Raw genomic sequence first — 144179 nt, 5'->3', positions numbered from 1 at the left:
GGACAGGGCAGGGAGGGACGGAGGGAGGAATCAGTGGGGGGAAAAGGAGAAACATCTGTAACAAAAATTAATTAATTAATTTAAAAAAATAAATTAAAAACTTCTGTTCTATTAAAGATAATATCAAGAGAATTAAAGACACATCAAAGAAAACGACTGTTATTCAAAGTATATAAAAAAGCCTAAAACTCAACAGTAAGAAAACTATTAACCTGATTAAAAAAGGGGCCATACATCTCAACTGACACCTCACCAAAAGATGGCCAATCAGTATATAAAAAAAATGCCCCACAATATATGATGTCAGGAAAATGCATATCAAAAAACAGTAAGATATCAGTCCACACATATCCAAATAGTGAAATTCTGGAACACTGACAATGCCGCTGGCTAGAAAGGATATGGAACAATAGGAAATCTCATTTTTGCTATGGGGAATGCAAAATGCTATATATCTGCTTTTGAATGAAGTTTGAGTTTCTTATAAAACTAACCATACTCTTACCATATGATCCATTATTCCTATTTCCTAATATTTACTCAATGGAGCTGAAAACATGTCTACAGATAAATCTGAACATGAAGGATTACGGAAACTTTGTTCATAATTGCCAAAACTTGGAAGCAACCAAGATATCCTTCAGTAGATGAATGGGTAAATGCTGGTACATCCAAAGAATGGAACATTATGCAACAATAAATAGAAATGACTTGTAGAGCCATGGTGGAATCTTAAATGCACATTATTAAGTGAAATAAATCAATCTAAAAAGGCTAAGACTATATGTATGTATCTTCACTATCAGTTTTTCTTTTGTTGCTCTGATTGGCTAAGTTCCCTCCTTGTCTTCAAGATCACAAATAATTTATTCTGTTTCACCCAGGTTGCTGTTAAATCTCTCTGGTATATTTGGCAATGCAGTTATTGTATTCTTTAGCTATATGACTTCTCTTTGGTAATTTATTATATTTCTATCTCTGTTGAAATTCTCTCTAGGTTCATACTTCTTCCAAGTTCATTGATCATCACTGTGACCATTGCTTTGAAGTCTGTCAGGTAAATTACTTATCTCTAGTTCATAAGGTTTTTTCCTAAGGTTTTATCTTGTTTTACATTTGGAGCATATTTCTGTTTTCCCATTTTGCTTGACCTTCTGTGTCTATGTATTAGGTGAAACAGCTACTTCTCCCAATATTGAAGGAGATCCCTTGCATAAGAGATGAATCTTATTGTTCAAGCTTGCCCTAGTTCTTGACTGTTTCTCAAACCTTTGTGATTATTCAAGCATTCCACTTTGTTTTTAATAGCTATCAGCAGTTGAGGGCATGGCAGGACCAGGCAGTAACCCAAAGGGGAGGGTCTCAGTCAGCACCTAGTTACAGGAGAAATGGAAGCCAGACTCTCAAGGAGCAGCTTGATGCATGCAAATATATACAGTCCTATGGAACTACTATCATAAATCCTGCTGGCCTCCAGACCAGGCTATTGAGAGTTATCCCCAAGCAACAGCTGCAAAAATTGGAGCTCCAGATTAGTGTCTCAACTCCTTTCTATAAGACACTGATGAGCTTCAGTGAGGTCATTGGAGAGTGCAAAGATGGCATCCCCTGGCCTACAAACCACGAGACCAGTTCCATAGACAAGCCTGTTCATCAAAAGCTCCAGGACTCATCCATAGGCCTCTTTTTCAGAAAGACTGGGAGTGTGATTTAGTCAGTTATCTGTGCTGTGCCTGTGGGGTGGTAGTTTCTGAGAACTGAATGTTACAGTCCCAAGGGACCCAGAAATTCAAGCCCCATGGCCTCCAGGTCTTTTCAGAGGGAATTTTCCATGTGTAGCTGTCGATTCATTGTGAGAGATGAATTCAGGTGGTAACTCAGGATACTCCTATATTGCCATCTTGGACAACCACTCCAAAAAAATTTTGCCCAGTAGTGTAATGGCTTATAACACATTACTCCATCATCTCTAGAGCTGTAATCTTAATAAAAATATACATTTTTAACAATCCTAATAGGTGCAAGGCATTTTAAGATTCTTTAATTTGGGAAGTTTAGAATGTAGCAACTCTAAGAGCTTGGAATATGAAGACGGTTTGGATAAGCCATTAATATATTCATATATTTCTTATAAATAGCTTGTCTTGTGCACACCCACTAGTTAAAAAACTGAATTTTTTTTTTTTTTTTTTTTTTTATCCTCACCCGAGGACATTTTTCCGTTTTTTTTTTGTTCAGGTAGAGTGGGAGGGAGAGAGAGGAACAGAGAGAGAGAGAGAAACATCGACGTGAAGGGACACATCGAGTGGCTGCCACCCGCACGACCAACCAGGGCCGGGGACAAACTGCAACCGAGGTACGTGCCCTTAGCGGGAACTGAACCTGGGTCTCTCTATACCGCAGGCCGACGCTCTAACCGCTGAGCCAAACTGGCCAGGGCTAAAAAACTGAATTTAAGTCTTGTGATTATTGTTCTTTATTTTAAAAGGTGTAGGTTTTAAGGAAGTTGATATGTTAACTTTTTTTCTCTCTTTTATTTTTATTTTTTAAATTGACCTTATTACAGTGACATTTCTTAATAAGATTATACAGGTTTCAGGTGTACGATTCTATAATACATCATCTGTGTATTGTATTGTGTGCTCACCACTCCAAGTGACGTCTCCTTCCATCACCGTTTATTCCTCCTTTACTCTCTCCTACGTCCCACCTTTCCTTCTGCTAATTACCATACTGCTGTCTATGAGTTTTTGCTTTTTGTTTCTTTGCTTAATTCATTCATAAACATTTTTATAAAAATAGATTAAAAATGATCAATTTAACATAGTGTTAAACACCTCTCCTACATGGGCTTCTGTTTTATTCATAAAATTCTAAGCTGAAAAGAAAAAAAAAAAATGCTACATCTGAAGTTCTTAACTATTTTTTTTCTTTTTTTAATTTTAGAAAGAGGGAAGGAGAGAGAGAGAGAAAAACATTGAAGAGAGAGAACATCGATTGGATGCCTCCTGCATAACCCCCACTGGGTATCTGGCCCACAACCTGGGCTTGTGCCCTGACTGGGACTCGAACCGGAGACCTCTTGGTGCATAGGACGATGCTCAGCCACTGAACCACACCAGCGGAGCTCTTAACCATTTTTAATTGGAATTATAATTATGAAAAGTGACCTTCTCCTTTCCGGTCAGATGTAGGAGAACTGGAGGCAGATTACAGAAGTGAACCTATATTTAGGTGAACCTAAAACCTATATGGCTTTATATGGAGTCCTTCACAAAAGCTATATACATGGTGGGGATCTCAATCCACACAGATACTGAAATATCTCAGTGTATCAAAAAAGATAGTTGTTATTAAATTTCTGAGAGCTTTGAATCTACCATTTAGTAATATGGGGAAATGCAATTTATTGCCATTTTACTGATGAAGAATCTAAGGAGTAATTGTTGTTTTGTTACTGTATTAAATATGTTAAATACAGAGTAAATATTAGAATTGAACACTACTGACATGTTGTGATCTGTTCCTAAAATTATACCCTGCATATTGCGCGCACACACACACACACACACATTTTTACACTATGTAGAATGTTGTGCACACAGAAGTTTCTAAGAGCTTTACACTGACAGAGGGTAGTCCTTTATCTTATTCTCCAAACTCAAACTCCAGTTTTATTTTCCAAGGAAAATCCTATCGGTGCTTTTGGAGTTTATAGGTATTTATAGGATTCTTTTAGCTTATAAGATATTTCAAGTGGTTTTATTGCAGTCTTATCATTTCAAGTTTACACTACAATTGAAACAGCTCAGATCTTAAATAAAAACAAGGGATGAAAAGATGATTGCCCATCCTTCAGTGAAAACAGAAACTAAAACTTTCATTACTCTTTTCCACTCTTCTCAAATGTCTTAAAAACCAGTACATTAAGTCTGACTCTGCACAGGAAATTATCTGAGACCTGAGTTAAAATTCTGTTTTAATGAAAATTAATGAATAGGTATTTTTCAAATGTATTATAAACAAATTTGTAAGAATTACAGAAATAGCACAGTTTTTTATTTTTTTATTTTACAAATTACTGATGAGATAAGTAATAATGAAAATTACACTCATCTCACAAATTAAGGATCAATTCTCTGCAAGCAGGTCCATATAGGAACATGGACCATGACAACTAGAGATGATTTTTCAAGTGGGTGTGGCAAGTAGTGGTAATTTAGTCATTGTGGAATCATCACCACCTTTGAGGCTGGTGGGGAGGTGGTAACTCTGGACTATAGAGATCAGTGTATCCAAGCATACTCTTATTATTTTACACTCTGTATTGATTGCCTCCGTGGCCTGAATTAAAATGGAGTGGGAGAACAGACAGGCATATTTGCCTGGATGCTTGAATGATTCAGACTGGGCTCTGCAACAGGAATGCTCTGGCCGGTGGGAGTGCTGGGTCAAGGGCCTTACATTCAAACACAAGGACTACCTCTGACAGGGAGAGGCCTAAAGGAAGAAAAAGAAAATGATAAAATTTCTAGATCAACCTCCTTTATGTTGTTGTTGTTGTTGTTGTTGTTGTTGTTGTTTTTATATAGATGGATTGGTGGGTCCCCTACGCTCTTTCTTAATTTCTCCTCTTCCTCTTTCGCCCTCTCTTTCTCTCCTGATCATCTTTTTCAAGGCCAGGCTGCCTGCTGCCCATTTCCTTCCAGGCAGTGAATACATTCACACCTTAAACACATCACATCTCACTGCTAGAGGTAGGTGTACCCAAGGGTGTGCTTAGTGTTATAATTGTCAGTGTGATTCCAGTGACCACATCAGTTAGTGAAGTCAGACCGTCTCTGGCTGGAAGTCTAGAAATCCCTTCAGCTATATTATTCCTTACAGTGCATTTCTGTGGCAACCCACTTTTCCTAAAACAATCAAAGGAAATCCTCAGTGTCAACCTCCTTATCAACTGGCCTCCCCCTCCATGTTCACCCCCATAGTATACATAATGGCTGGTTTAAGAGGTATTACAAAAAATCCCACGGGTACTTATTTGAAGTGGTGGTGGTGGGGGTGCTTCAATGTTATTTTCATACATCTGTATTTTCACTGTGCAGACTTCTGTAAATAAAGCAGCTGTGGAGATAAGGCATCAGGAAGACTGACAGGGCAATCACTTCAGTACACCGGTGGGAGGGGTGATGTATGGGAGGTGGGCCGGCCATGTGTTCACACTCTGATGGAGCTAACCGGAGGCTCCGAGGGACACACATGCAGTGGGTCGGGTCCACTTCATTACAGGGAATCTACATGTAGTGCTAGTATTTATAGGTCACTGCTCCTGGCATGACCGTGACTTCTGCGGCACATTTTTAGTCAAACTCAATTCTGCGTTCCCAGCAAACTGGCTTCAAATTGACATTCATAAACACAGGAACAGTTCAGAATGTTTCTTTGTTGTTGCTGCTGCTGCTATTTGTTTATAGACATAAAGAAATTTTCCTGTGTTATGGAATAAGACGGCTGTAAAAATGTTTATTAATTATGTACTAATTCAACCAATCTTTGACGTGTTTTATGTTATTTGTGTTATTTTGTTATTGGACAAATTGGGGTCCTTTTCCCTGCTGGGTGGTGGGGGTGGAGACCTTACAGTATTTTGAAGAAAATAATTTTCTGAGACTCACATGGGAGAATGAGTGAATTTAATTTATGTGGAATTAAGTCCCTGGGTTTCCCAAGTCTCATTTCCCTATATGTAGTCATAGAAGTGTAGCTGGCATTTCAGTAAAGCTAGAAGCAAAGCCAGTGTCTAGTTTCCTTTCCATGTTGAAGCTGGGTCCAGTTTAGCATCAGGTTAGTTACAGTCCATTAGTCCACTGCATTTGGGGTCCATGTGGCTGTGGGTCACATGGAAGCATGCAGGAGAGCAGGACCCAAGCAGCACTTATCCCAAGGGTCCCCAAAAAACAAGAGAGTGCGGTTCTTTGTTCAGAGGATTAAAGACCACAAATTTCTGTGAGATTGCAGTGGCCACGCCCATTCTGGCAAACCATCTCTGTCCCCAGGTGTGCTTGACAGCAAGTACTTTTTCTAGTCCCCCCAACTTTACTGGGCAGGTGTCTATATTCCCTTTGTTGTATCCCTGGGGAGTGTAAAGTTGTAGCTTCCTGGTGAAGCTGCCCCAATGACATGCCTTTAATATCTGCCCTCCCCTTTGCTTCTTTTCTGTTATTAATAGCTAGTTTAATTACAATGATATTAACTGAACCTTTAAAACAATGCTATGTGACAGGCATATATGTAAGGTAGGGTATACCCATACATTGCATATGAGGAAACTCAAGACCGGTAGGTTAAAGAAGTGTCCTAAAGTCACAAGTTGGTTGGGGTAGAATTGGGATGTTTGATCTATCCACCTCCAAAGTCCACTTTTCTGCCACAGTATCAAGCTATCACATTCTATGAATAAATTAACAAGCGTGTTCCAGCCTGCAAGAAAATTGAAATGCATTGGGTATATTAAGACTTTTGTTTAGAAGTGGAAGCAGACTTCAGGTCTCCAATCCTTTTTAAGGTGCAAGATAGAGCAAAGGTGGATTATAAGCAGTGTGGGCTGAAAAACATAACAATCGACTCTCTGGGGGGAAAAATAAATCAATACATCAAAGCCCTGCTTTGTAGTGTTTGCTGATTTCCATGGTATAAATACTCTCACTGGGGCTAATTTCAAGCTACCAAATGGTACATGACTAAATAAAAAGTCAGGTAGGGATTTTTGTAGCACACTATATTATGTAGTATTTCTACCATACACATACAATATACACAATTACCTCAAAATAATAGTAAAATGGATAATAATACATAGTAAATAATAGATACCAATAAAATGATGACTTTTGATGATCTATTATCTGATTTTAATTTAATTTATTTCGATGTAAATTCATATAATTTGTGAGTAATGCCTGTGTTTAACAAGTAGCTCACCATATTTCTGAAAATTTAACAATTGATGTTTCTAGATTTAAGCCATCTCTAGCATACCACTGAATAAATGAAGGTTTTTTATTAATGCAAAGAGGTGACATAAGTGTGTCCTCTGAAAAAAAGATATAACCACATTATGATGAGTGAATTAATTGAATAGAATTGCAAATGGCTTTTGAGAAAATGTGATTTACATATTGCCTTATTGATAGTTTTTAGGCTTTAGTCTATAACTATGTGGGTAGACTTATGATGGGACACCAAGTAAAAATGCAGCTCTTATTAAACATCACAGGACTTCAACTTCCTTAAAGTATTATTTCTCTTTCCCCCACCTTTCCAATCTTCCTCAGAGTTGCTCCTCCATGCTCTGACTCGTGGTCTCAAAAATAGCTAATTGGAAAGCAAAGTGGTGTGGAGATAGGAAATACTAAGTTTCAGCTTATTTTTTTTCAAAGAGCTCAAAGTGTAATTTTGAATAAAATGCAATCTCTTTCAGACTGCATTTACTAAATTATTAAATGAGGGCATTTACTAGGTGATCCCCGAGGTCACTTCCAGCTCTCACACTATGTGATTAATCTCTCTCAGGATATTTATTTGGCTGATCAGATTAACTTTTACTCACCATCATAAAAAGTTTAACACAGGCCATCAATCAGATGGACACTCACAGTCTGCTTTCATTTTTCTTGTTGTTGTCTTCACAAGTAGATCAGATCAACCATTTAGGAATCCAATGTGATTTGCACTGCCCTGGATATAGACACACAAATTGAACATCATGCTACACCTTGGTCAGTTCCTATATACACTGTTTGCAATAATTCCTTTCCTGGTTCCCGGGAAGCCCATTTCCCTGGTAGTCTGTAGAGGATCTGGGTGAAATAAAGGTTTGAAAAATACATCTAAATGACATTCAAGTTAAAGAAATGTTTCCTTCAGCTGCAGGTGATCACTACCATTAATGAAATACAACATGCCACACCTGCTCATCTGACTTGGGCAAATATTATAGCAAATCCTTTGTAAATTTCACCAGCATTTCAACAAACACGACCAAAATTTGCTCCTTAAATCCTATGATTGTACATTGCCTTAAAATATCTCATTAGTTTTGAAAATATTCTTTCAAAAGACTTAATTTCCTAGTGTAATGATTCAACTATGTCAATTTAATACGTTATTTTTTCAACAATATATTATAACTAATTCTAGTAAATTTGTCCAAAAACAGTCACACAATATATGTGAGGGAAAACAAACAAACAAAAAATGTTCTTTTTTTTACACAAATATGCTATAGCTGAGTTGTTTATTCAAAGTTCTTTGGAAAAGGTATGACTTGGCTTATTTATTGTAGCTCATACACGGAAAAGCGGTCATTTGTAAAGCAGGATAATCTCAAAACCCCGGAGTACAGCTGTTTTAATATAGTCACGAAAGGCCAACTTAAATGTAAAACTGTTCCAATATCTCCCAATAAATCTTGTATCATACCACATTTATTTAAAGAAAAAAGATTGAAGTTACCTAATTTTAAAATTTTCTTCATGATTTCATTTAATTTAGTTCACCTAATCTATTTGCTTACCTACTTTATCCATGATACTGGGCAAGGCATTTCAGTATATTTTAAAAACAACCACAAAACAAAACAAAACACCCTCTCTGAGAGAAATGGTGACAAGCCAAATAGAGAGTAACTGGAAAGGTAGTTACTTATTAGCAACCTGCCATCAGAAAACTAATTAAACATCCTGGATTTTCCATTCATAAAATGAAGGTAACAGTAGTTCTTAAATCATATGTATGATATGAGAATTATATGATGAATTAAGAAAAAAATTTGAATTGTGCTTGGAATATAATGTTATGTTATAATACACATATTATAAGACATTAGCTGCTGGTTTATATTTGCGAAAAAAGATGAGCTTCCATTTATATATGTCTAGTGTTCTAGAAATATCCAGAATTTCTTTTTCACTCTCATCCTTTTTTTAAAATTCAATTTGCTATTTTACCTCCCAGAATTTCAGTTAAGAAAACAAAGACTTATTTAATCCTACTTTTTGGCCACAGTTGAGATGGACACCTGATCCAAGCTTGGGTAATCTAATGCCTTCTTCCAGAAATTTACAATTAAATAATTTCCAGTGAATTTTTACACTGGAGCTAGAATGCGTGAAAACCTAGCGATAGAAAGAACCAGAAAAAGGCAATCTGCTGAGAGAATTAATACTGAAGCTAGTGTGTGGAAAAGAAAAGAGATGGGCAACCACAGGGCACTAGAGAAACAGAGTAATCGTCGTTTCTCAATTCAATTTTCAATCCCAGACCTTAGTGAGGAACTATTTTCCTTCCTATTCTCTGTGTGCTTCCATAAATCCCATCTTTTCTTTAGGTTTATGAAGATAATTTTGCTTGTTTATATAAGTAATTTTTACATTCTCCTCAATATACAATAGAACCATGGTTTAGACTAACTTCACAATGTATATGTTGGCCCCATAGAGGGTGCAATGAACACATCCAGGAGAAGATATTCGATATGAAGAGCACCATCTGGAGATGTGCACTGAAGCAGCCTTTATAAATGGCCTTGCTCCTTAAAGCTGAAAATCTGTGTCCCTCTGGAACTTATAAACTTTTATTTTGTTTCTGGGAGTAGGGAATTCAAGATGCAAAAAGAATCAGCTCCTTATCAATAAGCATTTATTAATGGGCTAATATATGCAAGGCATTTTAGGTCCTAGGTGGCAAGTAGTGAATAGTATAAATATTAATGTTTTCCCTCAAATTACTGTGTATACATTTTTTAAAAAGTGAAGATACTAGAGAAATGGCAATGAGCAGGAAGCATGATATGAAAATGACTGTTAATGTTTATCATGAAACTGAAGAAATATAGGCTCCAATGAGTCATCACACTAAAGAGCCCAAAGCATCTGGGGATATTCTGATTGGTGAACTTGAGAAGAAATGCCCAATAAGACAGGGAGAATAGGCAGAGGGGCGGAACCTGCAGAATTCACTTATATGTGGTTATGCCTGCAGCCTGTTCTTATGAGCAATGTCTTCCTGCTCCATCCTACAGGAATGCTCATTTCAAAGCATTCTCTGCCAAAACATGCAACTTAATCCTTGCTTTTAACCCAGTCTTAAGGACAAATTGGGAATTATTGTAAGCCTAAAAAAAATAAGAAGAAGAAGAATACACAAACAATTGTATTCCACAGAGAAATGTAGCTAGGGAAATAAGAAGGCGTGTGTACATGTCTAATCCCTTTTTATTGAATTTCATGGGAAATTCAAATTCCTACAGTGTCTTTAATCTCCTAAAATAAAAACCTACTTCTGTAACAAATAAGACCATTGTTTAAAAGCAAAGGCTTTTAAATAAGCTAAGCTGCAAAAATAACTTGGGGAAGAGATGGAGAACATGAGAAGGGAATGTAATATATGAGAAATGAATAATATCGTATACTCATAATGGTGCCTTCATTGGAATAGCTGCAGCCATAGGGGAGAAAGGTCAAAATCTTTGGGAAACAGGGGCTCTCTGGTTCCCTTTTGATTTTAAATGACCCCAGATCCTGACATGCCTTTGTAGGACTGCCAAGAAGAATCTATGTGGCTGTTTGTGTAAAGAAGAATGTGACGAGGAGGAATCAAAATTTATTTATATAGTATTCATTCATTCATTCATTCATTCATTCATTTTGGTGGAAGAAAATAGTAAAAAGAAGTAAAAAATAAAGTAAAATAGATTGCTAGTTTATATTTCTTATAAAGTTTATATTCTTTATAGTCATTCTTATTCTGCTCCAATGTCTACTTGTAGAAACAAAGGAGACTAGAATGGGCTCATTTTGTGGGTGAGTATCCTATTGAGAACGTAATTTGTGGTCAAGGAAGAGAACAGTGGAGGGAGGTGAAGGACACCTGGAAGTCATAGGTATAATGCGTTTAGTCATTACACTCTAAAATCACTCATAATCATTCCTAAAAATTATTCTTTTATAAAACCTGTGAAGAGAAATATATAAAAAATTAAAAATATACTTGTAGATATTGTATATTTACCAATAGTATAATTACTTTGAGAAACAAAGAGCTATTTTTAGAGGAGAAAAGTGGTTTGCATCACAATTTTTAAAAACTTGCTGTTGGTCCAAGGGAACTGACATGATGCTGAAATAATTCATTAACAGCACAGCCCTCACCATCCCACCCACTGCCTATATTGTGCATCTCTGAGCTGCTCCAAGGAAGGGGTGTTTATTTTTATACCCTAGCACTTAGCACAATGACTAGCACTTAACTCATACTCTATCTTATTTTTTTAAATTGGAGTTGAAGTGAATCAAAATTCTTGGCAGTTTTTCTTGTTATTGATATAGTTACTATTTCAGGATCCAGGCATCTAGCAAAAAGTTTTTTTTTTTTTTTTCCACAATATCCTTCACTTTTATGTCTGACACTTGCTACTACATTTTCCCCTTTTGGCCCAGTACTAGTTAACCTTTGTTTAACAAGCCACCACAAAACTTAATGACTTAACACAGCAAACATGAATATATCTGCCTCATGTTGCTTTTATTTGAAAATCTCATAGTGTACTTGCTGGCTGGTCACACCCCCTAGAAAGTTCTCCCTGACTCTTTTCCAGTGCACTTTCTTTCACCTCACCCAGATTTAAACTTAAATGTCACCAACTCAGAGAGGCTAATTCAAAAGTAGCTCACAATCAGTCCCTCTTATGCCATTTCTGTTTTTGTCAAAGAAATGGATTATCTTATTTATTTACTTATTGTGTATTACTTATTTTTTTCAAATGGCACTCAAAAGGAGGATCAAACTAGTTGATTAAATGTAGTGTTATTATAAATAAACAGTGACTTGAAATATGAGCCCAAATACTCACAAAGGACATTATAAAGAAAAGAGCAACTCTTCTCAAGACATTTTGGGAGAGTTTCTGATCATGGGACTTGTGAAGGGCCCACACTGGTAGTCCTTGAGCAGGCTAGACAAGGCTACCTGCTTTTGGACCTCATCTTTCTTTCTTTAAAAAAAATAATTTTTTTTTCTTTCTTTCTTTTTTTTTTTATCCTCACCCAAGGACCTTTTTCCATTTTTTTGTTCAGATAGAGTGGGAGGGAAAGAGAGGAAGAGAGAGAGAGAGAGAAACATCAACGTGAAAGGGACACATTGAGTGGCTGCCACCTGCACAACCAACAAGGGCTGGGGACAAACTGCAACCGAGGTTTGCGACCTTAGTAGGAACCGAATCCAGGTCTCTCTGGACCACAGGCCGACGCTCTGACCGCTGAGCCAAACCGGCCAGAGCTAATGTAATTTTCTTTATTGATTTTTGCGAGAGAGGAAAGAAGGAGGAGAGAGATAGAAACATCGATGAAAGAGACATCGATTGGCCACTTCCTGCATGTCCCACATGGGAATTGGACCCACAATCTGGACATGTGCCCTGACCAGGACTGAACCAGCTACCTCTTGGTGCATGGGTTGATGCTCAACCACTGAGCCACACAGCCCAGGTGAGGACCTTATCATTCTGGTGTTAGCTCAGATTTCTCTGAACTCATTAGTTAGTTGCCACCACCATATTTAAAAAAAATAATCTAAAATACTAAAGTCTCCAAGATTTTCAGGTTATTATCAGACTACGTGGCACTGAATGAAGGCAAGTCTGGCAGTAAAGAGCTGATAAAGGCTGCTACACATTATGAAGCGTTTTCAAAGGGAGTCTGAGTCTGATCTTCATGCTTTAAACATTAGAGAGGTAGCTATTTTGCTTTTAGTAATTCCATAATTCAGTATATTTAACTCCAAAACTCAAGGGTATAACCAGACCTAGAAATAGCATATGCTTTTGTTAATAAAAACCTCTTAAGAATAACAATATTATACTTTCTTTTTGCAACAATTCCAAGCAGAAAATGGAGGTGTGAGAATGAAACTCATGAAAGATTAGTTTTGAAGATATGGATGACATTTGGGTCTTACTCCAGGAGGAAAGGTATAAGCAGGGCACCCAAAGGGGCCTTAAATTGCTATAATTTGGCATTAAATCATTTGGCGTCTTTGTGATAAATTAAAGAAGGACTAGAAAGAGGGTACTGGGACTATCTTTGCCTCTACACAATTTTGGATTAGCCAAAATGTTAAGGGTGATATTGTAGAATTTGCTTCAGCTCTGTGCATCGGCTTATTATTTTCCTATGGTACATGATAACTCAGAAAAGCCTAACTATCCTACTCAAAAATTGGTGAATGTTATGACAGCAAGAAAACAAACCACAGAGCATTCAGAAGATCCATTTGGCATTGTTGTGTTTTTTGAGCACTCTTTCCTTTTGCCCTTGTGTATTTCACCTTCTCCCCACAAATTAATAGCTCTGGCCACACACGTGGCAGCTGGCAGGCTAATCCCCAGATGTCAAGCTCTTGAGCAGATTTTCTAAGAACGAGTGGGCTCTGTGAAGGCTGGCCACACGCTCTCTCCCCACTCACTGGTTCTTGGCAAGTTCTTTGATTCATTTGATTTTTGGCAAAGCGACTCCCCTGCCGACTATGAGTCTGTCAAATGCTTTAGTCAGGCTGAATGTTTGACTGCCCCTTTCTATTATGCCTAAAAATTAAAGTTTTCCAAGATATATGTTGACTGTCACCCGGAGCTAAATAAAGAAGGGTTCTGCACAGTTGAGTTGTACTGATATGAAGGATGAAATTTGTCCTTTGCCCTATGGCCAAACCCTCACTGATTCTAGCCTCTTCAACGAGAGGTTTGTAACATAATGCTGTGACCATTTCTTGGCAGAGAAGATATTTCCCACCTTATGGGGCGGCAAGTTACCAACAGTCTAAAGCAAATGCTTGGCCCAGATGCAAGACACTTTTTCTTTCACTCAATGGTGAAAATATGGCCCATTATGTTCCTTTAACTACTCTCCTTTATGAGTAAGGTTGCTGAAAAGATTCTGGAAACATCTGCTTTAGGTAGTAATTTGAATTGGCCTTCTATCACTCATTGGCCCGAGTTCTGATGTGGCTAAAAGACTCAGCAGTGTCTCAGCTGATTTATTCCCTGTCATTGTGCATGCATTTAAAAAATAACACAGGTGGACATTATTCATTTTGCAGTTATGTAACAGAAATTTTACACACGTGAAATTGGAAAGATTTGTATTTCCTGGAGAAAGTCTCCTTTTTAAAATAATCATTGCTTATATTTATGCTGTAGAATAACTCACCAAGACTAAAAGTAGCTAAGAATATACATTAGAGACAATAGATAGTAAATGATGGATCTGGCTTCTCAGGCCAAGAGAAAATGGACTTAGTTCCTGTTTTGATGAAATGTATTGGAGCAGAGAGCTGTGATCCTATTTCCTGCCTGACATATGCATACCAATGGTATATATGCTATCAAAGCCTCTTTTTTAAAATTTTTGACTTTATAGCATTATCAGCTAGTTGTTTTAACCTTCCCATTTTGTTTTACTGGCCCATTGTTTATTATGACACATACTTTTGTCCTAAATTCAGTCTGTTCATGAAATATATATTATGTGCTTATTATGTGTTATGCAAAATAATAATAATAACAACAAATATTTCAGGAGCAGATGACTTAAATTAAAAACACCTTCCTCACCATTTAAGAGGTTACAGTTTATATTTAATTTGAATCCTCCACTCTGTATACAGTTTATATTTAATATAGACAACATTGGTTTCACACAGTAGACTATAGTTTCATAATGTGAAGTTCCACAGGATATTTTCCAGTATAACACAAAGTAAGAAGATGTGGTTTGTATTTTAACAAGGGAATTTAAAATTCAACAATAAAATATCCATATAATGGGTATGCACCTGGTTAATTTTCCAGTGAGTTGAATACACACACACACACACACACACACACACATACCTTATGTCACCTTAAAGAAAAGGTTTTAGTTTTCTTATACTAAATATATTGTTCTTAAAATTTATACATATTCAAGGAAGAACTTAAGTCTTCAAAAGCACATTTTTAAAAAAGAGAAAAATACTTTTCTCTCTTTACAGAATACTATTTTATTAAATACTCCATTAGTTAATAAAATATAAAATATATTATCTTATTGATACCTGTAGGTGAGGTATTTCTGACTTGCATTACTAGACTGATTGGAAAAAGTTAGCTATAAATAAACTGTCAATATGGTTTTTACTCTCACACAGAGTTGTTATGTGTAAGATTTAACTAACTAAAATTATACCTGTAAATTACCAGTACTTTAGTGTTTAAAAATTATGTCTGTGCATAATTTGAATAACAGGAAATCCAGGGATTCAAATGCATGGTATTATGCGGTGTGAAAACATTGCTTCAGGGCATATACTCTGCACTGATTCATTTCTAGGGGTGGTGGTAGAAATGGATCGTCTAACTCACAAGGAGTAAGAGGAGGTTATGTAATAGGGATAGATTTCTTTTTAGATATTTTTTGGGAAAATTACATAGTTAGAAGATTAATAACTTACCAATTATTTTATACACTGGACAAAGTCTTAAAAACTTTTTCATTTTAAGAGAACTAAAACTGCTAAATCAAAAGTTGGCTAGAATTGGCTGAGAAGATGAGATAGAGCTTATTTTTCTAATGTTTTAAATTTAAAAGAGACAGATGGAATGATAGACTCACAATTCCATGTATGCTGTATAAAGCACACATTGCCACAGTTCCTGAGTAAGTAGAAACTGATAGAGCAGATCTATATTATAATCAGTTCATTTAAATCCAAAATGGAGCCCATTTATTCCAAGCAAACCTACCGGAGCCAAGTGATACCACCACTGTGACTAGTGCATTAAATCGTCCTCATGAAGAGCATTGATTACTTAAGGTAACTCAGAATTATCATAGCTTTATGACAGAACTTTCATTGAAAAAATGCTTGCAATTTTTAGCATGAAACAAAACAAAATAGAAGGACGTGAAACTCTCATAATGACATCAAAATATTTATTATTAGAAATTTAATAGAAAACTTTGCACTTTTGAGGTGACAATGTATGCCATATTGCTTGCCAGTACAGAAATGCAAATTCATATTTTCTTCTGGATGCAAAGGGTTCTTTCCTGGTTGAGAGAGCAGAAGCAGAGCGTACATGGCATCTCTGAATCTCTTGCCCAGCATTAGCAGTTATTCCTTCCAATTCAGCAGCCAAGTCACTTAGCTAGACAAAATTATCTCTCCATTCACACTCCATAGCCATAAGAAGCAGCGACTTTGGGGAAAATTTTCCATACACTGCTTACTTTTTTATGCTCATCCATCAAGTAAACAAGCAATCTATTATTGCCATGGTACACTGCCACCTCAATGAATCGCTGAAAGACATCCACTACTGTCAATTAGAGTATCAGCAAACACAAGCGCAAATAGGCCTAATTTGTTCGTCTTTATAGGGGATTGATATACTTGTTTAACTGGTTGTGAATAAAGAAGTTTAGAAATAAGTAATTGAGTGCCTAGGATACCTCCAAAGGATATCCTAAAACAACTCAACTTGGCGTGCATAATCACGACTCCATTGTGTTGTAATTTGGTTAGGAGGAAAGGATAAAGTTACACATAGTGGGCAAGGAATTATGCTCAACCTGAATTCACCTTGTCTATGTAGTGGCCCATGGGGACATCTTACAAATAAAAATGTCTTCATAGAAGGAAAATGAGATTCAAAGCTTCATGTGATATATTTTATACCATATTTTACTGAATAACTTGACATATTAGCTGATGCAAAACATTCAATTGGAAAAAATAGAAATAAGTAATTAAGTTAAAATATCATGTTACATATCTTTACCCTGGAATTTTAGTAATATACCTAATGAAGTTACACATTTTTAAAATTTTTTTCCTTATTGATGTTAGAGAGGAAGGAAGAAGGAGAGAGAGATAGAAACATTGATGAGAGAGACATCAATTGGCCACCTCCTGCATGCCCCTCACTGGGGATTTGGCCCACAACCTAAACATGTGCCCTGATGAGGAATTGAACCAGTGACCTCTTGGTGCACAGATCAGTGCTCAACCACTGAGCCACACTGGCTGGGCCACAATTAATTTTTTAACTTAAATAGCATTTATACATGTTTCAACCAATATGCCTAGAGTATGCTTGGTGATAAATATAAAATCATTTATAAAAGGCAGAATTTCTGGGTACAGAAATAACAGCACAATGAAAGCATATTTTTAAAAGTACATAAGGAACAGTTTTCAAAGGAATTTAATTTTCTTATTTTGCTATGATTCCTGAAATGATCAATGCAGTTACAATTACATAACGAAATAGAAGCACATTATATTAAATATTTTAAATTTAAACTATCTAAATTTTTATATAATAGAGAAATACCATCTTAGCTGAACTTAGGGAAAAGTGTTTTTTAGAGAAAATATTTTTATTTTCATTTTGTCAACTGCATCAAAGAAGCTGCTCTACCATGATATGATATAAAAAAATTCTGTAGTGAATTTGAGGGAAAAAAGATGAGGTAAAGTAAAAAGAAATATTTTTCATATAACAATGAAAGCTTAGCTTATACTTTGTTACCTGTGCAATCATGTCTACTGACAATACCATTAGTGTTAAAAATTATTAGAGTGCTTCCTGAGCTGTCAACAGTTTTACAAGGAAAGATACCTTTCAATGACATAGAAAGGAGAAGGAACAAACCTGGAATCAAACAGGTTTTGAAACAAGGAAGCATTTGTATCACCAATTCAATCCTTATATAAAGGCATTTTGTATGTTGTGCTTTTCAACAGTTCTCTGTGTCAAGCTGGAAAGTGTCTATACATAAGGGGACATAATTTGATGAATGCAATGATTAAAATATGTCATGCTCATCTATAGCACAGGAGGAACAGTTGAAATAATTCTAAAGAACACAAAAATACATTCAGTTTGAATTAATTTGCATCAAAAATACTGTAAATACCAAAAAAATAAAAGGGACAAGAAAGAGAACATTAATGACATAGTTCTTGGTGGAGATGAGGGCTAGACTTAGTATTACAGAGAACCAATGTTTTGCAAGAAACTGTCATCTATTGATACACCCTTTTTTGACCTACTTTGTAAAGAGAAATATCAATTTCCGCTTACCTATTTTTAAAAATAAATAATAAAAGACATAACACTTGATTTAGTAAGAACATCAAAGTGTAACCATATACAGGCACTCCATGCTTTTTGAAAGTTTGCTTTGTGCCCCTTCACTTTTATGAAAGACCTACATTAGTACCTATTAAGCCCGAAAGAAATTCAAAGAGGACTTTCACTTTTAGGACAAAAGAAGAAATGGAAAAACATGGCTCAGCATTTGCTTTGCTGCCACCTTTACAGAGGCAGCCCGCACCACACATGCACCCCAGACAGCAGGAGCGGCCTCCACCAGGCTCTCTTCCAGAAACTCAGCGTCCCAGCAACAGCACTCTGAGCTTTGTACTGTATCTGTGAGCATCTGTGGTATATCTTCATTTATTTTGTGCTTTTGCAAGACATGTTGTAAGGAAATTGCTTTACGCCATTTAGGCTTAAGAAAGGTTTCATAGGAGTGCTTCCCTTTCACATAGTGGGAAAAACTGTACTTCATTTTCTTAGGATTCCAATGAAGGAAGAATAGAAGGAAAGAGGGGGAAGAAACACAATATTGAGAGTGAAAAAGAGAAAGTATAGACAAACAAACAAACAACAAACAAAAAAGAATAGTACACTTGTTTGTGGAACATAATGAATATAACAGTCTGAGGAATGAGGTAATCTCAGAGATGTGGAAGTGGGGTACAGACTGACAATCCCCAGAAGAGGGGGTGGTGGGGAGAGATAAACCACAGAACTTATATGCATGTATGCATGAACAATGGACATGGACAACAAAGCTGGAGACAGGGCGGGGAAGGTTGGGGAGAGGGGTATCAGTGGGGGAAAAAGGAGAAACATCTGTAACAAAAATTAATTCATTAAAAAAAGAGTAGTATATAAAGAGTGAGTTAGACACGTATTGATTATATCTGGAAGTCAGCTTTAAAATGCCAATAGCTGTTTAAAAGCATCTTCACAGTTTATTAGTTGATAACTACTATTTATAACTTTCTAACTGCCCAAAGTATTAAATCACAAAATCATAAAAATTAAATCATAATATCAATTATAGTGATTTTTTTTCAAAACGACCAACAGAAAAACTATTATTTGAAGAAAGAGAAAGTACTCTTGAGGAGCTGTTAAAATCAGGCGGAGGGCTGATTTCTTCATCCCAGGATTTATAACTTTAGACTAACATGTGTTTATACTAATAAAAAAAAAACTTATGATAAAAAAATAATTGCTAAAATTAGTTGGTCCAGGATATCGACAGTAGTTTTATTGGGTGAGCTTATCTATTTGATATTTTCTAGTTCCATTTTGGACAAAACAGAATGTAGAATGACCAGCAAATGTATATATTCTTTTTTCTGAGCCACAAACATCTTGGTTAAAACTATGGAACAAGTGTACATTATTAATCATAATACTTAATTTTATCATATTATGATTTTGACATTCTACTTGTTGATATTAACTTATATTTCTTTTATGGGTAAGATTATAAAATTTGTTGTCAGATAGACCTCAGTTCCAATAAAGGACCTGACACTTATTAGTTATTTAATTTCTGTAACTTGTGGTTTTATAATAACCACAACTTGTGAATTGTGAATTGTGTTTATATAATAATGATTTTACAGTGTTATTAGGAGAAATGTGTGTAAGGATTAACAAAGTGTCTGACAAACTTGTAAAACACAACTTATAAATATTTATTATTATCATCATCTCTTACACAGTGCAAAGAGTTACAGGTTTAGTTGCCATGAAGTAGAAGTAAGACAGTTTGAAATGGCCATTTTCTGTGTAGGTTGGTGAATTGTCATTTAAAGCAGATATAATCAGATTAAAAAATATAAAACTTTCTCTAAGATACCAGGATAAGGAAGTTTATTAGAATTGTCCTATGCTTGCAAGACACAAATTCCAAGGATTCTAGGAAAGATTTCAGAAGAACTAGAATTCAGAACACAATTTTATTTTATTTTATCTCATTGTTAATTGAATTTACTGGGGTAACATTGGTTCACAAAACCATACAGGTTTCAAGTGCACAACTCAACAAAACATCATCTGCACACTGCATCATACACCCACTGCCCCAAACCAAATCTCTTTCTGTCCAATTTATTGCTTCTTTCCCCACCTCCACCTGCTCCCTACCTCCCTTTTCCTCTGGCTACAATTTTATACTTAAAATGTTTCTATTAAAAATATAGATTCAAAACTTTTAATATATTTTTTAGATGGAATATTAAAAAATAACTGATCATGTCACCATACCTCAATGCATGTCCAGAAATTGATACTGTAGACAAGAATCCAAAAAATTTGAAATAAAAATTTATTATTTTTAAATGACTTAATATTTTTTAAAGTTATGCTTCTAAATATCTCTTTCTTCAAAAAGAAAATTAATACTGCAAATTTATTTTATTTATGTGATGATGCTAGTGAGAACTCTTCATATCTAAACATGAGTTGCCAAAATAGCTACATTCAGAAAAACAAAAAGTGTAGCTTTAAATGCTTTTAATGTGAATAATAATTAAAATAAATTAAGCATTTAAATCAATAGACTAGGAAAAAGGGCACATTGTAAGCCACCCCCCCCAAAACTAAAGTGGAAAAAAAAAAGGGGGGGACATGTGTAATACTTTTAACAATAAAGATTAAAAAAATAAAATAAAATGTTTAATATATATAGGTAAAGAGGGGGTAGTCAGATGGTCAGAAGACTCTGAAGACTTGAACAAGAGTAAAAAGCTAAATATGTACCCATTGGATTCAGCACCCAGGAGGTTCCTGGTGGCCTTTATTAACAGTAGTTTCAGTGGAGGTAAAAGCTAAATTGCAGTTAAAATAAGTGGGGGTGGGGGGACCACTTAGGTTAAGCCCAAGATGGAAAAAACAAATCTGAAAATAATAAACATACTCACATATTGTACATACATACATATATACAGGGTGGGGCAAATGTAGGTTTACTAATACCATAATTTACAAATAATATAAGAGTAAACTCTGTTTCTTGTACCCACAACTGTAAACCTACTTTTGCCCCACCCTGTATATATACATACACCCACATATATATAATTTTATATATAATTTTAAAAGCCAATAGAATATGATTACATTAACACTACTACATTGATGTATAATCTTTCTCATCTGTATGATTTATGAGCATGCTACCAAAGCTGCCAGTTACTCAGAATTTGAAACAGAGATCATGACAGTTGAGTTTCCATCTTTCAAAATCTAAAGTTTTAATTAATTCAAATGGACCACTTGATAAACAATGTAAATATCCTATGGCTTTCCCAAAATTATTAATGAAAATGTCAATGAAAAAATTAACAATTATTGGCATGCCGGTGTATGTGCTGTACTTAATAATCCTCTTAATCTTTACAGCAAAACAGTACTTAAAGAGTTGAGTACTTTAAAAACTCTTATTATGTTTATTGAGATGACATTTGTTAATAAAATTATATAAATTTCAAAATTCATAGTTAAGCACCTTTTAACAGTTCTTTGCAAGATGATGATTCTGAGGCACAGAAAGTCCAGTAACTTGCTCAAATTTATAGTTAGTAAAAGTGACTAGGTTTTATTTGTTATGCTTTTTTGTTGTTGTTGTTGTTGTTTATGTGTTTTTGAAGTGAAATAGTAGTGAAAACTTAGAACTCGTCACGGGCTTAGTTTTTCCCGTGTAGTGAAAGCTGGTCTACAGAGCTATGGAGCTACATGCGGGTGAGGAAAGGCAGCGTATCACATTTATGATATTTGTTAACAATTTAACTCTGGATCAGACTCCTAATACCTGCAAAGCACTCGCATATGTTCGCAAGTTCATACTTCATATATAACAACAAACACTAAGAAAGTAGAATTTTAGCAGATGTCTTAGGAAAATAAAAAGTTAATTTACAAAAACACTATACAAATAAAAACTTCAAATCTGAGAACTTGAAGAAATAGAAAGATGTGATATAATCTCATACTGTAAGAATATCAATTTTCTCAAGTATAAGAGCTAAATAATTTTTTCAACCTTTTCATTCAAACATTCTTCATAAAGATCAAGCACAAGAAAATAATAAAGGCAAATTTGAAAATGAATAGTAATGACGTGAAGTGTGGTCATTTATCTATATCCACTTATTATAACGCTATAATAAATGATATAACATTGGCACAAGAAGAAATGGACAAACAGAATGAACTGTGGAAAGCAGATATATATTTGTAAGAGCAAAAACCACACGTGTGCACACACTTCTTAAAATCTGCACTTAATATCATTGTAAAAAATTAAAGATGGTAAATGCTTCTATTGATTCAGTGGTCCCCCTTCTCCACAGTTAAACTCTCCACCGTCTCACTTACCCACAGTCCACCTCAACCGCAGTCCAAAAATATGAAATGGAAAATTCAAAGAATAAACAATTCATAAGTTTTAAACTTATGCATGCTATTCTGAGTAGTGTTATAAAGTCTCACGCTGTCCTGTTCCACCTGGGTCGTGGATTATCCCTTTGTCCAGCATATCCACAGTGTGCACACTACCTGCCTGTCAGTCACAGCAGCCACCAGAACCACCTTCCGAGTCGTCAGATCCATAGTCACTGTGTTGCAATGCTGTGTTCACATAAACCTCATTTTACTCTATAATGGCGCCAGAGCATAAGAGTACTGATGCTGGCAATACGGATATGCCACAGAAAAGTCATAAAGTGCTTTCTTTATGTGAAAGGTGAGTATAATACAAGAAGCTATTTCGAAAGAGAGAGACCAAGTTCACATAACTTTTATTGTGCTATATTATTATAATTGTTCTATTTTATTATTAGTTATTGTTAATCTCTTATGGTGCTTAATTTATACATTAAACTATAGCATACATATATCTGTATAGAAAAAACATAGTATATATGGGGTTCAGTACTATTTGCAGTTTCGGGCATCACTGGGAATCTTGGAACTTATCTCCTGTAGATAAAGGGGGACTACTGTACATATAAGTTAAGGAATCCACTTAATGCTGTACATGAAAATAAATCCAGGTAGATTAAACATGTAAATAAATTTAAAAAGTGGAATCTTACTATTATTAGAATTATATTTATGATATTGATATTATCACAGGTGAAGAAAATATTTCCAATATTCTAAGGTTAAAAAATACAATATTGATAGACTTGAATAAAAACATTTTCCACTTCAGTACATCAATTAAAACAGATCACAAAAATAGGAAAAGCAAACCAAGAAGAAAAAGGACAAACTGAAAAAAAATATATTTGACACACATATTAAATGAGGTAGGCACCCTTGATAAAAGAGAACTTTCTTAATAGAAAAGTCATATTCTTAAATATGTATAAAAATTTAGCCCAGAGATGTTTACTTCAATGTCATTTGTGATAGGAAATATGAGAAATATATAATAAGATGGTCTTAATTATATAATAGATCATACATAAATAACCATTAAAAATCTTAGAAAATATTGCCCTGGCCGGTTTGGCTCAGCGGTTGGAGCATCGGCCTGCGGTACAGAGAGACCCGGGTTCGGTTCCCGCTAAGGGCACATACCTAGGTTGCAGTTTGTCCCCGGCCCTGGTTGGTCGTGCGGGTGGCAGCCACTCGATGTGTCCCTTCACGTCGATGTTTCTCTCTCTCTCTCTTCCTCTCTCTCCCTCCCGCTCTATCTGAACAAAAAATGGAAAAATGTCCTCGGGTGAGGATAAAACAAAACAAAACAAAACAAAAATCTTAGAAAATATTTTACAACCCTCCCAAATGTTTACTATACTTTTCCATTAAAAAAAAAAAAAAAAAGTTCTAAAAGGTGACTGCAACTTGAACCCCACAGAAGGGACTAGAAAACAGTTTCCTGTGTGGTCAGGGAAATCAATAGAACGTGCAAGCAATTAAATGAGAAGTGGACCAGAAAGCCGAGGGATTTTCCTTTAAACGATTAGATGACCTAAAATTATCCACATTTTAGTATAGGGATGAATACCCCAAAAGTGCCCTATTCAGTGTGAATCCAGGACCCAGGCAAAAAGGAAATATGAGCAAAATTCATACTATAAAGCAGCAAAAGGAATGTAGAAAGTACAAAATTAAAAAAGGAAAGAAAAGAAAGGTACATATTGAATTTAGACCACAGAAGTACTATAGCAGCAATTCAGGAGAAAATGTAGAAATGTCTTTGATAGTAAACTCCTTGAAATGGAATGAACATCCTCTGGTTCTTCTTGAGTTCTTATAAAAATATGAGTGAATAAAGAGAAAATCTATAAACCTCTGCAATGTAATCATGGAAAGAAGTAGATAAAATAGACAAAACGCAGAAAGCAGGAATGGACTGGAACTAATATTTGAGCATTTACGTGGCACATCATTTTAAGTATGAACTGTAATGTATTTCTCAGAATTGCAGTCTGTATGGACTTCTTAATTTGTTGAAGATGAGGAAACTGAGGTTCAGAAGAAAAAAATCTGAGAAAAACTCAGTGACGAACTCAGAGGACAAACAATTAGTGAATGAGGAGCTCACTTTGGAATCCAAGTCTGTCTGACTGCAAAGCTCGGGATCCCTCCTCCACACGCCCGCACACCCGGCACAGTGCAGGGACTGTTGCAGTGTTTAATAAACATTAGCTGTGTCACTATCATTATCATGCACATAAACGACTTCCCAATCAGGGATGGTAATAACAATTTTAGTACTAATTAGGACTAACTTGGAAATGGATGCCATTATTTGGCATCTATATTTATAATTTGGGTTTTATTAGGCTGAATATGTATAGGGGAATGGTGGATTTTGGCAGGAATAAATGGAGAGGAATTTGAAAATATTTTCTGAAAGAGAATTGAAAGGCAGCAAAAAACAGAATGAAATTTATAACCAATTTTGTTCACGAGAACTTAGAGCCCCAAATTGAATAGCGTTTCATACTCAGAAAATAAGAAATAAGGTTTTGAAGGTAATACTCTTTCCTCTTTAAAGTTTTATAAGCAGCTGTTTTTGCTCTTCACCTAAAATATGTTGTCTTTTTAAAAAAATAAAGCATCTAAAATCTATCTGTGAGACATTTATCAAGCAAATGTCCAACATCACTTTATTTTTATGTTTCATTGGAACTCAAATCATACATGTGACTCATTCTGCACATCGCAATTGGCTCTATTTACACCTTTTAAAAAGATTGCACCTCAGTGAGAGTTACTTAGGCTATTAAAAATAAAAAATTTATTTTCTAGAGTGCTCTTTCAAAATATGTGCTCAGAAAATCTAAAGGCTTGTGCAGAATGAAGTGATTATTAAATAACTGTTACAATTATCAATACCTGGATTATAAATATCTCTGTTAATATCAAGTGTTAATTATCCATCTTAATTACTGAAAAATTTGAAAAGTATACCACTGGAAGAAATGTTAATTGCTGTTACGGTAGATATGAAGCAAGTGTTAGCCAAGTTGCTGGTATAAATGTGTTTATTTTTTCTAGTGAAATATTCTAGCTTTTTTTCACAGTACTGAAAGCAACAGTATAAAACTCAGTGTTACCATCAATGAATCATGTTCTCTCCCTTTTTCTTCCTTTCTTCCTCCTGTCTTTTTGTAATCAGGAGTTTATCTAAATATTTTCTGAAGAAACTATTTTGGCATATGTACTGAACATATTATTACAATAAAAATTCATAGGGTATTAAGTGGATTGTATATTTATCATTGTAATTGGATAATTATTTTGAGTGTGTTACATTTGAAACATTGGTAGCATTATTATTACTGTGAAAAATACTCTTTCTCTTCATAGCTAACTATCAAAGAGAGTCAAACTATTTCAGATTTTCAATCAACAGCAAAAGAATTGGAGTAAGACTTTTCTTTTTTCCAGCATAATATCACAGGAGACTTGTATGAGACTCAGAGGGACATTCAGAAAGTACCTGTTTGTGGCCATTGAATAGTCCAAAAAGCCTTTTCGGCTGTGTTTCATTGTGAGTTGACAGATATTGGCAAGAATGTGCAATGACTATAAATGTTCACATGTAACCCCTGAGATTCCATACATGGGCTTGAATTCTTGGGTAAATTACTTATAAAAGGTATGTGTGTCTATATAGACTTGGTAACTTTAACGAACTCTTCTACACAAGATAAGTTAAATCATATTACCCAAAATACAGGCTTCAGCAGGCCTCCGTGAATTAAATAAAGGAAAGTTAAAGCTCAAATTTCAGAGTTTGTGACTTCTTTATGCCAAGGGGTTGGCAGCAGAGCTACAGAAGCATTCCATAGAGGTGTGGGGAAAGATAAATGAGTTCTTTTGAGTTCAAGTTCTCTTTATCTTTTGACTAATTTAAAAAATGAGAGGGTGCTTTGTTTCTTACATTTAGTACATACAGAGAATGGAACATTTCATTATGGTGAGGAATTACAAGAAGCATGAAGAAAACTCAAGGACAATCTTAGGAAGATTTCAACATGTGCATTTGCAAGAAAAGTAAAGCCCAATTTAATTCAGATAAGCAGAATCATAGTAGTGCAGGAGACTTATACCATATCTCCATTAGGCAACTCTTCCCAGCATTAATATTTATTATAATGATCACCCACCAAAAGCTTTCATTTAGAAAGTGCCCAAGATCTATTTGAGTGCAGATAAGACTATCATATAGGTGCCACAAAATCTCTTTTTCTCAGATCAGTTAGAAATCACATTTTTAAAGAATATATTTTTTAGACAGGTGTACACTTCCACTTTATTAAAATGTCTTAAACACCTTTTCAATCATTCTGGTTCGGAGAATGCTGAAGACATATGCTCCAGAATCTTGCCAAGTCTCATTCTTGTAGAATTGGAAACGTATTAAATGAAATGTTTTTCCTTGAGGAGCACAGCAAGTTGAAATCTTGTTTTCACTTGGCACATTTGATATATTCTCTTACAAAAAAGGTGTGTGTGTGTGTGTGTGTGTGTGTGATCTCTTCTTTGCCTTCCTATCTTGGGGATTTTTATCTTCATTGATGGGATGCCCATATACATTTTTATCCAAATCAAGTCACTTTTGAGAGAGAGAGAAAATGCAATTAATACTTTTTCTAAGACAATAGGCATAAACCTAGAGATTCCTAGGGAAACTGGAAGGCATGGTTACCCCAATCACATAGGATAACATGCACATTCTCTCATAAAATTCCCTATAGTGTTATTGTATAGAAGAGAGAGAGATTCCTTTGTGTTCAGAAAAAGCTATATGCTTCTTTTCTGCTTGGACACACAACTAGACTATCATTCTAGCCAATGGAATATGAGTAGGAGTTAAAAGTGTCATTTCTAGTTCTGGTCTATTCCACTCTTGCTCCTCTGTGTCCTTTATCCCATCTGGATGTCTGACATGGCCATAACTTCTAGGAAGTCCTTGGAAACCATGTTGTGAATGTGGTAGAGCTTTTGTCCGTCTGGATCTTGAATGACTGAATGCAAGATGACGCTGCCAATCTGTTTGCCTATCCAGCATGTTACCTTGGCAAGAAATACACTTTGTAGTGTTTGTTGTGAGTTGAATTGTGTCCCCCACAAAATATGTTGAAATTCTAGTAGTCCCCAGTTGCTCAGAATGTAACATGCCTTGAAATAGGGTTGCTGCAGATTTAATTAGTTAAGGTGAGGTTACACTGGCATTTGGTGGCCCCTTTAATCTAGTATGACTGGTGTCTTCAGGAGAAGTGGGAAATTGGGCACAGACACGCAGAGAAGAAACCATGTGAAGACAGAGAGACAAACCCAGAAGGAAGATTGTCATGTGACTCTGGAGGCAGAGAAAAGAGTTTTGTTGGTACAAATTAAGAAATATCCAGGGAGCCCTGGCCGGTTTGGCTCAGCGGTTAGAGTGTCAGCCTGCGGTCCAGAGAGACCTGGGTTTGGTTCCCGCTAAGGGTACGTGTCTCAGTTGCAGTTTGTCCCGGACCTGGTTGGTTGTGTGGGTGGCAGGCACTCGATGTGTCCCTTTCACATCGATGTTTCTCTCTCTTCCTCTCTCTCCCTCCCACTCTATCTGAACAAAAAATGGAAAAATGTCCTAGAATAAAAAAAAAAATATATATATATATATATCTCCAGGGCTACCAGTGCTAGAAGAGTCAAGAAAGGACTCTCTCCTAGAAGTTTTAGCCTAAAGTTTAGAACGAGCATGATCCTGCCAAGACATTGATTTTGAAAGTCTAGCATCCATAACTGTGAGAGAATGTTTCTTTGTTTTAAACCACCCAGTGTGTGACACTTTGTTACAGCTGCCCTGGGAAACTCATAAAATATTTAAGTCATTATGAAAATTTTGTTACATGTAGTGATTATCATCACCTAATATAAAAGAAAAGACTATAGTTCTGACACAGTGAAAATTTTAAAAATTACTATTGTTGATATGATAGGATGAAGAAGCCTTGGAATGGAAACAAAGCTCTCATGGGATTGGGTCAATTACTCAGTTTCACAGTTCTAGTAATTCTTCTTCCCTACAGTTGTTTCCGGTATTTTCAAGGAACGAATACTTTGAGATTAGTTGTTTCAGAATCAGATTAACTTTGCCAAGAAAGGGTGTTATTTGTTAAACAGTCTGAATGAATGGACAGAAAATCTCCCTTGATGTATGAAAAAGTTCTTGTTTAGTAATCATTTATGTTTAAATATAAAAATTAAATCTAATTACTTTGAAATCTCTTTGCTCTCCCAAACATAAGAAACACGAGATTTAAGCACACTCCAAAATTGATGAATAAATTTACCATGTGCAAACGTTTGTTTTTGTGCATAAACTGACCCTACTCTACCCGAGTCCACACCTTAACCAAAAAACCTCTGAAAGCAAGGCCCATGTATTGAGTATTAATAAAACCCCACTAATTGTAAAATAGGTTAAATAATCCACGAATTTAGAGGAAAAATAATCTCAAACACATTTGAGGTACAAACATATATGGAAATAATAGACCGTGGACTAGCTATGAAAAAGCCTGTGGCTGGAATGAATTTGCGTTGATATGTGAAAAAAACTCAGATATATGGGGTGAATTCTACAAAGGACAGAGAGCAAAAGCATTGTGATCACGTGTAGCTCTCGGATAGGGGCAACGCATTAACTGTAACTAAATATCTGGCATATATGACCAGAATTAGTAAGAGTTGTATTTATTTACCTCCAGGAAATTAACAAAAGCATCTATGACATACTAAATAAGTAAATAAATAAATAAAGCTAAAACAACAAAACCCTGAAGTAAAGGAACCAGGATCTAAGCCGATTACCACATAAGAAACATGTAAAGAGCAGTAATAGCTGATACAGAAGACAGAGGACCTGAACTGCATGCAGGAATCCTAACACCTGGCAGCCAACAGCAGTGCTTAGCCAGCTCCCAGCCAGAGAAACCTGCCTTATCCACGGGTTATAGAATAAACACAGATGCAGCAAAATGAGTCACCGGAGGAAAACAAAAATCTAAATGGAAGGTAAATGACGCTTTGTGCACATGCATGACAAGAAATCCATTGAGCAAAACTAATTTTATATCTGTGCCAGAATAGCTGTCTTAGGTGTGGGAAATAGGGAACAGGAGGGAGAGAAAATTGTCACATAATAGCAGGCCTTGAAGTGTACTAAAATACAGTATGAGCCTTCTGTATTGGTAAAAAATAAAATAAAAAAACATATTCTAAGAGGTAAAATTCATTCATGGTGTTATCCAAATGGAATGAAGAAAGATTGATACATAAACTAAGAAAAGGTGTATAAAATAAGCAAATATTGAGAATAAGAAAAATGTTCGATGAAAAATGGAAGAAAAAGTAGACAAGATCCTAGAGAAATGGTTTCCTTTGTAATACACAAAAACTGATGACAGTGGAATCAATCATTTCTGGAATGTATTTTATAAAGTTCTTTCTATGTATCATAAGTTATATGATAAAACTGTTATTTTATCTGAATCTATTATTAGTACAGAATGAAATTAATTCCTGAACTGTAAATTTACGGAGATTTTTCTATTCATTCAAAACAAAAAGTTCATGAATGCTTCCTTTTTATTGAACCCAGTTCAGCCGCTGCAGTATATCTGGCATCCGTGGTATCCGGATAACAGTGGCAGAAATTTCTTCAGGTAGAAGGCTTCAGGTTAGCCCCTTGAAATAAATGTCTAGTGTTTGCCTAAACTCAAAGGACGGAAGTGAGTTTATTTGAGATCATGTAGATTAGGTATTGAGGGAGCACTGTTCAAGAAGAAGCTCTAATAGTGTTCTGGTTACGGGGTGAAGGCAAGAAGTTCTTATGAGAAAGAAACAGGAAATAACTACACAAATAGGATGAAGAAAGTTCTATGGGATCTATAATATTTTTTCATCGACTATTAATTGCAAATTTCTTTTGGCTAAAATTGCTCATTAGAGAAAGGAGGTTGGATTTCCCTGTCTCATTATGAGTTAAGTTTAGTTAGTAACCTTGATGTGAATTCACATTTGCTGCCTTGTCTTTTTAATGAGACAGTGGATCAAACAAATTTAACTAATCCAAATCTCTTTTCCAAGTGTGGTGATAGCATAAAGTGACCTTGGAAAGGATCTCAGCTCACTTGTAACAGGGCCCTGGTAGAAAGCCATTTGGCCCTAATGGGAGCAGAGGGTCGGCTGACCCTGCCCACTTGGCACAGACCTGCGGTCTAGAGTACACGCTGCTCAGCTGAACCATCCCTGATGCTGGCTGCTACATCAGTGGTGAGAAGAAAAGGAAAATATCATTTTCTCCCTCGCTGAGTCTCTCTGAGGCAAACCTGTCTTTGTTTCATTTGCTTAGAAGATTATGCAGGTTAACAATGCAGGTTTGATCAGTGAAACCACTTAAACTGAAGTTTTGCTAAAACAGACCCGCAGAGGACACCTTATTGGAAATGGGGAAGGGATTAGAATGCACTTACTGAAAGTTGTTGTTCTCCTTTGGAATAGAAATGAAATTGGATCCTGTAGTGTAAGCCTCAACAGTTGGACTTTTTTTTTTTTTTGGAATACAGGTGCTGGTCTTAAGTTTGATTGATAGCTGTGACATCCACTTCAAAGAGGCTTCCACTTCAAAAAAGTCTATCTCAAATAAACTATCACGACGTATTTTGCAACTACACTGCTAAAACATCCTTGTTAACTGTTTCTTAAGATGTTCAGATTCTTCATAAAAAGGGAATAAAAATTGTTTGTACAATTCAGTGGTGCCTTTACATTTTTCAAATTAAACTCAGTTCTCCATTGTTTCATCTTTCTCAAGACTAAATGAAACATCAGAATTGTCTTATATACACTTTTTCTTTTCTTAAGGTCCACTCAGAGAAGTTGGCACTTTTTACTATTAGCTCATTTCTTATAAATTTATTTTTTTAATAAAAAATGTATGGTGGCCTAGCCAGTGTAGCTCAGTGGTTGAGTGTCGACCCAAGTGGTTGCCAGTGCATTTCCTGGTCAGGTCACATGTCCAGGTTGTGGACCAAATCCCCAGTGGGGGGCTGCAGGAGGCGGCCAATTCATTTTCTCTCTCATTGATGTTTCTATCTTTCTCTCCCTCTCCCTTCCTCCCTCTCTCAAATCAATAAAGAAAATAAATAAATTGAAAGTATAGTGATGTTTTATAATATGTGAGATTATAATTAACATTATTCATTAGGAAATGCCACACAAACTACAAAAAAGTTCTGCCATTTAACAGGTTAATAATATAAACATCTCTGAATTAGTCTAAGATGACTATTCATTTCTTTCATAACCCCAAGTCAGTTTCTGTTTTAGACTGTTGTCCCAAATTAATGCTAGCATGCCTTTTTTATCTAAATTATGTAAGACACCCAAAAACTTGATACTTAACTTAAAAAAAAAAATACCCTCCTCTTTCAGTCTCAAAAGTTCCTGGTTTACATATGACCAGAATGGAATAAGGTGGTGTGTTTGAAGAGTTATAGATAATTTCCTATCTTAATGTTCCAATTCTAGTTTTACTTAGTCACTTATAGAGATTACAGAGAGTGTTTGAACAATCTAAGGAGTTTTTCAAGGTAATAGCTAATGCCGTTTCACAGGGGATTAGACAAATTTGTCATATTTATGAATTTTGAGTGGAAGAAAAATGCAAAAATGCAAACAAATACTCAACCATAAGTAGTGTGTGATTTAAGGACAATAGTCGTAAAACAAAACTACCAATAATAAATTTCTTATCTTCATTTTGCAATAAGAGGATGCTGACAGCTGACAATCAGCGTTTGTTGGAAATTTAGTATTACTGAATAAGGTTAAAGAAAAAAGTAAAACTGTCTTTGCATGATGAGAACCTTTTTTTTAGCACACACTCTTTAATTCGCAAGGTCCTGGACCTATAATGATCCCAGCTGGTTTCTTATATGTTAGCTAGGTTTAAAACTTTATTAGAGATGCTTTGGCTGGTGTGGCCCAGTTAGTGGGGCATTAGCCTGTGCACCAGGAGGATGCTGGTTCGATTCCTGGCAACTCCAGGGAAGATGCCTGGGTTTTGAGCTTGATCCTTGGTAGGAGGCATGCAGGAGGCATTTCTCTCTCACATCAATGTTTTCTCTCTCTAAAAATCAATAAACTACTTATATATATATGTATATTACATACCTGTATATGTGTGTGTGTGTATGTGTTATGGTTAAAATATAATACATACAGTGGATATGGCTTTTTTTGACTGCCAGAATGATGCTAGGTATTCAGTTGAATTTTTTTCTTTTTTATCCTCACCCGAGGACATTTTTTCCATTTTTTGTTCAGATAGAGTGCGAAGGAGAGAGGAGAGAGAGAGAGAGAGAGAGAGACAAACATCGACGTGAAAGGGACACATTGAGTGGCTCCCACCAGCATGACCAACCAGGGACCAGGGCCAGGGACAAACTGCAACCGAGGTACGTGCCCTTAGCGGGAACCGAACCAGGGTCTCTCTGGACCACAGGCTGATGCTCTAACCACTGAGCCAAACCGGCCAGGGCTATTCAGTTGAATTTACTTTTAATATATGGGTATGTGTGTGTGTATATATTTGCATGCATTTCTTTTTAATATATGTATATATGCATATACATATATATATATATATATATATATTTCTGTGTTTAAGTTTACAGAAATATAGATGAATGCATATCTGAGCATGGTGAATTTTTGTAAATGTACACTCAGATTATGTGATTAGAACAAAAATTATTTTACAAAATGTTACATAACATTTACTTAATTTTTATCTGTCATTCTGAATATGAGAATTTTAAAATTATGAGATAGAATTAGTCCTTCTTAGAAAAATTCCCCTCATGATGGAATAGCAGCAGGGCTAACAGTGGCCATTGCTTTTCAAAGATGCCTGAATAAAGTATGTCCTCTCTACTACATGCCATTATAGGTTTTATGGAGTATGTATTAGAAAGGTTAAGGAAGACTCCTCCATAACTATAAATTTGACAGTGCAGGTTTGTGACCTTCAAAAGACACATATTAATGACCTTGAAATCTCTCCTAGATAAGTTAAAATATATCCACAGCATGAAAGCAAGGATGAAATAAAGATCCCAACAAGCTAAATCAAATAGAGAAGAAAAACAGGTCGTTTTAGCAGAACAACCACTTTGGTCTTTTGTGTTGTCTAGGAGGTGATTTGGTGCCAGCTAACCACATGGGCATAACAGAAGGTGCTGTGGGCAGGAATAGCAATGAACTTGATTTCCTTCACTTTATGGAAGTAGAGCAGCCCCTAAGCAACAAAATCAATCACCTTCTTGGTAAGAAAGTGGCCCACCTTTGCCCTGTGTTCTCACCCTGGAGTTTCAGATAAGCAGGAGTTGACTCACTCTGCCACTGCAGACCTTTGGTTTCACAATGGGAAACTCTATCCCCAGTGGAGCCAACTGCTGCCATACTTTCTGGGAAACACTGTTGGCCAAGCAGAACAAATCCTTCTTATGGCACTGCAACCCCTAGCATGTGTGACGGTGTGAGTGCTGCTCTAGCTCTGTTGAAAGAAGTTTAAATTTGGCAGACAGATCATAGGGATTCTTGGCCTCATTGTAAACCCCAATATTTCCCCTTGGTTTTTCCTTTGCCCTCTCAACAGCAGAACTCTGCCTTCCTCAGATAGATGTCCAGACAAATGTCCCATAAAACAGCAGAGTTTTGCAATTTAACTTCAGCACAACAGCTGCAGCAGCAGCAGCATACATCAAAAACAGGAGTCCCAGAAATGCTAGGACAGACCAGGTAGGATGTATCACAGGATTTTTCAACTCTCTTGTATCCAGGAACATTTTCCAGTGCATAATTTAAAAGAGACATTTTAGGACAATGTGAAAGGGGATGGCATATGGGGCCCTTCAGATTTAGCATGTTGATGGTTAGTAAATGAAAGAACACTAAAGGAAGAAAAAACCTAGACATTGGTGTTTGTTCTTTTCTGACTGTTCCTCTCTCTATCAGATTATTTCTTGTAGGTCACTGCCAAAAAACACTGAAGGCCTTGGATGATGGCAGTAGGCAGGACCAGAGTGAAGGTGAGTGTGTGAGAATGTAAGCGAGTGTGAGCGAGAGTGAGTGGACAGGAGTGTGGATGAGTAACTTTGAGCAGTGAAGAGACGTGGGGCAGAAGGTTTCTGTGCTATGGACGGGGAGTAACCAGCTACTGCGGTAAGTGTCTAATCAGGGCCCTTCTCCCTGCGTGGCCAGGAAGCCCTGCCATTTTGGATGATCCCTAGTCTTTTCTGGGAGAAGGCAGTGGGAGTGGTTAAGGTCCAATGTACCTTGCACCACTGGACCAGTGGATCCCATTGTGTCAACACAGACCAGTGCACTGTAGTGGTGCTGTCAAGGTGCTGCTGAAGAAACTGCAAGCTGCTGGGAGCCGAGCACCATCCCCCACAGCAGCAGCCTGATCAGAGTTGAGACACACCCCCAGCAAAGGAGGCTACAGAGTGGACATCCATCCCCAGGCAGCAGCAGCACAGATCAGCAGCTGAGACCCATCCCCAACAGCATCAGCAGAGGCTGAGCAGGAGCTGAGTGCCATCAGGTGGCAACGCATCCCAGCCACCAATGGCAGGACCTCATGCCCCATACAGCTGCCTGTGGCATTGGCGGGGCAAACAGCTCCAGTGGGGCCCAAGGCTCTAGTAGCAGTGCATACCAGGACAGAACAATACTAGCCGCCAGTAGTTAATCCTCCAGGACCCACAGCAGACAAGAGGCGCCATGCACCAGAAGAGTCTGGGAGGCACAATAGCCTTAATTAATATGCACTGTCCTGCCTACACCTGATAACATCCCTTACTGGGTCTAGAAATACCAGAAGGCTAAAATGGGGGGACAAAGAAACAACACTCAAATGAAAGAAAAGGAAGAATCACCAGAAAAAGAACTACATGAAATGAAAGAAAGCAATTAATCAGATAAAGAATTCAAAGCAATGATTTTAAGGGTGCTCAAACAATTCAGTAAGAACTATAAGCCACTTAAAGAGCTTAGTGAGAACTATATCAGCTTAAACAAAGAGGTAGAAGCTATGAATAAAAATCAAAAAGAAATAAAGAACATCATAGGTGATATGAAAAATACCTTTGAGGGATTAAATAGTAGATTAGAAGAGACTGAAGACCAAATCATTGAGTTAAAAGACAAAGTAGAAAAAAAAAAACACAAAAACACTAAAATAAAACAGCAAATGAGGAAAAAAATTAAAAACAGGGGAGTTTAAGGGAGTTTTGGGACCATCAAAATATAACAACATTTGCATTATAGTGGTACCAGAAAGTGAACAATCAGAGAAAGGAATAGAGACGTTGTTTGAAGAAATAATGACAGAAAACTTCCCTAATTTGGCAATGAAAAAAGTCACACAAGTTCAGAAAATGCAGAGAGTCCCAAGCAAGATGAACCCAAAAAGACCCACAGCTAGACACATCATAATTAAAATGGCAAACATTAAAGACAAAGAAGAAGAGGGAGACAGAGCATAACCTACAAGGGAGCTCTCGTTAGACTATCACCTGATTTCTCAGTAGAAACACTGAAAGGAATGGCATGAAGTGTACAAAGTAATGAAAGCAAGGGTCTGAATCCAAGACTACTCTGTCCAGCAAGATTATCATTCAAAATTAAAGGTGAAATAAAGAACTTCACAGACAAAAAACAACAACAACAACAACAAAAACTAAAGAAATTTACTACCACCAAACCAGCACTGTAAGAAACACTAAAGGGACTGTTGTAAGAAGAAGAAATAGAAAGAGAGAGAGAAACACAGGCATAAAATAAAGATGGAAACTAATAAGTACCTGTCAATAATAATCTTAAATGTAAATGGCTTAAATGTCCTAAGCAAAAGACAGGATAGCCAACTGGATAAGAAAACATGACCCATATATATGCTGTCAACATCACAACAAAAGACTTACAAAGGATGAAAATAAAGGGATGGAAAAATATTTTCCAGGCAAATGGAAATGAAAAAAAAAGCTTGTGTAGCAATACTCATATCTGATAAGATAGACTTCAAAATGAAGGCCATTATAAGAGACAAAGAAGCTCACTACATAATATTAAAAGGAACAATCCAACAAGAGAATATAACCCTGCTAAGCATATATGCACCAAATATAGGAGCACCAAAATATATTTGAAAACTTTGGGAGAACTTCAAAGGAGAGATCAGTAGCAAAACAATCATAGTGGGTAACTATAACACTCCACTGACATTACTGAAAAAATCTCCTAGACAGAAAATTAATAAGGACACAGAGTCTTTAAATGAATAACTAGATCAGCTGGACTTAATTGATCCTTACAGAACATTTCACCCCAAAGCTGCAGAATATACATTCTTCTCAAGTGCACATGGAACATTCTCAAAGACAGACCACATGTTAGATAGAACACAAAGTAAATCTATACAAATTCAAGAAGATTAAAATCATATCAAGCATCATCTCAGACCACAATAGCATAAAACTAGAACTCAATTACAACAAAAACATGCAAAAACATTCAAACACATGGAGGCTAAATAGCAAGTTATTAAATAATTAATGGGTTACCAAGAAGATCAAGGAAAAAATATAAAACTTCCTGGAAACCAAAGAAAATAAACACACAACAACACAAACCTTTGGGATGCAGTGAACGCAGTTCTGAGAGAGAAGTTCATAGCACTACAGGCCTACCTCAAGAAACAAGAAAAATTTCTAATTTATTTTCTAACCCTACAACTCAAAGAACTAGAAAGTAAACAAAAAGAAAAACACTGAGCAAGTAGAAGGAAAGAACTAGTGAAGGTCAGAGCAGAAATAAATGAAAGAGAAACTAAAAAAAAAATTCAAAAGATCAATGAAACAAAGAGCTAGATCTTTGAAAAGATAAACAAAATTGATGGACCCTTGACCAGACTCACCAAGAAACAAAGAGAGAAGACCCAAATAAACAAAATCAGAAACAAAAGAGAAGTAACAACTGACGCCACAGAAATACAAAGGATCGTTAAAACATACTACAGAAAAGTATATGCCAAAAAATTGGACAATCTAGGCAAAACGGACAAATTTCTAGAAACACAATCCCCCTAAACTGAACCAGGAAGAGATGAAAACTTGTATAGACCAGTAACAACCAAGGAAATTGAAGATGTAAGCAAGAAACTGCCCGCAAACAAAAGCCCAGGCCTGGATGGCTTCACAGAGGAGTTTTACCAAACATTCAAAGAAGATCTAATACTCATTTTCCTCAAACTATTCCAGAAAATGCAAGAAGATGAAAGACTTTCAAACTCATTTTATGAGGCCAACATAATTCCAATTCCAAAACCAGATAAAGACACTACAAAGAAAGAAAACTTCAGGCCGATATCCCTAATGAACACAGATGCCAAAATCTTTAACAAAATATTAGCTAATTAAATTCAGCAATACATAAAAAGAAGTATTCATCATGAACAACTACGATTCATTTCAGGAATGCAAGGATAATGCAATATCCACAAACCAACAAATATGATAAACCACATAAACAAAATGAAAGATAAAAACCATCTGATCATATCAATAGATGCTGAAAAAAATCATTCGACAAAGTACAGCACTCATTTTTGATAAAAATGCTCAGCAATGTAGGAAAAGAGGGATCATATCTTGACTTAATATAAGCCATATATGAAAAACCTACGGCCAATATCATACTCAATTGGTAAAAACTACAAACATTTCCCTTAAGAACAGGAACTAGACAGGAATGCCCACTCTCACCACTCTTATTTACCATAATACTGGAAGTCTTAGCCACAGCAATCATAAAAGGAGTCCAAATTGGAGTCCAAATTGGAAAGAAGGAAGTGAAACTGTCACTATTTGCAGATGACATGATACTGTACCTAGAAAACCCTAAAGACTCCATCAAAAATCTACTAGATTTAATAAATAAATTTGCAAAGAAGCAAGATACAAAATTAACATAAAAAATCGATGGCATTCTTGTACACCAACAACAAACTCAATGGAAGAAAAACTAAAAAAGCAACCCCTGTTACCATTGTGACAAAAAAATTAAGATATCTAGGAATAAACTTAACCAAAGAAGAAAAGAACCTATTAGTAGAAAACTAAAGGTCACAAAAAAAAAAAAAAAATAGAGGAAGGTATAAAAAAGTGGAAGCATATACCTTGTTCATGGATTGGAATAATTAACATAATTAAAATGATTACCCAAAGCAATCTATGGATTCAATGCAATCACCATCAAAATACCAATGACATATTTCACAGAACTAGAACAAATATTCCAAAAGTTTATAGGGAACCAAAAAAGACCCCAACTAGCTACAGCAACCTTGAAAAAGAGGAACAAAGTAGGAAGGATCATAATACCGGATATCAAGTTATACTACAAAGCCATCCTAATCAAAACAGAAGGGTACTGGCGCAAGAACAGGCATATAGATCAATGGCACAGAACAGAGAACCCAGAAATTGACCCAAGTCATTATGCTCAATTAATATTTGACGAGGGTGGCAAGAGCATACAGTGGAGTCAAGACAGCCTCTTCAATAAATGATGTTGGGAAAATCGGACAGCTACATGCAAAAAAATGAAGCAAGACCACCAACTTACAACATACACAAGAATAAACTCAGAATGGGTAAAAGACTTAAATGTGACCCATGAATTCATAAAAATCCTAGAAGAAAATGCAAGCAGCAAAATTTCAGACACCACACACAGCAGAATTTTCACTGATACAATGCCTAGGGAAATAGAAACAAAGGAAAAAATGAACACACGGGACTACGTCACACTAAAATGCTTCTGCACAGCAAAAGAAACCAGCATCGACATGGAAAGGGAATCCTCTATATGGGAGAGCATAAGTGCCAATGATACATCAATTAAGGGGTTAATTTCCAAAACATACAGAGTACTCATACAACTCAACAAAAGGAGACAAAGAACCCAGTTGAAAAATGAGCTGAGGATCTAAATAGACACCTCTCCAAACAGGACATACAAATGGCCAAGACATATATGAAAAAATGCTCAATGTCACTAATCATCAGAGAGATGCAAGTTAAAACAACTGTGAGGTATCACCTCACACCTGTCAGAATGGCTGCCATCAACAAATCATTGAACAACAAGTGCTGGCGAGGGTGTGGAGAAAAGGGGACTCTAGTACACTGCTGGTGGGAATGCAGACTGGTGCAGCCACTATGGAAAACAATATGGTGTTTCCTCAAAAATTTAATATGAAATTGAACTGCCATTTGATCCAGTGATTCTGCTTCTAGGAATATACCCTAGAAAGCCTGAAACACCAATCATAAAGAATATATGTACTCCTATGTTCATAGCAGCACTATTTACAATTGTAAGATCTGGAAACAGCCCAAGTGTCCATCAATAGATGAGTGGATAAAAAAGCAGTGGTACATATACATAATGGAATATTATGCAGTTGTAAGCAAGAAAGATTTATCCTTTGAGACCTGGAGAGTATTATCCTAAGTGAAACAAGCCAATCAGAGAAAGACAAATATCACCTGATCTCACTTATTTGTGGAATATAATGAACAAAACAAAGTGAGAAAAAAATAGACCCAGAGACATGGAAGTGGGGTGTGGAGTGCAGACTGACACACTTCAGAAGAGGTGGATGTAGAGGTGGGAAGAGATAAACCATAGAACTTATATGCGTGTATGTGTAAACAAGGACATAGACAATAAAACTGGAGTTGGGGGAATTGAGAGAAGGGTGTCAATGGGGGAAAAAAGAAGAAAGATTTGTAGCAACAACAACAATAAAACATTGAGGGCCCTATATTACTTTGAGTGTGGTGGGGACAGGGCATGAAGAAGAGGGGTTGGGTGTTTGTGATTTGCCAAAGACAAATAATTCACCTATGCAAGCTAAGGTTGATATCTGGGGGGAGAAGATCACTGATTTAAGTATCCTCATACTTCCTTGCACATGGCTGTTCAATTCAGTAAAACAAAAAAGAAATAGAATGTCTCTTTCTCGTTAATGGATATGGAGTTCATGGCATTTGAGGTTGGGACTAATCTTTCCACAAACTGATGTATCTACTCATTTAATTAATATTTATTGAAACCTTACTGTGTAGCACTATTCTGGGCACTATTCTGCCATAAACACATCAAGTTCCAGCCCTCAATGGAGCTTCCATTATAGAGTGGGCAGTAGACAACCCCAATGTTTTGTTTTGTTTTTTTAATCCTCACCTGAGGATATTTTTATATTTATCTTCAGATAGAGTGGGAGGGAGAGAGAGAAACATTGATATGCCTCTTGCATGATCCCGACCAGAGCCGAGGACAAACTGCAATGGAGGTACGTGCCCTTGACTGGAATTGAACCCGCGACTCATTGGTCCCTGGGCCGACGCTCTACCGCTGAGGCAAACCGGCCAGGGCAACACCAACATTTTTAGTTTGAACCCTGGGATAGATAGAGTTGCAGGTATAGACTTAGAAATACTGGGAACAGAGAGTTTGGGACATGTGGAATTTGACACGGCAGTGAGACTCTTGGTAGTAGATACTGAGTGAGGACTAGGCTTTTAGAGTTGTCCAGGTTGGAGGTACAGATTGGGCACCTTACTCATAGTAATGTTTAAAGCTATGGGACTGAAGGAAGCAAACACTAGCACTTTACCATTTCCATTATAATTAAGCACTTGATATATTATAGTTTGAAAAACAAATAAAATTTCTTTATGCTGTCAGATTAAGCCAATATCAAGTTTGCTTTAGTTGATTCTGGTCCTTAAAGTAATAAAACCTTCAATATTGTTCATGAACCTGTACTTCTAACAAAAATAATCATCCTGAATTATGATAGACTGATATTTGCAGATGTGCACGATGTTTATAAATTCAATAATTTGTGTAAGTTATCTTCCTGCCTTGAGTAGACTAATGTAAACTTACTATTTTTGATAATTTTGTAAGTTTTTTTCTTCTTCAAATATGAAGTTGTTGTTTTTTTGTTTTTTTTTTAATTTGGTAAATTAATATTCCTTATGTCTGACTCCCTTGTACACTTGAATAGATATTTGTTTGTTTGTTTTCTTTTTTCAAAAAAGCATCACCTAGCAGTGAATTTAGATGAAGAAGTGGTTCAAATTGAGGCTGGGCAGTGGCTCTCAAACCTGACTACATGTTAAAAATGCATGGGACATGAAAACCCCACCATTGGTCCTGGCTGGATAGCTCAGTTGGTTAGAGCATCATCCTGATGTGTAAATTTGTGGGTTCGATCCCTGATCACGGCATATAGAAGAATCAACCAATGAATGAATAAATAAGTGGAAAAACAAATTTCTATCTCTCTTACTTTCTCTCTCTCAAATCAATCAATCAATCAATCAAAACAAAAACAAAAAACAAGAAACAAAAAAACAAAAAAAAAACACACATTGCCCTGGTCCCATGCCTTACATATGAATTAGAGTTGATTCCTTGGAGCTGCTCAAGTATTTGTTTTAAAAAAAAGTAATTCTAGTGTGTGGCTAATGTTGAGAATCATTGATTTGTAGGTTACAGAGATGAGAAGGAACCAGAAAGAATACCAAGAAGGAATAGTGAGAGAGAGAGAGACAGGAATGTTGTTTCCAGAAACCAAGTGAGGAAATTAAAGGGGGTTTATTATATCACGTGCTACTGATGGGGCAAGTAAAATAAGTATTAAAAGTTGGTCAGTGGATTAGCAGTGTGGCTGTACTTCGTAAATGTATAAAGGACGGTTTGTGCAATGGGTTCAAGAAAAAAGGGAGGTACGAAAATCAGAAAGAGTATTCAGACAACCTTTCAAGGAGTTTTTCTCAAAGGGAAGAACAGCGGCTACAGGATAAAGAAATAGAATATTTTTCAAATTAGATAAACTGCCTCATGTGTCATATATATTTAGAATGATTATATTATACTAATTCTTATATAATATATATATATTTTTTTAATTAAAGATACAGAGATACAAGAGGCGAATTACTGAAACAGTGTACCTGCATATGCGGAAAGGAGTTGGATCCAGTGAGAAATGGTGGGTTTGGCCTCGAAAATAGTGGTATGAAGCAAAATTCTAGAGAAGGGAAGATAACTATGTTAGTACAGTGCAAGTAGGTTGCTAATCTTAGAAATACAAGCTTTGAAAAGTTCTGATTCTCACTGAAATATGAGAGTCATCAAGTTAAAGTAATAAGAAGAAAGGCGTTAATGATTTGAAATAGAGAAGTTGTAGAAATCTTCTCAAGGTAGGAGCCTCAAATCAACAGTACGTTCATCACCTAAGATGCAAAATTTCAGATCCCATTCTAGACCATCCTCAGGTGATATTTATGCACACTCAGGTTGAGAGGCACTGTCTGAGAAAGAAAAGGGGGTGAGTAAAAGGATTGGGGAGATATGGTAGGACTGCTGGTGAGCACTAAGGGCCCACTTAAGGTTTATGATTATGAATTGAAGAGGAGACCAATTAGCATGGTTATAAGTTTTCATCCAAACAGTTCACCTCTGTGGGTATGGGTAAAAGAGTAGCACAGAGTTGCTTTAACCAGAATGTATTTTGTCAGGAAAGGATAGAATGATAAATAAACAAGAGAGTGTGTGGTAATTTCAAGGGAGTGACGCTTCTGGTGACATGGGATTGAAGGTTGGGTAATATAGGGAATGAGGATGGGAAGCTTGTGTGGAACAGTGAGATGGGGGGGGGGGCATCACAGTGTTGTTCCCAGCCTGCTGAAGTCAGGGTACTAATGGAATAATAAGTCTTTTCTTTATCTCTTGATAATTATCATTGATTGCTAAGAATGGCACTTTATGTCATTGCTTACTTTTCTCTTTGTCTTTTAAAATTATTCCTCCTGTATTGATATTATTTATTTCTTTGTCACATGAACCACACCCCCCTCCTTTGTAGTAAGGTCATATCCAGAAGAATCATCTGTATTTGCATTTCCCATGGCTTTTTCACTTGTACCCTATGCAAGAACTGTGCCTCCTATTTGACTCCAATAAGGATGATTCGCACTCTTCGAAAGCAGTAGAGAAAAAAGAAAGTTACTTACTGAGGGTCAGAAAGAAGATTGAGATGCCTACCTGAAAAAGATGATGGTAAATTTCCTGAAGCCAGAATAGATTTCGGCTGGGGACAAAAGAGAAAAGGCTGAGTAGCCTCTTACAATAGAGAAGATTTGAAAGAAACTTAGTTAATGAAATAGGCAGCTTTCTGGAGAAGGGTCAAGACTATTGCAATGGGGTGGAGGAATTGAACTCAACTCGGCTGAAACAAAAGGTAGAAGGATTTTAAGCACTGAAATAAGCTGGTGGAAAGGTATTGGAGGACCCTGGCGGGGAGGTTGGTCAGTGTATTGGTACTTACTGAAGTTGGCTCCTTCTTCCCACAAAGACTAGGAGATAGGGATCCTACGATTCCTGATGATTATATTACAAGGGGATGGCTTCTAGGTCCTTGAGAAAGACTGTGCTGTAAAACTGGCCAGGGGCTGGAGAAGATTTATGTCTCAGAGGAGCAGAAGAAAAATTCACAATTTTTCTAAAAAAAGGAAGGTTAGGAATCCATAGTCAGGAAGAAACAGTCTGAAGGTTAGGCTGTCTTTGTACTACTCAGGGTAGCACAACCTGTTCCTACTTGACAACAGGGAGGGAACCGGGGTGCCTCATGAACTATGACGTCAAAGTTCATGAACCTAATACTATTTCCTGACACCTCACATGACCCCAAATTAGAGATGTAAAAATTTAGATTCAGATATAACTAGAAAATACGGGCACACCTCTGACATATTAATATCAGCACATAATGCTATAAATCAGTATATCTCTCAGAAATTGCCAATTATTGCCCTGACTAGTTTGGCTCAGCGGTTGGAGCGTCGGCCTGTGGACCAGAGTCCTGGGTTCAGTTCCTGCTAGGGGCACGTACCAAAAACACCAAAAACAACAACAAAAAAAGTAAAAAAAAAGTTGCCAATTAGAATTTTGGCTGTGTCAACAGTAGATACATTTCTTTTTTTCCTACAGATTTTTTTTTAATTGATTTTTAGAGAGAGAGGAAGAGGGAGAGAGAAAAACATCAATGTGATAGAGAAACATTGGTCAGTTGCCTCCTGTGCCTCCTGCACACCCCCTACAAGAGATTAAGCCCAGCAACCTGAGCATGTGCCCTGACTGGGAATTGAACTGCCAACCTTTTGGTGCATGGGAAGACACCTAACCAACTGAGTCACACTGGTCAAGATGATAATTTAAAAAAAAAATTTTTTTTCTTTATTGATTTTAGAGAGAGTGAGGGAGAGGGAGAGAGAAATAGAAACATCAATGAGAGAGAACATTGATTGGTGGCCTCCTGCATGCCCCCCACTGGGAATCAGGCCCACATCCTGGGCATGTGCCCTGATCGGAAATTGAACTGGTGACCTCTTGGTGCATGGGTTGACGCTCAACCACTGAGCCACACCGGTCGGGCATATAAAATTTGTTTTTGATGTTTGCTATACAATTGTTGCACTGTTTTTATTGAAAATATTTTTAGGTACTAATATCAAGTTGTAATAAAATGTGTCCAGGAAAATATTGAAGAAAATATAGTAATATTTAGAATATTGTAAAATATAGAATATTGTAATACCTATGTATGGTGCCAGCTGGGTATCAGGGGGAACACGCTGTAAAGTATGTGATTCTCTAACCACTATGCATATACCTGAAATCAATACAAAATAACATTGAATATACACTGTAACTTAAAATTTTTAAAAATAAAAGTGACTTCAAAAAAAGTGCTAGAAATAAAATAATATATATCCATTGATTTAGATTAAAAGTCTGTTTTAAAAAAAAATCTTGCACTTTCCAATTTTTTCTTAATTTTAAAAGTTCCTTTTCCAACTATCATCATTTTGGGTATGGTTCATTAAATTAGTATAGATTGGTTCTAATGCTACAGTATAAAGAAGATGGAAAAAGAGAAATTAAGAGAAATAAAATAATAGAATTGCAAAAAGGAAAGTTATTATATACTGTATAACTCCTGTGATAAAAATTAACCATTTGAATTCAACAGACAAATATGGCTTATGAGAAAAAAAATTCCTTTTATCTAATATTGCAAAGCATCTCTAATCTTAGTTTTAAAAGATGAAATGTAATTTAAAACGAGGGTTAATTTAAACAAAACCTGCCCAGAGAAATTTTAAGTAGCTTGAAAGCCTGGCCGAGATGAATGTCATTAGGAAGACAAAAGATAGACCAGAAGAAGCTTTAAAGCCAAAACCAAAGTAACTTCCAAGGTCAATCACAAAGGAAACTGTTTCTGAGCCTGGGCCAAAATTAATGGCAGTCGAAGCATAGGCTGTACGGTAGCAATTTTAATGATGCCACTTTAAAATGAAAACTTGGAGATGTGTTGGATTGAAGCAAAGTACCAAGAGTTTTTAAATGCTTGAAGTTCTAACATAGGCTAAAACTTCATTAGTAAATATAAATGAACTACATATTGAAAAGCTGTTTGGAATAAAACCATGCATAGAAGCAGCAGAAGCAAAACAGAAAATAAAGTGTAGACACCTGATGTGTCTGGCACTGTGATCGGAAGGGCTCCTCCACCTAAATGAGATATTCAGATAATTGACATTTAGTGCGTTAAGTGCTGCAGTTATTATCTATTTTACATTTTTTGATGGATATCATTCTGAAATGAATTACACACTTCTATGCCTTATTAAGTAAGAGGTATGGAATATAATAAAACTGTTCTTTGATAATCTGGGTTCAGGCATATGCATGTAATGGATAAAGTACAGGTATGATGTTTATAATGTTTATAGTTAACAACAGGCTCTTCCATTGCTGACTTTGTGACCTTGGATAAATTACTCTCTGGCTTGTTACTTATTTCTACAGTTGGTGATAAAAATACATGCCTTGATATATATGCCATGCAAAGTTATTGTAGGATTAAAATATTAAGATATTTGTAGATTCCTGGCACATGGCAGGTATTCAAAAGTGTTAGTAATCAATTTACCATGATATAATATATAATTGATGCCTTTACAAGTTATTGAAATTATTGCAGAGACTACTAAAAGAGGGTGAATAGAGAAAGATGTGAAGTAAATGGCCCATGTTTGTATTTTTCCTTTTTTTATTAATTAATTTATTTTTGTTACAAATGTTTCTCCTTTTCCCCCCATGTTTAAAGGAACACATATTTGCATATAATGAAGGGGAATCTGGAGCAAAGAATAGGACTAAACTCGGTAAGAATTAACTAATAAAATTGGGGGAAAGCAGAATAAGCCACAAAGGTGAATAAAGGATGTTTCATCAAGGAATATATTTTTAAAACACATAAAGAAATTTGATTTTGAAACACAGCTTCTCTCTCTCTCTTCACCAGGTCCCTTGTTTGTGTTCTTTGTTGTTGTTGTTTATATTTTAATTATTTGGCAGGTAATATCAGATTCTGGTTTATGTGTTATGACCACTCACCAGTTTCAGCACAGAGTATTTTTGTCCTTCTACTTCTCTTACTTTTTGTAAGAACAAGGTGGAACGAGGTGGTGCAGGGTCTCCAGAAGTGCATGTTTACTGGGACTACCTCTAAGGAGAGAGTAGCAACTGGCTTGTACAGACTAGGGATTTTTAAATTTAGGGCTGGGGGGGTGGTCATCTTTGATTGTTCGGGCCTGGGGTCTCCCGAGTTCTTGATTGGTCGGGGGCTGGGGTCTCCTGAAACTTGTTTTTTCTTGTCGAGCGACCATTTACAGTTTTGGGTGGGTTAGGGTGGTTCCATCATTTCGTCTGGTTCCATCATTCCGTTCCGCCTGACTGGAGTGATGGGTCCCGGCCCTCCTGAATGAGAGGCTTAGGGGAAAGGTTAAATGATAAGAGTGATGGGCCTTGGTTTTCTGGAATGAGAGGCTTAGGGGAAAGGTTAAATGATGAGTGATGAGTTTTGCTTTCTTGGAATGAGAGGTTTAGGGCAGTAATATGGAAGTTAAAAGCTAACACTTTTGGCTAGTTTAGGTGACTTGAAGAATAGAAGCAAAATAAAATGCCTTTAATAACCATCATTAAATTTTAGTCTGAGACTATTAATTTCCATAAACTAAAACAGAAGTAAAAGACAAACTCTCTTATTTTTCTTTAAAGTTGCATAGCTAATTTTATTCTTCTCTTTCCTTTCTGTAAGGGAAAAATACATTAATATTAAAAAAAGCAATGGAGCTCAACATTTAAAATCAGATCCAATAGTATTATCCATCAGGAATATGCATTTTTTTTTTTTCAAATTAAAAACAAAATCAATGATCTAATTTTTTTATCAATGGTAACAAGCATATTAGATTTCCTTAGTACAGTAATTCCACATCAAATTATTGTATGCATATGTATATAAAATAAATGTAGGAGTATAGTGACAAATACCTATACATAGCAAACTTAGATACTAGTAAAGAAAAAAATTCAGGTCAAATGTCCAATGGAACTTGAATACATTTCACAAGAAAACTGGAGATTAGGAAAACATGAAAAATGACAAAGTAAAAAATAAAATACTTTTGGGGAAATGATTTAAGAGATGATCAAATGCCACTGACTATGTGTATAACTTTATTTTCTTTTATATGTTGGCTGATTTTAAAGGCAAGTTCCAAAATTTAGATAAGTCTTGTTAAGCTGCTAAATCCATGGAGGACAAAGTTAATGGCATTTTAAATTTTCATAATTATTTTATAATTACATTTTCAATAAAGCAGAAATTAAGCAAGATGTGCACTAATTGGATAGAAGTACTACAATCATTTCCAAATAATCAACATATTAATCAAACTACACTTAAAATCTGTATTGTGTGATGCCCCTTTTATCATTTTATTTACCACACATTTTTATATATTATAAATGAAGTGTTTAATTTATTTGATTAAAAGAGGTTAAACTGCTGTTACTAAATATGATACAGAAATCCAAGGAGTTGCTTTTTAGAAAACCTCTGTTATTTGTGACATGCTAAAAAGTGCACACTATATCCAAGTGGGGACGTGTTTTTTTGTTTTTGTTTTTCTTTATTTTTTACATGAATGTTCATAGTAACTTTATTTGTAATAGCCAAGAACTGGAAATATCCAACAAGTAACAAACTAAACAAACTGTTATATTCATACAGAGTGCTACTCTGCCAAAAAAAATAAGTGAACTATTATTATTATTTTTTTGCCATTAGCATTTAATTTTTTTTTTAATTTTTATTTTATTTTTTTTTGGTTACAGATGTTTCTCCTTTTTAACCCCATTGGCACGCCCCTTCACATCCCCCCTGCCTGGTCCCCAGCTTTGTTGTCCAAATGGGGACGTGTTGTTTGAAGAAAGTCATATTTTTTTGCAAAAGTACACTGTGAAAGATGTAATTAGAATGAGACCATTAGAATGTAATGGAAAGGAACTAATGAAATAAAGCTTTCATAATCAATCTAAAACAAATTATAAATTTATATTAACTAATCAAGTCAAGAAAATGTGTTTTCATTGTTGTCATTTTAGGGACACCAGTAGGTAGTCACAACATCAGAATTTAGGTCATAGTTAAAAAGTCTCTCTGTTAATGCAGTGTTTACATATGCTATAAAAAGCCAATATACTGTATTGTTATTGCCTTAAATAATCAGCTACCTTTTAGAGCAATTTCAATAAGAGAAAAAGGTTATGTGTTATATCCATTCCTTCAATTTTTGATGCTTTTTTTGTGTGTGTGTGTATAATGTTCTGACCATAATCTTATAAACTATCTTATAGGCTAGATCCACTGGCAATAAACTATAACAGCTTCTTTCTTTTTATTTCTTCTTCATCTTGAAGTACAATATTTCTGGATAGAGATTTCTGGGTTAATAGTTTTTTATTTTTTCCTTAAAAACCCTAGGTATCGGACTTCTGGTCAAGATGGCGGTGTAGGTAAATGCAGTATCGCGTCCTCCCACAACCACATCAAAATTACAAAATAAACTACAGAACAACCATCATTTAATACCACCTGAAATCAAGCTGAATGGAATTCCTACAACTACGAAATTAAAGCAGCAGCCACATGGAGACTGGTAGGAGGGGCAGAGGCATACAGGCTGCTCCCGTACCCATGTGTCGCAGATAAAAATCAGGAGGACACCTTGGCTGAAGGTCCTCCCTGAGGACTGAGGGGTCCCCATCCCACACAAGATGCCCCACTCAGGGTTCCAGTGCCACGAAGAGAAGTACCCATAACTTCTGGCTGGAAAAACCAGCGGGAACTGAGGCTCAGGCTGAGGCGGCTGGAGCCCCAGGCAGTTCCTCTTAAAGGGCCCGCGCACGGACTTACTGGACTCAATCCCTCTAAGCTTGGAGGGGAGGCAGCTCTAGGGGCACTGGAGACATACGAGGAAGAACTTAGCTGTTTGGCGTTGGAGCGAGAGCTGGAGAGGGGGCTTTCTCTGGGACAAATGTGCTGTCAGAGGCCTTTGTTCCTTTGGTGAGCCCTTCCCTGGGGCAGCAGACAGTCACCATTTCTGGGACTCTAGCAACTGGCTCACACTGGTAGCCCCGCCCTGATGATTTCCTGAGACCCCACCCCACCCAACTTTCAGGCCCACCCAAGCTGTTGCCAGTTGCTTAACCAAAGGATTGGCCTGTCTGGGATCCTGCATCAGGTTTTCCTAAATTCTTTCAAACAGGCAGCATCTGGTCTCAGCTAGCCCCATATCTCTCGTTAAGTAATACATAGAAACAAACACAGAGAGGCAGCCAAAATGAGGAGACAAAGAAACAGGTCCCAAATGAAAGAACAGAACAAAACCCCAAGAAAAGAACTAAGCGAAATGGAGATAAGCAACCTAACAGATGCTGAGTTCAAAATACTGCTTATAAGCATGCTCAATGAACTTAGTGAGGGTCTCAAGAGCATAAAAAAGGACCAGTCAGATATGATGGATGCACAGTCAGAAATGAAGGAGGCATTAACTGAAATAAAGAATAATTTACACAGATTCAATAGTAGAGATCATAAATCGAAGAAACAAACCATTGATTTGGAATATAAGGAAGCAAAAAATGCCCAATCAGAAAAGCAAAAAGAAAAAAGAATTCAAAAAAAATGAGGATAGTGTAAGGAGCCTCTGGGACAACTTCAAGCGTGCCAACATTCGCATCTTGGGAGTACCAGAAGGAGAAAAGAGAGAATAAGAAATTGAAAACCTGTTTGAAACAATAATGGCAGAAAATTTTCTTAACTTGGTGAAGGAAACAGGCATACAAGTCCAGGAAGCACAAAGAGTCCCAAACAAGATGAACCTCAAGAGGCCCACACCAAGACACATCATCATCAAAATGCAAAAGGTTAAGACAGAGAGAATCTTAAAAGCAGCAAGAGAAAAGCAGTTAGTTACCTACAAGGGAGTTCCCATAAGGCTGTCAGTTGATTTCTCAAAAGAAACTTTGCAGGCCAGAAGGGTGTGGCAAGAAATATTCAGTGATGAAAAGCAAGAACCTACAACCAAGATTACTCTATCCTGCAAAGCTGTCATTTAGAATTGATGGCCATATAAATAGTTTCCCAGACATGAAAAAGTTAAAGGAGTTCATCACCACCAAGCCATTATTATATGAGATGTTGAAGGGTCTTTTTGAAGAAAATATAAAATATATGAACAAACAAAATGGCAATGAATACATATCTATCAACAATGGAATCTACAAACAAAATGAACAGGCAGAACAGAAACATTCTCATAGATACAGAGAACATTTTGTGGGTTGCCAGATGGGAGAGGGGTTGGGAGAATGGGTGAAAAAGGTGAAGGGATTAAGAAGTACAAATTCATTGCTAGATTGACAAACCTTCAAGGGAAAGGGATTGTGGGGTGGGAAGAAATAAACCAAAGAACTTATAAGCATAACCAATGGACAGAGACAATAGTGTGGGAAAAGTCAGGAAGGGGGTGGGAGTAGGGAGGAGGGGGTTATTGGGGGAAAAATGAGGAGCATCTGTAATACATTCAACCATAAAGATTAAAAGAAAATTACATGTATGACAATGAACAAGTTAAAAAAAAAAAAAAAACCCTAAGTATCTCACTCTATTGTTACTTTCATGAATAATTTCTAAGGAGCACTATGCTGTAATTCTTATCTTTTTTCCTTTGTATGTAAGGGCCCCCCTCTACCCACCCTACCAATTTGCTTGTGCCTAGATTGTTTGCTATGTTGACATTTATTTACTCTCCTTGGTGTTCTGTGGGCATCGTAGTTCTGTGATTTGGTGTTTGTCACTAATTTGAAAATTTTTAAAGCCATTATTTCTCAAATATTTCTTCTGCTCTGTTCTCATTTTCTTTTTCTTCTGGTATCCCAATTACATATATGCTATATACCACTTGATATTATACTGCAGGTCATGTGTGCTCTGTTATTTTTGCTGTTTTTTTAAATTATTTTTTCTCTTTGTATCTTAATTTGTGTCAATTCTATTGCCCTATTTTCAAGATCATTTACACTTTCCTTGGCTTTTGAGCCTACTGATTACCCCATCAAAGGCATTTTTTTTTATTTCTGTTACTGTGTTTTTAATTTATGGTATTTCTATTTGATTATTTCTGATAGATTCCATCTTTGTGTTGAAATTACCTACCTGATCCAGCGTGTATGCCTATCTTTCCCATTGGTGCCTTCAACGTATTGATTATAGTTATTTTTAAATCTAATAATATCAATATCTGCATCATGTCTGAGTCTGGTTCTGATCACTGTTTTGTATTTTCAGATTTTTTCCCCCTTTGTCTTTTGGTATCCTTCTTAACCTTTTCTTGAAAGCTGGGCATGCTACATAAAGAAAAGGATACAGAGTTAATAGGCTTGTAAAGTGAGGATTTTTGTTAATCCAGTCTGAACTTACATTGCATTTGAAGTATGTTGTTGCTGTGGGCACTGTAAGTCTCAGATTCCCCTCATGGCATTTTTTTTTCCCCACTGTTGGCTTTGGTTTTTTTTTTTCCTTGGATGCTCCTCAGAGAGAATCTCCCTCTTGCATATCTCCCAGCTGTGATCGAATGGATTATTACCAGAGACTATCAGTGTAGTGGTACTGTGTAGAGCAGGAAAGCATATGCTGATGTATTGGGGAAGTTTTAGTCTTTGGAGTGCACAGTAAACCTGTGGCTCTGGAGTTGACCCTTACAAGTGTGTCTGTTCTTCCTCCATAGATGTGTCTGTCTTCCTCCTTTTCCCCATTTCTTTTCTTAGCTATAGTGTGTCTTCCAGTGTTCTCATTCTATTCCTTGAGGTACTTTTCTGTGCAGATTAAGACTTTTCTTTTCTTTTTTAGTTGAGAGTGTTATGAGCTAAATTGTGCCCCCTAATCACATTCAAAACTCTTATGTTGAAGCCCTAAGCTCCAGTATCTCAGAACATGACTGAAGATAGGGCCACTCAAGAAATAATTAAGTTAAAATGAGGCTTTTCGGGTGGGCCATAATCTGATCTGACTGTGTCTTTATGAGAAAAGGAAATTTGGACACACAAAGAGACACCAGGGATACATGTGCACAGAAAAAAGATCATGTGAGGACAAGGTAGGCATCTAAGGGGAGGGGCCTCGGAAGAAACCATCCTTTCTGATATCTCGATCTTGGAATTGTAGGCTACGCAAGTATGAGAAAATAAACTTATTTTATTTTTCTTAAGCCACCGGTCTGTGATATTTTGTTATGATAGCTAGCAAGCCAGGAAAACTGGAGCTCGGTGGGGTTCCTTTCCTTCCACTGGGATGGAATTTTGCATGTGTCTTCAGTCTCTGGACCACAGGCCGATGCTCTAACCGCTGAGCAACACCGGCCAGGGCTGTGTCTTCAGTCTCAGTGATGCTGCCTGTGGATTGAACTTGGATTGGGCAGGGAGAAAAACTTCAATCTTCATCCTCACTAGATGAGCTTTCTCAGGGTTCTTCCTGATCTTTCCTCTGAGAGCCTGGTGGAGTTCCGGGAGGGAAAGCCTTTAAAAGGGTGGGGTTTTCCTATTATTGCATTTCTCAAAAGATTTTCACTTTCTTCCTAAGCTTACACTCATCCTCTAGAAATTTGTCAAAATTTCTAGTTTAATGTGTCTATAAAATTACATGTTGTCCAGTGGTTTGTTCCTCAGTTAACACATACTGACCTCCTGTCTCTCTGCAGGTATCTCTTTCTTTAGGATGGCCTTTTGTCTTGTGACATCTGTCATTTGATAGATTAACAAAAGTCATTAATTTGCTTCATGTCCAGCTTTTTTTTTTTTATATAGTTCACTACATCTCTAAGCTTAAACTAAAGGTCATTTTAATATATTTTAAAACTTTCTAAATATTAAATAAGTAATTAAGCATCACTTATTTTCACAGACTAATAGAAATTTTCTTTGACTGGAGTGTAATCCTGAAAACAAGAATACACATCATCTGTGCTGAATATTCAATATATTTTCAATATCTAGAACCCACTTTTCCTTATTACATCTAGTTTCACTTAGAGAAATTTTCTTTTCCCTCTGGGTCCTCTAACCAATGATATGTCTCCTAGGCTAGACTAATATATTACTTCCCCCAAATTGAATCATAAACAGAAGGACAATGGGACTGAAAATTGTCAGTTTTTCAGTCATCCCAGACTATAACACTGATTATCTTTGGAAATCTTATTTTGTTTTTTGAACTCTAAACATTCTTAGTTTTTATCATTTTAATTCTGATTTTTGAGCATCCATTTGGTTCTATGTTTCAAATATCTTTCCAATAGAATCTATTTTACTTGATTTGGGTAGAGTGAGTTTCTGCTTCTTACAATCAAATAATCCCAACCAATAATCATAATAGAAGATGCTGCTGCTTTCTTGTCTATTTGATTATAAATGAAAGTTTAGTTTTTCACTTACCTCACTATAACATTCAAATCCATGTATTTTTTTTACATCCTTAAAGCTTGTTTTTGGAGACAAAACATTAAGAAATTGCAATAATTAATATGTGAAGTGATTCAAGCATGAGCATACTCCACAGGGGTGACAGAAACTAGGACAGGTGCTGAGCAGGTCAGCCAAACGTACAGTTGGTTGGAGCACAACAACCATCTGAGTCGATTGTGAAGGTTAGGTACACAGAAGCTGTTAACTTTCCCTGTAGGAGTTCTCCTACTCTCTTAATATGTCCTAAATATTTGACTCTGTGAGTCACTGTTATTTCAAGGGTAGCAGTGGTGACAAACAGTAGAAAATGGTTGCAATAACTCTCACATGTAGTTTGTGAATATCTAAACAAGAGGCACAGATAAATTTTATTCTACGGCAAATAAATAGTTCCTACTTTGTTTGGTTTTGATTTGTTTTATATATGTTTTTATTGCTTTTTTTAGAGAGAGAGGAAGGGAGAGAGAGATAGGAAAACCGATGAGAGAGAGAAACATCAATCAGCTGCCTCTTGCATGCCACTGAGGATGGAGCCTGAAACCCAGGCATGTGCCCTGACCAGGAACGGAACCTGGACCTCTCAGTCCATGGGACAATGTTCAGTCCTTACCGGCTGGGCAATAGTTCCTACTTTGTACATATATTATTTTCATATAAAGAAGATAAATCCTCTATAGGAAACATTTAAACAAACAGGAGCATCAAAAAATGCAAATTACTGAAACCAGATTCAAAATGAAAAGAAAGAAACAAAAACATGACTAATAGGCTAACAATTTTTTTCATGCTTATTGTATAAATTCTACTACAAGATAACTTTATCTATATAACTGCATTTTTTTTTTCATTTGAGTATGTGTATCTTGACTGTAATACTATATCTGTTATAGTTGTATTCTCAGTCCTAGCACTGAGTCTGACATACAATAACTTCATAGTATAATTTAAAGAATAGTTAAGTGAATAATGCTTCAGACTAAAGACAAAGAATTCAACCCATTTCCTCCTTTGAGCTTTAGTTTTGTAAGAGTGAGGTTGTTGGTACACAGAGCTAGAAATGAGAAAAAGTGAGAAATTGAATCATTTCCTTCATATCAGGTCTGGATTTGTAGGTGTCAGCCTCCAAAAAGTATAGTGGTAGGAAGAAAGAAGAGTATCTAGACAATTTAGATTAAAAAGAATTTTACCTAAATTAGCTAACTTAAATGCAGTTAAAAAAGAAATATGGTAGGCTGAATAATACCCCCTTCCCAAAATGCCCAAATCCTAATCCCAGCCACTGAATATGCTCTTTTAGATGAAAAAGGGGATTTTGCAGTTGTAATTAAATTAAGGATCTCAAGGTAGGAGGATATCCTGAATTATGTCAGTAAATCCAATGAAATCACAAAGGTCTTTATAAAAGGGAAGCAAGAAGTTTCGAAAAAGCACAAAATGGAGTGATGGTGAGGGAAGCAGAGTTTGAAGTGATACATTTGGCGGACGGCAGAAGCAGCCACCAGTCAAGGAGTTCTAGAATCCAGAAAAAAACAAGAAAACAGATTTTCCCCTGGTGCTTCCAGAAGGACACTTTGATTTTAGCTCCCTAAGGTTAGTTTGGGCATCTGAGCTCTGAAACTGTAAGACAATAAATATGTCTTGTTTCAGTCACTGAGCCTGTAGTAATTTGTTGCAGCAATAGGGAACTGGTACAGAAATAATCTATCATATCAATACTAAGTGGTTTCTTTTTAATCATTTCTATTTAATACCCCGGACTGTGCAAAACTGCATTATTTACTTTTTACAGTGGTTCTCAACCTGTGGTTCGCGACCCCTTTGGGGGTCACCTAAGACCATGGGAAAACACATGTTTCCGATGGGGATTCATAACTAACAAAATTACAGTTGTGAAGTAGCAACGAAAATAATTGTATGGTTGGGGGTCACCACAACATGAGGAACTGTATTAAAGGGTCACGGCATTAGGAAGGTTGAGAATCACTACTAGAATATTGAAATGAGACCAATTTTTAATTATAATTGCATAATAATTATTTTTTTCAATAGTAGACATGTCAATCCTGTTGAATAACAGTTTTGATCACTGGAATAGGATTCTTAGAAGTTTCTCAGGGAGATATTAGCTGGGGCGGGCTCGCTAATGGAGGACGCAGGAAGAGGAGGAGTCCACAGGGCTGGGGGCCCGAGAGGGCAGCGCGGCTGTGGTGGCGCCTAGTCTGTGAACGCAGATGCTCACCAGGTCATGATCAACCAGTTCGTGCTGTGCGGCTGACCAGGGGTAGCAGCTGCTGCAGGCGGCCACTGGCAGCTCCAGACGGCCCTCAGCACTGTTTTCCAGGAGACCAACATTCCCTATAGTCACCACCACCAGATGATGTGCACTCCCTGCAACGCCCCTCAACTTTCCCAATGCCCTCACCGGTTCTCCCATCTCGGGCTTCTGAGAGCTTCCATGGTGGCAGCAGTGGCAGCCCAATGGCTGCCATGTCCACATCCTCCCCCCTTGCCTCACACTTGCCCCACGCGGCCACCTGCAGCTTTGCAGTGCACAGCTGGCCAATGTGGCTTCACCCCCAGGAGGGCCATACTGCAACCAGCCAACCCCTTCCCCGTGGATTCCAGCACCCCCTTCCCCCTGGCCCCCCAACAGGCCACCTCAGAACCAAGGGCCCACCTTGCCATGGAGGCCAAGTAATAAGGGAGGCCCCTCCCCCCCCCGGAGGCCATGACCCCGTGAGACGGAGGAGAAAACATCTCTGCTAAGCCCCTCTACCCTCCTCTGTTTGCACCCCCATTTCCCGAAGCCCTGGAGGGGAGAGACTGGACTCCTGAGCCAGCACACAGGCTGCGCGCAAGTACACAGACATGCAGGCACACCGCACCCAGCTTGCATGGATTTGGTTCAGAGCCATCTGGGTACTGGCAGACAGAAATTCTGAGACCAAGCAGCCTTCTGCAGAGGACTCACCCCACCTCAGCAGGCTGTGAAGACTTACTGGCCTTGGAGCTCCTTGAGGACAGCAGGCCTAGATCCCCACCCTCGGGAATGCAGAGCCTTCTCCACATGTGTACTGTGGCTGTGTCTGTGTATTTATACATATGTCACTCTTCAAGAATCAACCTATTTTATGGGGCAGCTGGATTTTGCATGTTAAAGTAAGAGTCTTGCCTGCCACCCTCCTCCCCAGGGCCCTCTCCTCTCCGCACCCCATTAGCAGCCAGCCTGTTACCTGCAAAAAGAAGGATTGTGGGAAACTCAGGGACTTTTCCCACCCATGCCCTAGAGCCTGCCTGCTGGGATTGCCTCATGCTTCACCCAGAGCCCAGGGGTAAACCATATCCATTTCCTTTTCCCCTTTTAAGAAAGGAGAAGTTCCAACCACCGAAGAAAGAACAACAACAACAACAAAACAAAAACAGAAGTTTCTCAAGGAAATATTGCTTATGCTATTTATTTATTTATTTATTTATTTATTTATTTATTTGCTGTTGTTTTGACGATCTTTATTATTAATTTATTTTGGTTACAGATGTTTCTTCCTACCTCCCCCAGACACCCTCCTTCCCATTGTGCACACCCCACCCACCCTAGCATTATTGTCTATGTCCACTGGTTATGCATACACACATATAACTTCTTAGGTTCATCACATCCATCCCCCCCAACTCTATACTCTGAGCTTTGTCAGTCTGAAACATACTCCTTTCTATGTCTCTGGATCTATTTCATTCATCAGCCCACCTTGTTCATTATATTCCACAAATAAGTGAGATCATGTGATATTTGTCTTTCTCTGATTGGCTTATTTAGCTTAGCATAATACTCTTGAGGTCCCTCCATGTTGTCTCAAAGGATAAGAGATCTTTCTTTCTTACAGCTACATAGTATTCCATTGTGTATATGTACCACAGCTTTTTTATCCACTCATTTATTGATGGACATTTGGGCTGTTTCTAGATTTTAGCGACTGTAAATAGTGCTGCTATGAACATAGGGGTACATACATTTTTTCTGATTGGTGTTTCAGGCTTCTTAAGATATATTCCTAGAAGTAGGATTTCTGGGTCAAATGGCAATTTAATTTTTAATTTTTTGAGGAAACATCATAGTGTTTTCCATAGTGGCTGCAAAAGTCTCCATAAGTCTGCATTCCCACCAGCAGTGTACTAGAGTCCCCTTTTCTCCACACCCTCGCCAGCACTAATGGTTTGATGATTTGTTGATGGCGGCCATTCTGACGGGTGTAAGGTGATACCTCATTGTTGTTTTAATTTGCATCTGTCTGATGATTAGTGATGCTGAGCATTTCTTCATATGTCTCTTGGCCATCTGTATGTCCTTTTTGGAGAGGTGTATATTTAGCTCTTCTGCCCATTTTCAAATTGGGTTCTTTGTCTTCCTTTTGTTGAGTTGTATGAGCACTCTATATATTTGGAAAATGAACCTCTTATCTGATGTATCATTGGCAAATATGCTCTCCCATACAGTGGGTTCCCTTTCCATTTTGATGGTTGTTTCTTTGTTGTGCAGAAGCTCTTTAGTTTGATATAGTTCCATGTGTTCATTTTGTTCTATGTTTCTCTTGTCTTAGGTTATGTATCAGTGAAAATTCTGCTGAGTATGATGTCTGAAATTTTGTTGCCTATGTTTTCTTCTAGAATTTTTATGGATTCACTAGTCACATTTAACTTTTTATTTATTTTAAGTTTATTCTTGTGTATGGTGTAAGTTGATGGTCTAGTTTCATTTTTTTTTTCTTTTTTTTGCAAGGAGCTGTTCAATTTTCCCAACACTATTTATTTATTTATTTATTTATTTATTTATTTATTTATTTATTTATTTATTTATTTTTTCCTCAATCGAGGACATTTGTTTCATTTTTTTTTGTTGTTCCGGTAGAGTGGGAGGGAGAGAGAGGGAAAGAAACATCAATTTGAAAGGGACACATCCAGTGGTTGCCACCCGCATGACCCCAACGAGGGCCGAAGACAAACTGCAACTGAGGTACACATCCTCAGCGGGAACCAAACCTGGTTGTCTCTGTACAGCAGGCAACACTAACTGCTGAGCCAAACTGTCCAGAGCCCAACACCATTTATTAAAGAGGCTCTCTTTACTCCATTGTATGCTCTTGCCACCTTTGCTGAATATTAATTGAGCATAATGTTTTGGGTCAATTTCTGGGTTCTCTGTTCTATTCCATTGATCTATATGCCTGTTCTTGTGCCAATACCAGGCTGTTTTGATTACAGTAGCTTTGTAGTATTACCTGATATCCAGTATTGTGATCCCACCTACTTTGTCTTTTTTTTCAAGATTGCTGTGGCTATTTGGGGTCTTTTTTGCTTCCATAGGAACTTTTGAAGTATTTGTTCTAGTTCTGTGAAATATGTCATTGGTATTTTGAAGGGGATTACATTGAATCTATAGATTGTTTTGGGTAGTATGGACATTTTAATGATGTTAATTCTTCCAATCCATGAACAAGGTATGTGTTTCCACTTTTTTATATATTCCTTTATTTCTTTTTTTTTTTTTTTTTTTTAATGTCCTGTAGTTTTCTGCAAATAGGTCCTTTACTTCTTTGGTTAAATTTTTTCCTAGGTATCTTAATTTTTTTTGCTGTGATGGTAAATGGGATTCTTTTTTTTTTTATTTCTCTATCTGTGAGTTCATCATTGGTAGATAAGAATGCTGTCGATTTCTTGATGTTAATTTTGTATCCCGCTACTTTGCCAAATTTATTTATTAAGTCTAGTAGATTATTGATGGAGTCTTTAGGGTTTTCTATGTATAATATCATGTCACCTGTAAATAATGACAGTTTTACTTCCTTCTTTCCAATTTGGATCCCTTTTATTTTTCTTCCTGTCTGATTGATGTGGCTAAGACATCCAGTACTATGTTAAATAAGAGTGGCAAAAGTGGGTATCCCTGTCTTGTTCCTATTCTTAAGGGAAATGCTTTTAGTTTTTTTCCCATTGAGTATGAATTTGGCTATAGGTCTTTCATATATGGCCATTATTATGTCGAGATATGATCCTTGTATTCCCTCATTGCTGAGCATTTTTATCAGAAATGGGTGCTAAATTTTGTTCAATGACTTTTCAGCATCTATTGATATAATCATATGGTTTTTATCTTTAATTTTTTGTATGTATTCTATCACATTTATTGATTTGTGAATATTGTACCAACCTAGCATCCCTGGGATGAATCCCACTTGGTCATGGTGATCATTTTTTTGATGTATTGCTGAATCCAATTTGCTAGTATTTTGTTCAGGATTTTGGCATCTATGTTCATCAGAGATTTGGCCTGTGGTTTTCTTTCTTTGCAGTTTTTTTTTTTTTTTTTTTTTTCTGATTTTGGAATTATAATTATGCTGGCCTCATAAAACGAGTTTAGAAATCTTCAATCTTGAAATTTTGAAATAGTTTGAGGAGAATGGGTGTTAGTTCTTCTTCGACTGTACAGTAAAGCTCCCTCATGAAGCCATCCAGGCATGAGCTTTTGATTGCTGGGAGAGTCTTCATTTCTTCTTCAATTTTCTTAGTTGTTATTGGCCTGTTCAGGTTTTCTATCTCTTTCCGGTTCAGGTTTGAGAGACTACATTTTTCTAGAAATTTGTCCATTTTGCTTAGATTGTCTAATTTATTTCCATATAATTGTTCATAGTATTTGTTAACGATCCTTTGTATTTCTGGGGTGTCAGTGGTTCATTTCCTCTTTCATTTCTGATTTTGTGTATTTGAGTTCTCTCTCTTTGTTTCTTGGTGAGTCTAGCTAAGGGTCCATTGAACTTGTTTATCTTTTTGAAAAACCAGCTCTTTGTTTTATTGATTCTTTGAATTGTTTTTAGTCTCTATGTTATTTATTTGTGCCCTGATCTTTACTATTTCCTTCCTTCTACTTGCTCTGGAGTTTTCTTTAGTTTGCTTTCTAGTTCTTTAAGTTGTGAAGTTAGATAATAAATTAGAATTTTTTCTTGTTTCTTGAGGTAGGCCTGTGATGCTATGAACTTTCCTTTCAGAACTGCTTTTGCTGCATCCCATAGATTTTGTGTTGTTGTGTGTTCATTTTCATTGGTTTTCAGAAAGTTTTTAATTTCTTCCTTGATCTCCATGGTAATCCATTTATTGTTTAATAACATACTGTTTAGCCTCCATGTGTTCAAATGACTTTGCATGTTCTTGTTGAAATTAATTTCTAGTTTCATGCCATTGTGATCTGAGAAGATGCTTGATATGATTTCAATCTTCTTGAACTTGTAGAGACTTAGTTTGTTCCCTAATATGTGGTCTATCTTTGAGAATATCCCATGTGCACTTGAGAAGAATGTGAATTCTGCAGTTTTGGGGTGTAATTCTCTGTAGATATCTATTAAATCCCTTTGATCTAGTGCTTCATTTAGAGCCCATGTTTCCTTCTTAATTTTTTGTCTAGAAGATCTATCCAGTGATGTCAATGAATTGTTGAAGTCCCCTGCTATGATTGTATTGCTGTTGTTTCCTCCTTTGAAGTACTCCAAAAGATTTTTAATATATGTTGGTGCTCCTACATGGGGTGCATATAAGTTTACCAAGGTTATATCTTCCTGTTGGATAGATCCTTTCGATATTATGTAGTAGCCTTCTTTGTCTCTAGTTATGACCTTCATTTTGAAGTCTACTTTATCAGATATGACTATTGCTACCCCAGCTTTGTTTTGCTTTCTGTTTGCTTGAAAGATTTTTCTCCATCCCTTTACTTTCAATCTATGTGTATCTTTTTTTGTGAGGTCGGTCTCTTGTAAACAACATATATGTGAGTCATGCTTTCTTATCCAATCAGCTATTCTGTATCTTTTTATTAGAGCATTCAATCCATTTACATTAAAGGTGATTATTGATATGTACTTATTTATTGACATTTTTATTCAGTGTGGTTCTATTTTTCTTTCTATTTCTTCTAATTACAGCCGTCCTTTTAACATTTCTTGTAGGGCTGGTTTGGTGCTAATGTATTCCCTTAGCCTTTTTTCGTCTGGGAAGCTCTTTATTTAACCTTTTATTTTGAATGATAGCCTTGATGGATAGAGTAGTCTTGGATTTAGATCCTTGTTTTTCATGACTTTGATTACTTCATGCCATTCCCTTCTGGCCAGTAGTGTTTCTGTTGAAAAGTCAGCTGAGAGCCATAAGGGGTTTCTTTGTAGGTAACCTGTTGTTTATCTCTTGCTGCCTTTAGGAATATCTGTCTGTCTTTAATTTTGGGTATTTTAATTACTATGCATCTTGGCGTATGCCTGTTTGGGTTCTTCTTACTTGGAGCTCTCTGTGCTTTTTTTTTTTTTTTTTTTAATCCACACCCGAGGACATTTTTACATTTTTTGTACAGATAGAGTGGGAGGGAGAGAGAGGAAGAGACAGAGAGAGAGAAACATCGACGTGAAGGGACACATCGAGTGGCTGCCACCGCACGACCAACCAGGGCCGGGGACAAACTGCAACTGAAGTACGTGCCCTTAGCGGGAACCGAACCCGGGTCTCTCCGGACCGCAGGCCTATGCTCTAACCGCTGAGCAAACCGGCCAGGGCTCTCTGTGCTTTTTGAACTTGAATGCCTTCTTCCTTTACAAAGTTAGGGAAGTTTCTGTCACTATTACTTCAAATATATTCTCTAACCCTTGCTTATTTTCTTCCTCTTCGGGGACTCCTATGATATAAATATTGTTACTTTTCCAGTTGTTCCATTTTGGATCAACACAGTTCTCTTAAGCTGTTTTCATATTGTTTTTTTGTATTTTTATTTTGGTTTTTTTGATTGGGTGATTTTTTTCTACCCCATCTTTTAATTCACTGATCCTGTCCTCAGCTTTGTCTACTAGTCGTTCCTTCCAATGTGTACTTTACTTCTGCTATGTCATTCTTCATTTACACTTGGTTGATTTTCAATGTCTCTATTTCTTTACTCATGATGTTGATGTCCTTACTCATGCTGTTGATCTTCCTCAAGATCATGGCTCTGAACTATACCTCTGATTACTTGCTTAATTGCATTTCATTTCTCTCATCTTCAGTAGAGTTCTCTTGTTCTTTCATTTGGGATTTGTTTTTTTGTTTTACCATTTTGGCTAATTCAGTTGGTTTTGAAGCTTGCCATATTTTAACTGTGGGTATTGATGTTCTGCTGTTTGTGGCTCCCTCTCCTCGGTTTGGGTGAGTGTGGAAGGACCCACATTCAACACCACTGTCAAGTGTTGCTTTTCTGGGTGGATTTGCAAGCCCAGGAAAGATTCAGTTATCCTCTAGGTTTTTGCCTGGCGGTTATTTGTCTCAGTTACTTGATAAGCCTTGGGTTGTAGCCCTCAGCTAAATGAAATACTCCCTCAGTTGTTCAGTGTAAGAGGTTTTCCAGAGTGTGGGGCAGATGCGGGTTGTTAATGATCTTCAATTTGCATTTCTCTGGCCCAGAGGGGTAGGGTTAAATCTCCGAGGGAGGGGCTGCTGCTTTTCCCCAGAGCACAGGAAGAAACAAGTTGGCCACCATCTTATGTGGCCACAGCTCAGCAAAAACTCAGAACATCTTCCAAATCCTGAGTTTCCACTCAGTTTCAATCCAGTCTGCCCTTTCTCTGCTAGAATCCAAGGTGAGTGGCTGTACCTAATTTAGTTCTCTGTCTTGGCCCTCTGCGCTGTGGAGCCAGTTTGGGATTTTAACCCTGAGGGTACTGCTCACAGCTAAGACTGCTACTGTCCGTGGGATCCCTGCTCCCTTCTTCCACATCCACACACCGACAGGGCTCGATTCAGTGTCCCTGGTTATATGGTCCTCTTCAGGTGCTTTTCTGTTGCTTTTTTCCCAATGATTTGTGTTTATTTTAGTTGTAATTTTAGTTTGGTCTTGGGAGATCATCTGTGTAGCTTTCATACTCCACCACCATTTTGCAATCTGTTTTTACAATCTTTAACCAATAGGTATTCTTTACACAAAATGCCTTTTTAAAACCAAATTATCTATTTACATTTCATTAACTCTGATGAACTTCATGTTGTTTCCAAAGATGCCATTTGCAAATGTGGAACATCAGAGCAGTGGTTTTCAATGGCAGCTTGACACTGGAATCACTTGAGCAGCCAGCAACCTGGAAGCAGCATCTCCAGCAGAAGAGAATGAAGTGGAAAGCCTCGCTTATGCTATTTAAATGTTACATATTTCTAAAATATGTTTTTATTGATTTTTTTAAAGATAAAGGAAAAGAGAGAGAGAGACATCAATTGGCTGCCTCTTGTATGCCCCCTACTGGGGATGAAGCTTGCAACCCAGGCATGTGCACTGACCAGAATTGAAGCAGGATCTCTCAGTCTATTGGATGATGCTCAATTCACTGAGCCATACTGACTGGGCTAAATAAGTTACATATTAAATTACCCATGGAAAATTAGATTGTTTTAATTTTTGTTCTTTTATCTAATTCACAATTACTTGGGACATCGCAAACATGATGTTTTAGGAAACTCTTACAAAAATAACAAAAACTAGAGAAAATAAAGTATTCTCATGAAAAATTTTAAATTTAATGAGTCTAAACAAAATTGCATCATACTGTGTCTTCACTGATAAACATGTAAATAAGTTAAATGGGAGAAGAAAAGAGAAAATATTCATATCTATGTATAGAAACCCAAAATGGTTACCTGAAGGAGGTGATATTCTTGTCCTTATGCTAATAAAGGAGGCTTAATTATATATTTTTAGTTCATATTTTTTCTCTCTATTTTTATTCAACTTTGGGACATATGCATTTGGATGTTCCAAAGGGCCTCAAATTCACCTTGCTTAAAAGTGACCTCATGCTCTGTTGAAAGAAACCTGCTTCTTCAAGGGAACTCTGTTTCTGAATGACACCCACATTCACTTATTCTTCCTGGCACTAAGCCTCTGAATCGCATTTGATTTCCAAGGGATGATATATATCTTTGTCTGTTTGGCTGCTGTAACAAAACAAACAAACAAACAAACAAAAAACGTAGACTGAGCTTTTGTAAACAACAGAAATTTATTTCTCACAGTTCTAGAGGTTGAGAAGTCTGAGACATGACAGGTTCAGTATCTGGTGAGAGTTTACTTCCTGGTTCATAGACAACCAGACTGTTTTCCTAGTTGGGTCCTCACATGGCGATAGAGACCAAGATGACCTCTGGGGTTTCTTTATAACAGCACTAATCCTATTCATAATGAATTCACCTTCATAACTTAATCACTTCCCAAAGGCCTCACTTCCATAGATCATCCCATTGAACATTAGGATTTAATATATGAATTTTGGGGTGACACTAACATTCAGCCTATAGCAATGTGTCATCCATGTTTATGCCACCCAATCTGCATTCCAGTCCAGAGTTGTTATTTGAGCTTCAGTACATAGATCATGTATACTTTAAATAGTACCCTCAGAGTGCCAACACCAACCACTCATCTTCAGTGATAAAGCTGTAAATCTGCAAAACTCTTTGATGTTTAAAAACTTATTGTGTTTTACTAAGTATTATCAGGAACATTTTTAATGGTTTTAGGGTAATAGAGTCAGAGACTGAAAATGTTTCTAGAAATTAGTCCTACCAATTTCCTCTTTCCAGGAAGTTATATACAAAGAACACAAGCAGAATTCAAAATAAAGACCTACGTTATTTATAAAGCTGAGTTCAGAAACATGTGTTGTATAAGCTAAATTAGGAAAAGTGATTTACACAGTAGACCTCAGCATGTTTCTTTCCCCCCTGTTCTACAGCTATATTGCTCTCCCTTTTCCTCAGAGCAAAACAGGTAGAATAAAATGTTCCCCAAAATTGCTCCATTGAGTCAAGCTCTACCAGTACAAATTGCTCCATCAAGTTAAGCCCTGTCAGAGCTATGCCAATTATCAATAGGTAGCTCTAAAACAATGATCCAGGAACTACCTGGAATTTTTTAAAGCCAAGCCATAAACTCCAAAGACAAACCCAATACCTGGTTGGGAAAGTCCTTTTCTGATCCCATAATAAGTTTTGCACAATCACAGGATGCCTCACTTTACTGATGCATGCCCAGATTTCAGTGGGACCCAGTGTTCCTAAAGAGAAAAAAGCCAGCCAACCTACACCCTGATTGGGTTTTCCCAGCAACATTTGTATTCCCAAGGAATAAGAACCCATAAGCCCACATTTGGGACACAGAACCTGAGGTCCTATTTTAGTGTTCTCACCCTCTGAAGAGCCTCAATAAATCTGCCTTTGCTTTTATCAGTGTCCTAGGTCTAAATTTTTTATATCAGGAAATAAGAACCCAACTCATTAGTAATAACACTCTAACTTATTAACTAAGAGTGAATTTTATCTGCCCACCAGCCTACCCCATGCTTACAGAACTCCCAGCAGGCTTCATTGGCCAGCCAAATACCACAAGTTATTTAAAGAAATATAAAATATAACAGAGAGGGAAAAAAAATCATGAAAAGAAGGCATTTTGAAGGAAACAGTCAATACAGAGGGAAGAAATTAACTTAAAATATATAATTAATGAGTCCAAAGAAAGGGAAGATGGTGTGTCCTTTCAATGAGGACAGAATATTATAAATGAGAAATTCAGAGAATAAAAAAGAAATACTGAGAATGGAAAATAGAAAATCCAAAAATACAAGCTTTAGCATTCATTAAATAGTTACTCAACAAATATTTATCGAACTTACATTATGGCACCAACTCTGTATTTAGATTCATCAGTGAACCAAACAAATGAAGATGTCTAACTTCATGGAGCTTTTATTTCATCAAGGAAATGCAGAATATAAAAATACATTTGAGGAAATATTCAAGTAAACATAACTATAGCAAAAAAAAAATCCATTGGAATAAGGGAGAGTAATAATAAGAAAATTAGGGTTCAGTCTAGGAGGTTCAATATCTATTAGGAGAAATTCCGGTAAAAAGCAAACAGATAACATGATATAGAAAAATATCACCACTTTTGTGTTTCACTGTGTTCCCTTCCTACCAGTTGGTCTCCTGCTCCCTGTCTTCCTCTGACAGGTGATATGTTGCTTGTCCAGTGCCTGCAGACCAAGATCAGCCTGGCCAAATCCACAAACTTCTTGTAAATCTGGTGGGTTGAACTATACATTCTCTAGGGAGATCGAAAACCCTTTCCAAGTTTATCCTTCTCAGGGACTCTCCCTCATTCCTGTGGTACCATATAGAGTTGATCATATTTCATAGTTACTGTTTTACGTAATTTCATGTTTCCTATATTTTAACTTTTTCTATTTCACCCATGTGTATTTTCCTCCTAGCTTCTCAAAGTCTCCAAGTTCCTCAAATGCAAACCTTTATTCAGGGAGCTCCTAGAATATGTAAATAAAGGATGAACAATGGAAAGGAAAACTTGAACTTCAGGAAGTAATAATTCCAATGCAAGGACAAGGTGAAGAGAATTTCCAGGGTGATAGTGAATTAAGGTCCTAAAATAAACCTATTTTAGCATGCCTAGAGAACAACAATCTTGAATGTAATAGCAGGACTAATGGTTCCAGGAGGGATATTTGAACAACAACAAAAACTAAACCTGTTATATTGGCTTCAAGTATACTTTAAAGAGCTTAGATTGTGAAAGCCAACGTATTAGGGAAATATTCATTAATGAGAAACGTCTCAAATGAAAGGAAGGAAATCTGGGGTTTTATGAAGGAAATTAAACAAGAAAGTCATTTGTGAGCTTCATGGGGATCATAATAAAGTTCAACACCTCAATCCTCCCTTTTGTTTAACACAGATGTTGTTCATTGATGAACAACTCTGAGTTGAAAATAAACCTCTTGAATGATCTAAGAAGTAGTCTCTGGAGGATTCTTATTTTTATTTTTTTTCCGTAGAACAATTTCTGTCATATGCTGAGTGGTTCAGAATTGAGAACTTTCGTGGTGATAAAGGTTTGTTGTCTTGGAGTTCAGATATCTCACAGAAGGGATGCCTAAAATGAAAACATTAATACAAGACTATATTAAGGAGTCTATTGTTGAACTGGTCTAGTGAATTCTAAGACCTTGTTAGAGATTATGCAGCACTGATAATTGCATTTTGGAAGCACTTGAGCTAGGAAATTGAAGTTCCCAATGAGGTTCACCTTAGTCTTGATTACCTCTTGCATGAATGACCCAAGTATTCAGCCGAATTTGCTTAATAATTCAGATAGCCATTTGTCCATCAGAAATTCTGGTCCACATGTGGGCAGCAAAATTGCATCAGAATGTTTCCAATGTTTGGTCCTTGGTTCAGAAACCTCGGAACTTGGGCTCTGGCTAAGAAAGAATTCAAAGCCAAGATCCAAATTAAAGAGAAAGTTTATTTAGAAAGTCACAGAGGTAGAAGAAGTGAACCAGAGAACAAGTTACAGAGGCAAAAGAAGGGTCCTTGGAGCCTAGGTGAAAGAGAGAGGCAAGAAAAATGCACCCTGGGGAAGGGGATGAGGAAGGGCGCAGGCATGCCAGAAAGAGAAAGGAAGAGGGAGAGACAGAGAGAGAGCCACACTGCATCCTTCATCCTAAGGATGTTTAAGGGTGGGATTATGGGGGAAGTTCCAGAGAAGGATCTCAATAAGATATTCATCAGCTTTCCAGGTATGTCCTTTATGGTGGTAGTCTTCACTGATTGGTCAGTGCCAAGACAAGGGGTCATTAGTCAATGCAGGTGGTCCTGAGGTCAGCCATGACATCACTTGTCTGGTTTTGCTGTTTTTCTGGGCCTGGAGCTGAAACACAAGTGAGGTCTAGATATTATCCCTAAGGGTTAATGTATAAGGGAGTGGTTGTGCAAGGGCCATTTTTCTTCCTCCAAGGGGTTTACCATAGGACTAGTGAAATGCCATGGGAGGTCAAGTCAGGGTAGGGTCCAAACTGCATGACCAGCAATATTCGGGGGTCTAAACTACACGACCATTGATATGTTAGTGGAGGAGAGGTCACCCTGGGGGAAAGGTCCTTGTTTCCCCAGTTCTTCCCATTGCTGGGCATGCAGGTCTTTCTGCCTTAGTGACCTTCTATACCTGGCCCATTGTCCTTGCTCTGTTCATGTCTGTCTAACTGCCTATCACACATGCATAGTCTGTTGCAGTGGTGAGTCCTTCAAATTTATATCAAGTAGCCATCCTCCAGGACAGGGGCCTGCCCCAAGGTAATCCAAAGTCACTATAGAGATTTGAACAGTCATGTTTACTTGTCTGTGACACCAAGTTGGGAGGAAAAAATATTAGAAAAGTAAATTTGGAGGACTGGAGATTAGGAAAAATTGGTAAAATTGAAAAATTTGTTAGGAATCGACAATTTAAATAATGTAATTGGATTCAGTCCAATTTGCCAGTTTGTGCCAAAAATTGACTGAAGTCAATTGAATCTCAACCAGGCATGACAGTCTATATATTCATCAGTTACCTGCAATTTACAAGGAAGTGCACAATCACTCAAAGGACAATGAACGGGCTAGAGTCTGATAACCCAGAAGGGTATGCTTTAGATGATGCATAGTTTATCGTTGAAACACAAAACTGTTTTCTAGAGTAGGCCCTCTTTTGATCAAAAGTAATATCAAAGAAAGATGATCCTTGCTCACAAGATAAGACTTGTCTCAATTAGATTTGGCTTGATTATCTACATATGGGAAGAAAAAAATAGTAATTTACCATACTGACCTATAAATCTGTTACCTTACATGAGAAAAGGGAGTATATGTCAGATGAAATTTAAGGTTGCTAATCAAGTGACCATGAAATAATGAGATTATCTTGGATTATCCAGATGGGATCTATGTAAACATAAGCATCCTTATTATGTGGGAAAAGGGGGCAGAAAAAAGAGAGTCTAAGTCATATATGTGATAAGAAATGAACCTGCAGTGTTTCGATGGCTGAATGGAAGACACTAGCCTTTATCCCCCCCACAAAAAAACCAATCAGCTGTCCATGAACAAAAATACCCCTAGAAGGGCTCAGGAATCCAGTTAAGAATCTACAGATGTCACCAACATGGTGGAGTAGAAGAATCCAGCCTCCACACCCCAACAAAGAACAGCAATTAGACAAAAAAAAAAAAAAAAATAGCTCTGAGGGAGCTTAGAAACTTTAGCCACACGGTGGAGCAAAAACTTGAGAATCATAAAGCACAAATGGTTGTGCCTGCTTCATTCCATTCTTCAGACTGGCACTGCTCAGAGCCAAAGGGAACTCTCTGACCCAAGGTAAAAGGAGAGTGAGGTGGGTGACCAGGTTCTCCAGCCTTTAGGGGCACTGCATGAAGGATCTGCTTCAGTTTTACCCAATCCAGAGATCAGCAGAGATGAGATATCTAGAAATCTCTAAGAACAAGGAGGAGTGACAGAGTCTACCCAAATCCGTACGTGATGAGGGTGCCTATTCTGCAGAGAACTGCAGCAAGCCTTCACTTCTGAGGACTACAACAACCTGTATGGATGCTGCAGACTTCATCACTGAGGACTTTGTCCTGGACCCAAGCAGAATGCTCTGCAGAGGACCCCAGCAACTCTTGCCACTGAGGAAACTAAAGCCAGTGCAGGTAGTCTCTGTGAGCCCTCTACAGATTTTTCAGCTGAGATTTTCACCCTACAGGTTTCAAATGAGCAGATACCAGCTGCCTGAGTCTTTTACTGCATGCTCCCTGCCATCTCCTGCTGGAGTCCAGGATTCACACCAATAAAGCAACCTACCCTCCAAGGCTGTGCCTGTGCAATGCAGCTGTATTTGTGCAATATGCCAGACTAGACTGCCTTGGCTGACCCGCCTTGGGCATTCTTCAGGATAGCCTCTGCAGCCGCAAAGGGCAAGGGCACACTGGGAGCCAAAGATTCCAGTCCCTTGCAGGATTTCTGTCACTGGCCTGCACTGCTGCACAAGCCTGCTGCTAGCCCCTGCAGCCATGCACACCACTAGCTCAGAATGAAACACCAACAGCCAGTGTCCCAGCAACTATCTTACACCTGCATTTGACCCTGGCTCCTGCTCCTGGTCTCTGCCCTCACCTGCAGCTGGCCACTGCCACTGTGCAGGCATCTGCATCCAGCCATCCCAGCCAAGTGGGTATTCACAAGCCAGCTCTGGCTACCATCGGGGTCTGCTCTGATATCTAGCTACTGAACGGGAAAAGACTTCTTAGGATCCCAGCAGCCCTGGTATTCATTGTACACCCCCTGTAGCTCTCACTCTCTCAAAGATCACTCAGTTGACCATGTTGTAAACTCCAGCTGCCTTAGCCAAATAGATATCATCCCCCCAAAATCTGTAGCTGCCACAACCTCTGTCCTTGGCGCCTTGTGCCACTAGACTCGGGGTCACAGCATGCTCCAGCATGCCCCCACCTACAGGTAAAGGTCTTGCCTAACTAAAGTCAGATCATGAAGTCTGGAAGACATGACTGCTTCTTCCAATGAGCAGATACTTATGCAAAGCTGCAGGGATCATGAAGAAACAGGGACACTTGATACCACCAAAGGATCACGGTAAACTTTCAGTAAGTGACTGCAAAGAAATGGCGATCTTTGAATTGTCTGACAAAGAGTTCAAAATAATGGTTCTCAAGATCCTCAGAAAGCTACAAGAAAACACAAACAATGTTATGAAATCAGAAAAAATAAAACAGGAATAATGAAGAACTTACAGCAACACAGTGAAGCAAAAAACAGAAAATCTGCACAGAAAAGATTTCTGAGGAGACCGGCTTAGCTGAGATGTCTGGAGACAGAAAGGAAGAGTGAAGAAGGGCAGGAACTATCAGTATCAGTCATGTGGTTGATGCCACCGTGGTCAAACTCAGAAACAGAGCACAATGGTGGTTGCCAGGGGCCAGGGTAGTGGGGGAAAAGAGAAGATTTTGATCAAAGGGTACAAATGTTCAGTTATGAGTTCTGGCAATCTAAGGCATTGTATGGCGATTATAGTTCATAATACTGTGTTATATACTTGAACAATGCTATGAGACTAGAGCTTTAATGATTCACCATGGCAACACCCAAATGGTATTTGAGGTGAAGGATGTGTGAAGTAACCTTATTATAGTAAACACTTTTCAATACAACTTTAAGTTGTAAAAATAATAAGTTCTGAGGCTCTAATGACCACAGTTAATGCTGTATTGTATACTTTAAATTTGCTAAGGGGCATAAATCCCGAGCATTCTCACTTTCCTTATACAAAAAGATAGTAACGATGTGAGGTGTGGACATGTTAATTAACGTGGTTGTGATAAGCACTTAGCAATGTATATGCAGATCATATTATGACAGTGTACACTTTAAATCTATACAATTTTACTTGTCAATTATACCACAATAAATTTAAGGAAAAAGTAAAACAAAATAAAAATTCCCCAAAGCCATGAATTATATGAAATGTGTTGAAAAACAAACAAACAAACAAAAAACAAAAAAACTTAGAACAAAAATATTTTTAAAATTTTAAGGTAAAAGCATACTTATAATAGTTTTTATACCCTTTTGGCTTTAGAAACGTATATTGTTCTGGATGTTGGTTGTACAAGAATATGAACATATTTAGGATGACTGAACCATGCACAAAAGTGGTAATTTGATACATTTTATGTTATGTGTACTTTACTACAATTAATATATTTTAATTTAGAAAAGAAACAGAGAAAGATAACCTGCTTTGCTGCCTTTGTGGGTAGAAGCAGCTGCTCAGCCGCCAACAAAGGAGAGAAAGTGGGAAGATTCGGGGAGCTGGAAAGGTAAGAAAATAGATTTCCCCCCTGGATCCCTCAGAAAGGAGTATAGACCCTGCTGATACCTTCATTCCAACCCAGGAAAACACACTTGCGGCTTCTAAACCACAGAACTGGAAGGCAATAAATCGATGTTGTTTTACTGTCCCCACCTCCATTCACGGTAATTTTTTACAACAGCAATAAAGATTTACCCAAACTGGCTCTCACTCAAAATACTTATAAATTTGGGTAAATGCTTCTCTTCTTTTAATCCTCCAACATACAAACTTTCCTGGGCTTGACAGGAAGTGACCTTACTCACTTTTATGTCTGGAAATCTCAGGGATTTGTGATCACTGGCTCCATAAAGTCCAGCTTAGTTCCTTAAAATTGTCTGAATACATATGATTAATTGAGCATATAAAATACTATAATATCCTGGGTAACAACTTGGTCATATATATTTTCAATTATATCCCATTAACAAGGAAGAAAGATTTTTTTACTGACTCTATTCAAATAATCATATTCCCACAAAATAAGAATACTCAATAATATTTTCTGAATTCTGGAAAGTCAGACAGAAAGAAAAATATATCAATAATAAATGTTTTATTTCAGTTTACATAAGTATAATATACTAAATTCTTATGCATTATAGATAGTGTAAGAGAAAGAATAAGGAGATTCCTTACATGTCCAGGAAACTAGCGAATTAAACCATCTTCAAACATAATCCACAATCATCTTTCATCAATTCACTGAGTCTAATGTAATCAATCCTTTTTGTGATCTATCTTAGGTAGCATCTCATGAATTTATCTGTTTCTTACTTGGAGATCTAGATATTCTGACTCAGTGCATTGGAATGATTTTAAAGCTCTTTAAACGAAGACTGCTCTGAAAAATACTTTGCATATTCCTTTTCCAAAGATGATCCTTTGTTCAAGATAAAGCATTCTGGATTGTAATTGGTTGCATATGCTTTCAGGGCAACATCAAGACTGTCTGTAGATGACAAAAGTCTTAAAAATGCTGTGGTTCATTTAATACTGATCATTTTTAAAACTAAAAGATCTGATGAGGATTTATTATAAGAACACTGAAATAGAAAAAGAAATTTGGTGTTTTGTTTCATATGCAAAACAAGATAAAAGCCAATCCCTCAAATTAATTGGACAAAATATTTATAAACATAGTAATTGGGATTACTTAAAAATAATGCATATTAAATTTATAAAAATGAAAAAGCAATATTTACAGGGAAAAAACATCAGATACAACATATGAATATACTGGCACAATATACTATGAATATACTAAGCACATAGCTAGAATGTGCCAATATTATATGAAGACTATAAGGTAAAGAAATTGTGTAAGTATGGAGAGATCCTAAACATTATGTACTAATAAGCTCCATAAGTAACAGATGTGAAACTTCAATTGAAAATCAATGGTCTAAAAGATGCTATCTTTACGTAAAAGAATTAAAGTTACAACCAAGTTAACCTTTTAAAATTAATTTATGACTGAAAACATTATATTTTATTTAATATGAGGCAAAATAGCCCCAAGACTGATAAATCGAAATATCATGGACAATAAGGACATTGACAGGTCTTTAAGATTGTTCCATAAAACATGCATTTTCTATAATACATTTTAATAACACTTTATCAATACAAATTTAGCCCAAGGAAACCTAAGTTTCTCTCCCAATTTGACACCTTTTTCCATGCAACTCGTCAATGATAACATATCAAATAAACCTGATTATTTCTGCCACCCTTCTTTTTATAAAATGAAAGAACAAATCCTTTGTGATCTTCAAGGAGTCCTCTGGGAAAACACAAAGATATATTTAAGTGCAAAATATTATTTATGTTTCAATTAAAAACATTTTTAGAGCAGTTTCAGTTATAAATGCTTGAGCAGAAAGTAGAATTTATTCAACTTCTCCTCACAGCTCACTTCCCTATAATTAACATTTTATTTGTGTGATCATTACAATTGATGAACTAATATTGATACATTATATACATTTCTTTGTTTATTGCTGAATAATATTCTGTAGATAAATATATCACAGTTGCTGCTGTTGTTGATTTGAGTCTATTACCCTATTGAAAGAATCTAGGTTTCTTCCAATTTTTGTCAATCATAAAAAAAATGTACTACAGTTTGTGTACAGGTTTTTCTATGGAAATATTTTCAACTCCTTTGGGTAAATACCAAGGAATGTGATCACTGGATTATATGGTAAGACCATGTTTAGTTTTGTAAGAAATTTACACACTATTTCCAAAGTGGCTGTACTATTTCATTGGTTTCACATCAGCAATAATAAGATTTCCTGTTGCTTCACATCCTGGCCAGCATTTGGTCTTGTCCATGTTTTGGATTTTAGGCATTCTTATAAGTAGGCAGTGATATTTTATTTTTATTTTTACTGTTAATTTTCTAATGATGCATAATGTTGAGCATCTTTTTATATGCTTATTTGCTACCCATTTGTCTTCTTTGTTGAGGTGTCTATTCAGATATTTTCTTCACTTTTTCCTTGTGTTGTTTTCTTAATGTTGAATTTTAAGAGTGCTTTGTACTGTTAGGATAAAAGTCTTTTATCAGACATGTGTTTTACAAATTTTTTCTCCAAGTTTGTGGCTTGCCTTTTCATTGTCTTAACAGTATTTTTCACAGAGCAGAAAATTTAATTTTAATAAAATCCAACATATCAATTCTTTCTTTCTTTCTTTTTGTTTTTTAATGCATTAAGCTCTTGGTATTTTATCTAAAAAACTCATTTTCAAACCCAAGGTCATTTATATTTTGTCCTATATTATCTTCTATCAATTTTATTTTATTTTTTCATTGATATTAGATATAGAGATGAAGGTAGAGGGATAGAAACACTGATGAGAGAGAACATCGACTGGCTGCCTCCTGCATGTCCCCCACTGGAGATCTAGCCCATAATCTGGGCATGTGCCCTGACTGGAAATTGAACCAGCGACCTCTTGGTGCATGGTCCATGCTCAACCACTGAGCCACACCAGCCAGGCTTATAACAGTTTTGTAATTTTACATTTTATATTTAGATCTATTATCCATTTTGAGTTAAATTTTGTAGAAGTGACTAGATTTTTTTTTTTTTTTTTGGTAACTAAATATCCAGTTGTTTTAATCAGGGGTCAGGTGTTTTGTCTGGGTCTATTGCTGGATTTCGTTTTTTTTTAAATTTATTTTTATTATTATTTTTATTTATTTTTTATTTTATTATTATTTTTTAAATTTTATTTTTGTTACAGATGTTTCTACTTTTTTACCCCTTTGACACTCTCCTCCCCATATCCCCCGCCCCGTCCCTGGCTTTGTTGTCCATGTCCATTGGTTATGCATACATGCATATAAGTTATGTGGTTTATCTCTCCCCACCCTCTACCACCCCCTCTTCTGAGGGTTGTCAGTCTGTACCCTACTTCTGTGTTTCTGGGTCTACCCTATTCCTCAGACTGTTATATTCATTATATTCCATATATAAGTGAGATCATGTGGTATTTGTCTTTTTCTGCTTGGCTTGTTTCACTTAGGATAATACTTTCCAGGTCCCTCCAAGTCGTCTCAAAGAATAAGAGATCTTTCTTTCTTACAGCTGCATAGTACTCCATTGTGTACATGTACCACTGCTTTTTTATCCATTCGTCTACTGATGGACACTTGGACTGTTTCCAGATCTTAGCAGTCATAAGTAGTGCTGCTATGAAAATGGGGATACATATATTAGTTCTGATTGGTGTTTCAGGCTTCTTAGGGTATATTCCTAGAAGTGGGATCACTGGGTCAAATGGAAGTTCAATTTTTAATTTTTTGAGGTCAAAGCATATTGTTTTCCATAGTGACTGCACCAGTCTGCATTCCCACCAGCAGTGTACTAGAGTCCCCTTTTCTCCACAGCCTCGTCAACACTGATGATTTTTGATGGCGGCCATTCTGACAGGTGTGAGGTGATACCTCATTGTTGTTTTAATTTGCATCTCTCTGATGATTAGTGATGTTGAGCATTTCTTCATATGTCTCTTGGCCATTTGTATGTCCTGTTTAGAGAGGTGTCTATTCAACTCCTCTGCCCCTTTTTTAATTGAGTTCTTTGTCTTCCTTTTGTTGAGTTGTATGACTGCTCTATATATTTTGGAAATTAACCCCTGATCTGATGTATCATTGGCAATGATGTTCTCCCATACACTGGGTTGCCTTTCTATTTTGATGATTGTTTATTTTGCCGTGCAGAAGCTTTTTAGTTTGATGTGGTTTCATGTGTTCATTTTTTCCTTTGTTTCTGTTGCCTTAGGTGATGTATCAGTGAAAATTCTGCTGAGTATAATGTCCGAAATTTTGTTTCCTACATTTTCTTCTAGAATTTTTATGGATTCACGGGTTACACTTAAGTCTTTTATCCACTTTGAGTTTATTTTTGTGCATGGTGTAAATTGATGGTCTAGTTTCATTTTTTTGCATGTAGCTGTCCAATTTTCCCAATACCATTTATTAAAGAGGCTGCCTTTTCTCCACTGTATGCTCTTGCCACCTTTGTCAAATATTAATTGAGCATATTGCCTGGGTCCATTTCTGGGTTCTCTATTCTGTTCCACTGGTCTATATGCCTGTTCTTGTGCCAGTACTATGCTGTTTTGATTAGGTGCTTTGTAGTATAACCTGATATCTGGTATTGTATCCCACCTACTTTGTCCTTCTTTTTCAAAATTGCTGTGGCTATTCGAGATCTTTTTTTGGTTCCATATGAACTTTTAAAGTATTTGTTCTAGTTCTGTGAAATATGTCGTTGGTATTTTGATGGGGATTGCTTTGAATCTATAGATTGCTTTGGGTAATATGGACGTTTTAATGATGTTAGTTCTTCCAATCCATGAATAAGGTATGTGCTTCCACTTTTTTATGTCTTCCTCTATTTCTTTTTTCAATGTCCTGTAGTTTTCTGCAAATAGGTCCTTTACTTCTTTGGTTAAGTTTATTCCTAGGTATCTTAATTTTTTAGCGGTGATGGTAAATAGGATTGTTTTTATAGTTTCCCTTTCTATGAGTTCATCATTGGTGTATAAGTATGCCGTTGATTTCTTGACATTAATTTTGTATCTTGCTACTCTGTCAAATTTATTTATTAAGTCTAGTAGATTTTTGATGGAGTCTTTAGGGTTTTCTATGTATAATATCATGTCATCTGCAAATAATGACAGTTTCACTTCCTCCTTTCCAATTTGGATCCCATTTATTTTTTCTTCCTGTCTGATTGCTATGGCTAAGACTTCCAGTACAATGTTAAATAAGAGTGGCGCAAATGGACATCCCTGTCTTGTTCCTGTTCTTAAGAAAAATGCTTTTAGTTTTTGCCCATTGAATATGATGTTGGCTGTAGGTCTTTCATATATGGCCTTTATTATGTGTAGATATGATCCCTCTATTCCCACATTGCTGAGCCTTTTTGTTAGAAATGGATGCTGGATTTTGTCAAATGCTTTTTCAGCATCTATTGAAATGATCATGTGGTTTTTATTCTTCATTTGTTTAATGTGGTGTATCACATTTATTGATTTGCGAATATTGTACCAGCCTTGCATCGCTGGAATGAATCCCACTTGGTCATGGTGAATAATTTTTTCGATATATTGCTGGAACCAATTTGCTAGTATTTTGTTCAGAATTTTGGCATCTATGTTCATCAGGGATATTGGCCTGTGTTTACTTTCTTTGTAGTGCCTTTTTCTGGTTTTGGCATTAGAATTCTGATGGCTTCATAAAACAAGTTTGCAAGTCTTCCTTCATCTTGAATTTTTGAAATAGTTTGAAGAGAATGGGTGTTAGTTCTTTTTGAATGTTTGGTAAAACTCCTCCGTGAATCCATCTGGGCCTGGGCATTTGTTTTCTGGACAAGTCTTGATTACCTCTTCAACTTCCTTAGTTGTTATTGATCTGTTCAATTTTTCTATCTCTTCTCAGTCCAGTTTTAGGAGACTGTGTGTTTCTAGAAATATGTCTATTTTGCTTAGATTGTCGAATTTGTTTCCATATAATTGTTCATAGCAGCTCTTAACGATCTTTTGTATTTCTGTGGTGTCAGTTGTTACTTCTTCTCTTTCATTTCTGATTTTGTGCACTTGGGTTCTCTCTCTTTGTTTCTTGGTGAGTCTAGCTAAGGGTCCATCAATCTTGTTTATCTTTTTGAAAAACCAGCTCTTTGTTTCATTGATCCTTTGAATTGTTTTTTTGGTCTCTATGTCATTTATTTCTGCTCTGATCTTTACTATTTCTATCTTTCTACTTGCTCTGGGGTTTTCTTTTTGTTTGCTTTTTATATTATTTACATTATGAGGTTAGACAGTCAATTAGAATTTTTTCTTGTTTCTTGAGGTAGGCCTATAGTGCTATGAACTTCCCTCTCAGAACTGCTTTCACTGCATCCCATAGATTTTGTGTTGTTGTGTGTTCATTTTCATTGTTTTCCAGGAAGTTTTTAATTTCTTCCTTGATCTCCTTGATAACCCATTCACTGTTTAATAACATGCTATTTAGCATGTGTTATGACATGTGTTCCAATGTCTTTGCATGTTTTTGTTGCAGTTTATTTCTAGTTTCATGATCTGAGAAAATGCTTAATATGATTTTCAATTTTCCTGAACTTGTAGAGACTTAATTTGTGTCTTATCATGTGGTCTATCTTTGAGAATGTCCAATGTGCACTTGATAAGAATGTGAATTCTGTAGTTTTGGGGTGTAATTCTCTGTAGATATCTATTAAATCCATTTGGTCTAGTGCTTCATTTAGAGTTCTGTTTCCTTGCTAATTTTTTGTCTAGAGAATATATCCAGTTGTGTCAATAAGGTGTTGATGTCCCCTGTTATTATTGTATTGCTGTCAATTTCTCCTTTGAAGTCCTCCATAAGATTTTTAATATATCCAATCAGCTACTCTGTGTGTTTTTATTGGAGCATTCAATCCATTTACATGTAAGGTGATTATTGATATGTACTTACTTATTGCTATTTTTGTTTAGTTTGGTTATATTTTTCTTTCTATTTCTTCTACTAATTATATCATTCCTTTTACCATTTCTTGTTGTGCTGGTTTGGTGCTAATGTATTCCCTTAGCCTTTTTTTATCTGGGAAGTTCTTTATTTGACCTTCTATTTTGAATGTCAGCCTTGCTGGGTAGAGTAGTCTTGGATTCAGATCCTTGTTTTTCATGACTTTGGTTACCTCATGCCATTGCCTTCTGGCCTGTAGTGTTTCTTGTGAGAAGTCAGTTGAGAGCCTAATGGGTTTTCCTTTGTAGATAACCTGTTGCTTATCTCTTGCTGCTTTTAGGATTCTCTTTGTCTTTAATTTTGGGCACTTTGATTACTATGTGTCTTGGTGTGGGCCTGTTTGGGTTCTTCTTACTTGGGGCTCTCTGTGCTTCTTGAACTTGAATGCCTTCTTCCTTCACCAAATAAGGAAGGTTTTCAGTCACTATTTCTTTGAATATATTCTCTAACCCTTGCTCATTTTCTTGTTCTTCGGGGACTCCTATGATGCAAATATTATTACGTTTGCAGTTGTCCCACAGTTCTCTTAAGCTGTCTTCCTATTTTTTAATCTTTTTTTTTTCCTTTTGGTTTTCTGATTGGTTGATTTTTTCTACCCTGTCTTCTAATTCGCTGATCCTGTCTTCAGCTTCCTCTACTCTGCTCTTTAGACCTTCCAATGTGTTCTTTATTTATTATATGTCACTCTTGAACTCTTCTTAGTGGTTTTTAATTTCCAATTGGTTTATTTTCAGCATCTCTATGTCCTTATTCAGGCTGTTGAGCTTCCTCAAGATCATGGCTCTGAATTCTAGCTCTGTTAACTTGCCTAACTGCTTCACATTGATATCATCTTTGGTGGAGGTCTCTTGTTCTTATATTTGGCTTTTGTTTCTGTTTCACCATTTTGGCTATCAGTGTGGGCTTTGGAGCCTGCTAACTTTCCCTGTGGGTATTGGTGTTCTGCTGTTTGGGCTCCCTGTCCTGGGTTTAGATGAGCGAGGGAGGATCCACATTAAACACCACTCTCAAGTCTTACTTTCCTGGTTAGAGTTGCTAGCCCAGGAATGGTACTGTTATCCCCCAGCTTTTTGCCTTGCGGCTAGCCTTTGAGGTTACTTGAAGAGTTTTGTGTTGTCAGTTGATTGAAAAACTCCCTCAGGGTCTCAGTATAAGAGGATTTCCTGAGGTTGGGGCTGTTGCTGGTTGTTAGTAAGCCTCAATTTGCATGTCAATGGCCCACAGGGTGTGTTTGAATCACGGAGGGAGGGGCTGCTGACTCTCCCTGGAGCCCTGGGAAGGAGCAATATGGACACTGTCCTGCGTGGGTACAACTCAGCAAAAGCTCTGAACACCCTCCAAATCCCAAGTGTCCCCACACAGTTCCAGTCCAGTCCGTGCTGCCTCTGCCGGAGCCCAAGGTGAGTGGCTGTGGCTATTTTAGCCTCTGTCCCAGTTCTGTGCTATGGAGCCGCTTAGGAGTATAACCCCAAAGGTACTGCTCACAGCTAAGGCCGCTGCCCAGCTGCCGGCCGTGGGCTCCCAGCCCCTGTCTCGAGCCTTCACAATCCTACCCAGATTGAGTCAGTGTCCCTGGTTATATGGTCCTTGCAAGCTGCTTTTCTGTTGCTTTTTCCCGTCAATTTGTCTGTGTTTTAGTTGTAATTCCAGTTTGGTCCTGGGAGACGTTTTGTGTAGCTTCCATTCACTCTGCCACCATTTTGGAATCTCCTATTGCTGAATTTCTCTTCTATTCATTGATCTATTTGTCTATTCTTTTGTCAGTATCACACTATCTTGATTATTGTAGCTTTGTTGTTTACGGATTTGTCTTTACTATACTAAAAAGTTTTGACAACTATAAAAGAAAAATGGCCTAGAGAACTAGGAATGATGTGTATATGACAAAATAGATACTGTGTAAACTTGATGGGCACTTATGAAGTGTGGCATGACAAGAGATTGTCCTCTAGAAATTGCAGAAAAAAGATGCACTTTATGTAAATGGAGAAATTGACCAAGAAAAAACTCATCTGAATCTATTCCATTCAATTAACTTCAGTGACAGATAATTCTTGAACTTCCATTGTGAATTTCAAAAGAATCCTAACATATGAATCTTTTAGACAACTTGAAGTTCTAAGGTAGCGTCTATAATCAGTATGAATAGGCAGACACTAAATAAACATTAATAATTGGTTAGGTAAATTATAGAATGTTCGATCCATGGAATATTAAGCCAATACATTATATTAACAAACATTCCTCAGGTGGAAAAAATACTGTATGATTTGTAGTGTGAAATTAGAATGCAAAATCAACACAATGTGAACACAAATAAAATATAAAAATAAGTTGCTTGGCCAGGTGTGGCTCACTGGTTGAGCATCGACCTATACACCAGGAGGTTGTTGGTTTGATTCCCGGTCAGGGCTTATGCCCAGGTTGTGGGCCTGATCCCCAGTAGGGGGCATGCAGGAGGCAGCCAGTCGATGGTCTCAATTCTCTTTCCCTCTACCTTACTCTCTCTCTAAAATCAATAAACAAAAAATATTTTTTTTAGAAGATATAAACATTCAAAGATGTTAACAGTGCTATATTGTGGAAGGGGCTATGTAAAGGACTCTTTTTTTTAATTTTGTAATTTTTTTATTTTCTATAATGAAAACAATTACTTTTTAAAAAGCTTTATTGAGAAATGATCACATACCATAATATTTACCTATTGAAAGTATGAGAGCTTCAAATCCTCATCTTCCAATTGTGGAACAGTTATAGTCCTAGTTCAAGTAGGTACTAGCAGCAAATGTATGTTAGCTACAAAGGCAGAGGCTTAAGAAGCAGAATAATCTTAAAGAATAACCAATCAGAAAGAATGTATGTACCCCTATGTTCAAAGAAGCACTATTTATAATAAATAAGATCTGGAAACAGCTCAAGTGTCCCTCAATAGATGAGTGGATAAAAAAACTGTGGTACATATACACAATGGAGTACTATGCAGCTGTAAGAAAGAAAGGTCTCTTATCCTTTGAGAGGACTTGGAAGGACCTGGAGAGTATTATCCTAAGCAAAACAAGCCAATCAGAGGAAGACAAATATCACATGATCTTTCTTATTTGTGAAATACAATGGACAAAACAAGCTGAGGTACAAAATAGACCCAGAGACATGGAAGTGGGGTACAGGGTGACAAACCTCAGAAAAGGTGAATGTGGGGGGAAGAAAGAGATAAACCACAGAACTTAAACACTAGAGATTATTAACTAAGATTATTAACTAAGGAAACTGGAGGAGGAGTGGTCATATAACTACTGTGTGTTTTATTAAGATTATAGAACTATTTAAATTTTGAGACTGACATGTATTAATTTAATTTAAAATAAAATAAATTTTTAAATAATTATAGTAAAAATATAGAGTTCATTTACTTCAGCACCTAAAAGAAAGTGGAGAGAGCGGAGAAAAGATGAATGATGAGTACTTCACCTCTTCCCTCCTTCCTGTTCCTCGGTGAGGAATCCCAAAGTAAGCAAAAGACCAAAACTAAGGGCCATTTGCTTATGGGAATCTCGCTATAGCAATTTCATAAAAGCTTTCTTTTATTTTGTTTTTCATAGTCAAGTGTTCATGCCTTGGTTAACTAGTGAAGAGGTCTTTTAAAAAATAAGCAAGAATACCTTTCTTGACAAACACAATCTGTTCCCAAAGCAGAACCTCATCTAGTTGCTTCATATAAGTATTTTTCATTAACAATTTTTGATTAGTGCTTTGCAAAAATTAATGTGAATAATAGTGGTTTCCATAGGAGTATATTCAATGTGTGTGTGTAGTTATTTCTATCCTAATTATACTTCTGGAAGTTGTATGTTTGCAGTGAATGGAACTATATTTTGTCGTATCTTTACTCCACAAATTTAAATGTTTTAGGTTCTATTTCTTTCCCAAAGACACTTTAGGATGCAGAGGGAGAGGCACAAATTACAAGTGTCAATTATAGTAATGTTTTTACATAATAGGTGTAAGCTATGGGTCATAAGACCCACTTGTCTCTTTTTTGTTACTAATAACATGATGCCAATCAAATTATATATATGTGGGTAGTGGCCGGTGAGGGAGGTGATGAAAATGAAAAAAAAACCACATTATTCCTATTAAAAGCACACTTTGCGCACACACAAATAAATATGTATTAGACCATTTTCCAAACAAAGTGAGAACAGGAACCCAACAGTGATGGTCTCTCTTCTCAGACTTTTAAAAGATATCCTAAATAGAGTGTGACATTGTTTACAGAGAAGAGGTTGCTTATGGGAGTATTTGAGTATTAATTTACAGAGTAATACTAGAAAATGCTCAAGTCACTGTGAGCTTTCCCCAAAAGAATATTTAATGTAGCTCTTTAAAGGGAAAGTTTATGCTTTTCTTATAAAAGAGGGATTCTTTTAAAAATGTTTTCTCTTTATTGATTTTAGAGAAAAAGAAAGAGGAACAGAGAGAGATAAACATCAATGAGAGAGAACATTGGCCACTTCCTGCATGCACCCCACTGGGGACTGTGTCCTGACCAGGAATTGAACCTACGACCTCTTGGTGCATGGGTCGATGCTCAACCAGTGAGCCACACCAGCTGGGCTAAAAGGATTCTTAACCAGAGGTCCAGGTGATACTGTTGTAGTAACCTGGTTATTATTTAACAGGAAAAGAAGAAAGGGAAGATTAGCTAATTTAATAACCCATGTCCATTCCCCACCCGTCGCTGGGAGAAGGGAGTGTAGACGCATGCCCAGGAAGGTCTGAGTGATGAGAGAGGTGCCAACCTGCCTCACACCTGGAAGTGAGTGAGTGGCCAAAATAGTCGTGACCACTGAAAGCACAAGAAACCTAAATATTTAATCTCCTGGACAAAGGAAAACTCTCTCTCTCCGGCCTGCACTGGACTCTTGCAGCTTCCATGCCCTGCACTGGCCATGTGGCCCACAGCCTTGTGGGACCCACACAATGACGAAATCTAGCCTGATGCCTGTTCTGGACCTGGCTGCATCATGGAGTGGACACTCTGGACGCTGGCCTTACTTCTGGCCCTGCTAAATCCACAACTGTTCTTCTTACAGGGCTGGACTGAGGGAACAGGGACACTACAACCCCAGAAATATAATTCCAGGCCGATAAAACCCATTCATCCTCCCGTGGGGGCTTCTGAATATGCTTATTCTCACTGTATTCCAAGAACCTCCTGCCATGAGTCTTGGAGGGAACTGGCCTCCTCATCCCTCCAGTAACAGATGGACTCCCAAGGGTCTGTGGAGAGAATCAGGGGTCCATTTACAGAGGTCCATGTACTATGAGAAGAAAAGTTATATATATATATATATATATATATATATATATATATATATATTTATATTTATATAAATATATATATTTATATTTTAAAAACTATGTTTATGTTGGTTTATAATTAGTTCTATGCACATGAGTTTATTCACTGAAAAACATTATTCTGAAGAATAGTCCAGGTTTCACAGAACTACCAGTGATCCATGTATCAATATGGTTAAGAATCTCTAGTTAAATTTAGAGGTAAACATGTTTTGCTGTGAATCTGAGGATGTCTCAGGACTGAATACTCAGGCAAATGACAGGAAGTCCGATGTTATTTGTGTATGGTTTTGAGAATTTTTCTTTCCTTTTTTATAGAAGGGAGGACTGCTGGATCATTTTAGAAGGTTTCTAGAGCATGTAGAGATCTAAGGAAGAAATATGGACCATAAAATTTTCATAGTCCTTTACACATTTAAAAATATCGTGTTGTATAACAAAGCCAGTGGGGAGGAGGAGAGAGATTACCTGGAGAGATGGAGATAATGGATAGGGATTCCAAGTATTGTTGGGGACATTCTGAAATGGCCAGAGTGTGATTTAGCGGTCCATTTTCACTTCATTGATTTTTTACTGGTGATTGAATTGAACTTGTTTGTTCATCAGAAATTGCCTCTGGCACCTGATTTTTGCTCCTTTTTTTTTTCCCTCTCTCTCTCTCTCTTTAAAAAAAAAAAAAATCTAACTCATGTCATATTAATTCTTGTTACTATCTAGCAACAGAATATGACACTAGTGAGAGAGAAAAGGATTTGGGGACTCAAGGTCTTCTTCAGCCTGCAGCTCAGACTACTTACTAACTGTCAATAAGAAATCAGTGTTTCCTATCTTTGTTTTACTTAATTTATTTTTATGTAATTTTATTTTTAACAATGCAAAAGTTGAAAGTTAAAAATAGTAGATATTTAAAAAGTTAAGAATCATATGATTGCACTCATATGTGAAATATAAAACTGAAAGTAACAAATGAACAAACAAGAAAAACAAACCAATAAAAACTCATAGACGCAGATCACAGTATGGTGGTTACCAGAGAGAAGGGAGAGGAGGGGGTAGTAAAAGGTAATGGGGGTCAATTATAAGTGGTGGAAGATGATATGACTTCAGGTGGTGGGCACTCAATGCAGTATACAGATCATGTATCATAGAAATGTACACTTGAAACCTGTTTAATTTTATTAACCACTGTCACCCCCAATACATTTGATTTTTAAAAAGCTACAAAAATAAATTTAAGACAGAGGCATGGTAAACATTAAAAAGTATATATTAGATACAAATTGGGGAGTATTCTTTTTTCACATTCTTAATTTGGTACCTACTCAAACTTACACAAAGATGCTTGCTAAGTTTCAAACTATATTACTGGCAAAAAGCAACCCAGAAGGTATACCCAGTCCTATCAATAGCAACCATTCCTTAGAAATCCTTTATGAATGTATCTCATTGATGCTCTTACTACTTGAAACAATTGTGACATTTGTAAGTTTTGTCTTCTTCCCACTGAAAAATGTAAACCAATAAAAACAGACCAGATATGTATTTTATATAAATTATGCATAGACTAAATACAGCCAAGTACACTGTCATTGGTAAACAAATTTAATTGAATAATACTGAGAAAACTTTATACAAAAAATGAATAAAGAGAGAGAGAGAGAGAGAGAGAGAGAGAGAGAGAGAGATGGTAGCATATTAAATAGATTTGTTTTTCTCAAGCATTTATCTTTGTACTACTCATCACGAGGATTCTGCAACACAGAGATATTACTTTGCAGGCTGTTTAAGGTCATCATATATATAGCCACTACATCTGAAAAAGATGGTAAGTGATGCCCAGCTGCCATGGCTCGGTGGTTGAGAGGTCACTGGTTCAATTTTAGGTCAGGGCATATGCCTGAGTTGCAGGCTCCATCTCTAGTAGGGGATGTGCTGGAGGCAGCCAATTGATGTTGATGCTTCTTTCATGGATGTTTCTATCTCTCTCTCCCTGTTTGTTCCTCTCTTTAAACAATCAATAAAAAACATTTTTAAAAAAAGCTGGTAAGTGATGAATTCATAATAAAGTGCCTTTAAAAAATAATCACTTCTCAAGAATTTGTATGCATATATGCAGAACCAATGGACACAGACCATAGTGTAGGAAAGGCAGGAGGGGGACAATGAAGCAAAAGGAGAGGGGGGGCATCTGTGATACTTTCAACAATAAAGATAAAATTTTTAAAAAGGCTTTGAAAATCTCATTCTCACCTAATGGTGGTGATAATATTTAAACAACTTTGAATTAAACTTGAGAAATGGCACATTATTTTTTCTTCACTGAAGCTTTCTTTCTTTTTTATTTCTTATTAGAAAACTTTATCATCTAGTTTGGGTGTTTTCTATGCTGATGAAATCCTTTAATGTCGATATAATATTTAGGGCATGGGCTTTGGCCTAGACTGCAGGGATTAAATGCTGAGTCTGCTCCTTACTGGCCATGTAACCTTGGACAAATTACTTAAAATTATTTGCTTCCTCAACTCTAAAATGGGCACATTCTATTAGTCAAAGTAAATGATGAAGGCAGCCTACATTGCATATTTTAGAGAAATCGGCTGAACCTTTCCATGGGAAGAGTAATGATGTTACATTGCAAAGGAGTCATAACATATGGGCTGTAATTCATTGGAGGTCATTATCATGATGTTATACCACTTATTGATTAGTTACTTGCAAAATTTAATTTATTTTATTTTTTTAATTCTCACCCAAGGATATTTTTCTGTTTAACTTCAGATAGAGTGGCAGGGAGGGAGAGGGAGGGAAAGAGAGAGGGAGAGAGAGACATCAATGTGAGAGGGACATCGACTGGTTGCCTCCCACATGACCCTGACCAGGCCCGGGGATGAACTACAACCGAGGTATGTACCCTTGACAGGAATTGAACCCAGGACTCATTGGTCCACGGGCCAATACTCTAACCACTGAGACAAACCAGCCAAGGCAAAATTAACTTTTTATAAGATAAATGATTCAGGTTAATAGTGGAAATATCCTTGACTTACAATATTCCAATTTTTTGCTCACTAGGTTAAATTTGGACTCTCTTAAGAGCTAAGTCATGATGTTCTCCCTAGAGCTCTTTGTTTTATTCAAGAGAAAACCTTAGACTTTTAAGAAAAAGTTCATTTTTTTCGCCATCAATGATCTAAGACTGTTTTTAAAAAGTGTCTTTGTTGAAATATATTCATCAGATTCACCTACAAAATGTATTAAAAAACAAAAGATTCCTGAACCCAATCTGTCTGACAATCTTTGGCAGATGAGAACAAGTCATTTTTCCTATTCTCTTTTTTCACCGTTACTGAAACATAATTGACATATAACATTGTGTAAGTTTAAGCAGAACACTGTGAAGACTTGATAGATACATACTGCAAAATTACTAACACAATAAGATTAGTTAACATACCTTCACCTTATGTGATTACCCTTTTGTTGTTGTGGTGAGATCATCTAAGATATAATCTCAGCAACTTTCAAGTATACCCTAGCATAGTGCTAACAATAGTCTCCATGTTGCACATTATATCTTGAAACATATTATCTTATAACTGGAATTATTACCTTTTGCCCAATTTCTCACTACTTTCCCCAGCCTCTGGGAACCACCAATCTAGTCTTTGTTTCTGTGGGTTCAGCATTTTCAGATTCCACATAAAGATGAGGTCATTCAATATTTGTCTTTCATTGTCTGACTTACTTCATTTAGCATGACGTTCTCCAATCCATCATGTTATCATAAATGGCAGGGTTTCTTCTTTTTATTGAATGAGTAATATTTTATGTGTATATATACCACAGTTTCTTTATTCATTTATTCATGAATGAACACTTATTTCCATATCTTGGCTATTGTGAATATTGCTGTGGTGAACATAGGGGTACAGCTCTTCATGACAGTAATTTCATCTCCTTGCATAGATATCTGTGTATTTGAAATAGCAGTCTCCTCCTCCAGCCTTTCTCAGCATCTGGGAGGGACTGCTGACTTGCTTCTTCCCTGCAGGCTACAGAATGTGCCCCATAGCTGCCTGCATCTTTGGCCAGACTTCCTGGTGGGGTGGACTGGTTGGTGACTTGCTTCCCTGTTGAATCAGGAACCTAGAATGAGCTCTACATCTAGAATGGCCTGCAGACTGGTGACTAAAACTGAATATAACTGCTGACATGGCCTACTGGCCAGATAGGGTCACCAGCTTGGCTCTGCAGATGAAGACAACCAATGGCTAGGACCTCTGCTCTGGTGCCACTGCCAGCAGGAATGCAGTCCTCCAAAATCTGCACACTTGTTGCTGAGATCCTGGTGCTCCTCTCTGTCTCTATCTGATTTCCCCAGTGTTTTCTGTGAGATAATACTTAAGCAGACCTCCTGAAAGCATCCTGTAATCCTGGGAAAGCTGGAAATCCACCTTGAGCTCTCCTTTTCCCATTGGAGAAACTCTAGGTCCTCACTGTGATGCTGCACCAGCCTGGGGGAGAGGTGATGCAGTCAAACTGAAACCACTCCTTTAACTCTTCTACTGCAGTTTTTCTGAACCTTTGTGATCCAAAGGGTGTTTTAGCCTCAACCCCAGGTTCTGGGATTTTCACAAAGGTATCTAGCCTATGGATAGTTGCTAGTTGCTCTTTCTGTGAGAGTAACTGAATTCAGAAATCATCCATGTTGCCACCTTGCTGATGAGACTCCATATTTATTTCAAATACAAATTTTGGTAATTCTTATGCCTAGTAATAATAATAGAGAACCATTGGTTATTAGATATTGGACTCCCACATCTATTGCATGAAGAAACATGTGTTCTCCTAGAACACACAGAAGTGTTTCTCTTTTTCTATAGTATGACAGAATTTGTAATAGTTTTATATCACTGTGACCAAGATACTGTGTCCTCTGTATTCTAACTCAGAAGTCCAGGTATATAGACTCTCCTACTCTAGTCCTGGGTTTAGATATAATTCTCTGATACAGTGACAAGAATAGCTTATAGCTTCTGTGCCCGAGAATAACATTTCATATCATCTCATCTGGGGAGAGGCTCTCGGAATACAGTATAGTAAGCCTCAGAAGGATGCCCACAAGTAAAAGTTGGGGACTTGAAATGGAGATGAAGTCTTACATATATACAGGTATAGGTTAAAAGTCACCAGGATTTAGACAGGTAGTTAACCTTCAATATATTCACAGGCTACATGTGTGTTAAAGTCTTGCCAGAAAAATATTTCAGGCAAAAAGGAGTTTCATTTGGTGATTTTAGTGCTCTTGCAAATATAAGATAACAAATGTCAGAAAAAGCTCATAATGATTTCAGGATCTTTTTAAGTTGCAGAAATTATATAAAGCCAGCACTTTTGATTTCAGCTACCTATAGTACCTAATTAATCAGCTCATAGGCAAATATCTGGAAGACAGTATCACCTTGCTTTAAGCCCACATCATTGTGCTCATGGTGGGGAAAATTAATTGTAATGGGAGAAAAATGAATTCTAGTTCTCATCTATCTCTAAAGTCTTATGAAAGAACATTTTTTTGGCAGAATATAAACTAGAACTTAACTAGGAAGTCCATCTGAAAATGTAGTTTTGTATGTTTCTTGCCTCAGAGATACAGGAGACAATTTAGAGAGTTGGGTATATTGCTGAATACAAATGGACTTTGTCTATATCAATTAAGCCATAAAGATATATGATGTTCTTCTTCCCTTTTCCTCAATTAAAAGAGACTCTGGAGATTGGTACAATGCAGATTCCTAATATATCCCAAACAGAACCAAGACTCTATGTTGTTGAGAAGCGCAAAACTATCCTTATTCATACAAGATATTTAGAATCAATACCCTTAGAGAATCAAGTTATATATTTTATAAAATATCTCTAGTCCTGAATGAAAATCTAAATGTGGGTCCAGCCAGTGTGACTCTGGTTGAGTGTCGACCCATGCACCAAGAGGCACCGGTTCAATTCCCAGTCAGGACACATGCCCAGGCTGTGGGCTGGATCCCCAGTGGGGACATGCAGAAGGCAACCAATTGATGTTCTCTCTCACTGATGTTTTTCTCTCTTTCCCTCTCACTGTTTCTCTCTAAAATCAATAAAATAAAATAAAATGTGGAATTAAGTCGGAAAGCAGAAACCTAGTCATGTATATAGTAACACATACACATCAATGTATATTTAATATTACTTGAATATATAATATCATTTACAAAAATTAACAAAATTAGTAAAACTGTTCTAGACACAGTATTGTAGAACTTAAAACTACATTTCAAAAATATGAAAGTCAATTAAAGATTTTGGCATAACCCGCAAAATGATAATTTTGTAAGAATAGTTTTCTAGACTATTCTTAAGAAGTTGTGATTCTCTTCATGTCTTTATAATAAGGGAGCAATTAAGTATTTCCCCTACAGCATTTTTAATCATTCTAAATATAAATGGCTACAAAATTTTACAGAAAAGTACCTTTTATTTTTAAGATAGGTTAAGTTGTAGTTTATTATGTCACTTACAATGTAAAGTATACTCATCACATAATTATCTTCATAAAGTTAATGTCTCAGTGGAAATAATGTCTAAAATATGAAGGCAGCACTTATTCTCAAAAGTCCTTTTCTCATCTAAAATTCATGAATCTCTAATACTTTGGCTGATTTAGGAGAAAGAATCGGACAACATTCAGTTGCATTTTCCTAATATTCAAGTGACTTCCAACCAAGTTGGATCTGTCCTGAGAGAACTATGTCTCCAAGGATACGTAACCTGATTCTCTTTCTAAATCCATCAGTACTTGCTGGGTGGGGTCTGCCTCTCTTTCTCTCAGAGGCTTCTCACAGTTATAGGGCCGCTGGTGGAAAATTTAACCAGAGCATCTTAAGTTCCGTTCTTTTTAGTTCAAAACTTCCAATACTAGAGTAACTTTTTATGAAATTACTTTTTTCCTCTTAACCCCATTCTCCACCCCATCAACACCCTCTAATGGATTATTTCTTATTCTGCCTGCACTGGCCTGTAATCAGAAGGATTCTTCCTTGATTTGTTTATTTGGTGTTCTAGCCTCCCCTGGGGCAGTGCCACCTCAGCTGATAAACACGTGGTCCTCCACAATTTTCTATACTTGCAAGCAGGACAAACTTTTTCTTTTTAGTATAGAGCTAGAAGATTGATAACCTGACAAAGCAATTACAGTAAAACTCTATTACAAAGCACTTCACTATTTCACAGATTCGATTATACCCTGGGTCAAACTATGACCACCGCATACACTGTGCATTTTTCTTAATATAACATGGAAGGAACCTACAACGTAGGTGCTATCTGATTTTCCAATATCGACATTATTACAGTGGTCTCTTTTATCGCATTGACTCATGTTGCTAGATAGAAAAAATTACTTTCTATTCAATTTTCAAGGACTAGCAGATAAACAATGTCAAAAAATAATATCAGGTGCCATTTTGTCTTATAATATAGCCTTATCCCATTACATATCATCCTGGTTGTAAAATATAGTTGGTGATTTAGATTAGTAAGCAAATATTTTAGAGATGATTTCCTATAAAAACGGTATAAGGAGATGTGATATTTGACTTAAGTAAAAATACTGACATGACTGATGATAGCAGATGCCTCTCTGCCTGCATGTGACGTCCCTCCATCAGACAGCTCTGTGCCCCAGACTCGCTCTGTGCTGGCTCCCCTCCAGGCACTGATCTGGTCGGGTCCTCAGACCCAAGGAGCCATTGGGCAGAGTGCCTAGGTCTCTATCACTTTTAGGAGCCCACAAACATGTTTTAGTTTCTTTTAAAGTCAGGAGAAAAAATAAATGTTTAGGTTGATGTCTTAACAGATAATAGTAAAATATTTATCTTTATATAAATGTTAAATGAAAATTTTAACTCTTTCAATGATAGAAAGGGCCCGCCACAGTCCAATGTGGGCTTGCATGTCTTTCCACGTTCCTCCTGGTTGCCTGCTTGACCATGTGTAAGTGTAGCCTGGAAGTACAGGAGAGTTAATGTCCCTGGGGAAAAGAATCCAGATGAGCAGATTTGAGGAAAAAAAAATTATAAATTTCCTAGAAGAATCAAATCCCTGCTGCCCCTCTGTAGCATCCTCACTCACTATCTCTCTCTCTCTCTCTTTCACACACACACACACACATGCACACACACACAATTCTGCATCGCTCTTGAAGTAGTCAATTTCCTACTTTCAAGGCAACACAGACTGACTTTGATTCTGCACTTTACCACCAATTCTAATCTTTCAAAATATAAAAATGTTCTTTTAGATTTCTTATTCCTAATTATATTTTCTTTCAATAACAGATTTATTAAGATATAATTCACACACCATAAAAATTCCATTTAAAGAATATAACTCACTGATTTTTCGAATATTCACAGTGCTATACAATTATCACCATTACATAATTTTAGGACATTTTTACTACTCACAAAAGAAGCTTTGAACCCCTTACTAGTCATTCCCTCTTTTTCTACCCACCAGCCTCTGGAAACCAGTACCTTCCCGTCTACATGGATTTACCTATCCTGAATGTTTCATATAAATAGGATCATACAGCCCAGCCGGTGTGGCTCAGTGGTTGAGAGTCAACCCATACATCGAGGTCACTGGTCTGATTCCCAACCAGGGCACATGCCCAGGTTGTGGGCCCAATCCCCATGCAGGAGGTGGCCTATTGATGCTCTCTCACATTGATGTTTCTATCCACCTCTCTCTCTCCTTTCCTCTCTCTTTAAAAATCAATAAAGAAAAAAAAATTGTTTAAAAAAATAAGTAAATAAATAGGATCATATAATATGCAGTCTTTGTGACTGGTTTCTTTCACTTAGCATAGTGTCCTCAAGGTTCATTTATACTGTAGCATGTACAAGAAATTTGTGTTTTCTTATGGCCAAATAATATTCCATTGTATGAGTACATTACTTTTATTTACCATTCATCAGTTGATAGACATTGGTTTGGTTTCTACTTTTGGGCTATTAGGAATAATGTTGCTCAAGATATTTGTGTACAAGATTTTAGGGGACATGTATTTTTATTTGCTTTGGGATTTAACCTAGGATTGAAATTTCTGAGTCATGTAGTAACTCTATGTTTAACTTTTGGGGAACTTCCAAATTATTTTCAAACATGATTCACTATTTCATGAGAAATTTTTGAGTGTTTTAATTCTCCACATCCTCACCAACACTTATGTCTGTTTCTTCTATCTTAGCCATTTCTATATGGGTGAAAAGGTACCACATTGTGGTCTTGATTAGCATTTCCCTAGTAACTGCTTATGTTGAGGATAATTTCATGTGCTTATTGGCCATTTATATATTCTCTTTGAAGAGATCACTATTCAAATATGTTGTCCATTTCAATTGGGTAATTTGTCCTTTTATTCTTGAGTTCTAAGAGTTCTTTTTGTATTATGCATGCAATACTATTATCAGATAAATGATTGCAAATCTTTTCTCCCATTCTGTGAGTTTTCTTTTCATTTTCTTGATGGTATTTTTTAAAATCAAAAATATGTTTTAAGTTTAATTATTTATTGCTTGCACTTTTGGTGTAAGACTTGTTTATCTAAGAAACCATTGCCTAACCCAAGTTCACAAAGATTTTCTCCTATATTTATTTCTGAGTTTTTCCTGTTTAGCTCCTGTATTAGGTCTATGATTCATTCTGAGTTAAGTTTTATACATGGTATGAAGTATGGGTCCAGTTTCATTCTTCTGCCTATAGATATTTAGTTGACACAGCACAATTTGTTGAAACAGCTATTAGTTGCCCATTGAATCGTCTTGGTAACCTTCTCAAAAATCAATTGCACAAATTGTAACAGCATATTTCTGTACTCTAAATCCTATTCCATTGATCTATATATCTATCAATATTCCAGCAAAACATGTTGATTAATATAAATTTTTAGTAGGTTTTGAAATCAGAAAGTGTGAATCTTTTAACTTTGTTCTTCTTTCTCCATTAGGGTTTTAGTTATTTGTGTCATTTGATTTTCTTCACATGAATAGAATCAGCTTCTCAGTTTCTAATGAGATTTTGATAGAAATTGCATGGAATCTGCAAGTTATTTGGGGAAATATTTCCTCAATATACTAATCTTCAATCAACGAATATGAGACTTTGTTCTATTTATTTAGGACCTCTTTAATTTCTTTGGATCATGTTTTATCATTTTAATTGAACAAGTCTTGCACATCTTTGTTAAATTTATTCCTACTTTATTGTTGGTGTTATTTTAGATGAATTTTTTTCTTGATTTTATTTTAGATTCTTTGTTACTAGTGTATTGAAATACAATTGATTTTTATTGATTGATACTGTATCAAACAATTTTGCTGAACTTATTTATTCCCAATACAGTTTTTTAAAAAATGATTTCTATATACAACATCATGTCACCTTCAAATAAAGATAGTTTTACTTTTTCTTTTCCAATCTTGATGATTTCTGTTTTCTGTTAGAACCACCATTAAAATGTTCAACAGAAATGAAGAGAGCGCTTATTCTTGTCTTGTTCCTGATCTTAGTTGAAAAGCTTTCACCATTAAGTATAATATTAACTGGAGACTTTTCATAGATATTCTTTATTATATAAGGAAATTCCTTTCTGCTACTGGTTTGTTGGATGTTTTTAATTTTATTATTATTATTATTATTTTTTTAGAGAGAGAAGAAGGGAGAGGCAGAGAGAGATAGAAATATTGATGAGAGAAAACATCAATTGGCCACTTCCTGCATGCCCTACACTGGGAATTTGGCCCACAACTTGGGCATGTGCAGGAATTGAACCAGCGATCTCTTAGTATATGGGTCAAGGTGCAGACACTGAGCCAACTGGTTAGGCATTATTTTATTTTACTTTTTAACTCATCTTTATTGTTGGATGTATTACAGATGTCCTTTCCTCCCCACCTTGTCCCCATTAAGCCCCTCCTTGCTCCTGGACCCCTCCTGCCTTCTCCACACTATTTTCTGTGTCCATTAATTATGTATATATGCATATAAGTTCTTTGATTTATCTCTTCCCATCCCCCCTTCTCTTTGAGGTTCCTCATTTAACAACCAATTTATACTTCTTAATCCCTTCACCTTTTTCTCCCATCCCCTCAACCTCCCTCCTATGTGACACCAACAAACTGTTCTCTGTATCTATGAGCCTGTTTTTGTTCTACTTGTTCATTGTGTTTGTAGATTCAATTGTTGATAGATGTGTATTTATTGCCATTTTATTATTCATATGTTTTATTTTCTTTTTCTTCTTCAAGAAGACCCTTCAACATTTTATATAATACTGGTTTGGTGGCAATGAAGTGTTTTTTTTTTTTGTTTTTTTTTTAATTAAATACATTTTATTTTATTTTTTAAAAATTTTTATTAATTTATTTTTTTACAGATGTTTCTCCTTTTTTTTCCCATTGACACCTTCCTCCCCATCCCCCCCACCCCGTACCCTGCTTTGTTATCCGTGTCCATCAGTTATGTGTACATGCTTATAAGTTCTGTGGTTTATCTCTTCCCTCCCCACACCACCCCCTCTTCTTTTGTTTTTTTTCCTCATTCGAGGACATTTTTCCATTTTTTGTACAGACAGAGTGGGAGGGAGAGAGAGGAAGAGAGAGAGAGGGAAACATCGATGTGAAAGGGACACATCGAGTGGCTGCCACCCGCACAACCAACCAGGGCCGGGGACAAACTGCAACCGAGGTACATGCCCTTAGCGGGAACCGAACCCGGGTCTCTCCGAACCGCAGGCGGACGCTCTAACCGCTGAGCCAAACCAGCCAGGGCGCACCCCCTCTTCTGAGGGTTGTCAGTTTGTACCCTACTTCCACGTCTCTGGGTCTACCTTATTCCTCAGACTGTTATGTTCATTATATTCCATAAATAAGTGAGATCATGTGATATTTGTCTTTCTCTGCTTGGCTTGTTTCATTTAGGATAATACTTTCCAGGTCCCTCCATGTTGTCTCTGGACATCATATGCAGCAGAATTTTCACTGTTACATCCCTTAAGGCAACAGAAACAAAGGGAAAAATAAACACATGGGACTATATCAAACTAAAAAGCTTCTGCACAGCAAAAGACACAATCATCAAAATGAAAAGGCAGCCCAATGTATGGGAGAGCATAATTGCCAATGATACATCAGATAAAGGGTTAATTTCCAAAATATATAGAGTACTCATACAACTCAACAAAGGAAGACAAAGAACCCGATTAAAAAAAAAGTGATGAACTCTTTTAGCTTTGTGTTCTCTGGGAAACTCTTTATATGTCCATCAATTCTAAAATGATAGCTTTGTAGGATAGTGTAATCTTGGTTGTAAGGTCCTTACTTTTTATCACTTTGAATATTTCTTGCCTTTCCTCATGGCCTGCAAACTGTCTTTTGAATAATCAGCTGACAGTCTTATGGGAACTCCCTTGTAGGTAACTAAATGCTTTTCTCTTGCCCTTTTTAAGATTATCTCTTTGTCTTTAACTTTTTGCATTTTGATTATGATGTGTCTTGGCATGGGCCTCATTGGGTTCATCTTGTTTAGGACTCTCCATGCTTTCTGGACTTGTATGTCTGTTTTCTTTACCAACTTAAGGAAGTTTTGTCATTATTTTTTCAAATAGGTTTTCAATTTCTTGCTCTCTCTCTTCACCTCTGGCATCCTCATGATATGAATGTTGGTATGCTTGAAGTTGTCTCAGAGGCTCCTTACTCTAACCTCATTTTTCTTTTTTTTCTTTTTTTCTTTTTGCTGTTCTGATTTGGTGCTTTTGCTTCCTTTTATTCCAAATCGATAGTTTGCTTCTTCACTTCACCTACTCTACTATTGATTCCCTGTAAATTATTCTTTATTTCAGTTAGTGCATCCTTTTTTTCTCATTGGTCCTTTTTTATGTTGTTGATGTTCTCACTAAGTTCCTTGAACTTCCTTATAACCAGTGTTTTAAACTCTGCATCTTTTAGATAACTTATCTTCATTTCCTTTAGTTATTTTCCTGGAGATTTGTTCTGTTCTTTCATTTGGGACATGTTTCTTTGTCTCTTCATTTTGGCTGCCTCCTTGTGTTTGTTTCTATATGTTAGGTAGAGTTGCTCTGTCTCCTAGGCTTGGTAGGGTTGCCTATTGTAGTAGGTGTACTGTATGGTCCAGTGGCACAGTCTTCCTGATCACTCCAGCTGAGCCTTTAAAGTGCACCCCTCATGTGGGCTGTACAGCTTTCAGTTGGTTGATGTTGGCACATCAATGAGAGGAATTTACTTAGGCTGATCAGCTGCAAGGACTGGCTATGACTGCTGACCACTGACCTCTGACTACTTTGAAGGATCAGCTATACAGGAGCCTACCACATCGAGCAAGATTATATTTTAGCAGGTCTCTGGTACCCACTGAGTCCACTCCTTGAGTGTGTCACTTGTGGAGGTGGTTGGGTGGTGGTACTTCGATGTGGTCTGAAGCTGTCCACTGGGTGAACTGGCTCTGTGGCAAGGTCAGCCACTGCTTGTGTTCTGCCTAGGGCCACCAGGCATATGGTACAAAGCCATTGGGAGATGGCTGCTTCTTGTGTTGGCTTGGAGGTGCACAGAAAAAGTCAAGCTGCGAACCAAGGCTGGTTGCATTTAGTGCTAGGCCTGGGGCCACGTAGTGAGAGGTATAAAGCTCACTGAGACTAGATGCTGCTTGTTTGAGAGAATTTAGGAAAGTCTGAAGCAGGATCCATCATAGGCCTATCCAATGGTAAAGCAACTGGAAACAGCTTGGGTGGGCCCAAAATTTGGGTAGGGCAGGGCCTCAGAGAATCACTAGGGTGGGGCAAACAGTGTGAGCCAGTGAATTCCCAGGTATCGCACCAGTCTGCCTGCCCCATGGGTGAAGGGCTCACCAAAGGAACATCAGCCCCCACCAGCATGTCTGTTCAGGAGAAAGCTGCCTCTCCAGCCCTAGCCAGGTTGCCAAAAAACTCAATTCTTCCCTGTATGTCTCTGGTGCCTTTCAAGCTGCCTCCCTTATGCCGGGGCCTGGAGGGAGGGAGTCTGAATAAGTCTGTGTGTGAGTCCTTTAAAAGGAACTGCCTGGGGCTCCAGTAGCATCAGTCTCCCTCAGCCTCAATCCCAGCTCCATTTTACAGCCAGAAGTGATGGGGACTTCTCTTCCTGGCACTGGAACCCTGAGCTAGGGGACCTGGTGTGGGACAGGGACCCCTCACTCCTCAGAGAAGACCTTCACAGCTAAGGTATCCCTCCTGATTTTTGTCCATTGCACGTGGATGTGGAACCAGCCTGTCCATGCCTCCTCCTCTCCTACCAGTCTCCATGTGGCTTCTTTAATTTTGTAGTTGTAGGACTTCTATTCAGGTCAAATTCAGGTTCTGAATGATGGTTGTTCTGTAGTTTTGTCATAATTTTGGTGTGGTTGTGAGAGCAGGAAAGTACCACATTTATAAACACTACTGTCTTGACCAGAAGAATGGTTTGTTGGATATTTTGATAATGAAAGAGTTTTAAATTTTGTCACATATTTCTTCAATATCTATTATGTTGATCTTGTGGTTTTGGTCTTCTAAATAATATGGTATATACATTGATTGTTTTATGTATTTTGAACCAAACTTGCTCTTGCTTTACTGAGATAAATCCAACATGGACATGTGTATAATTTTTAAAAACTTGTTGCTGATTTACTTTGCTAGTATTTGGTTGAGTAATTATGCCTCTATATTCATAATGGATAATAGTCTGATATGTGTGTGTGTGTGTGTGTGTGTGTGTGTGTGTGTGTGTGTATGTCTTTGACTGGTTTTGGTATTAGGGGTATGTTAACCTCATTGAGTGATTTAAGAAATTATTCATTCCTCTATTTTTCAGAAAATTTGCTGAGGATTTGGTGTTAAATCTTTGAACATTTGTTAGAATACAACAGCAAATGATCTGGATATGGGCTTTTCTTTCTTTTCTTTAAATTTCTAGTTGAATCTTCTTTCATAAATCATTTCAGGTTTTTAAAAATTTTATTTTAGTCATTTTAAGTGATTTGTGTCTTCCTGATAATTTGTCCATTTCATCTAATTTATCACATTTTAGGCATACAATTGTGGTACCTTGTACTACCTAATATAATTATCTTATAATTCTTTTTTATTCTGTAAAGAAGATAATGATGGTCTTTTTTCTGTCTGATTTTAGTAACTTAATATTGCCTTTTTTTTTCCCTTTTGCTCTAGTAAAGTTTGTCATTTTTTTAAAATATTTTCAAAGAGAAATTTCTAATTTTGTTGTTTTCTCTAGTCATTTTTAAAAATTTGTATATCCTTTATTTCTGCTCTGTTTTCTTAGATTGATTTTAGAGAGAGAGGAATAAGAGGTTATAATTGACATATTAACTAAAACAATCTAGTTTGTAGAAGGCAAACTTAATTTATACACTGTATAAAACTGTTGCACTGTAGCTCCATTCCCCCGTCTTTGCCCTATTTTGATATAAATGAACAGTTTTATATATTATAAATCCTCCAACAGTTTTATAATTATTTCTTTGTGTAGAAGTAAAGCATTAAAAGAAAAATACATTTGTAATATTGTTTACATGCATTTACTTTAACCAGTCTACTTCTTCCCATGAATTTGAGTTATTATCTAGTATCTTTTTCTGAATGACTCATTTTAATGTTTCTATAGGGCAAGCCCATTAGTAATAAAATGTCTCACTTTATATTTATCAAGGTATGTCTTAATTTCTCCTTCAAATTTGAAAGGTAGTTTTGCTGAATATAGAATTATTGGATGACATTTATTTTCTTTTAGCATTTTGAATATATTATCCCACTAACAACTGGCATCCCTTATCTGATGGTGAGTCAGCTTATCACTTCTATTGAAGATCCCTCATATGTGATGCATTGCTTTCTCCTGCTGCTTCCTGCATCCGTTTTGTCTTTGCCTTTTGTCAGTTGCACCAAGATGCGTCTACATGTGTATCTCTCTAGTTTATCCTTTTTAGAGTTAATTGAGCTTCTTAGATAGGCATATTAATGTTTTTCACCAAATTTGGAGAGCTTTCATTTACTATTATTCATTTAAATATTTTCTTTGGCTCTTTCTTACTCCTGTCTTGAGACTCCAGTTATGTCTATATTAGTGTGCTTAATGGTATGTCACAGGACCCTGAGGCTCTATTTATTTTTCTTCATTCTTTTTTTCTTTCTATTTCTTATATTGGATAACCTCAATTGACTTATTTCAAAGTTCACTTTTTCATTCTTTTTGTATCCATTTTAATCTTCTATTTATTCCCTTTAAATTTTAGTTATTGGACTTTTCAACTATAGAATTTCTTTTCTTTAAATAGCTTCTGTCTCTTGATTAGTATCTACTTGGTTAGATATTGTTCCCACCATCTGTTTAGTTCTTCAGACATGGTTTCCTTTAGCTCTTTAAACATATTTATACCAGTTGGCATAAACTTTTTGAATATTAAGACCAAGGTCTGGACTTTCTCAGAGAGAGTGTCTATTGACTAATTTTCCCCTATCCCCATGGAATAATTAATAAAATATTTACTATTTAATAAAATATTATGTATCTCATAACCTAGATATTATCTAATAATATAATGTGGGATCTGTCAACACAGACATACCAGTTCCCCCACCCCCAACCTGACTGTTATTGCTGATTGAGATATAGTTATTTATTTATTTTTTAAAAATCCTCACCCGAGGATATTTTTCCATTTATCTCAGATAGAGGGAGAGGGAGGGAAAGAGAGAAGGAGAGAGAGAGAGAGAGAGAGAGAGAGAGAGAGAGAGAGAGAGAGAGACATCAATGTGGATGAGACACATCAAGGGGCTGCCTTCTGCACGACCCCGACCAGGGCCGAGGCTGAAGTACAACTGAGGTACAGGCTTTTTCCAAGAATTGAACCTGTGACTCATTGGCCCACAGGCTGATGCTCTAATCACTGAGCAAAACCACCAGGGCTGAGATATAGTTTTTGTGGCTACTTGTTTGTTTTGTGTCTTTCTTGGACTAATTTTATAAGGTTCATGTTCTTTGTCTTGTCTGGCCACTGAAGTCTCTACTCTTTACCTTTGTCAGCTAATGACTGGGAAGACTTCCTTAAATGCCTTCCTTGTAGTCCCAATCTCCCAGTCTTAGCAGAAGAGCTCTGTTGCACTGGTGTTTGCCTTCAGTGCTCCGGCAGGGAGTTCATACTCTGCCTTCACTTTCACTACATCCTTGTCAGAGATTTAAGGTCAGACAGAGCTGGGAGATTAGGTCTTATTTTGTTTTTCTTTGGCATGCATACAACCCTGCTCATGGGAATTATCTTCTCGATTTCCAGGAATTGGTTAAACCTCTCAAAGTCCCCTATTGATACTATTCTCCATTTTTCTTTGAAAATTTTGGTTACCTTCTTTTTAGTCTAAATTTTTACTGTCACTTCTGGCAAGTGACAGGTGAAAAAAGAGTCTACATGTTCCTCATGAAACTAAGCTATAAAATTCCTCCTAAGATTTATTACTATATATCTCTTTGCCACCTCATTTCTAATTTATTTTTAGTACTTAATTAAGAGAAAAAACCCTACGTGGTTTACTAAAGAAGGTACAAAAACTTATTCTCTAAAATTATGTGCTCTTAATTACAAGGGGGGAACAATATGATGAAGTAATGATATCACTACTCTTATTTACAAACTATTTACTTAGTAATCCCTAGGCAACAAATGGCTGCTTTATCCACTTCCTAGATCCCCCTTTTCATTTTCAGTGTTTTGTTTACTTCTTCTCTGCTCAGTATCAGCCAGTTGCATTCTGAATATAGTCATTGTTCTATAACTTTATTTCATACCAGATTATCAGCTATAAGCTATTTAATGGAAGGACCTGGATGTTATTCATTCATTTTTGTCTACTTAATTTCTATCACATTGGTTATTTTAAGAAAACAAATATAAAAATAATGTAATGCACTAGTATGTATTTTACACATATCTTTGAGATTTTTTAAATGGTGGTTCTATATAAAATTGTTAATATTTTATCATTTTCACTTAAAGAAATGGAAGTTCATGTGATTCTAGTTAATGTAAGTATGTCTAAAACAGATAGAAATCAAATACCCATTCCTGGAATAGGTGGAATTTGACCCCAATTCAGGATTTATTTTGGAAACTGAATTTGATGGTCATTACCTTAAAGTATCTGCACCACCATGTTCATTGCTGCATTATTTACAGTAGTCAAAGCATGGAAATGACCTCCATGTCTATCAACAGATGAATGGATAAGGAATATATGAGATATATACAGGGGTGGGCAGTAAGGTGATTTCATTTCATTGTGATTCCCTCATATGTAATTTTTTAGTTTGCTGGGCTCACATCCCATGCCATGATGTCTAAGCAACAATGGAGGCTGTCTTTTATATTTGATTTCACTTAAGTGAGATCTCTTTTCAGAAATCCCACACTAAATATATTTATTTCCACGACCAGGACATCTGCCAAATGGCTCAAGCCTCATTTCTGAACTAGTTTGTGCTAAGGAGCTGAGATTACCTTTAGACTCTTCAGACTGCTCCAGGAAACACTGGTTTATGCCATTGCATGAGAAATATGATGGCATTGACAATGAAAATGAATGTGCATTTGGATATTTTGTCCTCAGTGCAATAAAAGAAGAAATGCAATGAAAGAAGAAATGCAATGAAGAGGAATGAAAGAAGAAAACGACAGGTACATTTCAGCTAAACACCCATTCATGGTACAACTCACAGTGAAATGTAGAATGATTTTATGGGAAAATTGTCACTCATCTTCTATGGCTTCAGGGAACCATTTGCTAAAAAGCATGCCCGAGACCGGAAAGGGAAAACATTGTAATGACTAGGTAAATGCTCACCCAATGTACAAAACTGAATATCACATCCTATGAAGTTGGGCTGCCATATTTCAAAAAAGGAGGTAAAATTTGAACCAATGGCAATTTTGTGACACTGTATCCCTGATAGACTACACAGGTCTGGGAGCTATATATGCTCCTCTCATCATAATTCCCCATGACCCACTTAAAAATTTGTGCCTCTATGTGCATAATTATAAGCATAGCTGGAATAAAGAAACTGATTCCTAAAGTGTGAGCAGTGGTGTCTTGAGAGCAAAGGGAGAGGAAAAGTTTGCTTCTATCACGAAACACAGTAAAGGTCCACTAATCGTGACCCTTTGTCAAGATCATGGTTACTCTTTGTCATGTTAGACCCCTTTTGACGATAGACAAAGAGAAAAGAGAAAGGAGTTTGTTGTGTCTTAAACGTCTATAGTTGTTAACACTGTTCTGAATGCCAACATGAAGATTCTGGAACATGGTAGATTAGTCACATTTAAATACAGTACTAACTGCTTATGTTTCTCTTTGCCCCTATTTACTTTTTTAAATTGACTTCAGAGAAAGAGGAAGGGAGAGGGAGAGGGAGATAGAAGTATCAATGAGACAGAACATCAGTCGACTGCCTCCTGCATGCCCCCCACTGGGGATTAGGCACACAACCTGGGATGTGCCCTGACTGGGAATTGAATCGGCGACCTCTTGGTGCATGGGTCGATGCTCAACCACTGAGCCACACCAGCTGGGCTCTTTGCCCCTATTTTTAATCCTTGTGAGAAGAATCATATATCATCCATATGTAACATGATATACTGTAGGTAGGGATTACAAAAAAATAAATTTGGCATTTATAGGGAAGATACAGGTAGCTGCCACTCCTCTCCTTACAAGATTAACTTTGGAACATAATGGGAAGGATCCTGGGACCTTACACTTTGGTATCTAAATAGATGATTCCAGGGGAAGATACAACTTGTGTGTATAGCTTTACAACTCAAAGATTATCTCCATATCTCAGCAAGGTTTTTGGGTCTGAGCAGTGTATGAAGTTTAGTGCAGCAAATTCAAATGCTGCATCAATATCCTGTCCAGACCATTTCCAAGTGACAATTCTTCCATCTCTGCCTAAAAGTTCCTGTTTATTTGTTTGTTTACAGGACTTTGAAGTTACTTTGAATAGTAACAGATTTGTACATCAGGATATTTAATACTTCTTGGGAGCATATCTATGCCATAATTAAATTGGAATAAAAAACCCAGCTCTTCCGCCTTTGCTGAAAGAGACATGTTTTTACATAATTTCTAAAATTATTTCTGTGAAACTATATTAAGAATGTAATTATCCTAACTGAAAGCATTGTCAGAGTGACCTCTAGGTGATGTATCTCCTGGGGATTTGTGGTTATGGTTAAAAGACTGTATTCTCCCTTTTTAAAAAAAAAAAAATTATTTATTTTTTTGTTACAGATTTTTCTCTTTTTTTACCCCATTGGCACCCCCCTCCCCACCCCACCCACGCCCCGTCTGCTGCTTTGCTGTCCATGTCCATTGCTTATGTATACACGCATATAAGTTCTGTGGTTTATCTCTTCCCACCCCCTCTTCTGAGGGATGTCAGTCTGTGCCCTACTTCCATGTTTCTGGGTCTGCCTTATTCCTCAGACTGTTATGTTCATTATATTCCGTATATAAGTGAGATCATGTGGTATTTGTCATTTTCTGCTTGGCTTATTTCACTTAGGATAATACTTCCCAGGTCCCTCCATGTCGTTTCAAAGGATAAGAGATCTTTCTTTCTTATAGCTGCATAGTACTCCATTGTGTATATGTGCCACTGCTTTTTTATCCATTTGTCTACTGATGGATAATTGGGCTTTTTCCAGATCTTAGCTATTGTAAATAGTGCTGCTATGAACATGGGGGTACATATATCCTTTCTGATTGGTGTTTCAGGGTTCTTAGAGTATATTCCTAGAAGCAGGATCACTGGGTCAAATGGAAGTTCAACTTTTAATACTTTGAGGTAACACCATATTGTTTTCCATAGTGGCTGCACCAGTCTGCATTTCCACCAGCAGTGTACTAGAGTCCCCTTTTCTCCACACCCTCGCCAACACTTGTTGTTTGATGATTTGTTGATGGCGGCCATTCTGACAGGTGTGAGGTGATACATCATTGTTGTTTTAATTTGCATCTCTCTGATGATTAGTGATGTTGAGCATTCCTTCATAAGTCTCTTGGCCATTTGTATGTCCTGTTTAGAGAGGTGTCTATTCAGCTCCTCTGCCCATGTTTTAATTGGGTTCTTTGTCTTTATTTTGTTGAGTTGTATGAGCACTCTATATATTTTGGAAATTAACCCCTTATCTGATATATCATTGGCAATGTTGGTCTCCCATACAGTGGGTTGCCTTTCCATTTTGATAATTCTTTCTTTTGCTGTGCAGAAGCTTTTTAGTTTGATGTAGGTTCATGTGTTCATTTGTTCCTTTGTTTCTCTTGCCTTAGGTGGTGCATCAGTGAAAATTCTGCTGTGTATGATGTCCGAAATTTTGTTGCCTACATTTTCTTCTAGAATTTTTATGGATTCACGGGTCACATTTAAGTCTTTTATCCATTTTGAGTTTATTTTTGTGCATGGTGTAAGTTGATGGTATAGTTTCATTTTTTTGCATGTAGCTGTCCAATTTTCCCAACACCATTTATTAAGGAGGCTGTCCTTATTTCACTGTATGCTCTTGTTTCCTTTGTCAAATATTAATTGAGCATGTTGCCTTGGGTCCATTTCTGGGTTCTCTGTTCTGTTCCAAAAAAAAGACACTACAAAGAAAGAAAACTACAGGCCAATATCCCTGATGAACATAGACGCCAAAATCCTGAACAAAATACTAGCAAATCGGATCCAGCAATACACCAAAAAAATTATCCACCATGATCAAGTGGAATTCATCCCAGGGATTCAAGGCTGGTACAATATTCACAAATCAATAAACGTGATATACCACATAAATAAAATGAAGAATAAAAACCACATGATCATATCAATAGATGCCAAAAGAACCTTCGACAAAATCCAGCATCCATTTCTGATAAAAACGTTCAGCAATGTGGAATAGAGGGATCATATCTAGACATAATAAAGGCCATATATGAAAGACCTACAGCCAACATCATACTCAATGGGCAGAAACTAAAAACATTTTCTTTAAGGACAGGGATGTCCACTTTCACCACTCTCGTTTAACATAGTACTGGAAGTCTTAGCCACAGCAATCAGACATGAGGAAAAAATAAAAGGGATCCAAATTGGAAAGGAGGAAGTGAAACTGTCATTATTTGCAGATGACATAATATTATACATAAAAAACCCTAAAGACCCCATCAAAAATCTATTAGACTTAATAAATGAATTTGGCAAAGTAGCAGGATACAAAATTAACGTCAAGAAATCACGGCATTCTTATACACCAATGATGAACTCACAGAAAGAGAAACTAAGAAAACAATGCCATTTACCATTGTGGCAACAAAATTAAGATACCTAGGAATAAACTTAACCAAAGAAGTAAAGGACCTATTTGCAGAAAATTACAGGACATTGAAAAAAGAAATAGAGGAAGATATAAAAAAGTGGAAACACATACCTTGTTCATAGATTGGAAGAATTAACATCATTAAAATGTCCATACTACCCAAAGCAATCAATAGATTCGAAGCAATCCCCATCAAAATACCAATGACATATTTCACAGAACTAGAACAAATACTTCAAAAGTTCATATGGAACCAAAAAAGTCCCCGAATAGCCACAGTAATTTGAAAAAGAAGGACAAAGTAGGTGGGATCACAATACCAGATATCAGGTTATACTACAAAGCGACTGTAATCAAAACAGCCTGGTACTGGCACAAGAACAGGCATATAGACCAGTGGAACAAAACTGAGAACCCCAAAATGTATTCTCTTTTGAAGTAAGGCTGCCAAATATGATGTGACATATGTAACATTAAAAAAAAATAAAGGAAAAGAAAAAGACATCAACCAGAGGCTGATGTTAGATTCCCAAATGGAAAAGTTTTTATTGCTCACCCAATTTTCAGTCCTGAGCAACATCTCATACCCCAAGAATACAGATTGAAGTGGAGGCTAGTTCCCTTTGGCAAAGAACCTTGTAAAATGGCTTGTTGTAAACTCTCCCAAGGAAATCTGCTGCAATTTAGTGGAGTGACTGTAAATGCTACTAAAATAATAGACAAAACATATACAAAAAAGAAAAAGAATATGCAAATTTATTTCATGTGTTGTTAGATACTAGCCCTTAACCGATTCTGATATCAGAAGAATAGAAATATCACTATTTCTTAGTTTCCAAGAATGCATCTTTAGGATGACATACTAAGCAAATGTTGGACTCTCTACTATGGAGTCTACTGTGGCTACTAAGTGTCTATGTTAGGAAGGGCCGAATAAATGATACAGAAACGACCCCTATTTCAGGCCCAGATGGTAAATCAGAAGCAATACTGGATCCTAGTGTAATTTACAGTGAACAATGACATCCTCAAAAACTACAAGAAAGCAGCTGCTGTGAATCTCATCAATCTTCAGTATAATTCACCTGTTCATCTCTGGGAGAAACAGAAAATGAGTCACGGCAAGTGATGGGATATTAAGCAGTAGCTCTAGTCTTAGTCCCTGTGCCGGTTGTAGTACTTTGACTGGAGCTGATCAACGCAACCTCTAATTCTTAGATTGTGGCTATTGATCAGATAAATAATTTATTTTAATTACCTTCAGAAAAGGGAATCAAAAGTATTCTCCTAACATGAATTTATTAATTTTTAAAAATAGTCTTTATTTTCTATTTTATTAATTTTTAATAATAAAATTTGAATCTTTCTACTTTGGGTTTAATTGATTTAAAATTTCTAACATTAACTAGCTAGAGAGCTTATTGATTTCTAGACTTTCTTCCTAAGATATGCACTAAAATCCATTGTTGTGTAGTCACTACTACACAACATTTGGATATGTTGAATTTCCATTAAAACACAGTTAAAGTATTTTCTGTTTTTCACCATGATTTGTAAATATAAAGCCTAATATCCAATTGGGCTATTTCCTATTAAATTTTGTTGTTGTTATTATTGACTTATAGCTTAATTTCACCATGGTCATATTATACAGTTTATTCCCAGGAAATTTACTGAGACATGCGTTACAACCTAACATGGTATTTTGGGTAAGTGCTCCATAAGTACTTGAAAATAATACTTATTCTATTATTAGCTACATTGTTTTATATCAGTCAATTAGATCTGGTTTGTTAATCTTGATCAGAAATTCTATATTATACTGTTACTGTGATTTTTTCTGCTTTGCTTATTCTGTCATTCACTGTAAGAAATTTGTTAAATCTCCCATTCTGATTATGCATCTAATAATTTGTTATTTTAGACTGTCAACTTTTGATTTATATAGTTTGAATTTTGGTGCATACCCACTTAGAATTATAATAATTTTCTGGTGAGTTAACCCCTTTATTATTTTGAAATGTCCCTCTTCCTTTTCAGTAATTTATTTTGTCTTACCTGCTTTTCCTGATATTAATATAGAAAAGCCTTATTTTTAAACAGTGTGTATATTTTATGCCTTTTTTTTTTTTACTTTAATGCTCTGTGTCATTAAACTGAAACGGTGTCTCTAAGCAACATAAGAGTGGGTATTTATTTTGTTTGTATTTTTTAGAGTACAGGTTGACAAATCTTAGTATTTAGTTCATTAACACTCAAAATAATTATTTTTGGAATTGGATTTTATCTATCATAATATTGTTTGGTGTTTCTTTTCCCACTGATCTTATATTAATTTATCCAATTTTTGCTTTCTTTAGAATAAATAAAATAATTTAACAATTATTTTCTTTCTCTTCACTAGCTTGTTAAATATAAATCCTTTTAATATTGTTTTATTAAATGCCTTAAATATTACATGTATGTTTGACTTATAACTTCCACCTATGCTTGGTAATTATATTTTCAAGATTCTCCATGCAATTCTAGTACCTTGGTATACTAACTACATTTACTTTCTTTTTTCCTGTTATGTTATTGTTACTATACATTTTAATTTTACACATATTCTATGATTCCTAGACTTAAATAATTGTTTTACACAATTGTGTTTTTGCTTTTTTACATATTTATGTTTTTCTTTTTTATTGTTTTTTATTCCCACATTTGTGTTTTCTATTGATGGCAATTTTCTTTCTATCTGAGAAATACCTTTTAGTGTTACATTAGGTGCAGATTTACTCAAAATGTGGTGTCACATTTTCTCACCTTTTGTTTGCCTAGTGAGGTCTTTTGTTTCACATTACTTTTGAAGTTAATTGGTATATATTTCTAAGCTATATTGGACTAACCCTCTGAGAGGTTAATTATAAACTCTGGACAGAATCATTTTTTAGAAATGTATTTGAGAGAACTGGAGAGTCAACAAGATTATGGAAAAAAAAAAATAGAGAATCAATCACTAAAAGGCAAAAGCTGGAGAAAATTTGCATTTATATAGCAATTTTATATTGTTTCATTTATATAGCCAGAGATATACCCTACTTTTTGTGCAGCAAAGTGTCTGAAGCTAAAATATGAAGATGTAGTCTTTCTGGCTTGAAGAAAGCAATAGCAGTGTGAGGGGACACACCCCTTAAATAGAGACTCATACTTGGGGAATCTCAAAGATATGTGTGTAAATTACAGACAGGTTCTTGGATGACCCCAGAACTGTACTTTATAAGGGAAATTCTTAGTTGGTCAAAGTCAGGGGCAGATGGAAGTTTGACGGAACTTAGTAGAGATTTCCATTGCTGCTTATACAGGAAAAGCACTGAGCTTATATTAATTTACCCAATTAATTAGATATTGTTCCAACCAAATTAACTCCTTGCTAACTCCTACAACAAAATTGTAGCTCTTAAAAAGGAGAATGAAAAACATCTCCCAAAATGTGTCACCCATGGCTAGTGTGTTATAAAAAATTACTTGACATGAATAGAAACAGGGAAATATGACCCATAGTCAAAATAAAAAGTAATCAACAGAAACCAACACTGAGATAATCTAGATATTTAGAACCAGCAGGCAAAGATTTTAAAAGTAGGTGTGTGTGTGTGTGTGTGTAGATATAGATATAGATATATAGATATATATAGTTTTCTTTATTGCTTTTTTAGATAAAGAGGAAAGGAGAGGGAGAGAGAGAGAAACATCGATGGGGCAGAATATCAATTGGCCACCTCCTGCATGCCCCCCACTGGGGATTTGGGTCATAACCGGAGCTTGTGCCCTGACTAGGAATTGAACTGGTGACCCCTTGGTGCATGGATTGACTCTCAACTACTGAACCACACCAGCTGGGCTATAAATATATTTTTATACTTAATAGAAAATATGGTCATTATTATCAGAAGTATGTGCAATCATTGAAGCTGACAATATATCAAAAGGAATTGTTCAATCAGAATATCAGAGAAACATAATTTTAAGCAAGAGAAAACATACACCAGTGACAACTGGAATAATATCAAGTAAAATTTCAAAACATGAGAAAAGAGAATATTTTTCAATAGAGTCAATAATGACAAAAATTCCCAAAATACGATGACAAATATGAACTTATAGATTCAAGAATCTCAAAAATCTTGAAGTAGTATGAATACACAGAAAACCACATCTAGGCATATTAGAGTCAAAATATCGAAAACCAAAGATAAGAAGCAAATCTTGAAAGCAGCATAGAAAAAATGATGCACTATGTACATGATAAAAATCATGAAATTACAGGTTTTTCCAATCAGAAACAATGGAGGCCAGGTGACAGCAGTAAACTGTGTTGGACAGTTAAAATAAAAAGTCAATGCAGAAATCAATATACAGTAAAAATATTATTCAAAAATTAAGGTGAAATGAAAGCATCCTTCAGTAACTCAGAAGCTGAGAAAAATTTTCTAAGCACAGCTACACTCTCAAAATGCTAAAGGAAAAATCACTAGACTGGAATGAATAGTAGCATACTGGGGTCTGTCAGTGAAATGATACTGCTGCAAGTTTCTACATTTTATGTGATATGGTACAATGCTAATCTTAACTCTGATATGTTAAAATATAAATGGTAACCACCAGAGCAAACATTTAAAATAAAGAAAAGAGGCATAGCCTAAAAGACAATACATATTCAATATCACACCAATATTATTCACACAAAGGTAGGAAAGAAGTAATAGAGGAAAACAATAGGTGGATTTATAGAAAAAATAGCAAAATGGTAGATTTAAATAAAATCATTTAAATATAATATTGAAAATAAATGGGCTGACACACTCCAATCAAATACATAAGTTGTCAGACTGGAACAAAATGCAAAATATGTTCTGCTAACAAGAGATGACCTTTAAATGAAAAGGCACAGTTTGAAAGTAATTGAATGAAAATAAAATGTTAGGTAAGCACTAATAAGAAAGTTAGTGTGGCTCTATTAATATCAGACAAAATAAACTTCAAGGCTAGACATATATTATTAAAGAAAAAGAGGCAGACACCATACAAACAAAAGGAAGATGAAAGAGTTAGAAATGTATGAATCAGATAAAAGAACTTCAGCTCTGGCCTGTTTGGTTCAGCAGTTGAAGCATTAGACTGAGGACCAGAAAGGCCTGGGTTCGGTTCCCAATAGGGGCACGTACCAAAAAAAAAAAAAAAAAAACAACAACAACAAACTTCAAAATATGTCAATGGCTGACAAAATAGAGAAAAAAGGCAAAAATTCATAAATATACTGAAGCTCTTTTCTCAGTAATTGATAGAATAAATAGAAAAAAAAATTACAGGCTGTAGAGTATGTGAATAATACTTACTATAAACCACACTGGCCTGACTGAAATTTTAGGAGACTATATACAATCACAGTAGAATATGCATCCTGACCCCACAAGTCCCTAGTAATAATTCAGCATGCTAGAGTTTAAGCTGGGTCCTAAAAGAATAAATAAATGTTACAATGCAAAAAATTGGAATCATAATGTGTAGTCACTGACCATGATGAATTAAATTAGAAATGTGTACTAATTATAAAAAATGATTAAATATTTAGAAATTAAGCAATAGAATTTATTTTCTTAATTTAATTAATTAATTAATTTTTGTTACAAATGTTTCTCCTTTTCCCCCCACTGATTCCCCCTCCCTCTCGCTCCCCACCCTGACCCCAGCTTTGTTGTCCATGTCCATTGTTCACGCACACATGCATATAAATTCTGTGGTTTATCTCCCCCCCATCCCTTCTTCTGGGGATTATCGGTCTGTACCCCACTTCCACATCTCTGGGACTACCCCATTCCTCAGACTATTATGTTTGTTATATTTCAAAAATAAGTGAGATCATATGATACTTGTCTTTGTCTGTTTGGTTTCTTTCGCTTAGAATAATACTTTTCAGGTCCCTCCATGTCGTCTCAAAGGATAAGAGATCTTTCTTTCTTACAGCTGCGTAGTACTCCATTTTGTGTATGTACTACAGCTTTCTTATCCAGTCGTCTACTGATGGACATTTGGACTTTTTCTAAATGATAGCTGTTGTAAATAGTGCTGCTACAAACATGGGGGTAAATATATTCTCTCTGATTGGTATTTCAGGCTTCTTAGGGTATATTCCTAAAAGTGGGATCACTGGGTCAAATGGCAATACAATTTATAATTTTTTGAGGTAAAACCATATTGTTTTCCATAGTGGCTGCACCAGTCTGCATTTCCACCAGCAGTGTACTAGAGTCCCCTTTTCTCCACACCCTCGCCAACATTTGTTGTTTAATGACTTGTTGATGGCAGCCATTCTGACAGGTGTGAAGTGATACCTCATTGTTGTTTTAATTTGCATCTCTCTGATGATTAGTGATGTTGAGCATTTCTTCATATGTCTCTTGGCCATTTGTATGTCCTGTTTGGAGAGGTGTCTATTTAGTTCCTCCGCCCAGTTTTTAGTTGAGTTGTCTTCCTTTTGTTGAGTTGTATGAACACTCTGCATATATATATATATATATATATATATATATATATATATATGCATATATATATATATATGAAATTAACCCCTTATCTGATATATTAATGGCAATTATGCTCTCCCATACAGTGAGTTGCCTTTCCATTTTGATGATTGTATCTTTTGCTGGGCAGAAGCTTTTGAGTTTGATATAGTCCCATGTGTTCATTTTTTCCTTTGTTTCTGTTGCTTTAGGTGATGTATCAGTGAAAATTCTGCTGTGTACGATGTCTGAAATTTTGTTGCCTACAATTTCTTCTAGGATTTTTATGGATTCATGAGTCTCATTTAAGTCTTCTATACATTTTGAATTTATTATTGTGTATGGTGTAATTTGATGGTCTAGTTTCATTTTTTTGCATGTAGCTGACCAATTTTCCCAACACCATTTATTAAAGAGGCTGTCTTTACTCCACTGTATGCTCTTACCACCTTTGTCAAACATTAATTGAGCACATTGCCTGGGTCCATTTCTGGGTTCTCTGTTCTGCTCCACTGGTCTATCTATGTGCCTGTTCTTGTGCCAGTACCAGGCTGTTTTGATTACAGTGGCTTTGCGTATAACCTGAAATCTGGTAATGTGATCCCACCTACTTTCTTCTTCGTTTTCAATATTGCTGTGCTATCCAAGGTCTATTTTGGTTCCATATGAACTTTTGAAGTATTTGTTCTAGTGCTGTGAAATATGTTGTTGGTATTTTGATGGGGATTGAATTGAACCTATAGATTGCTTTGGGTAGTATGAACATTTTAATGATGTTAATTCATCCAATCCATGAACAAGGTATGTGCTTCCACTTCTTTATATCTTCCTCTATTTCTTTTTTCAATGACCTGTAGTTTTCTGCGAATAGTTAATTTACTTATTCGGTTAAGTTTATTCATTGGTATCTTAATTTTTTGGCAGCAATGGTAAATGAGATTGTTTTCTTAGTTTCTTTTTCTGTGATTTCATCATTGGTGTATAAGAATGCCATCAATTTTTTGACGTTAATTTTGTATCCTGATACTTTGCCAAATTCATTTATTAAGTATAGTAAATTTTTGATGGAGTCTCTGGGGTTTTCTACGTATAGTATCATATCATCCGCAAATAGTGGAAGTTTCACTTCCTCCTTTCAAATTTGGATAGCTTTTATTTTTTCTTCCTGTCTGATTGCTGTGGCTAAGACTTCCAGTACTATGTTAAATAAGAGTGGTGAAAGTGGGCATCCTTGTCTTGTTACTGTTCTTAAGGGAAATGCTTTTAGTCTTTGCCCATTGAGTATGATGTTGGCTGTAGGTCTTTCATATATGGCCTTTATTATTTTGAGATATGATCCCTCTATTCTCAGATTGCTGAGCATTTCTGTCCGAAATGGATGCTGGATTTTGTCGAAGGCTTTTTCAGCATCTACTGTTATGATCATGTGGTTTTTTTTCTTCATTTTATTAATGTGGTGTATCACATTTATTGATTTGTGAATATTGTACCAGCCTTGCATCCCTGGGATGAATCCCACTTGATCATGGTGAATAATTTTTTTGTTGTATTGCTGGGTCTGATTTGCTAGTATTTGGTCAGGATTTTGGCATCTATGTTTATCAGGGATATTGGCCTGTAGTTTTCTTTCTACATAATGTATTTTTCTGGTTTTGGAATTTTCTGGGTTTTTGTTTGTTGGGGGCGTCTTGATGACATCTTCAATTTCCTTAGTTGTTCTTGGTCTGTTCAAGTTTACTATCTCTTCCCCGTCCAGTTTGGGAGATTATGTGTTTCTAGAAATTTGTCCATTTCACTTAGATTGTCCAATTTGTTGCCATATAATTGTTCATAGTAGTTGTTAACGATCTTTTGTATTTCTGTGGTGTCTGTTGTTACTTCTCTTTCATTTCTGATTTTGTGTATTCGGGTCCTCTCTCTTTGTTTCTTGGTGAGTCTAGCTAAGGGTCCATCAATCTTGTTTATCTTTTTGAAAAACCAGCTCTTTGTTTCATTGATCCTTTGAATTGTGTTTTCTTTCTTTTTTTTGGTCTGTATGTCGTTTATTTCTGCTCTGATCTTTACTATTTCCTTCCTTCTACTTGCTCTAGGGTTTTCTTTTTGTTTGCTTTCTAATTCATTAAGTTGTGAGGTTAGATCATCCATTGGAGATTGTTCTTGTTTCTTTAAGTAGCCCTGTAGTGCTATGAAGTTCCCTCTCAGAACTGCTTTCACTGCATCCCATAGATTTTGTGTTGTGTGTTCATTTTCACTGTTTTCCAGGAAGTTTTTAATTTATTCCTTGATCTCCTTGGTAACCCATTCAGTGTTTAATAACATGCTATTTAGCATCCATGTGTTCCAATGTGTTTGCATTTTCTTGTTGCAATTTATTTCTAGTTTCATGCTATTGTGATCTGAGAAGATGCTTTGTATGATTTCCATCTTCTTGAATATGTAGAGACTTAGTTTGTGTTCTAAAATGTGGTCTATCTTTGAGAATGTCCTATGTGCATTTGAGAAGAAGGTGAGTTTTGTAGTTTTGGAGTGTAATTCTCTGTAGATATCTATTAAATTCATTTGGCTTCATTTAGAGTCTCTGTTTCCTTGCTATTTTTTTTGTCTAGAGGATCTATCCAGTGATTTCAGTGGTGTGTTGAAGTCCCCTGCTATGATTTTATTGCTGTCAATTTCTTATTTGAAGTCCTCCAGAATATTTTTAATATATTTTGGTGCTCCTATATTGGGTACATATATATTTATTAAGGTTATATCTTTCTGTTGGATAGATCTTTTCAATATTATGTAGTGGACTTCTTTGTCTCGAGTTATAGTCTTTATTTTGAAATCTAGTTTATCAGATATAAGTATTGCTACTCTAGCTTTTATTTTCCTTTCCGTTTGCTTGGAAGATTTTCTTTTTCCATCCCTTTACTTTCAACCTATGTGAGTCTTTTGTTGGGATGTGAGTCTCTTGTAAACAACATATATGTAAATCATGCTTTCTTATACAATCAGTTACTCTATGTCTTTTTGTAGTACCATTCAATCCATTTAAATTTAAGGTGATTATTGATATGTACTTATTTATTGTCCTTTTTTTTAGAGTGGTTCTATTTTTCTTTCTATTTTTCCTGCTAATTACAGCAGTCCTTTTAACATTTCTTGCAGTGCTCATTTGGTGCTAATGTATTCCCTTAGCCTTTTCTTTTTTTCTGGGAAGGTCTTTATTAGACTTTCTATTTTGAATGATAGCCTTGTTGGGTAGAGTAGTCTTGGATTCAGATCCTTTTTTGTCATGACCTTGGTTACCTCATGCCATTCCCTTCTGGCCTGTAGTGTTTCTGTTGAGAAGTCAGCTTGGAGCCTTATGGGGGTTCCTTTGTAGGTACCCTGTTGCTTATCTCTTTCTGCTTTTAGGATTCCCTCTTTGTCTTTAGATTTTGGCATTTTGATTACTATGTGTCTTGGTATGGGCCTGTTAGGGTTCTTCTTACTTTGGGTTCTCTGTGCTTCTTGAACTTGAATACTTTCTTCCTTCACCAAATCAGGGAAGTTTTCTGTCACTATTTCTTCAAATATATTCTCTAACCCTTGCTCATTTTCTTCTTCTTCGGGGAATCCTATGATGTGAATATTATTCCATTTCCAGTTGTCCCACAGTTCTCTTAAGCTGTCTTCCTGTTTTTCCATTGTTTTTTTCCTTTTGATTTTCTGATTGGTTGATTTTTTTCTACCCTGTCTTCTAATTCACTGATCCATTCCTCAGCCTCCTCTACTCTGCTGTTTAGACCTTCCAATGTGTTCTTCATTTCTGAAATGTCATTTTTCATTTCTTCTTGGTTGTTTTTTAATTTCCAACTGGTTGATTTTCAACATTTCTATGTCTTTTCTCATGATGTTTATGTCCTTACACATGCTGTTGAGCTTCCTCAAGATTATGGCTCTGAATTCTAGTTCTATTAACTTGCTTAACTGTACCTCACTTATCTCATCTTCAGTAGAGGTCTCTTTTTCTTTCATTTGGCATTTGTTTCTTTTTTTCATCATTTTCGCTATCTTAGTGGGCTTTGGAGCCTGCTAAATTTTCCCTGTAGGTATTGGTGTTTTGCTGTTTGTGGCACCCTGGACTGGGTTTGGATGGGCATTGGAGTACCCAAGTTAAATGCCACTGTCAAGTCTTACCTTATTGGACAGAGTTGCAAACCCAGGAATGACTCAATTATTCTCTAGCTTTTTGCCTGGAGGCTATTTGTCACAGTTACCTGAAGAGCCTTGTCTTCTCAGTTGAATAAAAAACTCTCTCAGGTGTTTAGCATAAGGGAATTTTCTGAGGTGGGGCTGATGCTGGTTGTTAATGAGCCTCAATTTGCATTTTGATGACCACTGGATTGTGTTGAATCTCCAAGAATGGGGCCACTGCCTCTCCCCAGAGCCCTGGGAAGGAGTAAGATGACTACTGCCCTGTATGGCTGCAACTCAGCAAAAGCTCTGAGTGCCCTCCTAATCCCGAGTGTCCCCACACAGTTCTAGTCCAGTCCACCCTCCCTCTGCTGCAGCCCAAGGTGAGTGGCTGTGGCTATTTTAGCTTCTGTCCCTGCTCTGTGATGTGGAGCCACTTGGGAATATAACCCTGAGGGTGCTGCTCACAGCTAAGACTGCTACTGTCCATGGTCTCCCAGCCCCTCTCTCATACCTCTGCAATCCTACCAGGATCCAATCAGTGTCCCAGGTTATATGGTCCTCCAAGCTTCTTTTCTGTTGCTTTTTCTTGATGATTTGTCTTTATTTTAATTGTAATTCCAGTTTGGTCCTGGAAGATGGTCTGTGTAGCTTTCATTCACTCTGCCACCATTTTAGAATCCCCCTAAGTAATAGATTTTAAAATCAGGAAAGAAATAAATCAATAATAAAGTTATAAGAAAAATTGGGGAGAGGCAACTATAGCAATGTTACATAGGAAAACTTTATAAATGTTTACATTAGAATATAAATATTTAAAGTGAATCTAATTTTACCTTCAGAAGCTATAAAAAGATAAATTAAAAGAAGAATAAGTGGAAAGAAGGATATAAAAATGAGATATTGATGAAATTAATAAAAACCATGAATAAATGGAAAGATATTTTATGATCTTGATTGGGAACATTTATATTGTTACAATGTCTACACTACTCAAAATAATCTATAGATTTACTGCAATCCCTATCAAAATCTCAATGGCATTTTTCAGAAATAGAAGAAACCATTCTTAAATTTATACACAACCACAAATGACCATAGATAAGCAAAATCTTGGGGGAAAAAAAAAGAAGAAGAAATCTGGGTACATCCCACTCCCTAATACCAAACTATATTACAAAGCTCTAGTAATCAAAATAGTGTGGCATTAGCACAAAAAAACACATAGATCAATGGAACAGAATAGAGATCCTAGAAATAAACACATGCAGATGTGGTCAATTAATTTACAACAAAAAATGCAAAACTTACATTGGGGAAAGGAGAATCTCTTCAATAAATGGTCTTGGGAAAACTTGACAGCCACAGGCAAAAGAAGAAAACTGGATAAACTCAATATGAATTAAAGCCTTGAACATAAGACCTGAAAGTTTAAAACACATAGTAAGTAAGCTCCTTGTCATCAATCTTGGCAGTGATTTTTGGATTTGACACCAAAAGCACAGGCAAGGAAAGCAAAAAAAAAAAAAAAAAAAAAAAAAATTGACTACATAAAACTAAAAAGCTTCTGCACAGAAAATAAATAAATAAATAAATAAACAAACAAACAAACAATAAACTAAACCTACAAAATGACAGACAATATTTGCCAACCACACCTCTGATAAGGGGTTAATATCCAAAATATATAAGAACTCATACAACTTGGTATCAATCAATAAAAAATCCAATTTAAAAAATGGATAGTATAACTGACCAGATATTTTTCCAAAGAAGTTATATAGACTGGCTGGTGTGGCTCAGTGGTTAAGCATTGGCCCATGCACCAAGAGGTTGCCAGTTCTATTCCTGGTCAGGTACATGACCAAGTTGTGGGCCAAATCGCCAGTAGAGGGAATGCAGGAGGTGACCAATTGGTATTCTCTCTTATCAATGTTTCTATCTCTCTTTCTCTCTCCCTTCCTCTCTCTCTCTCAAATCAATAAAGAAAAAAAAAAAAGAAAAGAAGATATACACATGGCCAATGGGTACATAAAAGGTGCTCTATATCACTAATCATCAGGAAAATTGAAACCAAAATCACAATGATATATCACTCCACATTTGTTAGAATAACTATCATAAAAACGACTAGAGGTAAAAGTGTTGGTGAGGACGTGGAGAAAAGCAAATCCTTGCATACTGTAGTTGAGAATGTAAATTGGTACAGTCATTATGAAAGAATGTTCCTCAAAAAATTAAAAGTAGAACTACCAAATGATCCCGAAATCCTACTTCTGGGTATACATCCATAGAAAATGAAAAGAGGATGCCAAATAGATATCTGCACTTCCATGTTCATTGCAGCATTACTCACCATAGTAAAACTATGCACAACCTGTCTAGTCAAGAGCTGTATCTTTAAGTTTAGTGGAACACTAACTCTATCCTCTGGTGGGAGTATTCCTTTCTCTAGGAACAAGAACTTCTAAATACTAAGAATAAAAAATTGTGGGGATAAGAAGCACAGATTTCCTACGTGGGTCAGTAAGAATGACAGTGAGGAAGACCATTTCTGTTGTAATATTTACATTTCTCTTTTTATCTTTATATTTACTCATTAATGACAGAGTATTGTACAATAGTTACACATTAAAGTGTGTATGTGTCCCAAAGTATAGTGCCCTGCACTCATTGGCTGTCACCTCCAAGCCAGTGCACATGCAATACTTTTGAAAGACTCTCCCTCTGCTGTATCAGGCTGATAGCTTAGGGGTGGAGTAGTACCAGTGGATTTCATGGTCATCTGCCTACTGCTGCACCCATTGCCATAAAGTGAGTTCCTTGGTCTAAGATGTAAATATTAAAGAGAAATGTAAATATTAAAACAGAAATGGTCTTCCTCACTTTCATTCTTACTGACCCATGTAGGAAATTTGTGCTTCTTATCCCCACAATGTTAAATATCTCTTGGTTGTAGATCAGATATCTTTTAAGACTTCTAATAGTAGTGCAAGGTGAGGCACTGTGCACAAGAAAAGAGACTCCAAACCTGGAATACATGTAAATCATAGACAAGATAAATAATTTTCTTTTCCATGATGGAACATATCCCAGGAAATCAACTGGCCATGAAATAGGTGATAGTCCCCTCAATGAAGGTTCAATAGTGAGGATCAGGGTTGGTCTTTTGTTTGTTGTTCAGACATTCAGTGGCAACCGTAGCTATTAATGTGTGCAAAGATAGCCTTAATCTCTGCAACCCTGGTTCTCAGTTTATGAGTCCATTTTATAATCACTAAGGTAGATGAGGAGGTAGGCTGGATTACATCTACTAACCAAATAATTCTCTCCACTGGTTTTTCAGTACCTTTTTTTTTTTGGCAGTGATTACTCTCTGTATTATTAATGTATAATGCAAATAAATATCTTCTCACTTTGTGCCAACTGGACAGTCAACTAAGCCCTTTTATACTATTTGTGAGTTGGTGTATATCTTTAAATTAGACCACATCTCTTTTCACATCAAGTGAATCACTGCCCTAAGCTCTGCCTATTGGGTGGGTTTCTTCTCATCACTGTCTTTAAGGCCAGCACTTAGTTAAGCTGTAGAGAAGCAGGTCATGGGAAACCCATACAAGTTTATAGATACAAAGTGAGGGAGAGATGTTGGTGTGAAATCAAGCTGAAGGTCTTGACCACTTGTCTAGGCAGCTCACACGTGCCTTCTGGAATTGTTTAGGCCAATGGCAAATGTTCTGCTTCCATTTCACCATGGTTTGCTGCTGAGATCACCTGACCTTATGACTTGTTGGGTCCAGCAGTACCCAGATCTTGATGAATAACATTGTTTATATATATAAGGGGGGAGACAAAAGTAAGTTTACAGTTGTCAGTATGCAAAGCACAAGAGTTTATTCTTGTATTATTATTTATTAATTTTTGGGTTATTTTTCATGTGAACAACTGCAAACATATTTCTGCCCCGTCCTGTATCGATCGTGCCATAGTCAGATGTTCAATATCAACATGAGCTCAGTAGCATTCAAGAAACTGTTTTTTTTTTTTTTTTAAGTAAACTATTTATTTTGAAGTGAAGTTTTTCTTTTTATATTAGATTTACAGAAAAGTTGAAAAGATAGCATAGGAAAATCTCATATACCCCATACTCAGTTTTCCCTATTATTAAAACTTTACTTTTAATGGTAGATTTATTACAATTAATGAAAGAGTATTGGTACATTTTATTAACTAAAGTGCATACTATATTCATATTTTCCTCAGTTTTTACTTAATATCTTTTTTCCCATTTCAGGATCCTATCCAAGATATCATATTCAATTTAATTGTCATGTCTCCTGAAACTTTTAGTGGCCGTAGCAGTTTCTCAGATTTTTCTTATATTTGGTCTTAACAGTTTTGAGGGGTGTTGGTGAGATATTTTGTAAAGTCTCTCAGTAGGATTTTCTATGATTTTTTTTCTCATACAATTTACTTATTTTTTTGAAGGAAGGTCACAAAGGGCAACTGCTATTCTTATTACATTGTATTGGAAGTATATATTGTCAATATGACTTATAGCTATTGATGTTAACCTTGATGACTTGGCTAAGGCAGTGTTTGAGAGGTTTCTGCCCTCTAAACTTAGTCCTTACCCCGGTCTCCACACTTCATTCTTTGGAACAAAAACACTGTGCACCTTCCTTTCTTAAGGAGTAGGAAGATGTGCTCCATCTTCTGAAAGGTGATTATCTACATAGATCATTTGAAGTCTTTTGTATGGAGGTATGCCTCTTCTTCCTCACTTATGTATTCAATCCAGTATTTATATCATTATGGGTTTGTGTACACGTATTTTATTCTTTGGGTTATGATTATGTTATTACAAATACTGTTGCAATAAATTAGTAGTTCTTTCAGTTGGCCCCTGTGTCTCTTCTCTATACTACCATCATTGTGAGTTTTTTTTCTTTTTTCCATAATTTACCTACTCCAAGGTCACGTTTTATATTTATACTTCTTGTCCCAAACCTAGAATCAACCATTTCTCCAAGAAGCCCTGGTTCCTTTTATTGGAGAATAGTATTAGTAACCAAGACCTGTACTCTAGGCATGCACTTGCTACTAAGGTACTGCCTTTAGGCCCTCTTGGCTGACTAAACAAGGAAATATATATGTGTACTCCAACCAGAGTACAAACACATATCACAGATATTTCTCTATGTATCCCTATCACATTAAGCTAAAGTCGAGTTTATTCTGATGTCTCTGACTCTAATGCATTCTCACAGGAATCATTCTAGCCTTCTCCCCTCAGAAAGTGCCTCTTGAAAGGTTTATCCTTTCTGGCAGGAAGCATAAATTCCATCTCCAGAACATAGCATCTGTGCTCCAATTTGCAACATCCTCATTCACTTTTCCAGATGTTTTACATGGCACTGTGGCATGTTTTTCTCTGCCAGACACACCACATCCCTAGTATAAGGTGATCTGCCATGCGTGTTGTCCCAGTATCAGTGCTGCTTGTTCACACCCTGGGCTTGCTATAAAATGCCTTTGTTTCCCCACCTTGGCACCCAATCAAAACTAGTACAGTAGAGTCATCTGATAAATGGGATGGTGCAGGATTCCAAAGTGTGGAATATGCCAATTCCAAAATCTGAAGATAACTACCGAGTGTTGTGCTTATTTTAAGTGGTAAGTGGTACAAGTTGCCAGGTCTTATTCTTTTCATTGGATAAGATGTCCTGATAAGCCCCAGAACACTAGATCCCCTAAAAATTTTCCATATTTGACAGGCCTCTCAATCATTTTAGGGTTCATCTCTCATTCTCAGTGCCCATATGGGCTTAACAAGTGATCCAGAAGCACTTGCCAATTTTGCCATTTGGGTCCAATTAATATGACATCCACATTGTGGACTAATGTGAGATTCTGTAGACTGTCCAGAAAGAACAGGAACAGGAGAATGAATACAGTGCTATGCCATGAGTAAATGTACAGTTTTGCTCATCCTTTGTGAATATGACCCGCTTCTTTTTCTACTTTCTTAAGCCAACTGGGGCAAGAGGACATTTGCCAAATTAATGCATTCTAAGGTCAGGGGGTGCCACTGGCTGGGTTCCACATTTGGCTGGACCTATTGGCTGGGCTCTGTATTCAAGAGAGGCTGTGGAGTGGTCTCCTTGATTACACTGGGCTACTGGCTGTGCTCCTTGGCCAGGTGGGGCCACCGCTGGTCTCTACAGTCACCTCTGGCCTGGCAAAGGCACAGGCTCTGTTACCTTGCAGGACGGTGTCACAATATTGGGCAAGGCTGTCAGCTGGGCTCCACAGTTGCTCCTGGTCAGGTGGGGTCTCAGGCTGTGCTCCCTAGCTACATAGTGCTGTTGACTGGACTCTGTTCATGTGGGGCTACAGGCAGGGGTCCCAGGTTGGACAAGACCTCAAGCTGTGCTCTGTGATCAGGACAGGATGCAGACTGTTCCCTAAAGTTGGGTGGGGCTGCAGGATGGGCTTCTTAGCAGGCAGACTTCTGGCTGTGCTCTAGATTTGGGTAAGACTGCTGGCTACACTCTAATTGGGAGCTGCCCCCAATTGTATTCTGCAGGTAAGTGGTGCCAGAGATTGCTCTGAGGTGGTGGTTGGGGGGTGTCATTGTCTAGGCTTCTTAGTCAGGCAATACTTCATTATTGGGTGGGGTTACTGGCTGGGTCTCTGCCTGGGCAAAGTCACAGGTGGGTTTTAGCGGTCTAGCAAAGCTGTAAGGCTGAACTCAGCTGTCGCAGGGTTTTGTGGCTAGGTGGTGCCACAGTCTGGGTTCTGAGGTTGTTCAGAGTCACTCTTCAGGCTCACTGGTTATGCAGGACCACAGGTTGTACTCAACATTTGTGCAGTACTGCTGAGCAGGCTTCCTGCCCAACAGCAGCTGGAGAATGGACTCTGTGGCTGCCTGGTCAGGCCTCCTGGGACTGGAGACTACACTCAGCAATTGAGCAAGGCTTCAGATTTGCTTCCCTACCTAGGTGGGCAGTAGATTGGGCTTCGGTTCCAGTAAGGTTTGTTGGGTGAAGACCCAAATCAAGCCAACTAAGTTGCCCACTGAGCTCCCTGGCCAGCTGGGGGCGCTGGCTCTGCTCTGGAGATGGGAAGAGCTGCTTGCTGGGATCTCTGCCCAAGACGGGCTGCAAGGAGGAATGCAGTCTGAGGCCTGAGCACTGTTTGCCGTGGACCCAGACTGCTCTTTTTTTTTTTTTTTATCCTCACCCGAGGACATTTTTCCATTTTTTGTTCAGGTAGAGTGGGAGGGAGAGAGAGGAACAGAGAGAGAGAGAGAGAAACATCGATATGAAGGGACACATCGAGTGGCTGCCACCCACACAAACGACCAGGGCCGGGGACAAACTGCAACCAAGGTACGTGCCCTTAGCGGGAACCGAACCCGGGTCTCTCAGGACCGCAGGCCGACGCTCTAACCGCTGAGCCAAACCGGCCAGGGCCTAGACTGCTCTTTCATCTCTGTTTGATCTCTGGTGGTTAAGCCTCACAGAGTCCTCTAGTAATCCCTGTGAGATGAAATCTGAGTGGGCCTCCAGGGAAGCGTTCCTTAGTGGCGGGAAGCTGGACGTCTCTTTTTCCCACTGGAGAAACTGTAGGTCAGGGAGGCCCTTTCGGTGTGGTGCTGTGCCAGCCTGGGAGGGCGATAAGGTCGGAGTGCAGCCGCTCCTCTCCCCGTCCAATGTGGGCCTCGGTTTCGTGTCCCGGAGAGTGCTTCAGCCTCATCCTGGGTTCTGGGATTTTCTCAACGGTGTCTTATCTATTGTTGCTAGAAAGACTTACGAACGGGACTGAAATGAGGGATGAACCATGTTGTCATTCTGATGATGTCACCCAGCAAAGCATTATGTCTTGATAATAAACTGTGTTATTGTGAAGACGACTGTGTATTGTTTATATGTCAGGGAGCTCACCTAGATGTGGACATGAAAATTGTAGCCACTACCATAGGAGATGCAGAGCTTAATTTGTCTTTAGCATCCTGTTCAGCAAACTTAGGTTATTATCCTATATTGAATATTAGATAACCATGTGCTAAGTAAGGTGCTGGCAGTTAGGTAAAATTCATTCTGACACCACGCCCATTTCTCCTGAGAGATTTTCATTGTTTAATTTAATATATAAAATTGTACTAAATTTTGGAGTTTACACAGGTGATTCCATTCAATCTGTCACTTAAGGGCATTGAGATAATCATGCAAAATCAAGTTAGTAGGTATGTCTTTGAAACTTGTTTCTTTTTATTATTAAAGTAGTATAAGTGAGTCACCAGATTGGCTAACTCTCTGAATTTGCTTTCTTTCTAAAATGTATATTACATACAGGTTAATAGGTGTAAATGGTCCTTTCCCCAATTTTTCTGATTTTTGGTTTGTGTGCAAAATTGTGAATCACATTGATTCTTCTAAATAAATCCTTTGCAGCCTGTTTGAACATTTATATTTAGAATTCTCAAACATGCCGAGAGAGTAAGAAATATACAACAGAAACATCTGTTCCTCTTGGCAAACTGTTTCATGCTTTTTTTACTTTTGCAAGGTCAAGAAAAATACCTAGGGATTGTTTTCATATCTGAGGGGTTTAACATTTCTTCTTTGTAATGCTAGCCTTATTGCAAAAATGTAAACACACACACACACTCAAGAGACAGAAAAATATCCATAATGGTGAGATCAATAGAAACAATTGTTTTTCTTTTTTTGATATGTGATTTTTCCTTTGCAGTTTACTAGCTTAATGAGAGAAAAGTAACCACCCTTTACCCACCCATTCGACCTTTCTGCTACTGCATCTCCACCCTCACTCAGCCTACCTTTAGATTTTGCAGGCATGAAAGAAGTGTTTCTAAAAGCAAATGTTCTTTTGATGTTAGCTTCTCTGGCTGCTCCACAGTTAGCTAAGGTCAAAACTGTAAAGCTTATTTATACCTTTTGGCAAGGCTGGAGGCCGAATTTTCTTTTTAGAAATATACTGTAAAGGTCACAACTGAATGTAGTATGGTTCCTCTTACTTCTTGCTGGGCAAGACCTCAAGAACATTTTCCATTCTGAGTGGGGTGAGGGTGTCCCTTAGGAAAAGAAAATATGATTTTAACACTCTCCTCCCTGTCTAATTTCCTCTTCAAAAATATAAAAACTTTATAATCCTGTGGGGCCAATTAAATTTTTTATAAGGACAGCCCTAAGACAAGATAAAGCCTTTACAATTATTTATTTTACAGCGAATATCTCTAACATATTATTGTCTTTTGCTTGATAGAAATAATATTGTTGCCAACGGTGCTGGGAAATCATAAAGGTCTTGCCAATAGGAAGTGGCTTTAAAAGACAGGAGATGTGAATACTAAGTTAATTACGGTATGGATAGGAACTTCAAATTGTTAGATCTAAAGCTGTCAGGTCTAAGAACTATTAATCCAATATTTATTTAGGTTGTATGCTGTTAAGAACTCTAAGAGGGTGTACCAATACCAACTTTTATTATCAGAGTGAAGTGAGTTCGTCATTAAAATATCTGCTCAAGGGGGAACATTTTTAGGACATGCCTAACTATGAGTAAAATTGAGGTAACCTATGTAAAGCGGTGATTTATACCTGCCACCTTGTAAGCACTCAGTGAATAGTAGTGATTTTTATTGATTTAATGGCTACAATTCTCAGGTCATACTCCTACGTAAGGTTTACAATTTTTTCTATGATTAAATTAAATTTTAACTTTTTGAGCCTCCATTTTACCAGGCACCCTGGCCTTTAATTTATGGGGTATTTCTGCTGGGGATTTCATTAAGGTCAAGGCCTGTTCATGGGAGGCAAGATATGTCTCATAAAAGTCATGGTCATGTCTTTTTTCAGGTTTCTACCATGAGGTCCTCATTCACTGCTGCTTGTTGATGGTGGGTCCACAGAGATCATTGGTTCATTTTGACATGTTGCTTCAACTTGCTACAGCAGCCTTCCAGGACTCCCGGATTGAGGTGCTCCCAGCTGCAGAGGAAAACATATCATAGGGTGTACAAACAGGGGTTCTATCAAGTTGTCTCGGAACTGACTGCCTATGGAGCTCATACAGATATATGTGTATTGTAATCCTCACCCAAGGATATTTCCTCCACTGATTTTTAGAGAGAGTAGAAGGGAGGGGAAGGAGGGGGGAGAGAGAGAAAGAGAAAGAGTGAAATATCGATTGCCTGCCTCCCGCACCTTCCCAGACCAGGGCAGGATCAAACCTGCAACCCAAGTATGTCTCCCTGACTGGGAATCAAATCTGAACCCTTCCATGGGAGGGCCCATGCTCTAACCACTGGGAAAAACTGGCCAGAGCTCATACAGATATTTCTGATGGTGTCACACCTGGGTAGGGACAGGAGAATTCTAATTCCTGATTATTCCTGAGTCCTAAACTTAAAAAGGGTGTTCAGACTTCCATCTACTCTTGAGTTGCCCAAATCAAAATCTATCGGTAGCTTTCATACTCACTCCAAGATTTGTCCAGGGGAGACAAGTTGCTTTTTAGGGAATCGCCAGATTTAAACTCTTATTTTATTTCTTTTTAACTTTTCTGAACCAACTTTATCCAGTCACAGGGGTGTTGGTTGAAAGTGAGGTAGCAGAAGGTACCAAAAAAAATTAATTCTGAATGTTTAGTCTTTTAAATTTCTTATAGAGTAAATTGTGTCTTACTGGATTGAGCATCCTCCCATGGACGGAGAGGTCCCACTTCAATTCTTGGTCAGGGCACATGCCCGGGTTATGGGCTTGATCCCCATAAGGGGGCATGCCGGAGGCAGCTGATTTATTTTCTCACATCGATGTTTCTCTCTCTCTCTCTCTAAAAAATAAATAAATAAATAAAGTTTAACTTCTAAATCATTTAGGATTTAGAAAGTAAAAAGTTTTGGCTTTTGAAATGAAAACATTTTCTTGCCTTTTTTCCTCCTTCTAAATTAATAAGTAAAGCCTCAGTGTGAATGGGAAAAGGTGAAAGCCAAATCAGAATATTATCTGGCTGTATTTGTTTCATACATAATGATGGCTAACTTTTATTTATTGCCAATTACCTGATGGTCAATGAACCAGTATTTTAAAAATCAATATTTCCAGCTTCAAACCAAATTAAAGGTAAACTTTTTTATCTTTATTTTTTTTCTGATAAAGTTATGTCAAAGAGGTTACAGAATAGATAAAAATCACATTAACATCTTTGCAAATTTTAGTGTTGCCTTTCCCCTTACATTTAATTATTTTTTTAGCAACGACTCAATTTAATTTCTCTTTTAGGAAAATCATTATGCTCCTGTTATGGGAGATAAGTAGAGAGAATAAGATTTGGAGGCAGAAAGATTCATGAATCCGGGCAGAAGATTATTATAATCTTGATCTGAGACAGTATTAGGGGGGCTGAAGGTTAACAGCTAGAATGGAGAGATATTTAGGAGACAGAATCCATAGACTCAGTCACCTCTTCAATGTGGAGCAGAGGGAGAAGCTAGGATGAACCCCCAAACCAACATTCTACCTGCCTCTATGGCTTCATCACATGCCACTTTACCCTTGCATTTCAGGTACTCAGTCTAATTGAGATGACATGGGGTTTTGAGCTGATCAGATGGCTTCCAGGGAACTAGGAAAATAATCTACCATTGTCTTAGGATTTTATCTTAGGAAATTCTTAGGATTTAAAATAATAGGTATAGATATAAGCAAGTAATATGTTCTCATTTTAATATATCAAGACCAAAATCAGATACAAAGAGTAAAAAAAAAAAAAAAAAAAAAATGTGAATTTTCTTGTCAAGAAGTTTATATCTTGAAGGCTACATATAAGTTCTATTTTAAACTAGCCAATGTGCATTCAGGTATATTTGATAAGTTCAATCCCAAATAGGAGTTTTAATAATATTTCAACACACGTAAGGAAAAGTCCAAGTATCTGAATGTAGTTTATGGTCTTCTGCAGCCTTGCTTGTCACGTCCCTCACTCCCATCCACCAGCCTGGACAAGTGCACTAGCTACCAAGTTACTTCAGTTTTCTTCATCTGCAAAATTTTTCACTCCAGAGTGCTAGAACCTGCTGCTTTCTCTATCTGTAATATATATGTTTTCCTTAATTTCACCTTCCTTAAAAAATCTACCCTTGCCCAACCCTCAATTATTTATTCTAACCTAATATTCACTTAGATATCATTTCCTCTGGGGAATTGTCTAGTTATCAAGTGTTTATGTAATATTACCTAGTCCCCACATTTTAGAATATGTTTCATTCTATGGCACTCACTTTAAAAACATATATTTTATAGAAGGTCAAATAAAAAGCTTTCCAGACCCCCCCCAAAAAAAAGGCTTAGGGAACACATTAGCATCAAACCAGCACTTCAAGAGATGTTAAAAGGACTGCTGTAATTAGTAGAAGGAAGAGGAAAAAAATATATAACCACAGTGAACAAAAAATGGCAATAAATAAGTATATATAAGTAATCACCTTAAATGTAAATGGATAGAATGCGCTGATAAAAAGACACAGAGTAGCTGATTGGATAAGAAAACATGAAACATATATATGTTGTTTGCAAGAGACCCACCTCACAACAAAAGACTCACATAGGTTGAAAGTAAAGGGATAGAAAAAAATCTTCCAAGCAAACAGAAAGGAAAAAAAAAAAAGCTGGGGTAGCAATACTCATATCTGATAAAATAGATTTCAAAATGAAGGCCATAACTAGAGACAAAGAAGGCCACAACATAATACTATAAGGATCTGTCCAACAGGAAGATATAATCTTGGTAAACATATATGCACCCAATATAGGAGCACCAACATATATTAAAAATCTTCTGAAAGATTTCAAAGGAGAACTCAACAGCAATACAATCATAGCAGGAGACTTCAACACCCTGCTGACATCACTGGATAGATCCTCCAGACAAAAAATTAGCAAGGAAATAGAGATGCTAAATGAAGCACTAGATCAAATAGATTTAATAGATATCTACAGCAAATTACACCCCAAAACTAGAGAATTCACATTCTTCCCAAGAGCACATGGGACATTCTCAAAGATAGAGCACATGTTAGGACACAAACTAAGTCTCTACAAGTTCAAGAGGATTGAAATCATATCAAGCATCTTTTCAGATCATGAAGCTAGATATCAACTGCAACAAGAACATGCAAAGACATTGGAACAGATGGAGGCTAAATAGTATGCTATTAAACAGTGAATGGGTTATTGAGGAGATCAAGGAAGAAATTAAAAATTTCCTGGAAACCAATGAAAATGAACACACAACAACACAAAATCTATGGGATGCAGCGAAAGCAGTTCTGAGAGGGAAGTTCATAGCACTACAGGCCTACCTCAAGAAACAAAAAAAATTTCTAATAGACTATCTAACATCACAGCATAAATGACTAGAAAGCAAACAAAAAGAAAACCCCAGGGCAAGTAGAAGGAAGGTAATAGTAAATATCAGAGTAGAAATAAATGACATAGAGATAAAAAAACAAAAAAAACAAAAACAATTCAAAGGATCAACGAAACAAAGAGCTGGTTTTTCGAAAAGATAAACAAGATTGATGAACCCTTAGCTAGAGTCACCAAGAAACAAAGAGAGAGGACCCAAATACACAAAATCAGAAATGAAAGAGGAAAAGTAACAACTGACACCACAGAAATACAAAGGATTGTTAACAACTACTATGAGCAATTATATGGCAACAAATTTGACAATCTAAGCGAAATGGACAAATTTCAAGAAACACATAGAGTCCCAAAACTGGACCAGAAAAAAGGCAGAAGATGGTGGTGGGCAGGACCAGAGGTAGGGTGAGTGTGTGAGAGAGTGTGAGTGGACCTGAAGGTAGACGACCAAACCCAAGGAGTGCAGAGCCACGGAGCAGAAAGTTTCTGTGCTGTGGAAGGGAGCACCCGGATACCATGGTAGGCAGCCCTTTAGGGCTCTTCTCCCTGCTCTGCAGGGTGGTCACAACATTTTGGAAAATCCTTGGTATTCCCTGGGAGGAGGCAGTGGGAGCGGCTAGGACCCAGCAACGAGAGCCCACCAGCACACCTGGCACCATCGGACCAGTGGACACTCTGAGTCAACACAGACCAGTGCACAGTAGTGGAGCTCCCTACGTGCCAGTTGCAGAAGCTGCAAACAACCCAGAGCCCAGCACCATCCCCCATAGTAGCAACCCAATCAGAGTTGAGATATACCCCTAGCAACAGAAGCTGGAGAGCAGACATCCATCCCCAGGCAATAGTAGCACAGACCAGCAGCTGAGACCTATCCCCCAAAACTACAGCAAAAGCTGAGCAAGAATTGAGCCCCAAGGGTCAGCATCACTCCCCAGCCATCAGCAGCTGGACCTGGGGCTCCACTGAGGCCTGTGAAATCCCGCCCATGGGACCTGCAGGGTGCTGAAGCACCAGAGAGGACTGTGTGACCCAGCAGGGTCTGCACAATCCAGTTACACATGGGGCCTGTGGGATGCTGAAGCACTAGAGAGGTCTGTGCGACCCAGCAGGGACTGTGCTAGCCAGTTATCCATGGCACCTGCAGGGTGCTGAAGTACCAGAGATTCCTGTGTGATCCAGTAGCCCAAAGGGACTGTGCAATCCAGTTACCCGCAGGACCAGCAGGTTGTGGGAGCACCAGAAAGGCCTGTGAGACCCAGCTGTGCATAAGATAGGGATAGATGATATGAAAATGGAGCCAGAGTGAATAGAAGCTACGCAGACAATTTCCCAGGACCAAACAAGAATTACAATTAAAGTAAAGACAAATCCTTGGTATAAAGCAACAGAAAAGCAGTAGGACAGGACCAAATAACCAGGAACACTGGTAGGATCTGCAGAGGCATGAGAGGGTGGAAGGCTGGGAGACAATGGAGAGCAACAGTCTTAGCTGTGAGCAGCGTCCTTGGGGAATAAAGACTAAGCCCACTCCACAGCGCAGAGAGCCAGGACAGAGTGCTAAAATAGCCACAGCCACTCAACTGGGTGCTACAGCAGAGGGAGAGAAGCCTGGGCTGGAACTCTGTGAGGACCCCTGGGATTTGGAGAGCACACAGAGTTTTTGTTGAGTTGTGACAACAAAAAATGGTGGCCAGTGTGCTCCTTCTTTGAGCTTTGGGGAAAAGCAGCAGCTGCCCGACTTGGAGATCCACCCTTTCTTAGGTGAGGCAAAAAAAATGCAAATCGAGGCTCATTAATAACCAGCATCTATCCCACTTTCTGAAAAACCTCTTATGCAGAACACCAGGGCTACATTCCAAGGCACTGAGTAACTGAGACTAATAGCGACAAGGAAAAAGCTAGAGGATAACTGAACCTTTCCTGTGCTAGCAAATCTACCCAGGAAAGTAAGACTTGACAGTGGTGTTTAATGTGGGCTCAGACAAACCAAAGAGGGAGCCACAAATAGCAGAACACCAACACCCTCAGGGAAAATTTGGCAGGCTCCAAAACCCACTGAGATAGCCAAAATGGTGAAACAAAGAAAGAAAAGCCACAAGAAAGAACAGGAGAACTCTATCAAAGATGAGATCAATGAAATGCAGCTAAGCAAATTATCAGAGGTAGAGTTCAGAGCCATGATCCTGAGGAAGCTCAACAGCATGAGTAAGGACATCAGCACCATGAGTAAAGATATAAAAACATTGAAAACCAACCAAGTGGAAATGAAGAATGACATAGCAGAAATTAAGAACACATTGGAAGGAATAACCAGCAGAGTAGAGGCAACTGAGGACTGGATCAGTGAATTAGAAGACAGGGTAGAAAAAAATCAACCAATCAGAAAACCAAATGAAAAAAAAAAAGAAAAACAACAACAACAACAATACAAAACAGGAAGACAGCTTAAGGGAACTGTGGGACAACTGGAAATGTAATGACATTCGCATCATAGGAATCCCCGAAGAGGAAGAAAATGGACAAGAGTTAGAGAATATATTTGAAGAAACTGTGACAGAAAACTTTCCTAACTTAGTGAGGGAAGAACGCATTCAAGTTCAAGAAGCACAGAGAGCCCCAAGTAAAAAAAACCCAAACAGGCCCACACAAAGATACATAGTAATTATAATGCTAAAAAATTAAAGACAAAGAGAATCCTAAAGGCAGCAAGAGATAAGCAACAGGTTACCTACGAAGGAAACCCCATTAGGCTCTCAGCTGACTTCTCAACAGAAACACTACTGGCCAGAAGGGAGTGGCATGAAGTAATCAAGGTCATGAAAAACAATGATCTGAATCCAAGTCTACTCTATCCAACGAGGTTATCATTCAAAATAGAAGGTCAAATAAAGAGCTTTGCAGACAAAAAAATGACTAAGGGAATATATTAACACCAAACCAGCACTGCAAGATATGCTAAAAGAACTGCTGTAATTTGTAGAAGAAATAGGAAGAAAAATAGAACACACTGAACAAAAATGGCAATAAATAAGTACATATCAATTACCACCTTAAATGTGAATGGTTTGAATGCTCTGATAAAAAGACACAGACTAGCTGACTGGATAAGAAAGCATGACTCACATATATGTTGTTTACAAGAGACCCACTTGCCAACAAAAGACTCACATAGGTTGAAAGTGAAGGAATAGCCCTGGCTGGTTTGGCTCAGCGGTTGGAGCGTCGGCCTGCGGTACAGAGAGACCCGGGTTCGGTTCCCGCTAAGGGCACGTACCTCGGTTGCAGTTTGTCCCCGGCCCTGGTTGGTCGTGTGGGTGGCAGCCACTCGATGTGTCCCTTCACATTGATGTTTCTCTCTCTCTCTCTCTCTCTTCCTCTCTCTCCCTCCCGCTCTATCTGAACAAAAAATGGAAAAATGTCCTCGGTTGAGGATTAAAAAAAAAAAAAAAGAAAAAGAAAGTGAAGGAATAAAAAAAATCTTGCAAGCAAAAAAAAGCTGGGGTAGCAATACTCATATCTGATAAAGTAGATTTCAAAATGAAGGCCATAACTAGAGACAAAGAAGGCCACTACATAATATTGAAAGGATCTATCCAACAGGAAGCTATGACCATGGTAAACATATATGCACCCAATATAGGAGCACCAACATATATTAAAAAAAAAAAAACTTTTGGAGGACTTCTAAGGAGAACTCAACAGCAATACAATCATCCAGGGGACTTCAATATTCCGCTGACATTATTGGATAGATAAAAAAGCTGTGTACATATACACAATGGAGTACTATGCAGCTGTGAGAACGAAAGATCTGTTAACATTTGAGATGACATGGAGGGACCTTGAAAGTATTATCCTCAGTGAAACAAGCCAAGCAGAGAAATATAAATATCACATGATCTCACTTATTTGTGGAACATAATGAACATAACAGTCTGAGGAATTGGTAGACCCAGAGACGTGGAAGTAGGGTACAGACTGACAACCCTCAGAAATGGGGGTGGTGGGGACAGGGAAGAGATAAACCACAGAACTTATATGCATATACGCATAACTGATGGACACAGATAAAAAACCTTATTAGCATATCTCTTTGAAGAAATGTCTGTTCATATATCATTCGCTTTTATAATAGCCTGCCTACCCAAAATAAATTAAACTTGTTACTGGTTTAGTTTCAGATTTACTGCTTCAGAATAAAAATGGGCATTCATCAGTGATTAATAAATTAAACAAAATCATTATCAAAAATTCTTTAAACATTTCTCATAGAAATTGACAAAATAATTCTAAAATTTATGTGTAAATACGAAGGACCCACATAGCCAAAACAATTTTAAAAGAGACTCTTTGGTGGACTAAAATTACCTATTTCATACTTATTACAATGCTACCAGTTATTAAGAAATTGTGTTACTTGTTAAAATATACACAAATAAATCAATGAAAAATAGTATAGTGTCTAGAAATAGACCTACACATATATGGACTACTAATTTTTGACAAAAGTTCAAAGACAACTTAGTGGGGAAAGGATAGAATTTTTAACAAACAGTGTTGGAGTAATTGAGTATCCACCCCTTCTCCAAATATTTGTACTTTGTGAAAAATATAAAAATGAACTCGAAATATATCATCAATTTAAATGTAAAATCTAAAACTATGAGACATCTAGAAGAAAACATGGGAAAAACCTTGGGTTAGCCAATTTTTTTTTTTCTTTTTAATCCTCACCCAAGGACATTTTTCCATTTTTTGTTCAGACAGGGCGGGAGGGGGAGAGAGAGAGAGAGAGAGAGAGAAACATCGACATGAAAGGGACACATCGAGTGGCTGCCACCCACACAATCCAACCAGGGTCGGGGACAAACTGCAACCAAGATACATGCCCTTAGTGGGAACCGAACCTGGGTCTCTCTGGACCGAAGGCCAATGCTCTAACCGCTGAGCCAAACTGGCCAGGGCAGCAACAAATTTCTTAGTGATGATATTAAGAGCATGATTCAAAGAGAAAAGCTGCTAAATTTGACTTCACCTAAATTTTTAAAACCCTGCTCTTTGAAAGGCCCTGTTAAAGATGTGAAAAAATTTGTGTTAAAGAAGTGGACAAAATTTTTAGAAGTCATATAATACATAAGCAGCTTGAATCATTAATAAATTTTAAGGACTTTCAAACATAATGTGAAAACAGGACCTAATTTTTTAAAAAGGTGAAATAACTTGAATGACACTTTACCCAAGAAACGATGCTCTACATCATTAGTCACTAGGAAACTACAAAATGAAACCAAACCTATTTGAATGGCTACGTTTAAGAAGACTGATTATATCAAGTATCAGTGAAAACACAAGTCATTTAGAAATTTCATACATTGCTTATGGAAATGTAAACTGGTATAATGAATTTAGAAAACAGATGGCAGTTAACTTTTAAAAAGTTAAAAGGTGATTAACTTTTTCTAAAGTTAAACCTACTAGTACCATATTGGTCAGCCATTCCACTACTAAGTATCTACTCAAGAGACAGAAAATTATATGTGCATACAAAGACAAGTATATGCATATTAACAGCAGCTTTATTTGTAATAGCTTATAACTGAAAGAAGCCCAAATGTCCATCAAGTGAGTGGATTCAGAAATTGTGATATATTCAAATAATTGATTTCTCATCAACAGTAGAGACAAATTATTGATACATAAAAATGAATGCATAATCTCAAAATAATTATACTGAGTGACAGCAGCCAGGCCCCTCAAAATACATCTGTAGGATTCCATTTATTTATTTATGTATTTATTTATATATTTATCTTTTTTTTTTTAATCTTCACCCAGGGACATTTTTGCATTTGTCTTCAGACAGAGCAGGCGGGAGAGAAGAAGGAAGTGAGAAACATTGATGTGAGAGAGACACACTGAGTGATTGCCACCCTCACGACCTTAACCGGGGCAGGGGACAAACTGCAACCAAGTTATGTGACCTCAATGGGAACTGAACCCGGGACTCTCTGGTCCACAGGCTGACGCTTTAACTGCTGAGCCAAACCAGCCAGGGCTGTAGGATTCCATTTATATAAATTCAACTAAATGCAAATTAATCTTGAGAGAGAGGAAGGATGATGTAATATTTGCTCAGAAGTTGGCATCTATTTACTGCTTCTCATCCCTCCAAAATTTAAAATATATAACCACATGAATAACTGTGGATGCAATTAAGACTTAGGAATTTATTTATTCAATATCATCAGAACTCTAAATGTCAAGTTGTATGATAATTTTTTCCCCAAAAAAATTGTTCCACCCAATAGTTCTTGGATGGTATCATCACAGAGCACTTCAGAGTTTTTACAACTCTTTGATACCAACTGTTTTTGGCAAGTTCTTCTGAGTAGTATATCAATGAAAAGGACAATAAAGGAGACCATATTGAAGTATTAAACTGATGGAGCAGGAGTCTGAGCTGTTTGAAGATTTAAAACAGGTAGGGAAAAGAATGAAAATACACACTCGTAAATATATTCCCCAGTCAAAAGTAGTCAGTCAGTCCAAAAATATGCACAAAAGCCTATGTGATTTCTAGTAATCTGAGCATCTGCTATATCTACTGGATGAAACAGGCAAACATTGCTATTTCCATAATAATGATTATTGAATTTGGGCATGACCATAAGGCAAGGTATTGGATCAATGAGCAGGTACACACAAGAGACATATTTTAAAGATTACTTCTCTGTAACATACAACCAATTTATAGGCTTTAAACTGCAAAAGGACTGTTTGGCGTCCAGTAAAACCAACATATGGTTGTTAAAATCAGCCATTTAAAGTAACAGGGAGTGAATGAGTGAGAGTTGTAGTAGCTTTTTATGAATATAGTAATGCTTATACATTTATCATATTTTTCACTGAATTTAATGCTGCCCTACTTAGACCGTGGTCTTTTTGTATTTTGTGCCATGAGTGTTCAAAGCACATTTTTTAAAGCACATTCTTTTTTTTTTTTTTTTTTTATCCTCACCCGAGGACATTTTTTGTTCAGGTAGAGTGGGAGGGAGAGAGAGGAAGAGAGAGAGAGAGAAACATCGATGTGAAAGGGACACATCGAGCGGCTGCCACCCGCACGACCGACCAGGGCCGGGGACAAACTGCAACCAAGGTACATGCCCTTAGCGGGAACCGAACCCGGGTCTCTCGGGACCACAGGCTGATGCTCTAACCGCTGAGCCAAACCGGCCAGGGCTTAAAGCACATTCTTAATGAGTCTTTAGAGAAATAGAAAATAGAAAGAATAAAAATTTAGTAACTACCAAAGAGAACATGAACAGCAAAAGGTTCCTACAATAATAATAATAATTATATATTTTGTATATATATCTATATATATATATTTTATATATATAATATAATATATGTATACACACACGCATATACACAAAGGCAAAAATATATCAATGTAATAAACAATAAATATTAAAGAATTCTTAGAATTTTCTGTCTCAGTAACAATTATTCTTCTATCTGGGAATTTCATGCAAAGGAAATAAGAAAAATATCTTAAGTGCATTAAAAGTAATATTAAGAAAATATGCACTTGATATTAGGAAATCTAAGCATTTTTTTAAGACCAAAAAAAGTCATTTCCACCTAGCCATTTAAGTATAATTTGTTCTTGCCGCAGATTCACACTATACATTTTTTAAAAATTTTATTTTATTGTTGATAGTACTACAGATGTCTCTCATTTTCTTCCTTTTTTGCCCCCTCCAGCCAACCCCCACCTCACCCTTACCTTCCCTGTGCTATTATCTATCCATGGGTTATGCATATATGTTCTTCCGTTAATCTCTTTCTGTCACCCCACCGACACAATGAAATCAGTTAATCTGTTCCATGCATCCATGTCTCTGGACCTATTTTGTTCATAAGTTTATTTTGTTCATTAGATTCCACGTATAAGTGAGATTATGTGATATTTGTCTTCTCTAACTGGCTTATTTCTCTTAGTATAATAGTCTCCAGGCCCATTAATGCTATCTCGAAGGGCAAAAGTTCCTTTTTTACAGCCACATAATATTCCACTATCTAAATGTCCCACACTTTTTTATCCACTCATTTACTGATGGACACTTGAGCTGTTTTCAGATTTTAGCAATTGTAAACAGCACTGCTATGAACATAGGGGTGTACATATTATTTCTGATCGGTTTTTCATGGTTCTTAGGGTATATTTCTAGATTGGGATCACTGGGTGAAATGGCAGTTCCATTTTTAATTTTTTGAAGAACCTCCATGTTCTTTTCCACAGTGGCTGCACCAGTCTTCCTTCCATCCGGCAGTGTACTAGGCCTCGCTTTTCTCTACATCCTGTCCAGTACTTGTTGTTTGTTGATTTACTGATGGTAGTCATTCTAGCAAATGTGAGGTGATACCTCATTGTGGTTTTAATTTGCATGTCTCTGATGATTAGTGACACTGAGCATTTTTTCATATGTCTATTGCCTTTCTGTATGTCCTCATTGAAGAAGTGTCTATTCAGGTGCCTTGCTCTCTTTTTTTTTAAGATTAAATTTTTTTTTTTCTTGATTGAGTTTAGAGGAGAGGAAAGGAGAGGGAGCAAGATAGAGACATCAATGAGAGAGAACATCAGTTGGCCACCTCCTGCATGCTCCTCACTGGGGACTGGGCCCACAGTCTGGTCATGTAACCTGACTGGGAACTGAACCAGCAACTGCTTGGTGCACGAGTCAACACTCAACCACTGAGCCACACCAGCCAGGACTTTGTCCATTTTTTAATTGGATTGTTTGTCTTCCTAGTGTTGAGTGGTATGATTCACTATACTTTTTATGAGGTTGATTATGTACTGTAATAATTCTTCTTCTTTCTCCGTGATTCAACAATATGTCCTTTTTTTCATAATCAGAGTGGTTGCCTTGCTCCCTATTTTCTCTCCAGAGCCTCTGCCTTCCCTCTCTCTGCTGTGAATTCCCATTTAATTTACCTGTATAAGACATTTTAATACATAACTGATTATTTTGATTTCCTCAATTTCATATACAAGTTTTGTCTTCTCTAAACCCATAAACATCATAAGGACTCAGGCTGTGAAATTCTTTCTTGTGCTTCCCCACAGTAACTTTTTAAAAGCTGAACCTGAGGCATCAGTTAAGTCCAGATAAAAGGGAATATATAGTAAATGGCCTGTGTTCTTGAACAATAATGTGGAAGGGATAAGTAAGTCTTGCAATTTCATTTAAAAAAATATATATATCTTAAAACCCATTTCTGGGTCATATCCTTGAAAATATGATCCTTTATTACCGGATGGCTAAAACTGGTATCTCAAATTTGAGATAAGACAATAAAAGTTCCTAGGATTTAAAGATGTTTATGGGAAACAATGAAGATAAAAATACTGCAATTTCAAAGCCATAAGAAGGTTTTCTGTGTAATAATGTATAAACCGGTGATATGTAATTAAAAGCACATGATTTCTCTGTTCTAACCCCACCAAGAATCTGAACACTTGGTACTGTAAATGTGAAGGTGAACCATAACCCAAAGCAAGTAATAAATAGGGTTTTACATAAACTGTCAATCTGTGGAAGCTAATGTTTCATGAAATAATGTGAAATACTTCTTGTATTATAAGTGGAGTTTTACTCCTGCAGAATTCTTCTTTAGATCTCAGCTTTTAACATTATTATGTGTGTTTATAGACATACATATATTTATGACTAAGACATATTTATTACTAAATATATATGTATGCATTGCATTATGACCCAGGTCACTAACATATTTTTCCATGAGTTCCTGTCTTTATATGTATAAAACAAGAATTTGGCAAAACTACAATATCTCTTATAACACGAATTGAGCACTAACACTTTCTTTCTTGGTCTATACTGTGTATGATAAGGTGACTAGAGAATATCTGTTTATATGATGTGGACTGGGATTGAAATGAGGTATCATGGAAAACAGATTTTGTCCTTTGAATTATACCTCAAATGAAAACATATATTTAGTCTCCAGTGCTTAAAACACCATATTCCTTACAGACAATAGGACAAAGCAGATTTTGAGAAAGTAAATTTTCTCAATGGAGAAATGGTGTGTTAGAAACCTACAGATTTTATCAATCTAAAAATAGAAAACTGTGTTTTCATTATGTGATATTCACAGTATAAATTTCTTAGTGTATTGATACACATAAACATTCAGGATGGTAATATAAATTATTATAAAACAGCTTTTGCAGACAAAATATATAATAAAGCTTTATACTTAATGTTTGTCTACTTTAAATGCTGTATGGTTCCAAATAATTAATATAATTTTCACATCTTTTCATTGCATATTGAATGCAACAGATATAAATGGAGACTGATAAAATTTTATTGTAGTGGCTGTATAAATTCCATAAACTGTGTTGACACTGATGATGCACTTTTTTGAAATAGTGAAAAAAACTAAATTCTCAGAAAAATTTAATCTTCCCTTGATTTACATAATATTTACGCTCCTAAATTACAAAATTGCAATTCATAAATCCACCAAAAATGTATAAAACATACATGGCATTGAGCAGAGGAAATTATAAACTGCTTACCAACTACTACAGGAATATCTTTTAGGACTTTACAGTACTATAGATGCCCAGAAACAGTGTGTGTGTGTGTGTGTGTGTGTGTGTGGTTAGGGACTGTCCTTAATCTCTAGCATTTCTGGCCTCCATCAACTAAATAACCATAGGCCCCCTTATTATTGTGAAATTATTGAAAAAATCTAAAAATTTCTCAAAATGTTCTTTGCAATATAGTGAAGCCACAGAGAAGTGTAATTCTTACACTTCATTTATCAACACTACCTGACCTCCTCAACTCCTACCTACAACTATAAGAGTCACAAAGGTTATAAGAAGAGAATATCAACAAGAAGATTCATAGATTAAAAATCTTCGTGAAATTGGGAGGACTTGTTACCTGGATTTAGAAATTGCATAAGCTTCAGATAGTCAAGGAAAATAATTGTAGATATAGCAAAAAGGTGAGAAAAGGCACAATAGTGAATAAGAAAGTAAATAAGCAAAGAGAGACAAAGCAAAATTCAGCAAAGTATAAAATAAAAATAAGGTTTAAAACCGGATAGGGCCTGATTATCTGTGGCCTTACGTTGGTATGGGTAAAGGATATCTGCTCACAAACAGAAGTTTAAATGTGTCCATTTACTCTTACTGTTAAGCCTACAATAAAATGACAATAAATGTGTGTGTGTGTGTGAGTGTGTGTACAGACACGAGCACATATATCAGGACAAGAGAGAAAAACTAATGATAAATTTAAACACAGTTTAAAAGGATGTCAAATGATTGAAAGTGTGGTTATTAATAGAACAAAGGCAGGGGAGCTACAATTTGGGTATGTGTAGATAGTAAAGATAATTCAAATTATAGGAGTTATGTTTCCTGACAAAGAAATTAACTATGAGAATAACAACAACACATCTAGAAAATTCCCAAATAAAAATATAGTTA

At 36.8% G+C, this 144179-nt stretch overlaps 1 pseudogene; it reads left to right on the top strand.

Annotated features, from left to right (window-relative positions):
• Positions 1-57256: 57256 nt before the first annotated feature.
• LOC118629020 lies at positions 57257-129228 on the top strand (annotated as a pseudogene).
• The last annotated feature ends 14951 nt before the right edge of the window (positions 129229-144179 follow it).

This window comes from Molossus molossus, unplaced genomic scaffold (genome assembly GCF_014108415.1).
Source record: "Molossus molossus isolate mMolMol1 unplaced genomic scaffold, mMolMol1.p scaffold_m16_p_1, whole genome shotgun sequence".
NCBI lineage: Eukaryota > Metazoa > Chordata > Mammalia > Chiroptera > Molossidae > Molossus > Molossus molossus.
Note: the sequence above shows the minus strand (reverse complement) of the source record. Positions and strands in the feature narration are given on the sequence as shown.